The sequence below is a fragment of the Rhineura floridana genome, chromosome 2 (genome assembly GCF_030035675.1).
Source record: "Rhineura floridana isolate rRhiFlo1 chromosome 2, rRhiFlo1.hap2, whole genome shotgun sequence".
Classification (NCBI taxonomy): Eukaryota; Metazoa; Chordata; class Lepidosauria; order Squamata; family Rhineuridae; genus Rhineura; species Rhineura floridana.
Genome location: NC_084481.1, coordinates 100,349,725 through 100,478,122, shown reverse-complemented (window position 1 = coordinate 100,478,122; position 128,398 = coordinate 100,349,725). Strand labels below are relative to the sequence as shown.

Genomic DNA, 128,398 nt, shown 5'->3' with positions numbered 1-128,398 from the left:
AGACCTTGAGAGCTTCTGCCACAGTAGTCAATATATTGAATGAAAGCCCATGGCTCAGCATCATTTTGAGTAGTTCTTTAATACCCCAGATAACATGATAACATGAAATCACAGGTTTCATTAAAAGGGGTGTGTTATGTCAAGCAGAGATGGGGAAATTAAGCTATGATGACAACTGATGTAATTTGGGCATCTTGAAAGGGGATGATGCCTTTAATGTGGAGCAGAATGTTAAATGTAGGGACACTAGGAAATGTAAGCTATAGGAAGGATGAGGCAGTAGTTTGTATTGTCGAGGTTTAATCTGAGGGCCATTTCTCACATTTATTTTTGGATGTGGTAAAAGTTGCCACCAAGAAACTATTTTCATGTCCATTCTTTTTGCATCCTCCCATGCTATTTGTCACTAATTGCCAAGATAAAAATAATTTGTTTTGCGTTAAATATTAATTCTAAAACTTGCTTCATGTTTAACTTGTTAATGATAGAGGATGAACAGTGAGGTAGCCAAGTCTACTGCTGATCCCAAATGGTTCATAGTGGTTAAAGCGGAGAGGGACTGTGAAGATCCCCAAAAAGATACCTGAATTGGGCAATTAGGCAGTAAAATGTAAATACAATTCAATGTAAGCAAGTGTAAAGTGATGCACAATGGGGCTTAAAAATCCTAATTTTGTATATACGCTAATGAGGCCTGAACTAGCCGTGAATGACCAGGAATGAGGCATTGAGGTCATAGTGGGTAGTTAAGATGTTGACCCAGTATGTGGCAGCTATGAAAAACCTTCATGTTAGAAGTTATTAGGAAATGAATTGATAATAAAACTGCCAGTATCATCATGCTGTTACACAAATCTAGGGTGAGAGCACACGGGATACTATGTACACTTCTGGTTGCCTCACCTCAAAAAGGATACTGCAGAGCTGTAAAAGATTCAAAAAAGAGCAACCAAAATGATCAAGGGGGTGGAGCAATTCCCCTGTGAGGAAAGGTTTTTAATTTAGAAAAACAAGGGGAGACAGGAATACAAGATTATGCATCGTGTGGAGAAAGTGGTTAAGAGGATTTTGTTTTCCTGCCATCCAATTAAGTTGAATGTTGGAAGATTCAGGGCTTTAAGAGTTTTGCACAGCATATAGTAACGATGAAACTATAAATTTGCTCCCTCTAGATGAAGTTATGGCCACTAACTTGGATGGCTTTAAAAGAGGATTAGACAAATTCATAGACGATAAGGCTATCAGTGGCTGCTAGGCACAAAGGCTGTTCAAGGCAGCATGTCTCTGAATATCAGTTGCTGGATATAACAAGTGGGGAGAATGCTGTTGTACTTTGATCCTACTTGTGGGCTTCCCACAGTTGGACACAGAACAGAATGCTGGATTAGTTGAACCTTTGGCCTGACCCAGCAGGGTTCTCATGTTTTTAAAGATGGGGCTCTCAGCAGTCCTTGGATTCCTGTCATCCTCCGGTTCAATGATTAATGATTAGGGGTGCTCAGCTGGTGGTCCTAAGAACAGAGGGGGAAATCTCCAAATACAGGTATTTACTACAAGACATCTGTCCTAAAAATTCTATGTCTCTGCCCACCCCCAAACACCACTTCTGTAAGGTGGAATGTGGAACTTGTCAATCTCCAGATCCAGACTCCCAACTCCCATCTTCCTGGACTTTTGGGCATGTTGGCTGGGGCTGATGGAGTTTGGAGTCCAACAACAGCTGGAGGACTACAGTTTCCTCATTCCTCCTCTAAGGCAGCATAGTTGAATTAGTTATCTCTTTAACCACCCTGTCCTATTCAGCCAACATGGTTAACAAGTGATTTAAAAAACAGATTTCTCCCTTAATTTAAATGCATATGTTTTGTGTTTGGGAAGAAAGAGTCTAAACTCCAATGGAAAAAATAAGTTTTATGATACATTAATATTCATTGTGGCACAAGCTTTCATGGGCTAGACTAGAGCATACTTCATCAGGTGGAAGTTACTCCATGTTAATAGAATATAGTGTAAGGACTTTCTGTCTATGGTTGCAGAAGGTTCTGTTACAAGCATGTTATCTCAGTTGCTAATAGTCTTTGTGTTGTGTGGATGGTGTTCCATTGAGCCTCCTGAAGCTTTGTCATAAAAGGGCATTTGCCTATGACTGGTGGATGATGTGGTTTGAATGAGTCTAGGACTTTCAGAATGCAGCCTGGACGATGAAAAGTCTATAGGAGGGGCTTAATACTGAGAAGGTGGGTTTACATGGTTGCTAGGTATCCATTGTGATCTAATGGACTAGGATTAATCTCAAGTGAGTCCAGATAGCTAGTCTGAAGAATTGGTGCCATTCAAGCCTTAGCAATCCCACCATGACATTCTCACTGGAGTTCGGTCTTGTCAATGCAGCCAACCGGTATCTGACTGCTGAACCTTTCCGTTTCCAGGTGGCAGCTACAGGCAAGCAACTGAAGCCCCGGCAGGTGTGGGTGCTGCAGTTTGTGACCCCACAAGGAGCTGGGGCAGCTGGCCCAGGAGAAGGCGCTGGCCAGAAGCTTCACCTTATCAGTGCCCTGAAGCGCTACTTGGCAGCTGACCCTAATGGCAAAGTCACCTGTGACCAGGACAAACCAGGGTCTCAGACCTTCTTTCTCCTTCATCAGTATCCAGATGGCAAGGTGCAGTCATCTAGGCACATGCACAGACATCCTATCCCCAGCTGAATTTCTGCAGCCTAGTTTTATGTCCAGTATTGCACACAAAGTGTTGATGGGGGAAGGTGGGGAGAAGGGAAGAGGCCAATCCTTAGCTTATAGAAATAGGGCCTCAGAACCGTTCCACACTAGCCCAAATGTGAACCTCTTGTTATCGGGATCTTTCCTCCATATACTAATATTTGGCATACTAATATGTCTAAAGGATAGTCCAGGCGACAGCTTCCTGCACTCCAGTGCTGTAAAGTGGAATGGGGAGAGTACAAAGTGTCCCAGAATTGGGTGTCCTGTGAACCTTTTCTATAGTCTTCCTGGGCAGCGAGCCACATGGACCAACATTATTTGCCCTATTGGCCTATTTGTCTCTCTTCCCCCACCCCCTGTAGAAACAATTATAGCATGATGGAAATGGTGTGATTATGGTAATTCCATAACCATAAAGGTGTTAGGCCAATTGGTGTGGTGATACCTCAACTATTATTCTGACACCATTCTCACTGAGAGTGTGTGTGCTCTCTTGTCTCAGGTGATGACACTGACTGGACATCCTTCCCTCCATGCAGGTGTCTTTGCAGAACGAACAGTCCAAGCGCTACCTGGGTGGGGCAGAGGAAAATGTCACTTGCTTTGCCCAAGCTGCCACTGAAACTGAAAAATGGACCCTGCACCTGGCAGTGCATCCCAATGTTGCAATGTACAGCCCCAACAGGAAGCGTTATGTGCGCTGCGATGAGAGAGGTGGGATGCTGCGCTGTGATCGTGACATGCCTTGGGGAGCTGAATCTGTCATCACTATATACTACGATTTCAAAGGTTGGTGTAGGAATTTCATTTCTTTCATAAGGTTTCAGCCTGGAGGTTAATGATCTTACTGACTTCATCCAAGCCTGGCGGGTGGGGGTTGTCATCAAACAAACAACAACTGGATTACTCCCAAAATCTGGGAATGATATGGTAAGTAGGAGGACTTTATTTTAGATAAACCCATTTCCAGTTGAGAATACTTCAACCAGCCAACTGCCCTAAAAGTTGAGCTTGAAACCAAATATGCTTGGGCGATCTCTCAAGATGCCAGATACAACTGTAGATCCCCAGGCAAAAAACACATGGCTCAGGTGTGCTTATTTAAAATGAAAATAATAAAGCCCAGAACTATAAAATAGAAAGGGTCTAATCCAGCTAGACTTGGTCACAATTATGACTGCAATCCTAAACAAGCTTAGTAGGGAAGTAAGCCACAATGAACGTGGTAACATTTTCTTGAGAGTAAATATGCATAGGATTGTGCAGTAAGTCCTATTGAAAACAATCTGGCTTCAGTTACTTGTGATGAACTTTAGCTGGACTGGAGCCAACATCACAGTCATACTGTTAATCTCTAGTCTGCTAAAAAGGTACGGATGCAAATAAAGGTTGAAGTCTGCACAGTTTGTTACAAATTAAATATACATTTTCCACATTTTTGTTGTTGATTTGCACACTGCACTGTGTCTCTTAAATTGTGCCTATATTGTAGAGGAGTTTTCTTTTCCTCTGTTTTCTGTGCTTTGGAAAATGTGTGCTTTCTCTTTCACTCACTCGTTCTCATGTGATGTAATGGGAAGTGCCACAGACACTTATCAAATATTCCTTGTAATGGGATCCATGATTATAACCAGTTCAGTACTCTTTCCCTCATCATCACCACATATTTGTGTGAGTTTTAAAAAACATGCTTTATGTTTATTTTTTTGAAGACTTTGTGCTCTCCTGTTGCATAGCTGGCCCTGGAGTGCTCAACTAGATATAGTGCATCATGATTTTGTCAACCTTTTATTAAGCTTCACTTTCATTGTTGGAAGCAACATGCTTTCCCTTTCCTTTACTAAGATGTGCATCTATCTATTTTTGTTTTCTTCTAAGGCAATGGCTGAAATACAGTTGGTGCATGCTTTGACTTACTGGTGCAGAAAGACCACTTTAGTGTTTGTGCAAATTATCGTTTCAGAGCTGTGGAAATGTCCTCATCTTTCTCTTGTTGCTTCTGGTGCATGCATACACACATGCACGCATACAAAGTTCTGATATCACAGTATACCAGAGTTTAACATGAGAACAAGCCAGAGCAAACTTGGAATCATGCATCCAAACACACATCTGACGCAGCTGCAAGGAGTTTCAAAGCTTTTGCTTAAGTTTTTGCTTAGCCACAGCTTGTTGAGTGACTGAATCAACAAACTGTGGTTGACTTCAACTGTGGTTTATATGAACAAGATAACCTGAAAGCAGGGGGTTCTCTTAGGCTTGTTCTCATCACACTAAACAATAATTGCTCTGAACAAAGGATTATTACAAGCTCTTAGTTATCTTCTCCAACTATGGAGAAGGCATGTGGGCGAAGGCAAGACACCTGGAAAGGGTTGTAAGAGACTTTCTCGTCCCACAGTGAGAAAGTTGCTGTTTACTGTTTGCCTGCTTGCGGTTTCAAAAAGGGAAAGGGGTCAGCAGTATCCCATCATCATCATTCCTTATTTCTGATGTTCAGGTGTGAGTGCTAATGTTTATGTAGCCATCACAACCAATGCACATGAGGGAGGTACCAACAGGTTAGGGAGAACCCCAAGTTCTGCAGAAGTACAAAACATATTTAGGAAGAAACTGTAAAGGAGGGAACACCACTCACAGCCAAATGGGGACTGCTCAGTGACAGGACAATGCTGATTGACCTTGCGGGGGTGGGGGTGGGGAGAGCAATGGCATGGAGCAGCTGGAACCCTGAACAAGAGCACTGCACACGACAACATTTTGTTGCAGACCCCACTTGTTGCTCTTCTAATGCCACAGTCAAAGTGATACCTCATCCACAGCTCCCTGCACACAATAGTGAACTTCATGACTGTGTGCATGTGTACGCACATACTTGTGCACAAGGGTTTGTGGGTACAGAGATGGAGTAAGTGAATGGGGTGGCCTCGAGAAGGCAGAAAGTATTTCAAAAGTGGAGCTGAGTTCAACACGACCCTGCCTTATTGACACGTCTCCAAAAGCTATCCACACACCTTCAAAAATAGTCTGTTCTTGATGTGTGAAAAAAGTTCAGCTTGAGTCATTTGCATCTCCTCCAATAGGTCTGGAGTCCAATGCTGACAGAAGGCAATTTTCCCCATACATACCAGGTGAATTCAAATTCTGTTTACCCAGGAAGTCACTGTGGATGGCAGAAATGTTGATTTCCTTAACAGTATTAATTTGCTTGGGTAATTGTTAGACCAACTACTAATTACTGTACCCGTACCCAGAACTTTCAGATAATTTAGATGATGGAGCACCCATCTGAATGAGGCAAGAAGGGAATGGTGTGTGCCGAGAAGCTTCAGTGTGCAAATCCCTTCCTGACTTGATTGATGTTCGGGATTTCTACCCCACTCCTCACTTCAAACTGCACCTTCAGAGGTGAAGAATCTAAGATAGCCCCAGTTTTTAAAGTAGGTGTGTAGTGTGAATAAAGGGGCATGTCAGTACAGATGGGAACATCTTCAAACTCTGCCTGAGCCTGCATGTGCCTTGACATCCCACTGTACCTGAGTTGGGAGGACCATGCTCTCTAGCTATATCAAGAACCTACATGTGTAAATACACAAGGTAACTATGGCAGACATGAGGAAACAAATGCAATGTCAGCCCCAAAGCTGTGCAAAGTTAAGACCCGATGAACCTCAAGCAGCATATTAGAAAAAAAAGACAGGGGGCTATTCCACAAATTTAGAAAGGATGTAGGAGACTGCGGGTGAGAGAAATACAGTGGGAAATGTTAAGGGTGGACAGGACTATGATACTGGAAAGGGTCAGTGTTTGGTATTGCAGGCAGGGTGCCTCTGTAGCAATTCTGCAGTGAAACGAGTGTTGGCCACAAGGTTGCTTTGCAGATGTTCATTTAGAGACTGTTCTCCAGGAGTGAACATCAACCTGCTGTCAACCTCTCCTCTCTCTTGCCTTTGTCTCCAGTGAAGAAGTATGGATTGAGGAATGGGACTGGTAAACTGTTGGCTTCCAATGGCTCACTGGTGCCAGACGTCACCCCACAAACGTTGTACTCCCTGGAGGTGCATGGTGGCTTGATTGCCCTGCGAGACGATGAGGGAAAGTACTTGACTGGGCGAGAGGGTGGTGTGAAAACTATAAAGATGGACAAACCTGGACGGGATGAACTCTTCAGCGTGGAATCCAGCCCTGCCCAGGTCTCAATGCGCTCTTCTTCTACTAGCAAGTTCATTTGCTGCAGACCAGGTGAGTTGGGCGAAGGCAACACTCGCTTAGCGATATTGCATTGCACTTTCTGACAGTGAAGCCTCTACTGCTGATTTGTTGATCTGGTCTGACGCGATGGAATGCATGTGACCCTTCCACCTGCTCAGAAAATGAGCCCCACCACACACACACAGGGCTTAGACTAGAGGGGCGGTGCTCTTTTGGAGGGAATGAAGTAGACAGGAAAGAAGGGCTTGGAGAGCTGAAGCCCAGGAAGCTAATGATGGATTTATAGCAGGGGTGGGAAACTTGGTTGGACTCTCTGTCTGGCTCTTGGGACTCTCCTTAGGTCACATCCCTCCCCGACCCTGTTTTACACCTTCCGTGAGTGTTTTTACCAGGCTAGAATGTGTCTTTGAACTCAAAGAATGTTTCTGGCTTGCCTAGATGGAGAATAGAGAGGGCTACAGTATGTGAGGGACCACTCCCTAAATTAACATTTGTTGCTCCACCTCCTTTTGCTCCTGGCCCTGCTCACCATTGACATGTGGCCCTCAGAAGGTTTCCTAGAAGGGAATATGTTTCTTGGGTTGAAAAACCTTCCCCACCTCTGTTGTTTAGGATTACTAGATCTACAGATTCTAATGGGCATTCTGCTAGTTATGGGTTCTATTGTGACATGGCAACTGTGGAGGGACGGTAATGAGTACCAAGAAAATGTGGGTTAATGTATTACTCATGGATTTGATCTAATAAGACTGAAGGTTTCTGGCTAGAACAACTCTGTAAAATAGATTAGTGTGAGAAAGGAGAATGTGGAGGTCTCCCACATTCAAGCCCTGTGTTCTGCCTACTTTCTGAACTATGGCTACACTGTATTGGCGTTAAAGCATGCTGGGAACTGCATGGCAGGGGAACTGAGGCTGGCAAATAGTGACTTGATTACAGTTATACAATGAGTCCAGATCTGAACAGGGATTTGAACCAAGGCTTGCATCTAACATAGAATCATAGAATAGTAGAGTTGGAAGGGGCCTATAAGGCCATCAAGTCCAACCCCCTGCGCAATGCAGGAATCCAAATCAAAGCATTTTGTCCACTTAAAACCACCCTGGTTCTAAAGATAGTGTGAAGATAGGATTCTCTGGGCCACCACTTTTCTATTTATTTATTTATTTATTTATACCATTTATATACTGCTTTTGTTGTTATGTGCCTTCAAGTCGATTACGACTTACGGCTACCCTATGAATCAATGACCTCCAAGAGCATCTGTCATGAACCATCCTGTTCAGATCTTGTAGGTTCAGGTCTGTGGCCTCCTTTATGGAATCAATCCATCTCTTGTTTGGCCTTCCTCTTTTTCTACTCCCTTCTGTTTTTCCCAGCATCATTGTCTTTTCTACTGAATCATGTCTTCTCATGATGTGTCCAAAGTATGATAACCTTAGTTTCATCATTTTAGCTTCTAGTGACAGTTCTGGTTTGGTTTGATTTGTTCTAACACCCAATTATTTGTCTTTTTTGCAGTCCATGGTATGCGCAAAGCTCTCCTCCAACACCACATTTCAAATGAGTTGATTTTTATCTGCTTTTTTCAGCTCTCACATCCATACATAGAGATCGGAATATCATGGTCTGAATGATCCTGACTTTAGTGTTCAATGATACGCCTTTGCATTTGAGGACCTTTTCTAGTTCTCTCATAGCTGCCCTCCCCAGTCCTAGCCTTCTTCTGATTCCTTAACTGTTGTCTCCATTTTGGTTAATGACTGTGCTGAGGTACTCATAATTCTTGACGTTCAATGTCCTCATTGTCAACTTTAAAGTTACATAAATCTTCTGTTGGCATTACTTTAGTCTTCTTGATGTTCAGCTGTAGTCCTGCTTTTGTGCTTTCCTCTTTATTTGTTTCAAATCATTACTGGTTTCTGCTAGTAGTATGGTATTGTCTGCATATCTTAAATTATTGATATTTCTCCCTCCAGTTTTCACACCTCCTTCATCTTGGTCCAATCCCGCTGTACATATATGTTCTGTGTATAAACAAATAGGGTGATAAAATACACCTCTGTCTCACACCCTTTCCGATGGGGAACCAGTCGGTTTCTCCATATTCTGTCCTTACAGTAGCCTCTTGTGCAGAGTATAGGGTGTACATCAGGACAGATGCTGTGGCACCCCCATTTCTTTTAAAGCATTCCATAGTTTTTCATGATCTACACAATCAAAGGCTTTGCTGTAATCTATAAAGCACAGGCTGATTTTCTTCTGAAATTCCTTTTTCCTTTCCATTATCCAATGTATGTTTGCGATATGATCTCTGGTGCCTCTTCCCTTTCTAAATCCAGCTTGGACATCTGGCATTTTTCACTCCATATATGGTAAGAGCCTTCGTTGTAGAATCTTGAGCATTACTTTACTTGCATGGGATATTAAGGCAATAGTTCGATAATTACTGCATTCCCTGGGATCCCCTTTCTTTGGAATTGGGATGTATATTGAGCACTTCCAGTCTGTAGGCCATTGTTTAGTTTTCCATATTTCTTGACAAATTTTGTCAGAATTTGGACAGATTCAATCTCAGTAGCCTGTAGCAACTCTGTTGGTATGCCATCTGTTCCTGGTGATTTGTTTCTTCCAAGTATTTTAAGAGCAGCTTTCACCTCACATTCTAAAATTTCTGGTTCTTCATCATACAGTTCCTCCGTGAATGAATCTGTCATCCTTGCATCTCTTTTATAGAGTTCTTCAGTGTATTGCTTCCATCTTCCTTTTATTTCATCTCAGTCAATCAGTGTGTTCCCCTGTTGATTGTTCAACATCCCTACTTGTGGTTTAAATTTCCCTTTCATTTCTCTAAACTTTTGGAATAGGGCTCTAGTTCTTCCCTTTTTGTTGTCCTCTTCTATTTCTATACAATTATTGTAATAGTTACTGCTTATCTACTGCTTATATTTAAATAAAACTCTAAGCAGTGTACAGGTCAAAACATCTTAAAGCAGCATTTACAAAAACAGTCAATAAAATACGATTAACTGAACAAAGCATCCTCTTTAATATCAACATAATATAAACAATGCATATAAAATTAAGTACAAGAAATACAAAGAAAAAAATCGCAATACACACAATAGACTGAAAAGAATATTCCCTAAGTTTCAAGGGGGAAAAAACAAGTTAAAAGAAGCTTATTTTTAAACATAATAGATTTTAAAAATAGCTCATTTTTTAATCACAGTATAATAAAAAGCAAAAATTAAAACAGCTGGTCCCCTTTATAACAGAATTTTGTCTAACTACAGTTGGAACAAAAATATATCGTTTAGTTTACTCAGACACACCCTTACAAGAGCAGCACGTTCATATTTAAACATATCAACATTCTAAACCAACACACTCATGTTTACCTCAAATCACTCTACAAGCACTTGCATAATTCAACCTCGCATCCTAAAAAACAGCATACTCACATGTACATACCATGAAAATCACCATGACAACCACTCAAATCTACATACAGCCAAATAATGCACACACATATTCGAAGTACAACATTCATACCAAACACTCCCCCTTGTCTCTCACTCAAGGGGGCAGAAACTATGCTCATCAGGCTCTCACCCTGGGGTATAGAAACCACTTTTTCCCAACATTGTAGGCAATGACACTTCCCTTATCTCTCAAATGAGGAACAAAAACTATTCAAGTCTCAGATATTCACTCTAAAGAACGGCAGGCTTTCAATCACAACAGCTTGTTGGTTTGCCTTCTCTCTCCAGCACTTGCAACAATTTTTCTTGGCGGGCAATGGATTCCAGACCCCAAGACAACTGCAAGTGCGACACTACATTGCGCGACGCTAAGGGGCTTCCTCAGGCAGCCCCTCCCCTTTATATACCTGGAGCAGAAGAGAATATGGCAAAGTTGTGGGCAAATGGCAACAGCTGCAGCAGCACACAGAGTCCTCCCAAACACATGCCCTCTTTCAATACACCTTCCCCCCACTGTCTTTAGTAAGCCAGATTTCAGGCAGCAAGGAGTAACAATAGCACATGCAAGAGTTTTGAGCTGGGGTGTTTCATTTTCCTTCTGACAGGTGCTGATCTCTACGCCAATGCTATGGCTGTAGGCAACACGGAGATCTTCCAGCTGCTCTTTGATGATACCACAAAGAAGGTCTGCTTCCGCAGCCACTGCGGTGCATATATGTCCTTGGTGAGTGTGTCTGTGAGTTGCGAAGGACAGCACAGATCAGGCAGGATCAGCTCTTTCCATTTGTCTCCTAACATCCTATAGTGTTTGGCCATTTTGGAAGGACAATAGCTCATTGGTAGGTAGAGTATATGCTTTACATTCAGAGTCCCAAATTCAACCCCTGCCATCTCCAGATAGGGCTGGGGGGGGGATCACTTTCTGAAACCCTGGTGAGCTGCTGCTTGTCAATTAAGATAATATTGTGCCAGGATCTGACTCAGTATAGGTCAATATTAAGCTAGGGCCTGACTCAGCTCCCACTAGGTCCTAATAATTAGAAGACAAGGTCAGCATCACCAACGTTTTCAGAAAAAGCTTTTTCAGGGCTGCAATCCTTGTCTACTTACCTAGGAGTAAACATTGTTGAACTACATGGGACTTACTTTTGAGTAGACGTGTACAGGATCATGCACTGTAAGGGCTGAAAAGGGTCCAACAGATGCATTGTTCTTCGTGGTTCACCTACACAATCTGCTATGTTCCCTGTTCAAAAGGTTTTACAGGTTCTTGTAGTGCTTCAAAACCGGAAATGGGAAACAATTGCGCTAACCTACTATCCTCAAGTTGAACTATTTTAAAATCAGTTGTCTGGCTTCAGTCTCGGCATTCTTATGAATGTAGTCTGAAATGTGAAGTCAACAAAAAAGTGGAATAAAGCCAGACCCCCATCCAATCTTACTGGTACTAGAAACCAGTGCTTTAGAGAGCAACCTCCTTGGCACTGGGATGCTCTCTGCTGAGAGCAGCTTGTGGCTATTGTTGTCTCCAAAGAGGCTCATGTGCTGTTCTGCTCTGTGTTGTGTCATCCACCACAAAGGGATTCTGGCTGAGTCTTCATGCAGGACCAAACACCCTCCATTAAAAGATAAACATGTATCTCAGAATGTGACTAATGGAAAGACTGCAGCAGGAGGTTTCTATCAGACAAAATAAGCCAAAAGCACTAAAACTACTTGCCAGCTAATACATGCTGCCTTTTGCAGGGCCCTAATGACTGTATTATCAGCAGCACCAAACAAGACAAGAATGTCTGGTTTGACCTTCAGTATCAGGACCAGAAGGTGTCTCTCCGTGTAGGAGACAAACATGTGTCCATGCGGCCTAATGGACAGCTCCTGGCAATTCCCAAAGCTGCAGGTACAAGTTGGTACAGTTTCTCTTTACAAGCACAGGGCATCACTATGGACAAGCAATGGGGGGCGGGGGAGAGACTGCACATTGCCAGCTGTGAATTAGCTTTAGATCATTCTAGGGGTATGGAAGGGAATCTTTTATCTCTGGCTTGCTGGCCTTAAGAGGAAACTAAGTTTCATCTCCCTCTCTAAAGTGACAATGCGGGGGAAGTGTATAAACAGATCAACTAAGCTGCCCCTGGGATTTAAAATGTAACATGGGAAGCCAACCCTCAGTCTGTCCCATGAAGTTGCTTTTTAGAGACCCCTAGGATTACTTATTTGCAACCAGCAACCAACACTCACATAATTCTGCCCTTTCAAGATGGAAGCTTGCACACCAAGTACTGTAGATTTAACATTGTTTCTGTAATATGTTTGAGAGAGTAGTCAGAGAATTCTACACTTTTGGGGCAGCCACCACCAGAAACATCTGTATAGGTGCTTTCCATACTGGTTGCCTGAATGAACCTGAGAAAGCAAATGCTGTTGAAATTACAAGTCAGGCTGCATCTTGGGGGAAAGAAAAGATAATTTCATAGGTATCGATAGTACAAGCCATTAAAGGCTTCTCTGCCCAAAGCTGTTTGGTTTAAATGAAATAGGAACAGTTTTTAGTCCTATTTCTTAGCAAACTATATACGCAACAGTGGAATTGAGAATAACCAGCTCCACCTTCCTCTCACACACACTAGTTAAATGAACAACAGAGGCAGTCTTCTTAGGTAAAAAGTATAAAGAATGTTTACTTATGACCTTTCATATGTTCAGGAAACATAGGCTCTAGCTTAGATAGAAAAGTAGAAGTCTTAGTCCATGTTAAGGATCATCTTGGAAGAGAAGCATGTGAATGCTTCTCACTCCTGAAGCTTAATGGAGAAGTATGCTAGAGATCAATATCCCCTTAACAAAGACAGAGGAAGAGAATAACTCTGCCCTTAGGAAGTTACATCATGGTAAACAAGCATAGAGATGTTCCCCAATCCTAGCTAGAAGGGACATCTCCCTATCAAAGGGGATGCATGCAAGCTTTTTTATCCCAACAAAAGCAGCACTTGGAATCATGTAAGGAAGATGGAGTCATTGTAAACGCTGGGCCACTACAATAATGCAGTCTCAAAGACCTATCCTGTTAACAATGCTCATTCTGGTTTCTCAGTGAGGAGATTCCTCAAACTCCTGATCTTTACTTCTGAGCTGATTTTCCCTTGAGAAATGTTTCTACCTTGAGAGCAAGAAGGTGGCAAAGTACTTCTGCTCTGCCCTCTGCAGAGTGGCTGCAGGCCAGTGTGAACACTGTTAGAGGTTTCTCTTGTACCTTCAGGTAAGAGTGAAGATTTCTTGCTGGTGCTGGTGAACCGCCCACTGCTTGTCCTACACAGTGATGCTGGATATGTGGGTCTGTGTTCTGGCATGACGAAGTTGGAAGGGAACTGTGTCAGCTATGTTGCCAGCAGCCTGTCACTCACGGAGGAAGGCTACTACAATTTCCAAGTTGGTTAGTATGCTTCCAGGTGGGGATGGGGAGGTAATACCTACTACACCGTTTCCCCTGTAAATTCCCCCCTTGTTTGTTTTGCTCCATGACACTTAGGCAATAGTCTCCAAGGCCAAATTAAAGATTAACTACTGTTGAGATGTCACCTGTTTTCCTTTATACATGCCCCACTGGCTTTGTACTTGGTGGTATTGCCATGAGCAGTACATCCTAATTATATGTGATTTATTTGATCAAATGAATACCTTGAAAGACAGTGAAATCTAAGACCTTATCTTGGCAGAACTCTTATCTTCCCTGACCTTCATGTTTTCTTCCTTCTGCTAACTCTGCCACTTGACCTGCAGGCAACAAGTACTGGGCTCTAGATAAAGATGGACAAATCATGGTGACTAGTGACCATCCCAGCAATTTCACCATCCAGTTTGCATCCTCCAGCTGTCTTATCATCAGAGCATCCAATAACAAGTTTTTTGTGGCTGAGCAAGGAGGCCGACTGTGGGCTGGGGCTTCAGACCCATCTAGTGCAACACTGTTCCATTATTGAGGGCATCTAACCCTGCTACCTCCACCAATAAACTTCTGCTGTGTGGACTCAATGTTTTGTTTCATTACTGATGTCGTTAGTCCTGCTATCCTTCTCCCAATCTCTTGGAAATTACCATCGTCCTGTAAATCCTACCTCAATCAGGGCCCATACTCTAAATAAAAACTGCTTAGGGTTTCTTAGCATGTGATGAACGGAAACGAACTGCTAGAACTGACCACTTGCTACACTCATGAGCCCCCTATTGAAACCCTTCATGCAGTTTAAGATGATGAGAGGCTTTACAATTCATCTTTCAGATGTGGACCTTGCTTTAGGCCAAGGGGAGCCCCATGCTTCTGTGAGTGCAGCAGTCCTCCTAACCCTCAGCATACTAATGTTAAAAGCCCCACATTACCTGTAATAGTTGAAAAATAAATATTTATTCCAAGGATGCAGTAGAAAACCAAGTACCACAAATTACTAATACACACAATAACAACACTGAGTTGAAGAAGGGGCACAAGGCACCCTGCCCTCATCCCTACCCCTTTTCAGGGATAGGACACAGGAGGTAACATAGATAGGAGGGGCTGGGCAGAAGTGCCCTCATGAGTCACTGCACACATGTTAAGAGGAGTTGTTAGAATGTACCATTCTGAGGAAAAGCACAAAATCTAATGATTAGGTTGGTGCATAATTGTTTGACTTGCAAGCGTCAATGTCCCAAAGTACAAAGTTGGAATGGATCAACTGTCATCCTCCAGGAGGAATACAAGGCGGGGGTGCAGTAAGTGTTTGGGCCTGTCATCACATGAAAACTTTTTCCAAACACTGGAAACCCTACTAATGGCCCTCTGCCTGCATGGCAGCTGAGTCTTCTTTCAGTTTGTCCAAGGAACTGGATCCCCATTCCTCGTCTTGGCCCAGCCACAGGCAGCCATTGAAATGGAAGGTGAATGCAGCTTCTCTCTCCTTTGTGAAGAGCACACAGTTCCATGAAGCATAACTCACTAATATTCTCAGTATGAGTCCAAACTGCAGAAAACAGAGAGCATGTGGTGAGGATATGAGTAATAGCCATTCCAAATACCTCTGCTTTTTTACCCAATGTAGTCTTATTCCAGGAAGAGGGAATCTGTGGTCCTCTAGATGTTAATGGAATCCAGCTTCCAGCATGGCCAATGGGCAGAGATGATGGTGTTGGACTGCAACTTCCATCTAGAGGACCCCAGCTACCCCCGTCCCTGCTCTATTCCATTGATTCTCCTGGAGAGCTGCAAATATATGACAAGTCACCTGGAGAGTCATCTGTGTAGTTTAGCACTACACAGATAAGCCTGAATGAGCTCGAGAGCTACCAGGCTTGCATCTGCTCCCCAACAGAAGATTTAAAGAATCCCATTTTAGCATTGTTTGAACCAGACATTCTGGTTCAAAACTCTGGCAACTTTCATAATAAATCAACTTCAAACTGTGGGTTACGAAGATGGCTTGTTAAACTAACTGGAGTTTGTTTGAAACCAATTTCCAGAGGAGTAAAACAACAAAAGGTGGTGTGATGCCTTAAATGCTAACACATTTATTATGGCATAAGCTAGTCCATGAAAGCTTATGCCATAATGAAGTTGTTACACTTTAAGGTGCCACAAGATCCTTGCTGTTTTAAACCACGATCCTTGGTTCAAACATAATGCTAAGCTGGGATTTTTTAGAAGTTCTCCTCCCAACCATGCAGAAAGAGGAGGTTGGGGGGGGGTCGCACACAAGCATTAGGGTTCACTTACACTTATCCATGTAGTGTTAAACCATAGTGTTACATGCAAATGTGGACACTGCTTTAAAAAAAACCCCAAAAACGTAACAAATATTTTCCTAAATCACAAGTAAAGTACCTGGAAAAAGAGGCCAGGGTGAGGACACCCAGTAAGAGTTCCACAGCATAGAAGAGGAGGAGGATAGCATTAAGGATAGCCTCTAGCCGCAGAGCATAAGTCTGCAGTAGCAGATAATAGGCTGCCATCACTGCTGCTGGAAAGGTTAGGGCCAGGCTGATGGCAAGTGGCACTTTCCGTTGACAGAGGTTCCCTTTTGAGCCTGTCATACACACAGTAAAGCACATAGGTCCATTCAGCATAAAAACCACAATATCTGGAGTTATGTGTACAGAATATGAAGTGTTCTATTTCTCGGGGATCAGTTCTGATTTAACCCCAGCTAAGATCAAGGAATGTGATTTTTCATTTAACAAGTTTTTATACTGTAGTTCTAGTCCCAGTTCAGGAAGGGCAGCCAGACTGGATGGATCAGATCTCATATTTTTTTAAAAATAATAATAATAAAATTTAATTTATGTGTCGCCTATCTGGCCGATGGCCACTCTAGGTGACGTACATGTAAACAGTTAAAACACAATGTGATAAAATACATTAATACAATATATAAACAATACAGCAGCAACAACAATACTAGTGCAGGGTAAGAGGCATTTCAGTCATAGAAGTTATACAAAACGCGGCGGCTCGACTACTTACGAATAGTCGCCGCCAGGATCACATCACACCAGTGTTGTTCGATCTACACTGGCTTCCAGTTGTCTTCCGGGCCCAATTCAAGGTGTTGGTATTAACCTTTAAATCCCTATACGGTCTCGGCCCAGTTTATCTAAAGGAGCGCCTTCAACGCCACCAATTATGCCGCCCTAATATTGTCTTGGCTCTTACTTATTTCTGAATCAGAGGATGCAACACAGATGGGCATGATTTCCTTCCATTTCAGCTGGAGGCACCTATTCCAGTTCAGCAGGAACATTAGGAAGGCCTGGAATGATGGGATTTACACTCTGCTCAGCAGCACCACTCAGATACTCACAAATACTGTTGTTGTGGGAGAGGCAGAATTTATCTACTGATGGCTTGGTGAGCTACATGAAATGGCTTCTGAAGTCAAGTGCCATCAAAGACGCTCATATTAAGTGACAGATGAATGCACTAATTGCAGGAACGTAATTTATTCTTTGATACTCACCAAAAAATATCCGTGTGACTTCAATCCCAAGGTAGAGAAAAAGCATAACCAGGTCCAAAGCCAGATTGGCAGAGGGATAGGGCAACAGAAGTCCTAAGGGGGTACACAAACAGCCATGCACATCAAGAGAAACGCCTCTTCCCGTTTACTGGATTTCTTTAAAAATGAGAGTGCCTGATGTTGATTAAGAACTAATGCAGCAGACAGATTTACTACAGTGGGACATAGATGGTTCTACAAAGGCCTTAAATTCTCAAGCAGACAGCAACTAGGTGAGGAATGAATCAGAAACACACTATCCACTTTGCTCTACTTATCACTTTCTTCAGGCGATAGTCACAAGGTGAATGTCTAAAAAAACAACTTTTGCAGAGGAGGAACCCAAGCATACCTTCCTGACACACACAGTCCTATCCAGTAACTGTACCTAAAACTCACCTTTATAGACAAATATGAAAATCTCAAGCAAGAAGTATGTTGCATAATACCAGCCATTGAGGAATAGGAGAATCTCCAGAGGGGTAGAGGAAAGTTGGCGACCTAAGGGATGAAACCAGAACATGAATATATATGGAGTGTGCCTTCTCTCAAAGTGGAGCAGAGCAAATTTTTCTGAGATGTTGTATTAACCAACAGTCGCAGCATCACACACTAAGAAGTCAAACGGCAATAAACCAGCCTCAAATTCAGTTCTGAACTCAGCCAACAGACTTGCTTGAGGTTAACGCTCTCAAAATGGAAGCCCTGAGGTGACAGCAATGCCTAGGAGAAGCATGAGAGCCTGCTGTGACCACTGACAACCATGATTTGTATATACCTGGACAAGGGCACAGAACACAAGTCCTCTGTGCAGCCTATCTCGTCTTTCCATTTTGCCTTCCTTACGTTTGGGGATGCACAGGGATTTGTGCTTGATACTGTGAGCTCAAAACCAGGATGCTGTGACTGCACTAAGCTAGTGCAGAATCTCCGTACACGGTTTTATATACATCAGGCAAGGAGAAACAATCCCCAATATAGAATAAAATCACCAACCCAATGCTATGAACCCTTTGAAAAGGTCCAATAATCCAACCCTTTGGTTCCTTAGCGATAACACTAGGAGGGTGGTTAAAGTGAGAGGGGGCTGTGAAGGAGCACAAATCCGCATGAAGTGACACTGCCACCCTCCCCTGGCACTATGATTTACTGGGGGATCGCAGGGCAGCGCAGAGCAGAAGACCTGAATGTGACTCTCGGTGGGGCCACTCTGCCGCCCTTGCGCCAAGCTTCCCTTCGCTATAACTCTTCCTCGCGTATGGCCAGCGCTTGGAGCGATGCGGCCGGATCCCAGCAGCCACCTCTCCTTCCCAGCTGCAGCCGGCGCCGGATGCCCCTCCACGCTCAAGGGCTCGGGGTGTTTTAGAGCGCGGAGGGGAGGGAGGGGGAGGCAGGGCGAGGAAAGAAAAGTCAAGCCTTCTGAGGCAAGGAGCCTGGGGGCATTCCCCAGTGTTCAGTTCGGTCACATGACCTGGCACCGACGGGAGCCACCGGGGGCCCTGTAACGCTGCCGAGCTCCCACTTACTCCGAGGCGCCATCTTCCATCCCCATGGAAACTGCTACGCAGAAAGCTCACTTCCGGGAAAGCTTGAGACGCGGTAGCGAAGAGGATAGAGTGGAGCCTAGAGTTCATAGAGACACCGTCTGTGTCGGAGAGGCACCCATAGCTTAAACTTCCGATGTTCGATCGAAATGGACATAGAGTGGACCCGCTCTGTCGCTGGTATCTTTGTGCCGAAGCTCCGACGGGCAATTAAGAGGGGGGAAACGCTCGATTTGATACTGGAAGTGAAAGTAACAGTTGCTATGGAAAGGGCAGAGCTCAAACTCTGAGCGCGTAAGGCATCGTCTCGTCTCCATGGCCACCCATGGGCCCTACCCTTCCTTACTCCGCGCGAGTTGTGAATGCAGGATATAAACGGAGGGACTCCGCTCTCATTTCTTCTGATAATAAGTGACACCTATTTTCTGTCGTTTGTTATTTAAAGTCCCCATTTATCTGCCGCCCTTACATTCCTCTTACGTAATTAATCCTTTAAAAATCTGGAAGAAAAACAGATACCTGTTTTACACGCACCGTATAGGGTCGCCATAAGTCGTAGTCGACTTGAAGGCACATAACAACAAAACACCCCTGATTGCTTGCTGACTTGACATCTAGGCCAGTGGGTCCCGAACTGGTCTGCGAGCTTCATTCAGGTGGTCTGCAACATGTCTGTAAAAATACAATTAAAAATCATGTACCATCTAGCACAGTGCATTGCAATTGCTACAACAGACAAAAAAATTAATTTTCAAGTGGTCTGTGGAGGGAAAAGTTTGAGGACCACTGATCGTGGCCATGCTCCAAAAACCCACCACCCATTTTTTCCAGGTTTTGTCACCTTATATATGTTTATCAGTCTGAGGCTTTGTGTTAGCATTTCCATGCTCTGTCTCATCATTTGGCAGGAATTTAAATTTCCATTACCTGACAGCCACATATTAAGTTACTAAAAACACCTTCATTAGCCATGTCTTTTGGTTAACAGGTGCAGTAGATGTATCCCTGATAATCCGTATGTCTAGCAGTTACCACAGCGGTGATTTTGGCCAAAGCATGAAAGTGCTAGAGGTCCAAACATGCTCTAAACAACCATTTTTGCTGTGTAAGGGACACCCTCAAATCTATTGCCAATTTTTTTGTGAGCTTTGCAAGTATTCCTTACAAGCATATTACCCCCCGTTTTTCTCCAGCAGCACCTCTTTACCATTCAAAGGCCCTGGCCTTCCCTGCAAATTCCTGATTGTTTTTTGGTATACGACTCTGATACTTTTAATTGCTAAACAGCGAGGTGCGTCAGGCTTGAGGACACGGTTGCCCACGAGCGCCCTCTCCGGCATTGTGGAGCCCAGTTTGCACCTTGGTACACCAGTGAATTAAGGGCAATGAAACAGGCTGGATGACGGCTAGAGTGCAAGTGGCGAAAGACGTGCTGTGAGGCTGATAGGGCACGCGTAAAACATCAGAACCATGCCTATTGTGTGGCGGTGAGGGCAGCAAAGAAGGCCCACTTCTCTGCCTCCATTGCATCCTCAAGTAGCTGTCCAGTGGAGCTTTTCCGTATTGTCAGGGGTCTGTTGACATCAACTCCAGGAAATGGAGTTTTAGACCCTTCGGAGGCCCACTGTGAATTGTTTGCAAGGCACTTTGAGGGTAAAGTTGCTCGCCTTTGTAGCAGTCTTGATGCCCCCTCCACATCTACTGTAATCCCCAATGAGGTGCCCAGTGCAACGTCTGCTGCAACTTCTTGGGAGCGGTTTCAGTTGATGCAGCCTGATAATGTAGACAAGGTGCTTGCAATGATGCAGCCAGCAACGTGTCCTTTTGACCCTTGCTCTTCTTGGCTGATTAAAGCTTGCCGAGTGGATCTAGGGTGTGGTCAACACATCATTGCAGGAGGGAGTGGTTCCAGCCACCCTGAAAGAGGATCTGACTGCTCCTGAAAAAGCCCACCTTGGACTCATTGGTCTGTGACAATTACTGACCCCCCTTCTTAGGGAAGGTGATTGTGGCACAGCAATTGCAAGTACTCTTGGATGAAACAGGTTATGTTGACCCATTCCAGTCTGGGTTCAGATCTGGTTATGGGACTGAATCGGCCTTGGTCGTCCTGATGCATAACCTTTATCGGGAGAAGGACATGGGGAGTGCAACCCTGTTACTCTTACTTGACCTCTCAGTGGCTTTTGATACCACTGACTATGGTATCCTTCTGGGCTGACTTGATGAGATGGGTATTGGAGGCACTGTTTTACAGTGGTTCCAATCCTATCTTCAAGGTTGTTTTCAGAGAATAGCATTGGGTGATTTTCTTTCGGCCCCCTGGCAGATGTGCTGTGGGGTGCTGCAGGATGCCATCTTGTCCCCCATACTGTTTAACATCTATATGAAGTCCTTGGGAGTGGTCACCAGGAGATTTGGGGTGAGGTGTCAGCAGTACACTGATGATACCCAGCTCTATTTCTCTATAACATCTGAATTGGGAGAGGCCGTGCAAGCCCTGGATCCCTGCCTATACTTGGTGTTGGCCTGGATGAGGGCCAATAAACTGAGTCTGAATCCTAGTAAGACAGAGGCGCTGTCAGTTGGTGGTTCCCGAGTTCAGATAATTGGTCAGTTGCCTGCTTTGGATGGGGTTGTACTTCGCTGGACCAGCCGTGTTGTTCGAATGCCTGATCACCGTCTTCCAAAGCAGCTACCTTACTCCCAACATAAGGATGGAAAACGGAATATCGGTGGACAGCAAAAGAGGTTTAAAGATGTTCTCAAAGGTAATCTAAAAAAATGTAACATGAGCATCAAGAACTGGGAAGCCTTGGCCCATGAGCATCCCAATTGGAGGCCGGCCATTATCAAAGGTGCTATGGACTTTGAAGAAGCACGAGTACAGGGCGAAAGAGACAAATGAGCTAAGCGGAAGGCACGTCAAGCAAATCCTCATCGTGACCATCTTTCATCTGGAAACCTATGTCCTCACTGTGGGAGGCTGTGTGGATCCAGAATTGGCCTCCACAGTCACTTACGGACCCATTGTTAAAGATTTTACCCTGGAAGACAATCTTACTTGGCTACGAGTGATTGCCAATGAATGAATGACTCATTCTGAAAGAGCAGGTCCGTAATCTGGGGGTACTTCTGGATCCATCTTTGTCCCTAGAGGCCCAGGTGACCTCAGTGGCTAGGAGTGCCTTTTACCAGCTTCGGCCATTTCTGGACCAGGATAGCCTGACCACTGCTGTCCATGCACTGGTAACCTCTGTGCTTGATTACTGTAATGCACTGTATGTGGGGCTGCCCTTGAGGTTGTTCCAGAAGCTGCAGCTGGTGCAAAATGTGGTGGCGAGACTGCTCACTGGAGTAGGGTATTGCCAACATGTCACCCCAGTGCTGAAAGAACTGCAGTGGCTGCCCATTTGCTACCGGGCCAAGTTCAAGGTTCTAGCTTTGCTTTACAAAGCCCTATACACCTTGGGACCAGGATACCTGAAAGAATGTCTTATCCCTTGTATACCCAGTTGATCACTACGCTCTGCAGGTGAGGGCCTCCTGCAGATACCATGTTATCAGCAGATCTGTTCTGCACAATATAGGAAACAGACCTTTAGTGTGGCAGCACCTACCCTGTGGAATTCCCTACCGTTAAATATTAGACAGGCGCCATCTCTGTTATCTTTTTGGCACCTATTAAAGACCTTCCTCTTTCAACAAGCCTTTTAAGTTGAGACCTTATCCCAGTCTGCGTCTGTGTTGGAATTGCTTTTTAATATGTTTTTAATCTTTTTTTAAAACAATATGTATTTAACCTATTTTTAAAGATATCTTGAAAGCTTTTAAAAAAATGTTTTTAAAGATGTTTTGTTTTAATGTATTTTAAAGTCTGTTTTTATGATGTTTCAAAGTGTTTTTAGTGCTTTTGTTTCCGCCCTGGGCTCCTGCTAGGAGGAAGGGCGGGATATAAATCAAATAATAAATTAATAAATAAGTAAGTAAGTAAGTAAGTCAAGTCCCAATGAGATACTTTCCCCATTTAGATCCAACAATGGGAATATGAAGAGAAGTAATCAGTAGTTCTTGAACAGCTGCAGTAATTGGTACAGAGAGAGGTTCCATATGAATCACTCACTTGGTTATTAAGCAGTCAGATGCATCTTTGTTTCAATACCCAACATTTCTTTCTCTCCTCAAAAGCATCTTTATGATAAATAAATATACCATTAGGAGCCCTGCCCCATATTTTAGAGTACAAGATTTCCTGGGTGTTGTGCTTTATGAACAAGCTTCTGTCCTCCCCTTCCCCTTGATATTCTGTGAAGTTTGCTGTCTTAACCTGAACCACACCCATACCTAGCAAAATGAAAGAATCCATTTCTACATTATATGGCGTATTTTTAAGATCAACAGCACAACACACAGGACTGGTGGTAATAAATCAAGCCTTGGAATGGCAAGAAAACTCTTTTATTACCACACACTAGGTGGGGAAAAAAGAATAATGCAAGATCACCACAGTACGGTTTCTGGAAAAGAGCTGATTTATTTTCTCACCATTTTTAAAAAACACAAGTGCAAAAGGGAATCTAACAAGTCAATGAGAATACATTTGCCCAGGCTGAATACTGCAAATCTAGAGCATAGTCTTTTAATGACTTGTCACATTGTCAGAGGTACTAATGAAGGCAGGAGACCTTTTTTGTCAGAGGGGAATTTAGGACAAAGGACTATTTCCAAGCATTGCTACTTGTTGAGAGTTCTCAGCCAAACCTGTTTGGCACTTGAGATCATTCCTCAGTAAGGGGAAATCCATTGTGCAGTTTGCAGAACTGAAAGGAAGATTGTGGAGACCTTGAAGACTAAAGAAGCATGTAGCAGCAAGCAGGGAATCTATAGAAGAGCAGTTTTATTGATGGGTAGTCTGAAGTGCATGAGCTTAGGGAAGAAGTCATCTGACCATATAAGGTTTGGAACCAGACTATGGGAGACAATTTGTGTGTGCGTGTATGAGTGAGGGGCTTGCTGCAAGATATTGAAAATATCCCCTTGACACTCCATCAAGCTGATCTCTGCTCCAAATAACCTGGAATCAGCTGTCAACTGCGGACTTGTGCAAACTCTTTCTGTAGCCAAAGAGAATTCTGATAGAAACGGGGATCTCCCAAATGAACAGCCGTCCTCTTATAGAAATAGTAGTATAGCACAGCCACTGCAACCAACCAGAAACACATCAGAGCCAATAAGATTCTCATCTGTACATACTTTATTGCTTCTACCATGTTCAAGGAAACTTCACCACTGTCCCTAGGGGAAGGAGTAGAGTTTCAGCTTCTGGGATGGGACCAATGCACCATGCAAACAAAGCATTTCCATGCTCCTAGCTGAACTTCCCCCATCCCATCTGCTTCCTGGGGGAAAACACAAACTCAGCCAGCCTAATTGATAATTTCTTTAGTTTTGCACAGGACTCATGGTACGGAGGAGAAAATAAAACAGTGTCTTACCCAATCTCTGGAAAACAAAGAGGGTCTGCAGCCCATCTGTCCACACAAAGTAGTTGGAATTTTTCCAGCGAAGGTTCTGTAGGAAAGAAAAATGTTGAGGGCAGGAAATAGACTGTTCCTCCTGTAACTACACAAACCTACATCAGCAATCCTTCCAGAATTTTTTCAGTGCCCCATCGTACCAGACTCCTTCAGAAACAAGTCTCCCATTTCCCTACTTCCAATATTTATTTATATAGTTGGGAAGCAGCTCCATTCCTGTATTTTAGGAAAGTTCGGTGATTGGTACAATCTTGAATAAGTAATTTAGAAAACAAATGCAACAATCCAGGAAAAAATTAAGTGTGATTAATCCCCAATTATTTCAGGGGGCTTAAGGGCACATAACTATATTGTTTTATGGCCAGATGCTTTGGTCCAAACTTCTGGTGTTGGATAATGGAAGGAAGCAGTGTTTCAAAACAAGAAAATATTAAGATTGCAATTCTACAAACACTTATCTGAGAGTAAATCCCACTGAACTCAACATTTATTTTCGAGTAAATTATACATAAGATTGCATTCTAGATTTTGACACCTGAACATTGTTGCATTTTTAGTACTACTGTAACATTTTGTCTTATGCAACAGTTTCATTTATTTTATACACCAGTTCCCATACTGGACATTGCTTAGCAACCCAACACTAGGTTCTTTGATCTTTGAAAGCTCAGAGATTTGCAGAAGAAACATCAGAGCTAAAATTGGCATCACATTCCCTAAGTAGTCACTCTTGCAAATATTCACCCTTCAGATTTCACAAGAATGGATTCCCTCCTAGGTAGTGACACAGGAGGCAATGATAGTGTGGTGCAAGGGAAAAGAATGTTCTTTCCTTAATTTGATACAAGGGGCTAATTTGGATCCACCCATATGCTGCCTTAATACTCCTTCCCACCTTTCAGTTTCAGACTCCTACTTGCAGGTCTTCATTCCCTGCAGTTTAAGATTTGAAGAGCTCCCTCTCTCTGTTTTTCTGGTAGTATTCCCAATTTAAATAGCTGGAATACAGGAAAGTTGATGCCACTTTGTAATTTACTTGATCAGCTGGAGATAATCTAATTTTTAAAGTGATTTTTAAAAATGGGACAGGAGGAAATAATGGGAGACAGGGCATTTTGCCTATCTAATTTTGACTGAGGGTTGTACGGAAATGAACAAATCAATCCTACATTAATTTTGCTAAGGTGTTCGTGAAAAAAAAGAATGGATGAACTGATACTAGGAAGGAACCTGAGCTAGGGTTCATGAAGACACACACAGTTTTAGTAGTATGCCTGCTGTGGGAACACACCACACTTGAGTCAGAAATACTATCTTTTCTCCCCAGATAAACCCATTCTTTTTTTAGAAGCTGCTGTTTATAGTACTTACTGGCTAGGTACAAGCAAGATCAATAATCCACGTACCAACCTCCTCTCTAATGCAGTTTTTCAGAGTTTAAAAAAATCACTGTAATTGTAGGTGGGGCAGAGAACATCTATAGCACTGTGAAAAAAATATTCAAAAGACAGACAGCTACCTGCAGCATGAAAGGAGATGTAAAACAAATACTGAATCAGTGTTCAATTTCCTGGCTACTACATCTGTCTAACAATACATTATGAAAGTGGAGGAAAGTTATGCTCCAGCTGTGGAAGAAAAACAACAACACTAAAGCTCGTAATCCGTATGTGCATTTGTATATATTCTTACAAAGGCTGAGAATTGGGAGAGAAAAATCTGGCACCTAACCAGGATCTACTGATCAGGAAATCTGCTAGAAACCTGACTGAGGTGGGGGAGGAGGAAGCCCTCTATAATATATGATTCATGGCCATGTACCCACTCTGCAACATGTAACTGGAAAAAGCAGAAAAATGGAACACAGTACGGACAAAAACCCAACTAGTAAGTAAAGCTGGTCCACCAGCATGAGGAAATGGATTCCTGAAGAGAAAGGGATACTCCACGCCATACTACCTAAAAATAAGAGTGATATGAGCTAATTGTCAACATCTCTGGGCCCCTTAAACAATTCAATGCCTTCCCAGCTAGCATAAAAGCTAGTACTGTATCCTTACAATCCAAGAATGTGCCTGCCATCATATTTACTTTAGCATTATGAATTCCCATGGAAGCACCAATCTCCAAGGTTTTCAGAAGCAACTGGATAAGCTGTGTCAACCAAGAGGGGCTGTGGTAGCCCACTGATTGGTATACCGCCTTCCTACATTCCATTCAAGAAAGTTTCCACAGATAAAATAAAAATCAAATATTGATCCACATTAAAATTAAACATAATATTTTACATAATCCTTAAGATTAAATGAGACACATTAACTCAAAAACTGTCAACCAGGTGGAAAAAAGATGCACTGCTCATTCCACCTGAGAGGTCCTAAAACTCATGTTCCCAGTGAGAACAGGCTTCTCCAATTCTTTCTAAGGGTTAAGCATCCAGATACCACATGGGATGGATGTGAAAACTAGGAGCAGCTCAGGGAGCACAGAAAGGTTAATTGGATCAGCAGATTTATACAGAACACCCAGACCTATTCTAGCTCCTAGCAACAGATAATAGAAAATCCTCTTAAATCCTCCTGCTTCACCAAGCAAGGTTTAGGAAAGCAGCAGAACCAGCTTCCGAGTAAGCCCCTGAATATGCGATGAGAAGATAGTGGATTTTGATCTCTGCTCAGCCATTCACCAATTATATCACATTTGTTTCTGCTTAACTACATCATACACCATCATTCTGCCAGTGTTTTCAAGGCAGTTTTAACATTTTAAAATAATGGCATAAAATAGAGAGTATAAAAAAGTAGAGGAATGAAAAGGAAAATAAACATATTCAATTATTTGAGAGGGAAATGAGGAAAGGTCGAAAGCTACCTATCATTAGGATCTGTAAAACATTTGTTCCTCTAAAGGGAGCCAAAAGTTCCCATAGGCTGATGATGGGAGGTACAACTGTTTCGACTGTACATGAGAAGGTGGTTGCCTTCATAGCAATGAATTCATACCAGTGTAAGCACTACTTTGGAATTTAAACATTCAGTTCCAAGAAGCCAATGGAGCTGCCGCACAAACCTTTGTGACTTATGATTCTTTGGCAATATAGCCAGTTATCACTGATCAACAGATGTGTTCATGTAGTGACTTGCTTCAGTAAACAAAGCTTAGAGTGATCTTGATTCACTTTTTATAGTTGTAAATGAGATCAGTTAAATGGATATCAGCAGATACTTAAGGATCTAGATTTTTGCCCATTTACACCATAAATCATAGCATCTGTTGTCATTTTAAAAAGAATCACATATATCACTGTCTACTGTGACAACAACAAAAAACTTGAGCTCTTACAATGCATGGGGAGTGTCAAATGGAAAATAAAGTTTCATCAGCTAAAAGCTCAGAGACTCCAGGGGAGGTAACAAGTGGGGTACCGCAGGGTTCAGTCCTGGGCCCACTGTTCTTCAACAGTTTTATTAATGACTTGGATGAGGAGGTACAGCAAATGCTTATCAGGTTTGCAGATGATACAAAATTGGGAGGGACAGCTAATAACCTGGAAGACAGAAACAATATTCAAAGTGATCTTGATAGGCTGGAGCATTGGGCTGAAAACAGGGGTAAGTGCAAAGTTCTACACCTAGAAAGAAGAAACCAAATGCAGTTATAGAATGGGGGATACCTGGCTCAGCAATACTACATGTGAGAAAGATCTAGGGATTACTGTTCATCACAAGCTGAATATGAGCCAACAGTGCGATGTGGCTGCAAAAAAAGGCAAATGCTATTTTAGGCTGCATTAACATAAGTATAGTTTCCCAATTGCATGAAGTACTAGCACCCCTCTATTCGGCACTGAATAGGCCTCATCTTGAGTACTGTGTCCAGTTCTGGACACTGCATTTTAAGGAGGAGACAGACAAACTGGAACAGGTTCAGAGGAGGCAATTTATTGATAAGTCACTTTTCAGCTAAGTAAGAAAGGGACTTACAAAAATAACACAAAATATACTTATTATTACTACTTTTCGGCAGCCTCAGGTGGAAAGTTAGGTTCTTCTATTCATCCCACCTTGCTCAGCATTTCTTCCATTTACCATACTGCTTTTTTGTTTAGTGAAAAAAAAAACCCTCCACACCTCACATTAAACAAAACTACACAATGATTAACGGAAAATAAAGCATGTTTCAATGTGGGTTTGCCTATTTCCTTCTATATTCAGAATTTGGGCACCCTTGATAACCAATATAAACAGCCCTACTTACAAGACAACATAATCCTCTCCTGCCTTACCATGACCCAGATGTGGAAGGATATGCTCAAAGCAAGGTATGCTGCTGACAGGACAATGGTTCCTTTAAGTTTCTGGAACAGAAGATTAACCAGGCCAGCCTGGAAGACGAAGGTATTGAAGAACATGAGGAAGATGATGATGACATTGAAGAGGATGGCAATATCCTGAATGCTGTAAGACAGGCAGGCAGGCATTTTAGTGAGATTGATGGACACCTTACACATTCTGCAAAACAAGGGTGGGAAACCTGTGGTCCTCCAAATGTTGCTGGACTCCACTTCCCCAGCACAGCCCATGGTCTGGGATGATAGGAGTTGCAGTTCAGCAACGTCTGGAGGGCCACAGGTTTCCCCACCGCTGCAATAAAAAAATGGCCACCTGCTACTTGGTGAGGAGAGAATACATGAAGATAGCTGCAGAAGTCTCCAATAAATGGGAGGCTATGAAGGAGGATGTGATGTTCCTATATTAATGTATATATGGTAAGTGTTGTTGTTTTAGAAGATACATGGTAAGTGGAGTGAAAGAGGGGGAGTGAATGGGCAGTAGAATGCGAGATGATTGGCTGAGTGTTTACAATGGCTGAATGTATAAAAGGAAGAGTGAGAGTGGAATAGGGGGGAGAAGAGAAAGAGTGGATTGCTTGGTGGGGTTTGAGAGAGTTGTTTGCCAGGAGAGAGTGAAGAAGGAGGGGGGTGGAGTTCAGATTAGTATTGAGTAAAACCATATGCTTATGTGCCTTAAGAAGAAATCTTGTTAATCTTGTTAGCTTTGTTATCTTTAATAAATACTTAATTTGGTTTACCAAAGGCCTGATCCTTGGCTGGAGTTTCACAGACCAGAAGGGAGGGTAAGGTAATGACCAAGGCTGAAGGGGAACTGTAACAAATGGTGGCAGCGGTGAAGAGAATAAAAATACCAGTATTCAGAGTCTCTGGGAATACTAGTATTGGGACGTTACTGGTGGTTGCCTAGCAGGGGGATCTGTTGAGATCTGTGCTAGAGCGGATAGGTAAACCATAAGAGAGTGCGGTCCGGACTGGTGGAGTCCCTGGTGGTGCCTAGAGACAGGCAGTAACCACGAGCAGGTAGGAACCTGACAGGGAGAGCCAGGGAAGGACGCATCACAGAGGACAGGTAGCTATGGAAGGGACAGAAATGCTCTCTCTTGAATGTTGGAATCCCTTGCAGACACCGCCTGCAGATTTCCAAATCTGTCTCTACAGCCATATCTTTTGAAAACAAGCAGATAATCTCAAGATTTTATATCAGCTACCAATCTCTGTGTGGTAGATAATCTGTGCAGAAATTGTAGAAGAGCAACTGCCTTGTTGGATGCGTTGGGGAGTTCCCAGGAATAAAGACCTAGTTATGTAGACAATTGTAATTGTTATAGCACAGTGGAGAGGAGAGCCTGGCTGGGAGTCCAGAGTCTGTGAGGTCAAATCCCTGCTCATGTCTCCTGGGTGTCAAGGGCCAGCTAAAGATCACCCCCACAGTGAGTGGCTCAGGGGTTATGTGCCCTGACACCTGTGCAGCCGTGGGCAAGCTGCATAGTCCCAAGAAGCCCAGTTGCCCCCCAGCTGGCAGATGCGGACAAGAAAGGGGCTGGCTTGTGCAGCTGTGGCAAGCTGAGCAGGCCCTAGCCAGCTGAAGAGGACTAGCCTCAGAGGGAGGCAATGGTAAACCTCCTCTGAATACTATTTACCACGAACACCCTATTCATAGGGTCGCCATAAGTCGGGATCGACTTGAAGGCAGTCCATTTCCATTTTCCATATATAGACTGACCAAGTTGGTTATCCTTCTCTCTGCATGTTAGCAGGGGCCATTAAATCATCAAATAAGTTATCCTTCTTGTATGACAACAAGCTTCAAATTATCTGCTGTCTACCTCCATTTTCCCCTTGCTACCCGCTTATTTGTATAATCTGGGTAACACACCAGCGTAGATCTTTATGTAATGGCTACTAAGCTAATAGCTAATAATACCCACTGAGGATAGAATATATAGTACCATCCTCTTCAATACATCATTCAATACAGCACAGTCTGTTAAGTACTGACATTTCAGTAGCAGAGGAAGAACAATTCTTTTCTTGACATCTTTCTTTCTACATTGTTCCATGTCATTCATCAACTCTTCTTTCAGTTTTCTTGAATGGGAGTGTCCCAAGATTAGAAACAAACAGTGCATTCCTACACATGTTTACTCAAAAAAAGTTTCACTGTGTTCAGTGGGGGTTAAGAGTGCAATTTAAAGCTGCAATACTCAACATACTTACAAAGGATCAAGTCCCATTGTACATCGAATGACTTAGGCTGCAATTTTATATATACTTACCTGAGAGAAAGCCTCACTGAAAACTGGGATTTACTTCTGAGCAGGCATTATATAGAGAGAATTGTACTGCTACTCCTGAGAAAACATACTAATAACATCATCTCTATTTCAAATCATTTATTCAGTACTACTCTACAGTTCTGTTCAAGGACTTGACGAGTAACCTGGTATTTGATCCCGACAACTTGCTTTAAGAGCTGGAGGTCTAGCTCTTAGCACTTTTAAGTACCTTTTCAGGGACAGAAGCATACGCATTCTAAAAATAAAAAGACAGTGACAAGCATGTGCTGTTCTGCCATACTCACATAAAGAGCACAAGCTGGATAACAGGGGCCATGCGCAGCAGCTCAGAGAAGGAGTTGACAAAGAGGTCATAGGAGAGCAGTAAGAACTGCAAGGAGAGCACCAGGCTATAGTTGCTGGTCTGGAGCATCTTCCTTGCCTAGAGTTGCAGGACCTCAGTGTCTGCATCCCAGATGACACTGCCAGCTCGTGCTCACACCACACAGCAATGAAAGGTTTTTCCTCCAGTGCAATCACTCATAGCTCCTTAACGCTGAGACCTCAAACCTGCAGAAACAACATGTGTTGAGGGAAGGATAAAGATAACAACTCTTGTAATAATAGTGAAGAACAGGCACATCATAACAAATTATTCACCGTCAACTGCATCACAAATGCGGGGCATTTCACACACACCTGCAGTCAGAAATAAAACCAATTACTATCTTGTAGCTGGACAGCAAAGATAACCAGTCAGAAAAAAACCAATCAGAATCCCTTTATATAAATGAGACTGGATCCATTGTTAACTATTACTGTCTAACATTGTTTTACTTTTTTCCAGTGCACAAAATACTTTATTCTTCTTGTCTCTCCTGATTTTTCTCCTATTTCTACACAGCAAAAAGCAAACCACAGGGAGAGAATGAGGAAGGCCAAGGCTGAGTGGTCACTGACACCTATGGGTTGGAAACGAACTATTCTAGGCCACGGTTGACCAAATGTCACGAACCTTGTTGTAAATGAACAAGGCTTTGATCAGGGTCTATAATGCCACGGCAACCGCTCCCTTTCCTTGGCCTCTAATATACTCCCACCCAGCCTTTCCCAACCGGTGTGCCTCCAAATGTTGTTGGACCACATTTCCCATCTTTCTTGACCATTGGCAATGCTGGCTGAGGCTGATGGGAGTTGTGGTCCAACAACATCTGGAGCCACACTGGTTGGGAAAGGGTACCTCTCATTCCCCACGCTAAGTAAGCCGAGCAGTAGATCAAGGCTACAATCCAATACATGTCTACTCAGAAGTAAGCTCCATTGGGTTCAATGGAATTTACTCCCAGGTAGGTGTATATTGCATTGCAGCCCAAGACATTTATTTGGCCACTACACCACGACAAAGCAAGAAGAAGGCCAGTTACTGCTCCACCCCTCTCTACACCCCACACTCACCTCCAGCCGCCATCGTCCGTTCCCATGGAGACGGCGCAACCGTTCGGGGCATCGTAGGAAAGAGCAGAACCGGAAGTTCCTGTACGTGTGGTCGTGATCGCAGGCTTGTAATGACAGAGCGGAGTGAGCCGTCTCGTTGTCTGAATTGGGAATTTCCGGCTTGCTGCTAGAAGCCATTTTTAAAATCTTCCTCGGGGCGGAAGTGAAAGCAGCCTATAGAAGAGAAACCCGGAATTTTACAGTAGTTTTGACTGGGTGCCAGTGTTTAATGCTTATACTGTAATTTTTAAACATTTTAAACATAGCCCTGTTAATGCGATCACACTCCATTATCTCTATGTCTCAGGTGGGACGTGTGGCTTAGAAAGTAACTTATGGCAGCCCTACAATGTAGTCTACTGTTAATATTATAGGTCAGAAGTAGGATTAAGGTTTGCATTTGCGATAAATAAAATTATCATACAAAACAACCCTCAGGTTGCAGCAAGACAGTTAAATTGTCCCTCATGCCACCCTCATCATTTTTACTCCACTTATTGAGAGCAGCCACGTTAAACTTTTAAAATAAAAGCATGAACTCCTCTCTTTGTTGCTACCTTTTGCTTTGTATGGGAACACCTGCTTCCCAGCCACAGCTACGGTAAAATACTGGATTTTTCCAGTGATTTCTACGGGCAGCTCAAACCCCGTCTTTAGACAACTATCGCTGTCACTCTATTTTTCAGTCTCTATCATGGATAGATAAATCATGCCTTTTTTTTCTTTTTTCTGTCTCTTTATTTTGTTGCTGATCTGACTTGTCAGCTTCCCCTCTCTATGATGGATTATTCTTGGTTGCCAAGAAAAACCCTCCTCCTTCCTCCCGTTGCCTTCAGCGCACTGAATCGGAACTTCCCGCCGCTACGAGCTGCATCCCGTCACTTGATGAAATCAACTCGTGTTTATTGGCTCAACAAAGACGGCTGTGACAATTTTTAGATGCAGACTGTCGGACTAGTCGGCTGTAAAAGCAGACCATCGGGACCACAGTTTAGTTGAAAATTAGTTTTATTTATTTCATAGGTAGAGGTATCAGCCATACAGTGTGAAATTCTGCAGAACGGTGTCAATAGATTTAGGAGCGCCTAACACTGCTGCCAATCTACAACAATAACTTATTAGCGCGGAAAAGTGAGAGGTAGTCGTTAGAACAGATTACCAGGCTGAGAAAGCTCCTCCTTTGCATTAAACTTTAACTGATGCTACTGCGGAGTCAAAAGTTGGGCAGTTACGCCTTTCCTATAAATCCACCTGCACACCTGCAAAACATCTATGATTACCAGCTCAGTTTGGCAGCCAGCTCTGAGGCGCGCAAGTCTCTCGCGTCTTTGACGCAAGAGAAGAAAATAATGACGGACGTATGAGGGCACCTAGGTATATTTTAACAGCAGAAGCAAAAGAAGCGGCTGAAGAGTTTTCAAATCGGCTGAATGAGAACTGATCCATCTCGTCTCTCCCCAACGACGAACATAATATACAGGTCTCGCCGAGAAAACGACATTTCCCAGAGACCCGTCGTGGCGTTGGTTGGGCTGGGCCATAAACTGCAAATAGACTCGGAGGGTCCTAAGCGCCTCGTGTCATGCGTGGAGACAACAGCGCTGAAGGGTCGCTAGAACTTTCGAACTACTTTTCCCGGCGCTCCCCGCGGCTCAGGCGGAAGCAAGGTGGGAGAAGTTGTTTGCATATTCTCGGTTCTGTGGCTGCGTGGTCACAATGGGGTGTGAGATCAAATAGTCCATTTTCTGTCCAACTACTCTTGTGGTCGTTAATAGGTGCTTCCCTGGAAGAGATGATCCTGCTGTCTATTCTGCTCTAGAAAGCGTGACTTTCTCGTTGCTACTGTCGTCTTCCTTCTTACTTATTTTAATGGCCCAGCGAGTGGGGTGTAGTTGGAAGGAGACCCTGCAACGCCTGAAACTCCCTGAGGATTGCTGTGGGCTCTGCTTTGCTGGCAGAGCTTGGAAAAGTTCCTCTTTTGAACTACAACTCCCATCAGCCCAATGCAGTGGCCATGCTGGCTGGGGCTGATGGGAGTTGTAGTTCAAAAAAGTAACTTTTCCAAGCTCTGCTAGAAACTCTAAATCTAATGGATATTTTGTGTATTATCTGAATAGGGCAGAGATGGGGGGGGTTGTTGGACTCCAGCTCCCATCAGTCTCAGCCCCAATTCTCTGTGGTAAGGAATAATAGGAGTTGTAGTCCAGCAGTATCTGGAGAGCCACAGGTTCCCAGTCAGGCCGTTGTATCGTCAGTTGCTCACGAGGGCTGATGTCGCAGCAAACCAATTTCTCTTAAATGCCAGCAGCTCTTTTCTTGAAATAGGACACTGAACGACGTAGGACTTTGTGCTTTATTGTTCACTTTACAAGGCTGAAGTTGGTTCCTCGTTCAGCAGCACGCATGAGCGAGCAGCTTGAATAAGGAACTGAAATTTGAAAACCTGCACCTTGCAACAAGTTTCCATTTCCCCATCTGCACCTTGCAACGAGTTTCCGCTTCCCCATTTCCTCGCTACCCACTATCATCTAAGGTTTGTGCCTTGACTGTCGTAATGTCCACGGAACAGATTGACAACGAAGTCAAAGCTAAAAGGGAGAGTAGCTTGCCATAGGCCAAATCTGTTCACAAGGCAATGCCAGAAACACTTTATTGTATATCTCTACCAGGAAGTGCTTATTGCTTAAAGGTCTCTGTCTCCTTGGAAGCAAAAGAAGGCAGAAAACAGTAGCCAGCTGCTACTGCGATTCTCAAAAGGGGCTATTTTGCATGGTACTACACAGATGTTTACTAGTTCTTGTAACCGTGGCCATTTTCTGCTCTTCCCTAATTTGACTCGCTGGTACTTGGCAGTTAAGCTATGAGGCTCTTGTGGTCTGTAAATAATAAGGCTAATAATAAAAATAAATGGCTCCACACAAAAACGTTAACTAGTCAAAGCAAGTTAGCAAAACCATATTTTACGGTAATTATGCATTAGAAGCGTGACAAGCATTTCCAAAGTTGTTTGTAGTGTCATTATTTTATATCTCTCACACACTTGTCCTTGAAGTTTAGACTTTGTACTTTGAGAATGAAGATTTCAATTCTGCTCTTTTTGGACTTTTTGGAATTTTTGGAAAGGTTGCAGCATTTGGGGCTTTTTATTTTAGAGAAAAGGTGGGTCAGAGGAGACATGATAGAAGTGTATAAAATTATGCATGGCATTGAGAAAGTGGATAGAGAAAAGTTCTTCTCCCTCTCTCATAATACAAGAACTCGTGGACATTCAAAGAAGCTGAATGTTGGAAGATTCAGGACAGACAAAAGGAAGTACTTCTTTACTCAGTGCATAGTTAAACTATGGAATTTGCTCCCACAAGATGCAGTAATGGCCACCAGCTTGGACGGCTTTAAAAGAAGATTAGACAAATTCATGGAGGACAGGGCTATCAATGGCTACTAGCCGTGATGGCTGTGCTGTGCCACCCTAGTCAGAGGCAGCATGCTTCTGAAAACCAGTTGCCGGAAGCCTCAGGAGGGGAGAGTGTTCTTGCACTCGGGTCCTGCTTGCGGGCTTCCCCCAGGCACCTGGTTGGCCACTGTGAGAACAGGATGCTGGACTAGATGGGCCACTGGCCTGATCCAGCAGGCTCTTCTTATGTTCTTATGTTCTTATGACTTCTGGTTTTATCACTGCTTAAAGTGGTGTGGAAGAGCCAGTGTGGTGTGGAAGAGCCAGTGTGGTGTGGAAGAGCCAGTGTGGTGTAGTGGTTAAGGTGTAGGATTACGACCTGGGAAACCAGGGTTTGAATCCCCACGTAGCCATGAATCTCACTGGGTGACTTTGGGCCAGTCACTGCCTCTTAGCCTCATGAAAATCCTATTCATAGGGTCTCCATAAGTCAGAATCGACTTGAAGGCAGTACATTTACATTTAAAGGTGTGTGTGTGTATATATATATATAATATATGTGGATAAGACCGTTTTGAAAGCTACAAACAGAACTTCACTCAAGCTTGCTCTGGATCCCTATAAGGATTTCGTTAATCACCTAAATATATATATATATATGTGAACGTAATTGTGATTAACAAAACAGGTTTTTCTTGTATTAACAAAACGTTTCAGCTTCCGCCTTCATCAGCTGCTAACATACAAATGCTGTTACCGAGGTGGCAGTTACAGAGCTTTGAGGATGGAATGCTCAGAGGGGCTTCACTTGCAGAAGCTAAGTAGTGGTGGTACTGTCCTCCAGGTTCAGGCCATGTGGTGCCAATGTGTCCAGAGAATAAATCCAAAAGTTCTCCCTTTTAGTCAGTGCTGCTGGATCTGTTGGCATCTCTATCGCTGTTACAGAAAAGTCCAACAGGCTGTGACCCTCGATGTTAAAATGCTTTGCAACTGGTTGCTCCACTTTTTTTGTCAAGATTGCCGACTTGTGGTTCCTGAAGCGTGTGCATCACAATTACGTTCATATATGGAAATATATATATGTATATGGAAATGGACTGCCTTCAATTCGATTCTGACTTATGGCAACCCTATGAATAGGGTTTGCATGGTAAGCAGGAGAGGCAGTGACTGGCCCGAGGTGCTCTCTCTCGGTCTCTCAACTGCCTTGGGAGCCTTCTTTTAGGGCTGAAAGCCATCATAAAAATGTTCTTAATAAATAAACACGATAGCTGGATTTTGCTCAAATGCAACACTTTTCTTACATCCAGAAACCTAAATAGTTTTATGCCCCAAATATCTGTAATCTGGGGATCCACCTACCAACTTCTATGTTCTGTTGCATCATTTGGGAATTACCCACTTAAACAGTATGTTCTGAGATGAGGGGAGGAAGACTGAGTTTGTGAAATCCCTGTAATTTTTAAAAAATGAAATTTAAAATAGTTTAAAATATCAGCATTTGTTTCTGGAATTGGAAATGCAATAACAAACCAATTCTGTGCATGGTGGACACACGGTGAATTCCAGGGCAGAGTGGCTTTTGTAGCTCAAAGCCAGTAGTTCACAATGATCCCTTTTAAAGGAGGGACCTCCCTGCTAAGCTGTTTGATTCCAGCATAAAGGAGAACAAGAGGCTGCAAAACCTTCTTAAGTCCAAGAGCAGAATATTAAGTGATTGCTGTGGTGTGTTTGTGTGTAATGCTGTTTACATTTGCCTGGTGCATGGATATGAAAGACTGGGAGGGTGTAAGGATCATAGAAATGTTAATCTGCTTGACTAAACCTTAAAACCTTTGGCTAGCCTTTTTTATATTTGGCTTCAAAATTCGGTGCTGGCTCCAGGACTTGAACAGCCCTTAGGAACGGGATCATCATAACCTGGGAGAGGCAAGGTGTGTAAAATGGTTCTCTCATTTTATCTGTGACCTTCTTTAGTACTCTGTGCAAAAATAAAAACCAACTTTTGTGAATTGCCAACCTTGCTACCTCTAGAGCTGGCCCTGAGGAAATTAGTCCTATATGATTTGTGGTTTCTTGCATCCTAGATGCAACTGACAAGAGGCAACTGAATCTGGCAGCAGAGCCTTCTATAAATCTTTCTGGGCTATGCCTCCACAAAAATTACACAAGACACAACTGCTAAGTGGCTTTTATTTATTTATTATTTGATTTATATCCCGCCCTATCTCCCAGCAGGAGTCTATGGCAGCCAACAAAAGCACTAACACCACTTTAAAACATCATAAAAACAAACTTCAAAATACAGTATATTAAAACATCTTCAAAAACATTTTAAAAAAAGCTTTAAAAACTTCTTTAAAAAATGGTTGTAAAACATATATATATATTTTAAAGGTTTAAAAACATATTAAAAGCAGTTCCAACACAGACGCAGACTGGGATAAGGTCTCAAAAGGGTTGTTGAAAGAGGAAGTTCTTCAGTAGGCACTGAAAAGATAACAGAGATGGTGCCTGTCTAATGTTTAAGGGGAGGGAATTCCAAAGGGTAGGTGCCACTACTTTAAAGGTCTGCTTCCTATGTTGTGTAGAACGGACCTCCTGATAAGATGGTATCTGCAGGAGGCCCTCACCTGCAGAACACAGTGATCAACTGGGTATACAGTATAAGGGATAAGACGGTCTTTCAGGTATCCTGGTCCAAAGCTGTATAGGGCTTTGTACATCAAAACTAGAACCTTGAACTTAGCTTTCACGTCTCCATAAAAACATTTCATCTTGGTGAAGGGAGGGGGGATATATATTTTAACATTTGCAAATTTTATAGCTCTCCAGTTCCTGGAAAGGTGCTGTAGGATTCATCTTGTGGGTTGGACAAAACAACTCTGCAATCTTGACAGCCAGCCATAAGAATGGACAGTCTGGCTGCATTTAGATAAGAGACTTCTAAACAAAACAAGATTCTCATTCTCTTGACTTCCAGCCCACCTTTGATCTGTTCAACAGTGATGTTTCAGTCCTTGCTATGGTCTTTTAATACATACACTGTAATCTACTCATTTCTGGCTTGAAAGCAAAAGTTGGGATGAATTTATGACTGTTGCCTCCCTATAGGAAGCAGTGGTTGCAGGTGCAGGGCTGCTGGGTAGTCTGAACCTTGCTATGAGGACAGTTTATAAAGTAATTTGAAAACTAATGTGGAGCTATCAGTTTTCTTATTCAGTTGGCTACAATGACCTTCATTTTGGGTTGGAACATAGCTATGGCTCTTAGACTGCCTCCTACCGGATCCAGATTGATCTAACATCTCTTTAGGCGCGCCAGTGTCACTTACATAAATGCTGGCCTTGGATCAGAGAAGAGCCTTGAAAATCGGAATGGCAGACTTGTAGGTGTTGGCCTGTGGACTCTGCTGCCTGTCTAGATTTAATTAAACTGAAGTTGCACCCTGCCAGATCATATGACCAATTTCATTGTAGTTTCGGGTTCTTAATAGACAGCAGGGCTGTTTTGCTTCCCTGGGAATTGTCTTTAGCAATGTAGTTAGGCTCGTGGTGTTTCTGTGTGACTTGACTTTGGGATACCAATTACAGGACAATATTGACTGTCCAAAGGAAGCTGTTGAGCCTCTTCCTCCTTTTAGCAGAAAAAGGCTGCAGACTGTAGAAGACTCTGCTAACACTAGGAAGACATAGTCTGTGACGTGTGTGTGGCCACCACACTGGACATGTAGTTGGCAGCTGTTGATCTGGGCGTTTGAGAGTACAGTAACTCCAGTTAGAATATGAATTGCTTCAATCAGCCTGGGGGAAATGATACATCTTACTTCCTCCTCTCTGCTGTGTTTTCTTTGGTAAAGCACTTGAGAGCAACTCCTCTGACCTAGCCTTGGGACTCCTCCCTGCTTTGGGTTGCAAAACCATAAATCTGATGGCAGAGCAGCTCACAGTTGAAAGCAGAACTGGACAGAGAGGGCTGAAAAGCCAGTAAAAACCTTGCAGCAGGTGCAGAGACGGTACAGGTGCTAGCAGCTAGTGAGATAGTTATTACAGCTAGGTGGTGTCTTGTCTTCTCAGGTGTGCTCCCTGCGAACTGCAAGATGGCTGGGGTCCCCTTTTTGCCATTTTCAATCCTACTGGGAATACTGGGGATCCTGTGTGTGGGGCTCACAGTATACTGGAGCCAACACTGGCTTGGCGGCTTTGCCTGGGATGGCTCTTCTCAGATGTTTAACTGGCACCCAGTCCTTATGGTGACAGGCATGTTGGTCTTGTATGGCGCAGGTAAGTGGGGGAAAGTTCCAATTCCTTCCTGATTTCCCTTTCCTCCTCCAGTACTAGAACCTGGGAGGGAGTAACTTGGTGGGTTCTTTTGGGGGGAGGGAGTGCCTGAGCCATGTTGGCTCTGATAACCTTTCTCCCTCCCTCCCTTCCCTGCAGCTGCACTGGTGTATCGCGTGCCTCTCTCTTGGGAAGGGCCCAAGCTCCCATGGAAGCTGCTGCATGCAGCACTTACCTTGGCAGTGTTCATCTTAGTGGTCCTGGGACTGGTGGCTGTCTTTGAGTTTCACAACAAGCAGGAGATCGCCAACATGTACTCGCTTCACAGCTGGCTAGGGCTAAGTGCTGTGCTGTTCTTTTCCTGCCAGGTGGGTAAGAACCTTAGAAGCCGTAGCATGGTGGTAGAGCAGAGGATTGGCATGCACAGGTCCCCAGGTTCAGTCCCTGGCACTTTTTGATAGCACTGGGGCGGGGGGAAGAGTCCCTGTTTGTAACCCTAGTTTTGCTGCTGCCAGGCACGGTAGACCAGGGGGAGACAGATTTCAGACTTTATGGATCTAGTTTGTGTTTTTTTCTGCTGGAACCCCAAGATCTACCAATCAGAGCCAGGTGCAAAGGAAATACTTGCAAGTGAACTTGACAAAACCTCCTAGTGCATTTTGAACCTAGGAATGTATTTTCAGTACCAGATCTAAACTGAGCTCGCAGTCCTTTCATATACAAGTCAGCTGTCGGTCAGCTTTCTTCATTTCAGCAACCTAATTTACATGGGGAAAGTTGTTTTGCAATTATTATTAACTGGGAGTCAAAACTCCTTGCCAATCTACTGCCAATCGCCCAGAGATCTATTGGCAGAGCCAGGTCAACCTTCTGTCCACTTCTGGGTTAGACAATACTGAGCTAGATGGATCAATGGCCTAGCTTCCTGCGTTCCTAAGAATAGCTAATTGGATCAAACATGTAGTCTTGATTGATCAACTTTTTCTCCAGCAGTGGCCAGACAGATGCTTCTAAGCTTTCTCTGAAGCAAGGCAAGATGGTGATATCCCTCCTCTGCTTGTCCTCGGAGCATATTTCTGGCCACCAGAGTGATGCTATCTCACTTTGCCTGAACCTGGATAGGGCTGGCTCTAAACATGTTGCTGCCAGAGGCAAAATACAAGATGGTGACCATCCCCCATTCTTTATACAGACAGTGGTAGTTGAATCTTACTTCGGTAGTGGCAACTGGATCATACACAGTACACCTGAGAGCAGCAGGTTAATTTAGGAGCTGTAGGCAAACCCTGTGGCATGCATAGCTCTGATTTCTAACAGGGGGAAATGACTAGGGGGCTCAACAGAAGGCAACTGGGAGGGTGCCAGTGCTGCCTCCCAGCATGTACTGCCTGGAGGCAATCGTGTCACTCAGCCTAATGACAGGGCCAGACCTGAACATGGAGATTATTTATTAATTAAACTTATACCCCACCCTTCCTCCTGAAGGAGCCCAGGGCGGCAAACAAAACAACTGAACAAAAAATAATAATCTAAAAACAGCTGCAGATCAAAACATTCAAAAAACAATAACAAATACAAACGTTCTTCTCTTCAGTGATATCCATCTTCTATGATGAGCTTCCGCCGGGCCTTGAAGACCTGGCTCTTCAGGCAGGCTTTTGGGGTGGGTTAGGTTTTTACTGTTACGGTTTTAAATTTTAACGTTTTAATGTATTGGTTTTTTTTATCTTGTATGTTGCCCAGAGTGGCTGGACAACCAGCCAGATGGGCAACTAATAAATTTAATAAATAAATAAATAAATAAATAAAAATTGCCAGGAACAGTCTCCTTCATCCAGCAAATGCCTGGGTAAACAGGGATGTTTTTAAGTTCCTCCTGAAAATCAATAATGAGGGAGACAGACGCACCTCACCAGAGAGGGCATTCCACAAACAGGGAGCCACCACTGAAAAGGCCCTGTCACGGGTCAATGCCAGCTGGGCAGCTGCCAGTAGTGGCACCACCAACAAGGCCTCACCTGCTGATGCTTTCCTGCTACTGGGTAATTTATCATCTATAGGTCTAAACTCCTTGCATTCATCTTAACGCTCTTAAAAGCCAAATTATTTTGATGGGTTCTCATAGTATCTTGTGGGTACCATCAATTACACATTGTGTAGGAGATATGCTGTTGTCTTAAACCGGCCACCTGGCAGTTCTTGTATTTTGAGAGAGTGGATAATTTGTTTTAGCCATCCTTTTTATAAATATACTAGGTTTCTTGTCCCTCGGATATTCTCCCCCCACATAAACCCCCTCACCATGCACACATGTGGTATTAAAGCCTGTTTCAAACCATTCATTTTATTTAAAAATGTTCTCTGCCAAAAACCAACACAATATATATTTTAAAAATAAAATTAAAATGATGATTAGTGGCTTTCCTCGCCTCCCAATCTCTAGTAGTTGCTTTGAGATTTTACATCATAAGTATAGGAAATAAAAGAAATGCTCCTACAAATCTGGTTTCTGCATTACTAGTGCAGGTCTGCAGATCAATTATATGAATCATTTTAAGAAGCCTTGATCCCAGTGCAGATACTATGTTGGGCCCCTCCTCCACCATTGGTTTCTGAGAAGATTTCAAATTCTTGTCTCTCCTATCCAGTGGATAATGGGTTTTGCATCTTTCCTGCTGCCTTGGGCCCCCATCTGGCTCCGAGCCTTCTACAAGCCCATCCATGTCTTCTTTGGCACCGCCATCCTTCCTTTAGTTGTAGCTGCCTGCATCTCAGGCATCAATGAGAAGCTATTCTTCAGATTGTGAGTATCAAAATGAGGACGGCTTGATAGTGGGAGGAGGAAGTAACGAATGCTAAAAAGACAACTGGGAAAATTGTTACAGATGTAACTTATATTAGAGAGTAAGGATGGGAAAGAAATTCAATTCAGTTCACGTTTAAAGCAGAATGTATCAAATTTGCACTTTCCAAAACAATATGAGAACCGAAACACAGCCGTCCGTCAAAAGCCACACTTATCTGAATTTTGTAATGCAGTTCTCCAACCAACCAAGATTTACAAAAATGTATATATTAGGGGGAAATGTGTAGAACAATAATTGTAGGAGTGAAAATAACATACAAAAATGGCATTATATGATGAGAAATTGCTTGCAAAAATGTGTACATCAGTCAAAACTGCATACAAAAAAATGTTTATTAGGAGAAATTTGCCCTAATGTGCTGAAGAATTTTCATGAGGTTTGTTTTTTTTTAAAAATTGTCAAATTGCTGCAGAAATGTGGAAAACTGAATTTAAGATTGGAAAAATTAGAAACTGACAGATTTATTTATTTATTAGATTTATATCCCCCCCTTTCTCCCAGTAGGAGCCCAGGGCCTTCCATCCCTATTGGAGAGAGTTGGTGGTCTCAACTGGGATACAAATAATGGGTGGAAAATTGAGGCACTGGAGGGAAAATGCAAGCGGCTTATCAAGTTCAGTTTTTTAAAAAAGAATAGGAAGAAACTGCTCACCTTGGTCCAGATAGGTGCCGGTTGTTATAATTTTGAAAACAATAATAGAATTTAGACCAGGAATGGGGAACCTGTAGTCTAACAACATCTGGAGCACCACAGGCTCCACATCCTTGTTTTTAGAGGTATAGAAGGGAAATGTCTCCAAAAGACACTAAGGAAGAGGTTAGCCATAGGTATGCCCCTGAGAATGCCCTCTCTGTGATTCTGCCTGGCACATCCTCAATGTGTAGAACTACTTACTGCCACTGTGGTTTTAGTATCGGCAGCAGACAGGCATGTGAAGCTAACATCTGGTGATAGCTGAATTGGTAGTCCTAGTGGAGTATTCTGTGTACTCCAGCCTTGAGTCCAAATGTAACACTTGGATGTCCAGGACAATGAAAGGGCTGGTAAATCAAGCTTCATATGGTGAAGGAGAGGATTGTGTGGCTGAAAAGTACTTGTTGGTATTATCCAGGTGTTGCCTCATTTATGGATCTCTACAGAGCTGTGTGAGGTGCTACTGGATTTTCATCAAGAAGATTTGCTTTTTGTCTGTTCTCTTAGAAAAAGTCCAGCAACACCATACTCCAAGCTTCCTGCAGAGGCTTGGTTTGCCAACATTCTGGGCATGCTGATCCTGGTCTTTGGGCTCTTGATTTTGTGGTCCCTTGCCACACCTGCATGGAAGCGTCCAGAAGTGAATTCACAAGATACCAGAGAGGTTAAGACATTATTATTGTTATTATTATTATTGTGTGCCTTTCAATATTTATTTATTTATTTTATTATGTTTATATCCTGCCTTTCCCCCCAAGAGCTCAAGGTAGTGCACATCACTCTTCCCCTTCCAATTATCCTTACAACAGCCCTGTGAAGTAGGTTAGGCTGAGAGGGTCCGGCCAAGGTCACCCAGTGAGCTTCACAGCTGAGTGGGCATTTGAACCCGGGTCTCCTTGGTCCTGGTTCAGCACTCTAACCGCTACCCCACACTGGTGCAAACCCCCACAAGAAGTATTATAGTTTGTAGTTCATGTCTGGTGAGTTTGAATGGGTAGTGTGCACTAGCTTGGGCAAAGGAGCGGGGAGGAGAGTTTATTTTAAAAGTGAAACTTCTTCAATAATTTTTGGGTTGGGAATACTGGATTCAGTTCTGTACACACACAGTTTAAAGTGGATTCTATGTATCCCGTGTGTGCATGTTTTTCACATTGTCCACATGACATTATCCTCACCCAAGTGGCAGCCCACACTCCTCCTACCCAAGTAATCTGGATTGCCCTGATCTGCAGATAACACAGTAAAAAAAAGCAATCTAAAACTGCATGTTCTCCAACTGTGTATATATCAGAAAAAGGTATATCTCAAAATAAAAATATTGGCTGTGCAGCGTGCACACAGATAAACAGATACCTGTGCCCATGCTCACAATGGACCTCAGGTTTCTAGATCTCAGGAGGGGTGGGGAAGTACTAATTGAGGGGAGGGGACAACAGCACACAGAACAAATACATCACATCAGGCCCACCCACTAGTATGGATGGGAAACATTGAGAGAGAATTCAACCACAATGCTCATGTGTAAATAAATGTGCACAAAAGAGCATATGGAAAAATCAGATCATGTGTGCATGGACACTATTGTGTACATAACCTTCATTCATGCTTACTTGGGGTTACTCTGTCTATGTGCACATTTGTGAACCTTCATCATACATGAATACATTTAGTTTTTTAGTTTAGTTTTGTTGATTTTTTCCATCCATGCTAATGGGCAGTGCTTGATGGATATATTCAGTACTTCCCCACCTACCATATGCTTTGGAAACCTGAGGTTCACTGTGAGCATGTGTGCAGGTATTTGTTTCACTGTGCTTGTGCACCTTTAAAAAATTTTATTTTATTTTTGAAATACAAGTTTTCCAGTATGCCAGATTTGCACAAAAGAGCAATTAAAAAAAAAGTGTGTTGTTCCAAGCCAGGCTTTGGACTTGTTTGCATGAAAGGTTGCTGCTTCCTTCCCTCCCCTTTTCCTTTCCCCTCTCCTATAATTCTGAGGACAAATTTTATGTTTAATTACAGCTGTTTTGTGCAAAAGCAGTTCTGTGCAAAAGAACAGGTTTTAAAATCAAAATGCAGTGAGTGTGCGCTCAGCAACAACCAATGGAAAAGGGCAGGCTGCTTCCTTTCCTTTGGGCTAATGGAAAGTTTGAAACAAAATGGAAGTAGTAGGGGGAGTGGCCAGGCCCAGCACCAGCAGACAACCAGATTGGGCACTGGCTGAGGGCCCTTGGTGCTCTGAGGGACCCCTGCTGTAGCTGGACAGGTGTAGCTCCAGCTCCATGATCTGCACTAACATCAGGTTGGGGAGTGTCAGCCATTGAAGCAGATGGTATCCAGTGGAGGAGGCTAATTGAGTACACTGGCACCTTTGAGAGCTAGAAGATGAAGTAAAACTGCTCTAGGTACGTAAGGACAGGAAAATGTGAATGTCCTTTTTGAGCCTTCACAACTAAAGGCAGCTTGAGCTGCACAGCATTTATGCTCTAAGCCTCCTTCTGCAGGTTGTAAAAGTTTCTGGCTGCTACTGTGGATGGACACTAAACAAGGAATGAACTGAGCAACGGGGTGAATTCTTGAAATTTATTTATATGTTAATGCTAGCTAAATGTGTGGGAATATTGGTATAGAAGTCATTCATTACTGGATCTTCAAGCCAGATGAAGATCAGGCACATTCCTTGTGGATTACTAACTGGTGTGACAGATTCCCAGCAGTTCTCTCTCCTCTTCTTTCCTCATCCCCTCTGTGAATTTATATTGCAAGAGCATTTGTTTTGAAGAAACAGACAGTTAATGGAAAACTATGACCCAAGTGTAAAGGAGAATAATGGGACATGGCGTTCAACCCTGGCAAAAGGAGCAACAATACTGGAGATCTTGTTATGAGGCTACAGAAAAGACAAGTTCTAGATACTTGCTCTGCATTTTCCCTGCAAGAGAACCAGACTGTACCTCATAGGTCATAGGCAATATGTTCTGTGAGGGTTTGACATCCAGGGAGAAATATTAACATCTGTGGCAGAGAGATAGTAAACTTAGGGGAACCCAGCTTTATTGTTTCCTTCTGTTGTTCTTTCTCTACAGCCCTTGCTACAGGAAGACAAATGAAGGGTTATGAAGCACTTGTGTGAGCTTCCAGGAGAGATTATTATCCAGACCTGTGTGATGGTCAATTCTCAGCTGAGATCTGCAGCCCTGCTCACAGCTGTCTTGAATGTGAGAGCTGCAACTTGAACTGTGGCAACAAACTTCCTTGCCTGTTCTGGGTACTTGACAGCTTCCTTTTCCTGCCTTGCTCTTGATATTGTTGGGCTGCTAGAAATCCAGGTACCTCCGAACAATTTATTTCTTAGTTGAATTTCCTACTGTGCCATGATAACAAGTTCCCAGATTTTTGTGTACTTCTAGGGCTCATTAGAAATGTAAATTATCAGCAAAAATAAATGATTCCTTCTAACTTTTTTAGCGTTGGGTTTACAGCTAGCTACTTCCACACTAGGTGTTGTTGCAGCGGCTTATTGCTAGCGTGTGCCAGCCCTGTGCCCAATAAGAATAGAATCAGCCGAAAGATATCCACACACACAGACCGTTACTTGTTAAGAGTCTTTACTGACAGGAGTTCTCTCACAGATACAGACACGAATACTTTCCTAGCTCTTCTAACACCTCACACCCCCACACCTTGTAGTTTCTCTTTCAAGGCTTTATAGATGTTCTGTTTCATGCCAGCTGCAGTCTCTGACCTTGAGCTGCTGCACAGTGTTAACCCATAACACGTCTTCTCATTTCTGTCTTTCTGGAAAACCAGACACATAGACTTCTCAGCAGCCTACAGCTCCCACCTTTTCCATAAAGACATGAGTACATACATTTCATTGCTTTTCCACAATTACAGTTAGTTTATACAGTTATAGCAATCTTTATTTAACACGTGGTTTAACACATTCGAGGTACAGTGTTTCACCATCATCCATTACTTTGCACCTGTTTGTTTCTTGGCTTGTTACTGTGCCAATCTGAAACCTTTCAGGTGGTTTACCCAGATTCGCTCTTTCAGAGCGTCTTAATGTTACCTGAGGCTCTGTTTCCTCTTTGCCTCTCTCATCCTCACTAGCAAGAGGTCGTTCCTCTTCCTCTTGTTTTATCCCTTGTTCTGGTTTATGTTCTGTGGTTGCATCATGCTCATGTGAATTGCCTAGTTCCACATACTCCATGTTATCCCACTCCTGTTCCTGGACTTTAATGCTCCTGCTTAGCACCACCCTTCTCTGATTTGGTATCCAGACACGATAGTAAGCATTTTGAAACCCCAGTACATTCCCTTTCTGTGCTCTGGGAGCTAACTTCCCATGTCGTTTTCCTTTGGGAACGTGCACCCAGCACTTTGCTCCAAATCTAACAATATGTTGCAGTCTTGGTTTCTTTCCCTTGAGTTTCTCATATGGTGTCATTTGAATAGCCTTATGATACAGCCTATTTTGAATGTACGTGGCATATAATATACACTCTTCCCAAAACGCATTTGGTAACTCAGAGTCCCTTAACATGGCTCTAATTGCATCCTGAAGGGTTCTATTTTTTCTCTCCGCTAATCCATTCTGAAACGGAGAAAATGGGGCAGTGAAATTCTGTTCTATTCCTTTCTTTGACAAATACTGCTCTAGCGATTTACCAGTGAACTCTCCCCCTTGGTCAGAGCGTATTCTTTGGATTGTTACACCGTGTTGTACCTCAATCCTTTTCACAAACTGTTTCAGTTTCCCCTCTGCTTCGTCTTTTGCATGTAACAAATATACGGTACAAAACCTGGTATAGTCATCTACAATCACCAGAAAATACTTGGCACCACCTTGTGAACTTTGAAATGGTCCTGCTAAGTCAATATGAATCATTTGATATGGTGCATTTGTGCTACTCTCTGCCTCTTTACATATAGGAGCAACTGTGGCTTTGGTTTGATTACATACTTCACATTGCACATACTGGTTACACTCTTTTAGTGTCACATCAACACTATTACTGGGTGTTTTCATGATCGTACCAAAACCAGCGTGACCTAGTTTTCTATGCCATAGATGAATACATTGGTCATGAGGCTTCTTGTTTGCACACATAGTAGCACATCCTGTGGGTTTGAATTGTATGTAAAACAGTTAATTCCGCAGATTCCCCTTCATACAGAGTTTGTCCCCTTTCTTTATCTCACATGTCCCTTGTCTAAACGTGACAACATATCCCATTGCATTCAGTTTCTTAACAGACATGATATTGCATTCTAAGCTTGGTACAAACAATACATCAGTCATTATGGTGTTCAATTCACTTAACTTTACAGTTCCCCTCCCCAATACCTGTCTGTGCGTGCCATCCGCAAGCACAACATCCTCTTTCATGGGAAGTGTAGTTGTGAACAAAGTTATGTCCTTCACCATACTATGGGTAGCGCCTGAGTCTACAACCCATACAGTATTGTCTCTGTCTTTGCTGCTTTTAGGTTTGCAGTTGTCAGCACTCACCAGCTGCACACACGACGGCTTCCTGCCTCGTCCTTTTCGCTTCGCTTCACAGTCTCTTTGTAGATGATTTGTAGCACCACAGAAGTAACAGGCTTTCAGTCCAAACGATCTTGCTTCTGTGTCTTTGAAGTTTGGCTTTCTGCATTCTCTTTTCTCAGTTCTCTCTCTTCCTTCGGCTTCCTTGTGTCTGTCCGACTCCTGGAGCAGCTTGCCCGAGATGTACTCAACTGTCAGACCCTCATCTGGCATAGCTTCCAGCGAGCTCACGATCGGATCCCAAGACGAATTCAGTGAAGAGAGGATGATGTACACTTGCTGCAACTGTGTGTGTTCCACATTCCTTTCTTGCAGCTCTGCAAACAGCTTCTTTATTTCCAACAAATGAGCAGACATTGTCCCGTCCTCAGCCAGATTCATCTGATAGAGTCTTCGAGCTAAGTGAATTTTGCTGCTGGCTGTCTTTCTCACATGTACTTCGTTTAACGCAGTCCATATAAGCCTCACCATCGGCTTATCTTGTATAAACAGCAACTGAGAATCATCAACCACCAAGATGATTAACGCCTTCGCTTTCTTGTCCATTTGAATCCACGGAGCCGGTTGCGGATCTGCTGGTGGGTCGGTCACAATTACCTGCCATAAATCTTCCTTGGTAAGGAACGCTTGCATCCTTAATCGCCAACTGGAATAGTTTCGTTCAGTGAGCCTTTCCAAAGGCATCCCGGCTGAAAGTGAAACTGCTATGCCTGCAGCCTCTTCTTCTGCACACAGCTAAACACTATTCCTTCGCCCGACTGGCTTCCACGATTAAGCACTCTTCCTCAGCACTCTGGCAGACTTACTGAGTAGACAGGTCACTAGGCTGAGTCCCTAGGCTGGATTGCTAGTCTGGATTGCTAGTCTGGTAGGCTGGGCCGCTAGGCTGTGCCCATAGGCTGGGCCCATAACCCCTGTTGCAGCGGCGTATTGCTAGCGTGTGCCAGCCCTGTGCCCAGTAAGAATAGAACCAGCCGAAAGATATCCACACACACAGACCGTTACTTGTTAAGAGTCTTTACTGACAGGAGTTCTCTCACAGATACAGACACGAATACTTTCCTAGCTCTTCTAACACCTCACACCCCCACACCTTGTAGTTTCTCTTTCAAGGCTTTATAGATGTTCTGTTTCATGCCAGCTGCAGTCTCTGACCTTGAGCTGCTGCACAGTGTTAACCCATAACACGTCTTCTCATTTCTGTCTTTCTGGAAAACCAGACACATAGACTTCTCAGCAGCCTACAGGTGTTTAGTGTGGAATTGTCATACTTCATTCATTTACTTCCTAACAGGGCATCCTTATACTGCTGACATTTATTGTCCTCCTGTGTTTTCTTTGTGACTGTTGTCTTTTTCTCAGATTGCAGAAAGTCCAAGAGGTAGCAGGTTACAGAAGAATAGCACCCAAAGGGGTAGGTGGCCTTAGCCCTACTCTTCTATCTTTTATCTTTTCTGAAATAGGGTCACATGATGCTAGTAAAACCCTGTTTCTTTTTAACTATAAAACTGGTGGGATCAGCTTGAGTGCATTTTTTAAAATTTGCTTCAAAAAGATTTTGCAGCTGATTGGCAGATCAACCCAATTCCCCTCCAGGTGCGGCCAATGGAAACTCTTTGCTGTAGGTGACTAGTGTGCTCACAGCCTTAGCGAATGTGCATTAAAAGTCTCAAAGGAGGCATAGCAAATATACATTAAAAGCCTCATCTGGAAGCATCCAGTGTGTGCAGTGATCTATCAGGCAGGCCAACCTATGGTAAGTAAGCGTTCCATTTTATTATTATATTTCTAGCCGGAGCCATTTTATCAAACCCATTAAGTTTTTTCTACTAATCATCTAAACACTTTTCCAGATAGATAGATATATAAATAATTACACAATAGCACTGAAATACGTGCTATAGTGATAATTTTAAAATGGTTTAAAAAACAAATTCTGCATTATTTATATGGAGGGAAAGAGAAGTTGCACCCCCAAAATGTTTGGTGAGTGGCAATTCCCCCCAGCAAGGACCCTGTTGTCTCATGAGGTTGGGCTTCCCCTTCCCCAACAACCATTGTGCGGGGTGCTGTCTCTTATCCCCTATACAAACTGATGGAGACTGTTTCCAGTGACTTGAATGAAGGGAGGGGAGCTGCATCCCTGGGAAAAAAACCTAGTTGGTCTGAGGTACCTGGGGGTGGGTGAGTTATGTCTTCCATCGGCCCTTTTCAGTGGCGCAGCATTTACCTTTTCTCTCCCATGAAACTCAGTGAAAGCAGGAGATACAGGTTTGCTGTGGGGAGGGGGGATGCAGCCACAAAAATGGCTGGTGGAGGGCAGAATTCCATCCCAACCATCAACTTCTGGGAAAACAGGGTCCTTGCTGGATGATGGGCCTTTGTTTCCCCTGCCCCATTTTCAAGGACACACCCTTCCCATTCCTCCCTGCCACCCCTGCAAATCAATGGGGACATTTTAATAACAAATGTTTAACCCCTCCCTTAAATACTTCTAATCTACATTTCTGATTAAAAACAAATATGAAATACTGTTTAATGGGCGGTAATCAAGCAATCATGCTTCAATTAATGCTTTGGTGCCAATTTTTGTAAAAGGATGTCTTGGAATTTTATTTTTAATGGATGCTCAGGTGCATAAGCTCTGTGAGTGGGGAAGGCTCATGTCACACCCACTGGTGGGGCTGGAACATAGGGCTCATTCACACTGTGACCTACCATGAGATTGGTGTTACTTGCATCTCTGTTTAATTCTCATGGTTCACATGACGTTAAAGGCAAGCCGAAGCTATGATGCAGTTTTCCTCTTTGCTGCTGTTATGTGCCTTCAAGTCGATTACGACTTATGGCGACCCTATAAATCTGCAACCTCCAAGAGCATCTCTTATAAGCCACCCTGTTCAGATTTTGTAAGTTCCGGTCTGTGACTTCCTTTATGGAATCAATCCATCTCTTGTTTGGTCTTCCTCTTTTTCTACTCTGTTCTGTTTTTCCCAGTGTTATTACCTTTTCTAGTGAATCATGTCTTCTGCCCCCTTTAAATCTGTATTAATCCAATCCACTGATAATGTGAAAAGTGAAGGAAAAACCATTTCCGCTTTGCTGCATTCCTCCATGTAGGCTCTTTGCTGCAATGTTTTTTGCTAGGTGGGTGGATTGTCACTTTCAGATACTCCCCTTTCTCTGCCCACTAAACTCTCCATGAATTCCATTTTCTTTCCGGTGGCTTAACCAGCCACTACCACCTGTCCTCCTGCATTGGAGTTTGCTATAGCCTTCCCCCCCTTTCCCTGTTAAGTTCCTTCCCGCATTCCTTGAAACCAGCGATGCGCTCTATTTCCATGTTATTTAAGGATGCACTCCATTTCCACGGTATTTAGAATTCCTCTCAACATTCTTGCTGACATCCCATTCTCTTATCTTTGCCGAGAGAACTCTTCCTCTCTGTACCTGTATTTATTTATTTATTATACTTGTATACCTCCCCATAGCTGAAGCTCTCTGGGCGGTTTACAGTAACTAAAAACAAATACAATTTAAAATACATCTTTTAAAAAACAATTAAAAAATTTAAAACAATATAAAACACATGCTAAAATGCCTGGGAGAAGAGGAAAGTCTTGACCTGGCGCCAAAGAGATAATAGTGTTGGCGCCAGGCGCACCTTGTCACACAAGTCATTCCATAATTTGGGGGCCACCACTGAGAAGGCCCTCTCCCTTGTTGCCATTCTTCGAGCTTCCCCTGGAGTAGGCATCCGGAGGAGGGCCTTTGATCTTGAACATAGTGTACGAGTGGGTTCGTATCGGGAGAGGCGTTCCATCAGGTATTGTGGTCCCAAGCCGTGTAAGGCTTTATAGGTCAAAACCAGCACCTTCAATCGTGCTCGGAAACATAAAGGCAGCCAGTGCAAGCGGGCCAGAATCGGTTTTATATGTTCAGACCGTCTGGTCCCTGTTACCAATCTGGCCGCTGCATTTTGCACAAGCTGCAGTTTCCGAACTGTCTTCAAAGGCAGCCCCATGTAGAGTGCATTGCAGTAATCTAATTTAGAGGTTACCAGAGCATGGACAACTGAAGCCAGGTTATCCCTGTCCAGATAGGGACGTAGTTGGGCCACCAACTGAAGTTGGTAGAAGGCACTCCGTGCCACTGAGGCTACCTGAGTCTCAAGTGAGAGATGGTTCTAGGAGAACCCCTAAGCTACGAACCTGCTCCTTCAGGGGGAGTGCAACCTCATCCAGGACAGGTTGGACGTCCACCATCTGGTCAGAAGAACCACCCACTAGCAGCATCTCAGTCTTGTCTGGATTGAGCCTCAGTTTATTAGCCCTCATCCAGTCCATTGTCACAGCTAGGAACTGGTTCAGCACATTGACAGCCTCACCTGAAGAAGATGAAAAGGAGAAATAGAGCTGTGTGTCATCAGCATACTGATGGCAACGCACTCCAAATCTCCGGATGACCGCACCCAATGGTTTCATGTAGAAGTTGAACAGCATGGGGCACAGAACTGACCCCTGTGGAACCCCATACTGGAGAGTCCAGGGTGCTGAGCATGTTCCCCAAGCACCACCTTCTGGAAACAACTTGCCAAGTAGGAGCGGAACCACTGCAATGCAGTCCCTCCCACTCCCAACTCAGCCAGTCTCCCCAGAAGGATACCATGGTTGATGGTATCGAAAGCCGCTAAGAGATCAAGGAGAATCAACAGAGTCACACTCCCCTTGTCTCTCTCCCGACAAAGGTCATCATACAGGGCGACCAAGGCTGTTTCTGTGCCAAAACCAGGCCTGAAACCCGACTGAAATGGATCCAGTTAATTGTTCTCATCCAAGAGTGTCTGGAGCTGGCCTGCCACCACTTGTTCAAGGACTTTGCCCAGGAATGGAACATTTGCTACCAGCCTATAGTTATTAAGATTTTCTGGGTCCAGGGAGGGTTTCTTCAGGAGTGGTCTCACTACCACCTTTTTCAGGCAGCCAGGGACCATCCCCTCTCGCAGAGAGGTATTTATCACTTCCCTGGCCCAGCTGGCTGTTCCATTCCTGCTAGCTTTTATTAGCCAAGAAGGGCAAGGATCCCACAGAAGTGGTTGCACAAACCTATCCAAGCACCTTGTCAATGTCCTCAAGCTGCACCAACTGAAACTCATCCAAGAAATCGGGACAAGGCTGTGCTCTGGATACCTTGCTTGATTCACCTGCACTTGGAGTCTAAGTCCTGGCGGATGCTAAAGATTTTATCCTGGAAGTGCCTAGCAAATTCATTACAGTGGGCCTCAGATGGTTCTACCATGTCCTTGGGGCCAGAGTGTAATAGCCCCCGGACAATTCTGAAGAGCTCTGCTGGGTGGGCAGATTGATGATTTGATAGTGGCAGCAAAATATTGTTTTTTTGCTGCCCTTACTGCCCCTAAATACAGCTTACCATAGGCACCAGTGTATAATTGCATCCACTAGGAGTTCGTCTCCATCTGCACTCAAGCTGTCTCCGATATTGTTTCATCGCTCTCAATTCTGGGGTATACCATGGAGCCGTACGAGCTCTACACAGGAGAGGGCGCTCAGGAGCAATCATGTCAACCACCTGGGTCATTTATGTATTCCACAGCTTGACCAGGGTTTCGACAGGAGCGCCAGCCCTATTAGCCGGAAAACTCCCCAGAGCCCTTTGGAAACCATCCAGATCCATTAAGATCCAACTTAATAGGTCCCCCACCCTTGCAGAGGGGAAATGCCACTGTAAGTCTAAACTTCAGCAAGCAGTGATCTGTCCATGACAGAGGGACTGATGTAAGGCCCCCCACATTCAGATCACCATCTCCATGTCCAGTTGCAAAAAACAAATATAGAGTATGCCCTGATACATGTGTTGGGCCAATGGCATATTGGGACAGCCCCATGGTTGTCATGGAGACCATGAAATCCTGAGCTGCCCCAGATAAGGTGGCCTCAGCATGGATGTTGACATCCTCCAGAACCAACAGTCTGGGGGATCTCAACAGTACACCTGAGACCACCTCCGTCAGCTCAGCTAGGGAGACTGTTGGGCAGCGGGGTGGGCAGTACACCAACAGAATCCCCAGTCTGTCCCGCTGACCCAGCATAAGGTGCAAACACTCCAGACCAGTAGTCACTTGGACAGGGTGCTTGCAGAGGGAGATGGAACTCCTATAGACCACAGCAACCCCCACTCCCCGACCCTCAGGTCTACCCTGATGCTGGACCAGATATCCTGTATCCCATTTTATCCCTTCCCACACACACATCCTATCTCCCACCCAAATATAAAAATTGTATTTAGTATCTACTTTTTAAAAAAAGCATATGTCAGGAGGAAATGAAACTGACAGAAAAAGGAGGGGTGAATGCCTACCTTGCCTTTCACTCACTTCATATATAGTATCATGTCAATTGCACCTCCAGGCTCTCCTTGCCTCAGTGTGCAATTGACAAGAAACAATGGAACTGATAAAAATCCCCCCCTTTCTCCATTAGCAATATCAATATTTCAGACGGAGTAAACATGCAAAATTAGGGGCAGGGCCAAAAGGAAACAGCAATACTATACTTTTCGAGAGGAATGCTGACTAGTGTGAATGGAAAACAGCGGATTGGAAGGTAGGAAGTGTGAACCTTGCAAACCTATCACGATGGCAAATGCTGTGTCTTTAATACGAATTTCAGCTCCCATGTGAATGAGCCCCAGGAGACCAGTGAGAGTAAGCACTTCCAGGCTGGGAGCTCTAAATGTGCAATGTACATTGTTCCTGAAGCTTTACCGTAGCAGCAACGGAGCCAACATGCATGCACAGCAGGTCAGTGCTATGCAGCTGTGACTAGTGCTCATTGGAACTGGTAGGGAAAAAGGCTGGAGGTGGATGGGAGCCCACCACTCAGAGAATTCTTTAAACAATTCAGGCGGTAACATATCCTCTCCCGGTTCTTTACCCGCCTTCAAGGTGGCAATTAATGCACTGATTTGAGATATTGTGACCGGAAGCCATTTTGGGAGATCTAGCTCCTGCAAGGGGAGGCTGGGCTCGTTTGAAACAGCCGGGTCTGTATAAAGGTTAGTATAATGTTCATGCCAGATGGGGGCGGATATTTGACTAGGTATTGGTTGTCTGGATGTGCGCAACCCTTTGGTCACCAGGTCCCAGAACTGACGGTCATTTCCGTCTTCCGCTGCTTGGGTCAGTAACTGCCATTGCGATCTTGCATACAGGTCCTTTTTCTGTTTTATCATAGACTTGTAGGCAGATCGGAGGGACACCAGATGAACATGGCAGTTTTATTTTGGATTCCTAATTGCCATCCGTGCATAGTAAGCTATCTGCCTTTTGGCACGCTTACATTCATAATCGTACCACCTGTTACCCACCAGCCAAGGGGCTGTAGTTTGTTTTTTGTTCTGGGTCGGAGGTGGAAAAGAATAGACTGGTAGAGCTTCAGGTTATCAGTTTCAGAGCTTAAAAATTCTTGCCTAAGAGAGAGGTCATTGCTGTCCAGGAGCTGTGTTACAGACGAGTTCGACCAGCGTGCTCTCCGTTCACCTGTCTGAGCGCCCTCCAAGGTTAATAGGAGGGGGGGATATGAAATGTTCTCAGCAGCAGCAAGAGGGGGAAGTGGTCACATTCAGTTCTATTTACCACCTCTAATTTACACACATCGGGGAATAGGACATTAGATACAAACACATAATCAATCACACTAGCGCCCCTGGAGGTTAAATACATAAAAGCTCCCCTAGTCATCTCTACAGAGGAGCCGTGCAAGCATTCTAGCTGGTGAAATTGTAATAGGTCTGCTAACTTCTCGCCTTGCTTGTTAGACACCTGGTCGGGCGTGACACTCTCCAACACCGAAACTGGCGAACAAGGACCCCGGTTTGACATATGTCCCATCTTGCGTCCAATTTCTCCCATTCTGGCATTAAAATTGCCACATAGTGTTAATCTCGCTTGGGGGAACTGGCATTCGAGCTGGGTCAAGCAATCCGAAAGTTGATCCCATATACATCCCGGGGCAACCTTCCTGGCTGTCTCAGGGGGCAAATAAACGTTTAACACAATAAAAGAACCAATACAATTCCCAGTTGACCTCAACCCCTGGATATATTAAGAGCAGTTCTAACACAGCTGCTGCTGTCTGTCTAGACAGGCTATTCAATATCTGACAAGCTTTCTGTGGAAGAAATCGACTGAGTTCGTTATAGCTTACGGCAGCCAGATATTGATACAAATATTGCACCCTTTCAAATGTTTGTTCTCAGCTGGCTAAATTTCTTCCCTTTGCTTGCCAATCCTGATTAGTCTAAACTGCAGTTCCTCATTATAAATCCTGAAAATTTCCATTTTCCAGCTTGGATATGTATGTAAGCATCTGTCATTTCCATTCTAATAAGTCACTGTCAGCCAGAGGCAAATAAATCCTTCTCCCTCTTTATCCCGTTAGATATTTTAAACGATATACTCATATACTCCAAGGGGTATACGGTCTGAATGGTGCTCTGATCAGTTTCCCCTCTGAACTGACATCTCTCACTAGTTACTGCCACCAGTACCACCTGGTTTACTGAGGACAGGGATTGGCCCTACCCACATATGGATTTATCAATTCCTTCTCCTTTATGAACTGTTTTGTCTACAAAAGATAGAGTTTCAAAGGAGCATCCTCTTTGAGTAGAGCAGGAGTGGGAAACCTCAGGAGCCAAATGCAGGCCTCTCCCATGGCTATGCCCACTCAACAGCCCTGCTCTATGCACTCCTTGAGCGCTTTTCCTGGCTGGAATGTGTCCTTGAACTATGGCAATGCTCTCGTTTGCCTGGATGGAAATAGGGGTATGCATGGATACATAGAAACCTCTCATTTTTGTGTGTCTGGAATGTATTCTACTGTACAAAGATAACAGCATCCTTCGCTCTGCTTCCTTTTGTCTCTGACCCCATCCACTACTAGCATGTGGCCCCCAGAAGGTTTCACACAGAGAATGAGCCCCCCCCCCAGGCTGAAAAATTGTCCTCATCCCTGGGCTCCACCAGCAAGTGAGAGCTTTCTGCTATTTCTTGACTCTGTTTTGAGAGCACGTGTGATTGTTCACCTTATTTTAGAAGCTGGAGTCAAAGACTGACAATGCTGAAACATCTTATTTGGAAATAACCATCCAATAATAACTGAAAATGCTTATCTTATATTTTTAGTTATACTTTTTGTTGGACGTTTCCCCCTACTTTTGTAGCACTGTAAACATGTGATTTCCTTTAAATAGAGCCCTTTTTCCTTAATTAAAACACCGTGGCCCAAGTCTTTCACATTCAGGCCACACATGGTGTTGCTTTAGCTATACACTATGAGAAGTTCTGGCTCCTTTTTCACTCGGAGGGTTGCATTCCCTTCTGGGCAAATGTCTGAGACCTGTTGGGTGGGCCAGAGGCAAAAGTGGGCAGAGCAATGGATACATTTTCTTTGCACAGTATGCTAGCTTTTATACACATTCACACACCCCTCTGTATCTTCCATCCAGGCAACCAAGAGGCATTATCAGAGTTTAGGACACATCCCAGCTAAGCAACAAATACTCAAGAAGAACACAAAGCAGAACTAGTAGGGATGTGTGGTTGCAGAGAGGATGCTGCCTGGAGAGAGTCCCAAGGGCCAGACAGAGAGGCTTGGAGAGGAACATTTGGGCCTGAGGTTCTCTACCCCTGCTGTAGTGCAGTTCTTTTATAGGAGCACAGGTAAGTCACATAGCTCAAACAACTGAGGTGATGCCCTTTTTAATGTAATAGGGTTTGTTGGTTCTGTGGCAGAAATATCGGGCCGGCAGGCAGGCAGGGCTTCTTAGAGCTAGCTGTGGAGTGTTCACTGGGTGGGTCCCGGGAGAGATCAGTGTTTCACTGGAGGAGGAGAAAGTACCATTCACCTTGAAGGAGTGGTGGTGCATCCCCTCTTTAAGACCACCCTGGTTTAAAACAGCTGTTACCCAGTAGTAAATATCCCTTTTTTTCAAGAGGGTGATGGTGGTCCAGCTTCAAGCATGCTTGGAGGAATCCAATTACTTGGATCCATTCCAGTCTCGCTTTAGGCCCAGTCATGGCCATGGTACTCCATGCTCCGGTATCTTCCAGAAAGAAAGAGCAGGTCCATGGCTTTGGGGTGCTCCTGGGTCCAATCTTGTCACTGAGTACTCAGGTGGCCTCAGTGGATAGGAGTGCCTTTTTCCAGATATAGCCCCTTTTGGACAGAGGTAACTTGGCCATGGTACTCCATGCTCTGGTATCTTCCTAATTGGATTATTGCAATGTGATCTCTGTGGAACTACTCTTGATGACTCAAACACTTCAACTGGTCCAACATGCAATGGCCAGATTACTGGCTAGGGTTCCATTTTAGAACTCATAAATCTCCGTTTAAAACAGCTGCATTGGTTACCAGACCTCCCAGGGCCAATTCAAAGTGCTCACACCAGTATTTAAAGCCCTAAATTGGGACCCCAAAATGTGAAAGACTGTCTTGTACCCTGCAGACCTTCTCAGATATTAAGATTAGCAGATCTCTACCCTCAGCTTGGGTGGTGATAGTGGCTCAGAAGAGGGCATTCTCTGTGGCAGCCTATTTTGTGGAGTTCCCTCCTTACAGATATGTGTCTAGCATTTTCATCATGCAGCTTGTATCATATGCTGAAGTTGCACCTCTTTGCCCTGGCTTTTGACACTTAATATATATATTCGGACTCATTCTAGTTGTGACTGACATTTCTTTTAAATGCTACATTTCACACTGTTGTGACCCACCCTGCGACCGTGTGGTGAAGGGTGGGTAACAAATCTTTTTTCAGAGAAAGGTATACAAAATACAGGGTTGGAGAGCTTTTATTTCTGTGAAACACAGTGGTATACATTTTCTTATCAAGGCTTTTTACTCCTGAATGCTGAAATCTCAGATCTCTGCATTACCCTGCATTATTATTAGAATAAAAACAATCAAAAAAGCAGCCCTGCAGGGTCCATTTATTCCAGCATCCCCCCCCCCGCTCGTAGTCAGATGCTTCTGGAAAGTCCACAAGCAGGACATAAAGGCATTAGCCATTCCCAGTAAATGGAATTGATTGGTATCCTGCTTCTAAACATCGAGGTTCCAAATAGTCATGGCGGCTGTAGGTCTGTCAATAGTTGTCTTCAAAATAAAGGAGCTTCATTTTCCCCCCAGAAAAATACTATCAGAAGAGCTAGCTTGATCAGACCAATACCATGCACTGTGGGCATTAGCACAACTGTGCTTTCCCTGCTTGTGATCCCCAGGACCTGGTATTCAGAGGCATGACATCCAATACCAGAAGTGATATAGCCATCATGACTAGTTGCCATTGACTGCCTTATACTTTATGGATTTATTAAAATCATGGCTGTCTTCTGCAAAGTGCTATGATGGGGGGAAAAACCCATCCTGGTCTTGTGATCTAGGGCAAGTGTGGGGAACCTTTGGCCCTCCAGATGTTGCTGATCTACAACTCCCATCAGCCCTGGCCAAAGGTTCTCCACACCTGATCTAAGGGGTATCTAGCTTATAAAATATACAAAGTTTCTATCTTGTTAAATGTACCAGTGCATGGCCTTTAAGAAAGATTTTCAAGAAGAGCTTCTGTAAATATGGATGTATTGCCACAAAAGTTATGAAGTAATAGACAACAGAGGCCAGAGATAGGACTCTTTTATTACAGCCAAAATTCATAAAACATGAAGTACTGATCCCAAAACAAAGACAAAGCACAGACCTGTACTTATGCACAAGGTGATGTAAACACCTGATGCCATTCACTGTAAGGATGCTATCAGGCAGGAAGTGTTAGAAGCAAGGTATGATAGGAACATCAACTTGCCATCTGGAAGGTACTTGGAGTCCCAAGAGAGCCCTGCACAGGACAGAAATTGTGATATGACATTTTAGCAAGTGTTGCAGTATGATCTGAATCAGAGGAAGCAGCTTTATACTGAGTCAGACCATTGGTCCATCTAGCTCAGCACTGTCTTCACTGACTGGCAGCAGCTCTCCAGAGTTTCAGAAGAGGACATCACTAGCCCTACCTGGAGATGACAGGGATTGAACCTGGGACCTTCTGCATGCAAAACAAATGCCTTACCACTGACTACAGTCCATCCTTCTCAGGGTTCCTATTCCCATGTTGGAAATGCTTCAAATAAGTAAGGCAGCTCGTTCAGCCCAAGGCTGATCATGCATGTGCCAGGGAGCATGCCCAACACATGCATCATCATGGAACAGAGTTCATCCCACACATTCCCACTTGCCCCTTTATTGTTGAAACGGAACACCTAAACAGAGCTATAGATGCACATCTAAGTGAAAATCTGCTCTTAGGCTAGATTAGATTCATTTATTTGTATAAGAATAGTCCCCTGGATCAGGCCAGTGGGCCGTCTAGTCCAGCATCCTCTTCTCACAGTGGCCAACCAGCCCATGCAAAGGACACTCTGCCCCCCTGCAGTTTCCAGCAACTGTTATTTAGAAGCTAGTTGCCACTGATAACCTTTATCCTCCATGAATTTGTCTAATCCTTTTTAAAAGCCAGCCAAGTTGTTGGCCATCACTGCCTCTTGTGGGAGCAAATTCCATAGTTTAACTATGTGCTGTGTGAAGAAGTACTTTGTTAGTCTGTCCTGAATCTTCCATTATTCAGCTTCATTGCATGTCCACGAGTTCTATTGTTATGAGAAAAAAAAATTCTATCCACTTTCTCCATGCCATGCATAATTTTATATACTTTTATCATGTCACCTCTTACTTGCCTTTTCACTAAATTAAAAAGCCCCCAATCCTGCAACCTTTTCAACAGGGGAGTTGCTCCATCCCCTTGATCATTCTGATTGCCCTTTCTTGAACCTTTTCCAGCTCTACAATGTCCTTTTCGAAATAAGGCAACCAGAACCGTACACAGTATTCTAAATGCGGCCATGCCATAGATGTTATCACTAAAGTTACATTGTTTTAACCTGTAATCCTTCCATCACTGCACGAAGAATAGCTGCAGCTGCTACAGCACCAGGGTCTGGCAGCTCTAGACGGGCTGAGCCGATGTAACTGGCTCTGCCTGCAGCAGCTTCCATATTCCTTGTAGATTCAGCAGCAGCCTCTGCCTCCTGCAGAAAAAAACCAAGAAATTAAGATGGGAGAAAAGGTATGTAGGTGCTCAGTACTCATCATCTGTAAGGAATTAACAGCCAGTAGATACTATCAAAAGCTTTCATAGGCTTCTAAATTTGGAACCATAAGCCATCATTTGGACTCCCTACATCCCCATCTCTGCTGCAATGCTTTACATTTTAGCCTTCGTGCTACAAACAAGCCACTGTAGGATTATGTCTAGGGACTGTAAGTGTTTGCTTTGGGAATCTTAAAAATCCCCAAAGTAGCACTATTGCACATGGATTATACTAGCTGAAATTTTCTCAGATGCCTAGTATCAAGGCTTATGCTGACTTGAGAATAGATAGAGCTACAGATATGGGACACCCAATGCACGTATATCGTTTACAATAAGAACAACTGTTCCTTCTCTCATGAATGACAGCTCTCTAAGTGGGACATACTAAAAGAACCAAGTTGGATGCAGAAGGGGACAGAACCTGTTGTAGAATTCTGTGCCCAAAAGCAGCCTCTGCAAAGGTGTGAAAATCAATTTTATAAGGTTTGGTAAATGTACTGTGTGTTTACCATGTTGCTGCCCTGCAAATTTCCAACATTGGGGTATTAGTGGAGAACACTGCTGATGCGGCAGCAGGGCTGTAACATGAAAGGGAAAAGGAAGGTGCAGAACCCTGTAGTCTAACAAAATATAGGCTTTTATCCAACAGGATTAAAACAGGCAACTTTCTTCTCCAGGGTGGTAGGAATACATATCTTAAGGGCTCACCTGACACCCAGGGAGTGCCACACCTTTTCCTTGGGGTGAGAAGAGTTAGGACAGAAAGAGGGTAAGATTTCTTGTCGTCTATGAAAGACTGAGTTCAGTTTGGGTATAAATGCTTAGTACAAATGACTACTCTCTCCTTGTACAACACACATAAGTGGTTTTTGACAGACAGAGCTTGGAAACCCTGTGGGCTATTGTAATGGCCACCTTCATAAAGAAAACTTTAGGGAGAGGAGCCTCAAGGAGACTGTATTTAGAAGCTCGAAATGGAGCTTCTTGGATTGCAGACAGAACTGTATTGGAGAGACCAAAAGAGTTCCCAGTTCAGAGCCCACTCCCAAGCTCCAGGTTGGGAAATGGTGTTGAACAGCTGAAGCTCCCAGAAGGAATCACTTTAGCATAGTTCATGAACACAGAGATCTGGAAAACACTGCCTACAGGACCAAGTAGAATGCTGAAGTTTGGCTTCTTAATGTGTTGGGATGTAAGCCTATTTGGAGAAAATGACAAAATGTCAGCAATGGAGGCTGTCTCGATTTGTCTTGGGATCCTTACACCATCCAAAAAAAAATGGTGCAAGTAGCCTGGTAGCTGCAAACTGGGGACTGACATCTAGTTGCCAGAACGGTATCAATTACCTTGGGCAGCACTCAGTTTTCAGGTGGCTAGCTGGAGCCAGTGTGTGCTTGACTGAAAAAGCGGACCATGATGGAGAAGATCTTGGTGAAGTTGAAGGGGGGAGACAGCTAGATAGATGATTTCCGAGAACCGTGTACCTCTCAGCCAATAGGGAGCCATCAGAACATGGGCTCCGATCTTCTTCAACACCTTGGCAATCAAGGGTATGAATGCATAGAATAGAATAGTCAGGGGACTCTCAGCCAGGGGACTGAGAGGGAATCCAGTGTTCAGCTCCCTGGTTCAGAAATCGTGTGAAGGAATATTTGATCTGATGATTCAGTCTGGATCCAAGGAGGTCCATCCTGAAGTTGCCAAACCACCACTGGAGAGTCCAAAAGACCTCCCGGTTCAGAGTCTCCTCCCCTGGAAACAGTTCCTGATGACTCTGCCAATCTGCAGTCTTATTCAGGTCTCCCTGAATGTACTCCACCACAATGGATCTCATGTTCTTTTCTGCCCAGATCAGAAGACAGACTGCCTCTGTTTGGAGGGCTTGGGAGCAGGTACCCACCTGTTGATTTTTGTGGGCCTTCATGACAATATTGCCTGTTTGAAAGACATCATGCAAGCAGGGCTGGCAGCAGGTGCGGTGGGCTCTTGGGCACCAGACCACCGTGTGCATGTTCATGCTTTAATACACCCGGTTGTGCTACCTTCTGCATCACCACGTCAACACGCTTGCCTGCCATTACTCCAGATGGAATGATGTGGGCATGCAACAATGCAACAGAAAGTTCAACTGGGCATATTTAAGCATGCATGCATGGTGGTGGTGTTGCCTGGGAGAGTGGAGCTCCAGCTCCATGAACTGCACCACAGTCCGGTCACACCCTGTAACTTGATGCTGGCGGGGATTGGGCAGTGGAGGCTTCACCTTCCCAAGTTGTAGGGGCCCTCAGCCAGTGCCTGACATGGCCACCTGCAGGCATTAAGCCTGCACGCAAGTGCCTGAGGACAAGATGAGCAATCCTTACTGCCAGCCAGTAGATGCCTCTTTGGGTGTTCATCACCAACCATATTCTCTGGACATACTGGCCCTTGCAATGAGCCCCCCTCCCGACTGGCATCAGTTGTGATTGTTGAGGAGGGTGAATCATGAAGAGTAACACCTTTGTGTAGATGGAGGTCAGAGTTTTACCACCAAAGGGACTCCATGAAAGCCCTGGAGAGGAGAATAAAATGGTAGTGGTTGTGAGCTATATTATTCTAGTAGTGAAGAAGCAACCACTGGAAAGAATAGAGGAATAAAGATGTGCACAGGATAAGGTCCCTATTGCTGATGCCATCATGCCCAGCAGCCGGGCTAGCACCATAATGTCTGTGGAATGGGCACAAAGCAGAAAGAAGACTGGCTTTGATTTTCTGAACTGTTTCTGAAGAAAAAGAGAGATCCCCGTTCTGTATCCAGCCACACTTCCAGATGCTACAGTTGGTGAGACAGCATGATATGGCTCTTCAGACTGTTTATTAAGAAGCCGTGGCCCTTCAACCCTGCTAATGTCACCTGGACACTCTTCTGCGCTTGCTGGAAGACTGATTGTCTCATGAGGTCATCTGTGTAAGGTTATATGTGCATTCCTTGGAGGTTCAGACTTGCTGCCAAGGTCACCATCATCTTTGTAAACACACAGGATGTGGAGGCCAGGCCGAATAACAGCACTCTGTATTGGTAGTGGGATCTGTTGCAGAGCAGGCAGTGATAAGCTGAGAATATGGAAATGTGGAGGTAAGCCTCCTTTAAGTCCACTGAAGCTATAAAGTCCATGGAGCAAAGGGCCTCTCAAAAGGGCTTCCATTCTAAACTTTCTATAAGTAATGAATTGATTGAGGACTTTTAGATTGAGGACCATATGCCAGGACCTGTCCCTCTTCCCAGCCAAGAAGAAAGTTGAGTAAATTCCTGAGAAGAAGTTGGCCACAGTCTCTAGTAAATAGAGCATTTCCTCCATCCTGCTTATTGTTTTGAAAGGGACTTGGAAACTGGGCAAGCTAACATTTTTTAAGTTCTGTCTTGCAGCCCTCTTTCATTACCTTCAACCCATCTGCCCAGAGTTGCTGACTGCCACTTTTGAAGGAAGTCTCCCTGACACCGGTGGCAAGGGGAAGGGTTAAGAATTGTTGTTGTTGGCCCTGGCAAGATTGGCTGGAAAAGTCTCAGGAATGATGGCCCTGCTCAGGCCTTTGCTGGAATCTTGGATGGTTCCATGAAGCCTGGCCACTTCTGAGGTCTCACCTATGCTCTGAGAATCTGGAGCCACGAAAGGACTGGAAGGAGCATCTGGGAAAATGTCTGTCCTCTTTTCTCTGCAAAAGGCATGGACTTTCTTTTGTATCTGGTTTCCACCAAGGCATCCTTCATTGCTGTGTCACCGAAAAGCTTTGCACCAGCAAATGGTACAGATACCAGACTTGCACGTGAAGAGGCATCTTCATCCCAGTGTGTAAGCCAGAGGTTCCTAGGGACCACTATTCTGACTGCCACAGTACTGCAGGAGAACTGAGTTGAGTCCATTGTAGCATCAGCTATGAAGGCTGTGACCCTAGAGACCTTGAGAAGAGTCTTCCTGATCCTAACTGGATCTTGGTTGGGATTTTCCAGTAGGTCATCAATCCATTGCATAGCTGCCCTGGCAAAAACAGAGGCAGAAATAGACATGTGAATAGATAAGGCAGTGGTGTCATGCGAACGATTAAGTGCCAGGGTTTGACCTGCATTCATGGGCTTCTTCAGTTGGGTGTCTCCTTCTTTGGAGAGGAGTGCATAAGAAACTAGTGTCATGATAAGGCCATCCATGGCAGGAGTCTTGAATTGTTCCATGATATCAGCCTCTAGAACATAAGACTTTTTTTGCATAGTTAATGCCTTTTTTACACTGAAGGGGTGGCCGTTAACTCGGCCAGATAGGCGACTTATAAATAAAATTTATTATTATTATTATTATTATCCCACTCAAACTTTATCATGGCTTTAAAAGGAGCAGGCAGATTCAGGCAGATGGGTGCTGATTGCTGTTACCACCAAGTGCTGCCTGAGCCCTTTGTGGGTTTTTTGTTTGGAAGCTGGAGCCTTGGAGCATGAGACTTGTGAGGTTTTTCCCATAGTAGAACTTTTAACAGGCAAAGTCCTTTCTGTCCACCCGGAACCCACCAGGGTGGTGCGGAGAGAGAATAAGTGAAGACAAAAGATGTGGAGGAAAAAATTGTCTTTTTTAAAGGAATGAAGGACAGACAGTCACAAAAAACGCTAACAAAGAGAGATAGAGGAAAAACTCCATCAACAAAAAAAAAGAAAAAGAAAGATTCAGTGAAGGGGGGGGTCACAAACAGGAAACAGCTGAGACAGGAAACAGACTGAGCCTCAACAGAAGGGGAGGAGCAAAGGCATTTCCTATCTGCAAGCTGCAGAGGGAACTATACAACCCGCATGGAGACCTTGGTTGACGATGAGAGAAAACTTGCTTAACATCTCCCTTTTCATCCCCCTAAACCATGAAAAAGTTTTTAGCTTTGAGTTACAGGTACATAAATATACTCACCTGTACAGCTTTGGTCAGAACCTGCAGTGGATTAGATTTAGGATTCTTCAGAGCTCTGAGCACTTGAGCAGCAGCACAGAGTGAATCCAGCTAGCCAAGAGACAAGAATAATTAAGCAATCAGTAGCTCTATCATGGCTAGTTAAGGATAGTCCTTGTCCTGTCAAGTGTCAGCACAAAGTCTCCGGAATGAACTTTGAACCCTTGGCAATGTTTGCTGCAACTGAATGTTATGGGAAATATTCCAAACTTTCTGAACTCTTACTTCTGGCTCAAATGCATGCCAAGTAATGGACTGTTTTAAGATTGGATCAGGGAGAAGAGGATTTTTTTTTGGGGGGGGGAGATCAAAAGAAGATTGAAATCTATGATTTATTTATTTATTTGATTTATATCCTGGTCCTTCCTCCCAGCAGGAGCCCAGGGCAGCACTGTCATGGGAATGTAATTGCAAAAGTGATATGATCTGGTAGATATAGCTATATAAAGTTTTGAATACAAAGCAGTAAAAGTCATGCTATATTTGTTATGTAGGCCTCAACACAAAAGACATCACTGAAAAGTTTGTGAGAAGTTTCTTGCCAATACAAATATTAAGTCTCATGCTATTTTAATGTACACAGTTATTGGTGCATAATACCTAGAGGTCAGCCACTACTCCTTTGTAATTCTTCAACACAAGTTCATGTTAGTAACTACACGTTAGAAAAATTGTGTGTCTTCACTTGTGCCTTGAGCTAGCACCATGGTAGAAGCAGAAGGAACTTAGGGCATCTTCCACATGGAAGCCTTCTTCTGGTTTCCTTCTCATTGTACTTTTATCAGAATATGGGATAACATGCCACCGTCCACACCTTTACAAATTTTGTGTTTTACATTCATGGCATCCCACCCACACCACTGGGCAGTGCATGTCTTAAAGCACCTATTTTGTTGATGCATAAACCCTCCCCTTTCTCCATGCTTCCCACCCGCTACCTCTTACACCTCACTGAGCATTTACACCAAGTACCAAGCAAGGTGCGATTTGTTAATTGTCCAACCACAGGAAACGTTTGATGTACAGTTGCTCATGCATTAGTTGTCCACCTCACTTTTACAAACTTAACACACCCTTGCAGGCAGTGATTTATTTATTTATTTATTTATTTATTTATTTATTTATTCATTCTATTTCTATGCCGCCTTTTGGCCAGGCCCTCAAGGCAGCTCACAAAAAAATAAAATAAACACAAATATAAAATACACATCAGAAAAGAATACAGTGCACAAAAATTCAAACAAAATATTAACATTGTTTAAAAAACAAGGTTCTTTACAGGCCTGGAGATAATCTGTCCTTAAACTGTAGCACTGCCACTCCAAGAATTTTAGTCCTCAAACATTGAGCAGCTGTTGTAAAGGATTTGCTCACCAACACCATCGGATTCTTGCCCGAAATCATCGTCCGTAGACTTGAAGTAGAACTTGTAGTTGGGCCAGTTGAGGAGCGCCTTGAAGTCGCCCAGCGTCACCCGCTCGGCCGGGATGAGCAGCTTCACCAGGTATGGCATCTCCTGGTTGTCCAGATGGTAGATGATCTTGGTCTCCACCGCCACCATGGCTGCGGCCGCTCCTCACGGAGGGATCCTCAGGCAGAAGGCTCCAGGCGCCGCCAGCTGAGCCCGGGCCTGTTAGTACAGAAGCGGCCCGTCCTGCCGGCAGCAGCAGTGGCAACGAAGGCAGGCAAGCTGCCTGCCTGCCTGCTCGCCTTGCTTTCTTCGCTCGCTCGGTCCGGCAGCCTCTAAAGCCAGGGGGGCGGCTCCTGCAGGCCAGGCAGGCCTCACACTCCCCGGTCTCTCGCCCGCCTTGTTCTCCGGCCAGGTCTCGGCGCCACCGGCCAGGTCTCAGCGCTTGTTGTTGGCATCTGTGTGGCCTTTGGGACTGGGAGACTGGGAGAAGCTTCCCCAGTTTCTCGCAAAGCAGCTATCGAGGCGGCATTTGCAGTTGCCGAGCTGCAAAGCGAGGGAGTCAGCTCTGCTCCGGTGGGAGAGCATTGTGGATATGTTGGCAGTATTAGGCCCACCACAGAATTAGCCAGTGATGGTACTATCCCACCAGTTGCAGGACAGAAGCATAGCGAGCCAGCCTTTGTTTCCTTGAAAGGAATTGTGTTTTTAAACATGTGTTTTTAAATTTGTATATTTGTATATTAGTTTTTAATGTTTTTAATTGTTGTAAACCGCCCAGAGAGCTTTGGCTATGGGACGGTATACAAATGTAATAAATAATAATAATAAAAGGAGGGGAGGGAAAAGTTGCAGGGCTATCGCATTTCACTCTAAGGGTCTTTAATGCGTCCTCATCCATTTCACTGTGACCTTCCTAAACAACTCGATATGTGTGTGTGAAACTGTCAGGACCCCCCCCCCCCCCCACAGCCCTGGGACTTGCACATCAACAACCTAGCAAGAGAATTCCAGGCTAGGCTTTCTGATGGTGCACAAGTCCCTCTCTAGTACTTCCCCCCCCTAAGTTCTATACACTGTAAGATTTCTATTTCCGTTTCCACCAAAGCAAGAGCAAAAACCTTACCATGGCTGTTCCTGGAAATAAAATGACTCTGGTATGCCCAGTTATGCCAATCCAGAACACAGGAGGCATGGGAGTAGAGTATACCCCCAGAAGTGTCATGTAACACACCAGAAACAACCCCGTCCAACAACTGAATAGTTTCACTTTGAAAACAATCACACCTTTGGAGTTTTTGCATCTATGTTGGTCTTACCAATACTAATAAGGTTTTTTCCCCGATAAGGGAAAATCGACATTAACAAGGGGACAACTCAAGCATGACATTGTGTGGATGCCTGTCCCCCCCAAAAAAATAAGTGCTTGGAACACTGCAAGTATGCAGTAAATGGCTATGCTAGAAGTGCCCTTCATGAAGGACAGTGGTAAGGTACACTACTCACCATGGTTCTGTCTCCAGGTGCAGCTCCTCCATACCTGTCAGAGGAATACAGTTAGTAGTACAGGCTTCACATGTGCAACCCTCCCACCTTAGAGAGGGTCTCTTTTACACAGCAAGGATGGAAGTAGCAAGCAGACGCACAAATAATTCCTGTGCTCTAATCATGTAAGGGTCACACTCACCGCATCATGGCATCAATACCAGCATCCATGGCAATTGACCATGCTGCAATGTCATCATTAATCTGCAGGTGCTGAGCAGCTGCTGTCAGAAACAGTCCATAAAGCTGTAAGGATAAATAAAGATTCCATCTTTGACAGAGTCTACAGTAGTAATGTAGCATTTCGTTTTAATGTACTACAATTTCCACCTCATCTACTCCTACGACATGAGGCAGAAAACAATAGTTTAAAATACATCAAAATATATAAATAAGCAGTTTTGATCCTACAGAGAAGCCTGAACCAGAAATTCTTTCAGAAGTCCATTCTTACAAGAAGCTGTATCTTTAGCACAGTTTCTTAACAAACTGTTTAATAAAGTTAATCTAACAGCTATCAAACTGATATTGGAATTTAGTGATCCTAGTAAAACACAATATTATACTGTAGTTGTATCCCACTATTGTTCCAAGGTCTCTTGGCAGTGCACATCATTTCTATCGGCATATTGATCATGTTGTGAGACCGATTAGCCCCAAGGGCAGCCACTGAGTTTCATGATCAAAGAGTGATATGAACCTGTATCTCCACTGCCCAACACCTTTGCTGTTTGAATTTCCTTTGTGAAAGCTTTTACCCTCTAAATACAAAAGAAAGAGATGGACCAGAGTCCTGAGATAGTCAAGTGGATTGTAACACTTCTGAACGCTGGTAAGAGATCACATTACATCTTGCAAACAAATTCACCCAACCCTACTCCATACTGTGCTAGACCTTCTCTTCATAATGTGACCTCTCTCCCCCACATACGGAAGTAGCACAGCCCATTCTACTACATCATTCTGTGGCATGAATAGACTACATTTAAATTTCTCAGTGAAAACTGTTACCGTGATGTTTGTATCTATGCTTGCTCCAATTTAGTAAAATCTTCATTATATTATGAGAATTTGCTGGTCTGCCATCAGTTGTTATAAATAAAAAGCTTTAAAATTCTCATGTAAAAAGAGAATATTTATTGATGAGAAATGGAAATAGCATTGCACTATGAAGAGTCTTTCACCAACTGTAGGGCCAGTTTCAGTCTCACAACTAGAAAACTTCCAGTTTTTCCATATACAAGTATTGCTTTTCAATAGTTTAAAATGTTCTATTTACAAATTGTTAATCTTCCACCCTGTGTCCTAACATGAACCAAAATCTTACATTTGCATTCACAAGCTTATGAACAAATACTTGTAAACAGTAGAGACTATGCATCAGCAATAAAAATATTTATGGCTTTATTGTGTACTTTTTATAATACTTCTTGTGTTCTTTTTTCTTGTACACCTCTTAGAGATATTTTTATATATTAAGCGGTATAGAAATAGTCTAAATAAATAAATAATTTATGACCTTTTCTTAACTTTTGCTCCTTCCCCCACTACACAGACCAAATCTAGTACCACCACTCACCCCTGGGTGATAGCAAAGGACAACTTAAGCAGGGTGCCCAAATACACCTAATACTCACCGCCCCTGAGGAACCCCCCATCTTATCCAGGAGCAGCTTTGCTAGGGCAGAGAGCAGCTTAGAGGGATGCACCGGAATAGGCTTTGCATTCAGCCATTCCTGGATTGCTGAGGAAACAGCACTCACTGATTAGAAATGACAACCTTTCAGCTAGACCTATGGGCCCCTCCAGACTGTTTTATTGCAGGTGTATTGTACAACAGATTCTTAACACAATAATAGTTCAATAGTGATGGATTTATTCTGCTTTAGTTTGTCCTGCAATGTTTCCCCAATGTTACCACATTATTGCTGTCCAGAGGGACTACAACATAACAAAGCAGGACAAAAAAAATAAACCGGAACATTTGTGGTATGAAAAGTTCCAGGATTTCAGCAGGAAGTGATGCAATATGCACTGATTGAAAGTAAGCAGTGTGACCAGCCCAAACTTTTGCAGGCACAGAAAGTATTGAAAGCACCATCACGTGTGACTGTCCCAATCGCATCAAGAGCACAAATCATCATTCTGCAATAAAAAGGTTATCTGGAGGGGCCCTCAATTTTGTAATCAATTACATTTTTCAGCAGCACAAGTCCCAGGAAGAGCTAATAAAAAAAGAGGGAAGGACTGAGCCTGTTCCATAAAGCTATTCTGCTGCTATGTCTGAATTAGTATGGTAATTTGCAGCATCAAGAGAAAAAGTTCCAATACCACTTTTCAGTTCAGGAGTATATAGTTTTCCAGCACCCCCCCCCCCAGTATCTTATTCCATCTGTGGCATCCCTGAAGAGCCATTTAGCAGCAGGAAGATTCGGAAAGCCATTTCACATAAGTCACCAAGTCTACAGTTCCCCTCCTGAACAGGAACAAATTTAGTACCTTGCAGCATATTCTTTGCTCTGTTTGAGCCTAACATATTACCAACACACCATTAACAGCATATATAATCCATCCATGGAGAGGCCACAAGAAGAGCAGCTCATATTCTCCATGTTCTTCAGAAAAGTGGTACACTAATGTCTTAAACAACCCCCAACCCTAGAATGGAACACAAGCTGAAGGTATGTGCTCCAGAAACAGCAGGGGAATTGTTGGAAAAGCACTAACCTCTGGCAGCCCGTGCATGTGTGCTGCCACAGTCCCCATCACCTGAGGCACGATCTAGATCATTGAGCTTCTCCTGTAGGCTCAGCAGCGTACTGCACACCTTGTCTAGAACCACTCTCATGTGGGGGGAGGCCGGCACTAAAGGGAATGGCAACAAGCTATTTCATTTCAATAGTGGCAAGGCTCCCAATTTAACATTTTGTCTAGGAGAGCAAGTACTGAAGTTGCAATGCATTTCCCTGTCATACTAATGTGTGCATGAAATGGTAAGCTCTACCCAAACACATCACTTTATCAGCAGGCTATTCACAAATCTATGTCTATAGTGGAATATTCATCACTTGTTTACTCAGCCCCTGATGAAACAGCTGAAAGCTTATAATGATTCAGTTGAAAAGTTTCATGTTTGAAATGAATAAGATAATATGAAAAATTCTGCATGTGGTATTTGATCTATGATGGCCCAGTCTTATGTATAAGTCATCACTTTATGCTGAAGTCATCATGATGGAGATACATGCATTAACTGGTGCAGAAACACTTGTCTCACATTCTTTTACAGAAAGGCCAGCTCACAGATAAACATACCAAAATGATCTCTTGCATATTCAGAAAGAAATGCTGTTTCCATATTCAGATAGAAATGCTGCAGATACTACAATCCAAGAATCTATTGTTATAATAGATGGAGAAACTGAGGTATGAAAGCTTTTGTTTTCTACATAATACAGATTAATGGGATGACAAGATGGAAGCAGAACAAAACAGAAGCCAGTACTTCTTCCCACTGGCAAAAAGTCATATGCTACCCTGGCCACCTCTTTGCTCATCCAGTCCTCCAAACAAGACACAATGGTGGTGCTGTTGTGCCTCTAGACCAGAGCTTGGAAAATACACTTTTTTTGAACTACAACTCCCATCAGCCCAATCCAGTGGCCATGCTGGCTGGGGCTGATGGGAGTTGTAGTTCAAAAAAGTAACTTTTCCAAGCTCTGCTCTAGACCACTTTGTCTCTCAATGTCTTAAGAGAAGTACATTCTGCCATCACTGGTAGCCAGAATCACAGTCATTCTCCGTTGATAGAATGAATCTGGCCAGAGTATGGCAGGAAATCCCTCCGTGTGACAGCAAATGTTTCAGCCTGTACCTCCTGCTGGAAAAGATGCCTCTTCCTCAGGAGACTCCTTGGGTGCTATCCTCTCCCTCTCTCTTTTATTGTCTGATACAGACACTTTGGCAGGTTGTGACCAGGAAACAGCTGTAGTGTCCGAATCTAGAATTTGGAATATAATACTGTGATATGCAGTTGTAGATAGTTTCATAACACTACTGGCTCACATCCATGAAGACGTCAACAAAGGACTCTTCAGAATCTTCAGCATTTACTTAGCAGAACCCACAAAGGTCTGGTTATGAACTCAAATAACCAAGCCCAACATAATAGAATTGGAAAGCCTGTCAAAAAGAGTCTTATATTAACAAGATGTCTAAATATACTTATTATTGGCCTATTGTGCACCCTCAGTGGGCTTGTAGCCAGTTGTAGACATTTGTCCAAACTGTGAGGAACTGCTGCCATTTGGATCAAGGGCAAGAATATAATGTTTTATCTTTTTTATCTATATTGGAAAGCAGGAAATTACTCATTATCAGGAAGAAAGTGAGCCTCCGACAAGTCATACATATTTTCAAGACAGTATGCATGCACACCCACACAGAGATATCAGTTAAACCACAACTTATCTTTCAAGTTGCAAATTTGAGAAGAAAACTGATTTTCTCGAGAACTCACCAAGGAGAGCCAAGAGCTCATCGTCCACAAGCAGAAGAGTAAGAGAGACACCTGCCATCTCCAGAGCAGTCATAAAGGAGCCAACAAAAACCCGAGCGATATGAACACCTCGGCTCTCTGCAGTGATGAAGCAAGAGAAACTGAGAAGCACTGTTCTGGATAAGGGAGCAGGGTTAGAGGAAGAAGCGAGTCATGGAGGAGCTGATTTAGGAAAAGCTGGATTTCATTTTAAATGAATGAACATTCAACATGACGCACACTCAGAGCAAACCCAGTGAAATCAATGGATTTAAGCTACTTAAGTCCAATGATTTCAGTGGATCTATTGTGAGAACTATGTAGCTGTGTATCATCCTTTTAAATACTAAAAATATTGGCTAGGGAGGTTATTGGGAAAGAAATCAGAATACTGATTGATCACAAGATTACTTTGAACCACCAACGTGATGTGGCAGCAACAATTTCAATTCCTAGGGTGTGGATCTGGAGTTCCTGCTAGTAGAACTCCACTCATGGAATGCTCCCTCTGGTGGAAAGGAGTGGATTTTTGCCTATTTCTCCTTCCCCCTGCAAATACTACCCTGAGGGTTGGGGGAACCCTCAGGAGCAGCATGGAAGGTGTTGAGGAGGGCTGCAGGGACAAGGGGGATCAGTGAAACTCACTTCCCCTCTTTCTGTATGGGGGCTTCGGCTAGACTACAGTCCCTTCTGCAAACGGAAGGAGCCCTCTGGTTCATGGAAGGAGCATCCAACCCAAATGTATTGAGGCATTTCCAATTTGAAATAGGGAAATACTGATATGCTTTACACAGTACTAGTGATGTCCCCTTCTGGGACTTTTGCATCCCAGTTCTTGTCACCCATATTTGATGAATGAATTCAGTTGAACCAACTGCATGGGCATCCATTAATGATCGTAGGGATGCAAAAGTCATCTTACAAGCAGAAATTAAGAAAGCACGTGATATTTATCTTAGTCAACAGATGATATGGTATTATCTGAAAATTCATTAGAGGGAGCACTACAGAAGATGACAACAAGCTATTTAGGTTAAATGAAACAAAGAGTACAAATTAAACATTAAGAAAGCTTAAGATCAGAGGGGCTTTTTTCCAGGGATGGCTTAACACATTTTGTTGCCTTGAAACATTTTGTTACCTGAGAAGAAGAACAAGATGGAACCCTCCTTCATCCCATGTACAAAAGCTAACTAGACAGGAAGTTGAAATTTTCAACACTGGTGATGAGACAGCATCCTCCACCACACCTGAGGGCAGCAAGCTAGCTTAGCAGGGCAGGGCAGGCTGCATGGGACACACCACTCTATCTTCCAGCATCACAGCACATCCCAGCATCTGCTGCTTGAGGCAGCTGCCTCACTCTACCACAAATGGTAGGGCCACATTCACACACCCTCTTCACTGGATTCAAGACAGAGGTCTATTGCAAATGTAACATTCCCGCTCTTCCAACAATACTTATGAGATTAGGAGCATCTGCTTGGCTCCTTTCTCCTTCCCTTGTGCTCAGTTTCCCCACCCTTTTACAGAACTCTTGTTTGAAGCCGATGATAGTTAATATTAACCCTGCACCATAATTTGCTCTGAAAGGGAAATGAAAGGAGGGAATTTGCAGGGGCGATGTGTAAGATCCAGTGGGACATTCTCAATCTCCTAACCATGATCAGGAACAGAGCTAGATGGGTTTATGAAAGGTATTGTGTGTTTTTTCCTAAATGCATGTTCCTCTGATATTAAAAAGGCTCCATCCCAACACTTTGTGACTGCAGTATACTGATGCCCCACAGGGATAGAATGTTTGGTGGAGGTACCCCACATTTACTTTCAGACTTTTGCTCATGCTCAAGGCCTGTCATATTTTGAGCTATGAAGGAACTGTCCCCTGGGTTAGCTGATAGCTGCCCTGCTTTGTTTTTTGTTTTCCCTTTCCCCAGTAGTTGGTGGCTTACTTCATTATACACATTTCAAGCTATCTGCTCTGTAAGCAGTTTTTTACACTGCACCTGCTCTATGCTTGTGGTGTACTAGTCTGGACTGTGGGTTGACCTGTGGTGCACCTGAACCATCCTGCCTTGGGGCAAGGGGCTGGAACAGATGAACTTTTCCAGTGCTGATCAAAGTATCTAATAAATCAAATGCAATAAGCATTCCTTATCAAATAGCCATATGTAATCTGCATCATAAGTTATTTTAAGTCTCTACAAACTACAAACATTAAATGCTGGCTTGCACAATGAAAAATGCTTCAAATTCTACACTCAGATTAGAGGTACTTCGGCAGCCCTGATTTATGTAATTTTGTAAAGTTTTTCTTTAACTTTGCTTTTTGATCTTCAATAGATATCTTTGAATATGTCCCTCTATATTTAATACAGATTAGACAATCTTCCTTAAACCCCATTCTAAATTCAGAAACTTACCAAGACAATGCACAGCAGACCCAGCCACTACACTTAATTCAAGGTAGGATAACCCACCCAGATTGTTCACCACCAAGACGACAGAAGCACCTGAAAAACAAAACAAAGTGGTAAGACTGAAAACTAATCTGCACGTTATACTTAACATGCAAAAGGTGCTAATAAAGTAATGAAGTAGCTTCTGCATAGCTACTTCAGTGAAACTACTGATCACAATGACCGATCACACAGTAAATTCCCATTCTATCAATTGCTGGTATTCTGGTACAAACTTACCACATGACTGATTTGGCAAGTATAAATAAATACATAAATAAATATTTTACAGCTAATATAGAAAAGCAGTCACAGTGAAATTGTTCCCAGAGTCCTCTGGATAGAAGGAATAATATGTAGGCCAGCCCCAAAATTGTTACTCACCAGGTCTAAGCTGCACACGTGAGGCACTGGAGGGATCAGTCATGTGATCCAGCATTATTTTGACTATCTGTTCTGCTGAAGTCATCTGTGAAGAGTATATGTGTAAGTGGACATGCTTGTGCTTCTGGACTTGCAAAGAGGGGACAGCCTACTTACCTTCATCCTGTGCACACCAGCTTCTCCATGGATTCCTGCAGAAAGAGCAATATATCAGTTTTGATACCTGCCGTTGCTACGTTCTTCCTAAAGAGAAGATGACTTAGTTTAAGAGCAATTAAGTGATGAAATCCTAGTCATGCTAGTTAGTGATATATAGCCAGTGAACTCACACCACAGACAAAAGAAAAACAACAAACAACTTTGCCTTGTAGGAGTCTGACCCAAGAATGGATACTCATGCACCTCAGACTGAGACCTATGCCTGCAATGTTTGGCAAATGTTCATAATTAGTAATTGAGAGTATGGATACAGTTTCCCAGAGCAAAGGACAGCCACAGTTTCCCAGAGCAAACAGACAATGCTCATGAGACCATTCCAAAGTGGAAAATGCATTCCTCACCTAAGCCTAGCTCAAGCTCATCAGCAGCAAGCTGGAAGGTGGGTCTAGATCCAGGGACACTGCAGGGGGACAGACTCACTCCAAGGGTGCCTGTGCAAAAAGAAAACTCCATCTTCTATATGGATGTTTCAGCATCAGTACAAGGAAACAAACAAGTAAGTTCTGCCTATGTCGTGGGCTACAATGCATAACACTAAACGATATTACAATATTACAATGTGGCTTGGGATTAAAAGTGGTGGACTATATTATTTATTTAATTTATATCCCACTCTTCCTCCCAGAAGGAGCTCAAGGTGGCAAGACTTGAAGATTATCTGCTATATAATAAGAGAAATATTATTGGTTTATATTTATTACATTTATATGAAGCTGTCAATTCCTATTAATCATGTTAGCTATTTTATCTCCAGTATCAGAGGCTGCATGCCTCTGAATACCAGTTGCCAGTGATCATGAGTGAAAGTGTGTGACTGCAGTCATGTTTTGTTTGTGGGCTTCCTATAGGCATCTGGCTGGCCACTGTGAGAACAGAAAACTGTACCAAATAAGTCTTTGGTCTGATCCAGCAGGGCTCTTCTTATGTTCTTATACCCCGCCTTCTTCTTCAAGGCCCTGAAGGCAATGTATACAATTCTCTTCTATTTCATCCTCTGTGAGACAGGTTAAACTATGCAATAGTGAATGTTACTCCTAATCTGATAAGATAATCACTATGGTTCAGTCAGCGAATGTAGGCGTTCTTTCTTCCAGGGATCACTAATTTTAAATCTTCAGCCCACTCACTGCACTTCAAAAACAAAACCATCCAACCCATAAAAGTCAGCATAAGAACCTAAGCCAGCATGCTTTTGTTACACTGATTAATTTGCCAGATGGAAAAGAACGATGTAACCTTTGGCCAGAGGCTCTCCAAAAGAGAGCTACCGAAATACTTACCCATTGCTTCTGCAACAGCAGTAACTCTGCGAACAATTGCATCCAGACCAACACCTGCCTCAGACAGAGCCCCAGCTACCTAAACATAAACAACTGTAAGGAAAAATGCTGCATTCTCAATAAAAGGATTACAACAGATCACCATTCATTTCTTCAGTTCACTACAAGGACACAGCCAGATGCTTCAGTCCTAAAGGAGAAACAGAACGTCTCTGGGTAGGATGTTATGCTGTGACTTGGCACTCCTGCAGACAAACTGTTTACTGAGCATTCATCCCGATTTGCTTGCCCAAAGCTTCTGCAGAGTATTAGACTATGTCTGATCTTTATTGAGCTTTCATTCCAATTTGTTTGCAGGGAGATATGACGATGAGTATTCATTCCAATTTGCCTAAACAGTGTTTATATGTCTTCCCCTTAAACATTTGCTCATCCCACTCTTTTCAGTGCATTTCCTTGTCACTTTCCTAACTGCAACAATTCCTTTTTAAACAAAAAACAAACACCAGCATTTGTTGTGCTAGGATGACAGAGCACTTTAATCCATTTTAATTGCACAAACCGAAATTCCCAGCATGCAGTTGAATCCCTCCGGCAAAATAGTTTGTGGGGACAACCTCAGTTGCAGACCTAGCAGAGTTCTCACCTGGAGCAAGTCACTTATATATGTTGTGCTCCATATTCCTTGCTAGTCACTCAGCCTGGTCTGTAAATACCCAGGGCCTGCACCACTGCTAATTTCAAGACATCACACTGTCAGTCCAATACTATGTTTACTCAGAAATTAGGTTGTGTACACACCACACCTTTAAACCACATTCAAAGCACATTCCCCCCTCACGAATCCTGGGAACTGTAGTTTACCCCTTACAGAGCTATAATTCCCAGCACCTTTAACAAACTACAGTTCCCAGGACTCTTGGGTGTGTGTGCACACATGTGTATGAATGTACTTTAAAGGTATGGTGGCTACGCAGCCTAAATCTAATTGGTTCAAATTGGACTTACTTTCAAATATGTATCCTTAGGATTGCAGCTGTCCCACTCAAGCCTATCCATGTTTACTCAGAATTCAAATCCCACCGCAATCAGTGGAGTTTATTTCCAAAAAACAAATGCACAGATTTATAGCCCAACTGTAGTTTGCATCTGACAAAACATTTATCACCTAAAAAAATTAAATATTTTTGGAATGTAAAACTAACTTAATACAATCAGATTTTATACAAACAATGCAACTTAATACAATTGGAGCTCACTCTTATCAAGCAGAAAAAAACCTTTCTAAAAAAAAGTGTGAATTAATAATAAAATTAAGAATAACGAACAAAGGTGTGATAGTAGCAACAAATATTGTTGCTGTTTTAAATCTACCAAGATGTGATCACTGGCTGTGGAAGATTCTGAACATTTAGGGACAGTGGGTGGGGAATCCAAATCTTAATATAATGAAGAACACGCTTGCTACTTTATCAGAAGAGCAAACCTGTAACCTTTTAAAACATTTGGATTCACTTTTCCCCCTTGGAAATAAAGCCTGCAACCCAAGCACCATTTCAGCAGAGCCACTCATTCATTTTTTCCAGACACATTTCATGAAAACATCTGGATTGTCAGTTCCTTTTTAAAGTAGAAACAGCTTTTTAGCCCCTAGACTGTGAAGCAACAGCCAAGAATCCTTTGAAAAGGTTTACCTTTTTTAAAGACAGTCCCAAGGGCTTACAAGTATACCACACTTTAAAAGGCTCCCTTCCCATCTTGTCACACACTACTCTATTTTAACCAACAGCCAACCTCTTTTTCACATTTCCTTCCTCATTCTCACTTAATACATAACATACTTTATGAACAGGCCCTACAGCTTTATGGTGGGATTTGTATTTACAATACTATACTTTCTCCCACATCTTCAGAATTAGATCTTATAGCCACAACCATTAATTCCTGTGTGCAGAATTGTGCTTTTATGCAGTTGTAGGAATAACATACTGGAAGAAACGGCTATGGGCGTCTCACACTCTACAACATTCTTAAGCCTCAAAGCAGCATGCACACTTGGTAATACTCTTATACAGCGAGTTCCTCAGTCAGTGACAAAGTTGGCCTTGAAATTGGGGATGGAAGATTCCTACCTTGTGTATGAGCACTGTACCACACAGCCCTCTTCTGCCAGCCTTCTTCTGCATGGTAAAGGCACAGTCATCACCAACTACTACCATCTGCACTGGAGCCCCTTCTATTCGTGCTTGCTCCAGTGCCAGCCCAAAGTTCAGTCGGTCCCCAGTATAGTTCTTCACTATTAGCAGTGTCCCAACTACAGAAGAGAAAAGATTTGAATTTGGTTATATTCCACATTTAGGAGAGATGTTCACCCATCAGAAATGCTGCCATACCTGCGCCAGCTTGTTTCACAGCTCGAATTGCTGCTAAAATGCTACCTACTGCAGGTGAAGTGAATACTGGACCAGCCACCACTCCAGTGAGCATTCCTTTCCCAACGTACCCTAAGGAAAGAAGACAGACATGGCTGCATTGCATCTGCATCAGGACATCTCGCATCTTGCTCACACTTTAATTTTGTGGATGTTAACTTTATTTCAGTGGTCAGAAGAACTGTAGTACAAAGGTTTTCAGTTTATGCTGTACATAAATATGGGATCACAGAATGCCCTGTTCTCTTTGTATTCATGACATGCCACACAGTTAAGTGGCGTGAGGAAAACAAGATTGAAATGCTGTCCCATGTGCCTAAAGTTTCCCTAACTTCGATTCCACTAACCTGCATGTGCAGGCTCATGTCCTGAGCCACCTCCAGAAATAAGTGCCACTTTGCCCTGCACATTCTCCAAGTCAGCACGTAATGCCACTCTGTGTCCACGCAGGAGCTGGAGATGAGGATTACAGGCCACTATTCCAGCCAGTGCATCATCTGCGCAACCCAGAACTGTGTTCACTAACTTCTTTGAGCCCTAAAATAGGCAAATACAAGACGGTTCTCAAATGCACAGCCTTTTACATGGAGGTAGTTTCAAACTTATGACTGTCCAATCAGTTTTGGACATTACAAGTGCTTATAAGCAATTGCATCAGTGAATCATTATTCTTTTTTAAACATCTGGAATTGAATTCTTGCAGGAGACAGATGCAAGCTGTATACATTGCTTGAATCTGTGCATCCTGCCCTCCCCCATTTCAAATGCCTTGGAGTTGCAGAATGAAAGTACAGAACACAAAAGTCACTAGCATGCTGCTTGTTAGTACTTGCATTAACACTTGAAATTGCTTTCAGAGAAAGATCCACATCTTTCACCTGTCATGGTTTCTGTCATGTCCTAAGACACAAGGACTAGATAACAGACAGTTAGGAAACCAGACAACCATTACATTGCCAGCATTTGCTAGCTATCCATGAAAAAGCTGCTCCTCCACAATGGCAGCAGCAGCAGCAATTGTGAATCAAAACTAAGTTCTCTGTAACAATGAAGGCAACACTTCTATGCATATATTCCTTGTCCAATCATAATCATACTCAATATATTTTCTATTTTTTTTTTAGACTTCCAGCCTCATTCCAAAGTAGATAACAATATGCTAGCTATTTAACAGTCTTGTAATTTATCAGTTATTTCGCCACCTGCAACCAGCAGCAATTGTTCCTAGGTAATCAAGCAGTTTTCCATTCTGTCTGGAAAGAGCTGGGCATGCAACTGTATTGTAAAATTATCATTTAAAAACAAATAATTTAAAAAAGTAATTAAAAACATTTAAAAGACCATTAAAATTAGCAATATACTATAAAGAGATTAAAACGTATCAGCGTCTATGTGTCTGGATAGTTTAAGCAGGCACCAATAAGAATACAGTGAGGGTGCCTGCCTGATGTCAATAGGCAGGGATTTCCAAAGTGCAGGAGCTGCCATACTAAAATAACTTATAAGTGTGGAACAAGTATTACGTGGCACCTGTAAGAGTTCCAATTCTGCAGTTTGAAGCACTTGAGTGGGCACATTGGGGAAACGCAATCCCACAAGTAGATTAATCCCAAACTGTTAAGGGCTTTATATACCAAATAGTAGTATCTTGAACTTGGCCTAGTAAAAAATTGGCAACCACTCCAGATCTCTGAGCAGAGGTGTTGCTCACTCCCATCAGCAACCTTGCTGCAGCATTCTGCACTAACTGAAGTTTCCAAGTCATAGGGTAGAAACATGCTCACTGTTCTGCTGATTCCAGTGCGTCTCCAACCTCTCTCTTCTGAAGATGGCGGCACACTGGTCAAACCCCACTCCCTTTTACTGTAAGCTTGGTGGGATCAGCTTGAGTGCAGTTTTTTTTTTAAATCAACTTCAAAGAGATTTTGCAACTGATCAGCCGTTCAACCCATCCCCCCTCCAGGTACGGCTAATGGAAATGTTTTGGGGTAGGCAACTAATGTGTTCACAACCTTTATTTATTTATTTATTAGATTTATATCCCGCCCTTCCAGTAGGAGGCCAGGGCAGCATAAATAATATGGGGCCTAAAACCACATCCAGGTAATGCAGTAAGGTTCAAATGGACACAGCTGAGCCATAAACCACCAAAAAAGGCAAGGAAATGTAATTTGTTGCCCTCTGAAATTATGCTTGGCACCCTCTTTAATCACTTTTACATACCATGTCAAATTGCTACTGTTCAAGCAAACAATCGACCTGGGTGGTAGCTGAATTTGGACTCTGGTACTGGTTCTCTGCTTCAGTGCATTCAATTATATTTTAAAGCTGATTTTAAGCTTAATCTTCTAATAATATTAGCCAGTGTGCCTTTCGGATACATACAAGTGGGACCTTCAACAAAATGTTGCAGTATAGAGCACTCTGGTTCAATGGCTTCAGCCAGCGGTACATTCTTTCAGGATATTCCCTTTGACCTCCCTGTCTTGTTTTCTGTCCTCCCTCAACATTCAGCATTCTGTGGCCACTAACTGCATACTGAATCCACTGTTTGGAGTTTTTCCCCCCTTAAGATTTTTTCTATTTCTATAAACCTTCCCAGTCTACACACACACCCCACATGCATACCAATGCTTCCCTTTTGTTTGCTCCGTTGGCTACACAATTATCATTATTCAACAACAGAACTGCTAATATATTTGTTTTATTGTTATTTCTTTGTGCTGTTAAGTTGTCCTGAATATTCCCTAATGGACAATACAAATATTTCAAGTGCATTATACCAAGAGATTTTCAAAAACCTGTGGAAACAGCAATCTTATCAGAAACAGAGTAATGCTACAATCCAATATACGCTTATCTAGGAGTAATCCCCATGCAACCCAATTGAGCTTACTTCTGAGTAGACATGTATTGCACTGCAGCCTCAGTTATGACTTGGAGTCAGAAACTTAGGATACAAAAACAACCATTTCAGCATTTTTCCCTAGTGAAACTGATTCTACAGTAAGCAGCCTAAGAATTGTCACTGATAAAAAATATTTTTTGCCTCTAGAGTAGAAGGTGTAACTTTAAAGTTGACAATGAGGACATTGAACTTGTTGAGGATTATCAATACCTTGGCACAGTCATTAGCCAAAAGGGAGACAATAGTCAAGAAATCAGAAGAAGGCTAGGACTGGGGAGGGCAGCTATGAGAGAACGAGAAAAGGTCCTCAAACGCAAAGATGTATCACTGAACACTAAAGTCAGGATGATTCAAACCATGGTATTCCTGATCTCTATGTATGGATGTGAAAGTTGGACAGTGAAAAAAGCAGATAAGAGAAAAATCAACTCATTTGAAATGTGGTGTTGGAGAAGACCTTTGCGGATACCATGGACTGCGAAAAAGACAACTAATTAGGTGTCAGAACAAATTAAACCAGAACTAGATGCTAAAATGATGAAACAGAGGTTATCATACTTTGGACACATAATGAGAAGACATGATTCACTAGAATGCTGGGAAAAACAGAAGGGAGCAAAAAAGAGAAAGACCAATCAAGAGATGGATTAATTCCATAAAGGAAGCCACAGACCTGAATTTACAAGATCTGAACAGGGTGGTTCACGACAGATGCTATTGGAGGTTGCTTTCATAGGATCACCGTAAGTCATAATCGACTTGAAGGCACATAACAATAAGCGTAGCAGGACGGTTGTGGATGAGGCAGCACAGTGCAACAAGGGGCAGAGTTGGCTGGCCTTGGACTAGAAAACTACAATTCAAATCCAACTCAGTAATGAACTTCGCTGGGTGAACTGGGACCAGTCATAAACTTTCAGGCTACCCTACCTCACAGGGCTGCTGAGAGGACAGACTTGGTAGAAGTGGAATAAAAATACAGTGGTGTCAGTGAGGACGTGAAAGGATACAGGGGCTCCGCACCTCCCCGCAGTCTCTTCAAAACCCCACCACAAAGACCAGGCATATCTGGGTCTCACCTGCATGCTGTTAGGAGCTGCGACTCTTGGGTTATCAGCGCACCGTTCAGCGGATGATCTGAGACCCTGTCACGGAGCCGGGGCAGGGGGAGAAATGAGAGCTGTTCAGAGAATGGAGGGGAGATCAAGGACGTCCCTTTGGGGCTACAGTGGGGGCTGACTGTCGCTGCCTTTACATACACCCCTTTGAAGCAGAGTAGGAGCGGAGGGAGGGAGAGACAGACGCGGCCAGGCTGCCTGGAGCCAGCCACGACCTTCGCCCTGGAATCCAAACTCCGCTTAGCTGGAGCATGAACCACGCGCGCCCAGCCTGACGGATGGGAGAAAGAAGTCGATTGGCAGAGAAAAGCTCGAGCTCTGGCAGTTGACAGTGGTACGGAGTACAAGTCACGCGCCATGTAGAGCGGGAGGAGGGACGACGCGCACAAAGCGCGCCTGCGTTTATCTACTCCACGTGACTTGCCATTCCCCCCCCCAATCTTCTTCCCAGAGTTATTTTACCAGCAGGCGTGTAGCGCGCCCTAGTTTCCTACGGGGCTCTTTATCTACACATGCGCATAAGAGAGTCTTCCTTTTGGGGCCTTACATCCCTTGGACCAGAAAAGGGCGCTGTCACATTTACGTATTAGCATCAGTAGCCTTCCTATCATACTTCCCGTGGTGCCTCGCGCGGGGCTCTCTAGCAGCAGCTTCTCGCTGGTGCTGGAGGCGGTAGAGCGGCAATCAAGACAGCACTCCCCATCCCCAACCCGTCGCCTTCCGTGCCTCTTCATCTACCCCGCTCCCCGCTATCGCCATGTCGTGCAACTATGTGGTGACGGCACAGAAGCCCACGGCCGTCAACAGCTGTGTCACCGGTAATGGCGGCGGCAGGGGGGGAGGGTTAACTGTCACCGGTGGGTGGAGGGAAAGGCTAAGCCGAGAAGGCCGCGTGGAGACTGTGGGCGAGCAACGGCATTCCCTGCGGCTGTTCTCCACACGGCCAGGGTTCTCAGCAGCTTCGTTATGCTTTTTCTCCTCCCCAGGACATTTCACCTCCGCGGAGGACCTCAACTTGCTCATTGCCAAGAATACCCGTCTGGAGATCTATGTGGTCACTGCGGAAGGGCTGAGGCCCGTCAAGGAGGTGGGCATGTATGGCAAAATCGCGGTCATGGAACTCTTCCGGCCCAAGGTAATGATGAGCGGGGGAAGGGGAGGGGACGATTGCTTTTGCACTCAGAGCATTGGGGTGATTCAGTGGCATGGTTTTGCTTGTGCCCAAGATCTGACTGGTCAGGAACAAATTCTCCCTTGGATCAAGTTGGCCTATGACAGGGATTGGGGTCCGCATGACTTTACTATTCTCCTTGCAGTATATTGCTTGGCTTGCTTGTATGAGCTGTGTTTAGTGTTGGTGCTTGCTAAGCACCCCATAGCGCTGCACCTGCTCTTTGTGTGGTGTGGGAGGAAGCATGAGTCTATGTCTTGCTAGATATTTGGACTACATAGATTTTGTTGTGTTCCAACAAGATGGTGGGAAGAGGGCTTCAGTTCTGCTTTGAGGGTGGCTTTGAAAACCATGTGTGCCTTTATGGTATGGCTGTATCCTCATGATTAGTGACCAGGTTGAATTTGGCATGTAGTGGTGACATGCACATGGCCACTTTGCCATGAGCTGATGTGTTGATAGTTGGCATGGGCTGACTGTTTTCCTCTGGCCCATTGATGTTTACGATGGCTGTGAATGGACTTAGAAGACAGCTGTTTTCTAAGTGTCGTTATTACTAAGAACAGCATTGGGAGCTGACTCCATTTTGAGCTGATGGCTGGAAGAAGAGAGGAGCTAGTTATGGCTCTGTCAGCCTGTCAAAGGCTTCAGCAACTATATTGAGTTTTACCTAGCTTTGATAACTAGTCCCTTCACCCCCTATTAAAACAGCAGTGCCTTATTGACTGTTTCTCTCCAGGCAATGGCCACTTGAGCATTTGAGGCAAGATTGATTTCATTTATTGGCTGCGGTTTTCCTGAAGCCATTAGAAATGGTGATTAAGTTTTTAATGGCCTTTGTAAACCTTTAATGAATCTATGTGACATTCACATGTAATTGACACTAGACTAAATTTCTGGAAGCACTCAAAGCAAATGCAACTGTTGTCCATCAGAGAAAGAAAAAAAATCTAAAATGAAAACCCAACAGAAAAAGACAAAGCATTTTCAAAGCATCAATCAAAGTATTATAAATGTCTTGTTTGCATTATTTATTGTAAAGTATTATTATTATTATTTATTACATTTGTATACCGCCCCATAGCCGAAGCTCTCTGGGTGGTTTACAACAATTAAAAACAAATATACAAATTTAAAAACACTTTTAAAATTTTTTTAAAAACACATGCTAAAATGCCTGGGAGAAGAGGAAAGTCTTGACCTCATCATTGCTGTTACCCAAGTTTCTTGCAAGAGCAAGATATCAAATTGCTCTAAGAAGTTCATAAATGATGGATCTTTATCTTTATTATTCCAACCGGCAATGTTCCACGAAAGTATCTTTAAATTAGAGGTGTACCTGGCGCTGAAAAAATAACAGTGTTGGCGCCAGGTACACCTCGTCAACACCTTGCTTTGAATTACTGTGGTAAGAGTGGGGAATAATTCTTTTTAAACAAATGGTATTAAAGATGTCTTCTGGGCACCTTGTTAGAGACTAAAGAAGTCCAAAGTGTGGTTGCATAGACTTTTTTAATTAGATCTTTTTTGTTAGCCTTTCTTATTGTATTGTTTCTCCTAAGGGTGAGAGCAAGGATTTGCTGTTTATTCTGACAGCAAAATATAATGCCTGCATCCTTGAGTACAAACAAAGTGGAGAGAGTATTGACATCATCACCCGAGCACATGGCAATGTTCAGGTAAGGGGGGGAATTGGATGTGTTGGGTAGAGCATAACTTAAGGCTGCTTAACATTGTTTTATATTTTTATGTAATTCTAGCTCGTATTCCAAAGAGCTGGTAGTACAAGTTGAACCTAAAGAACCCAACAGTTTGTGTAACAATGCTTGCCTTGCTGCATCTACCAAGCTAACTTGTGTAGTGCTTTTCCACTGAACTTTGAGTCTTGGTCTCCCTCCAGAGGCATACTGTTATACAATGTATTTTCTTTAATGATTGGTAAGTTCTCATAACTCTTGTGCACAGCAACATCCTGCATCCTGTTCATGTAGATTTATTTTCTTATACACTCCTATTGAAGGTGTTTTTCATACTGTTTAAAAGCAAACATACTATGAAGATGTGCTGCATAGTCTGTTTCTGTTCTGCAGAAAGCTAATTTTTGCACGGAGATGCATATGAGCAGAAGGGAGAATGGGGAGGGCTGCCCTGCTTGTGGATTTTCTTGAAGGTACTGTATCTGATTGGCCAATGTGGTAACCAACTTGCTGAACTAGATGAATCCTTTTGTTTGATCTAGCAGGGCTCCTTACGTTCTCAAGACTTGGTTAAGGCCCGCTACTGGGTACATTCAAGTTCGGGGGGAAAAAGTGATGTGTAAAGGTTCATTAAATCTTGACTGGTCGTGATAGCCAACCAAAAATGTGCAGTCAGTAGGACCAGGACCCTGCACCATCAAAACTTGGCATGAGGTCAGAATCCACGGATCCAAGTTCGGCAGTCTGGAACGAGGTGTGGGATTATTCCTGCAATTTTGCATTTTCAATGTGTTTGGGACACCTTGAAAGGGCATCACAAAAAACATGATCCCCAGAGCTTGGAGCTGTGGAATGGGGGCAGGGATAATGCTAATGCTTGCATTGAACTGCTGGGTGGAGAGCTGAGGCTTGTGGTTGTCACATTATGCTACTGAGGCACTTGGAACACCTTGGAAGCACACCACAACTCTCCTCCATCCCCATCCCATCTCCAAAGCAGGGAAGAAGCTGTAGCTTATCGCTGGCCAGTGGGTAATGAAACACTTGCAAGTGTAATTGTGGATCCTTGGTAATGTGTTTTTAAGAGTGTTTATTGTGATTATTTTATGTTTTCATTAAAAACACTTTTACCACAGGAAAATCAGGCATTCTTTTCCTTTTTAAGACTCTAGTTTACATACCTATTATACATATGCTCAGTTGAATTGTAACATTAACAGTTCAGAATGTAGAAACTGTGAGTGTGCCAGAAGTGTTACTAAGGCATAATTGTATGCAGCTTGAAAACACAGAGGAGGCAACCACATAAATGCACCACTTTTTGACTTGTGCATCTTGAGACCTTGAGCTTGCCTTCAGTAGAAACAATAATGGGCTGTAATTTTGTATACCTGTCCAAGTTCATTAGATAGCATTTATTGAACAGTCGTACCTCTGGGTTATCTTTCCTTTCTGAGATACACAAAACAGCATTGCCCTGCTAAGGATTTTAGAAGAGTAAAGTAAGCTTTCGTGGGGTGTGTCTAGTGCTGTCTTTCCATTCATGGAAGGTTCTTTGATCCAGTGGAGATTTTGTGAACAAAAGGGGGAGGAAGGTGATGTTCACACATTTCCTCTTTTCTCTGTAGCCCCCTGTGCCCCTCTCAAATGTGCAGGAGAAAGGGGAGCTTTGCAAAAATCATCTTCCCCTTCAGTTCACAGAAGGTGTAGACTGAGTGTGTAGATGCACAAACTTACATTGCTAAAGATCTCGAGGAGGTGGGGGTTGGGGGCACTGTGCTTCAGAGGTTCCACTCATACCTCCAGAGACGCTTCCGAAAAGTAGTTATGAGAGGCTACTGTTAAGCACCATGGAAATTATCCTGTGGTGTTCTGCAGGGTTCCATCTTGTCCCCCGTGCTATTTAACATCTATATGAAGCCTCTGGGAGCCATCATCAGGAGATTTGTAATGAGGTGCCATCAATATGTTCTATGTCTCTATTCCATGTGAATCAGGAAAGGCAGTTGAGGTGTTGGACCGATGTTTGGAGGCAGTGATAGATGGGATGTGGGCCAATAAATTAAGGCTGAATCCTGAAAAGACAGAGGTGTTATGTGTCCAGACTTCTCATGTCCAGGAGGTGGGAAGATGGCCTGTTCTAGATGGGGTTGCTCTTTCCTTGAAGGAGCAGGTCCACAGCCTGGGGGTATTCCTTGTTCCAACACTCACTGGAGGTTCAGGTGGCCTCAGGGATAGGAGTGCATTTTTCCAGCTCCAGCTAGTTCACCAGCTTCAGCCCCTTTTGGACAGAGATGACTTGGCCACAGTGCTCCATGTTCTGGTAACTTCCATATTGGATTATTGCAATGCACTTTATGTGGGGCTGCCCTTGAAGATGACTCAGAAACTTCAAGCAGATTACTGGCCCGGGCTCCCTTTAGAATTCATACAACCCCTGTTTTAAAACAGCTGCATTGATTGCCAGTTTGTTTCCGGGCCCAGTTCAAGGTGCTCATGTTAGTGCTTAAAGCCCTAAAGGACTTAGGTCTCAAGTATCTGAAAGACTCTCTTCTTCCCTCCAGATGTTCTCGGGTCTTGAGATCGGCAAAGAAAACCCTTATGGTGGTTCCGCCACTCTCAGAAGTTTGGGGGATGGTGACCAGGGAGAGGGCATTATCTGTGGCAGCCCCTAAGCTGTAGAACTCTCCCTACTGAAGTGCGTCTGGCAACTTCATTGTACATCTTTCTGCAAATGCTGAAGACACGCCTCTTTACCTTAGCCTTTGACACCTGAAATATATATTTTTAGGACCCACCCTATTTTCTGTGATGCTGTTTCGGTTGCTTTTAACTGTTTTTAATCATATGTTTTTAAATTGTTGTAACCTTCCCTGGGACCTTTTGGTGAAGGGCAGCTCATACATTTTGATGATGATAATATTAATATAGTCAGCCAGAACCCATGATAAATTTATCACATCTTTAAAGTGGCAATGTTTGTTCAATACTAATTGTGATGCATGGGAGTACCAACAGAGAAAATATTAGTGCTGGTGGCAGCAGGATGTAGATGAAGAGCATATACTACAGGAAAAAGTGCTTTTTCAGACAGGAAGTAGAATAAATTTCTGGCTAGTTCACAAAAGCCAGTTTGATGGATTTCAGAGGGCTCTTTCCTACATGTTTTACTGAGGCTGCAACATCAGCAGAGATGAAGCGTGCTGAAACTCTTTTCACTATTACCCTCCAGGATCGTATTGGTCGTCCCTCAGAGACAGGTATAATTGGCATAATTGACCCAGAGTGCAGGATGATTGGACTGCGACTCTATGATGGCCTCTTCAAGGTGATTCCTCTGGAACGGGAAAATAAGGAATTAAAGGCATTTAACATCCGATTAGAGGAGCTGCAGGTCATCGATGTCAAGTTCCTGTATGGGTGCCAGCCCCCAACCATCTGTTTTGTTTACCAGGTACTGATAATGGGTCTGTGTGTTGGAATGGAAATTGCTGGCAAAGCAAGTGGTAGCTGGTAGGAGGGAATGGTTAGGAGGGAATGGTTGAGCGTGTTATTCATTCTCACTCCAGAATGTTTCATCTTGAACAGGCTGAGCTAGAATTTATTTCATTCAGAGCACCATTCGTGAAACTGGTCTTAATGCCAGAATGTAAATGGGGAAAGGGATTGTGAGCCAGGAAAAACTTAACTTTTAATGTCCATTATCAAATACTGCCCCTAATCCTCCCATCTTGCTGCTTATCGTTCCTATAACCTATAGTATTCTGAAAAATAATGCAGTGATAAATATTAATATAAATTATTGCTTTATTATTTAGAGACCTTCCTGTTACTCAAGCCATGAGCTGATCAGATTTAGTTACCGTCATTCATTGCTGTTACTTTGGATCTTATTGCAATTACACATGTATTTTGCTCCTCCTATATACCATAGTGAACAGAAACCCTCTTGTGTTCTTAGAATAACCAGGTTTAATATTTGAGCTCTGATCATGACCTTATCTTTGGCAGGATAGCTTTCCTTTTTTTAAAACGAATTATCACAATAAAATAACACTAGTACATATTTCTGTTCCCTTATTTGTCTAGGTGGTAGGTATTTCAGAATCCTTCCCTGTACCCAGCTTGGCTTCTGTGCGTATGTGCCCTAATATTAGGATTTTGTTTCCCATTTTCAACCATGCCAACTGAAACCTGGTCTTCCCTCACTCTTTGCAGTGGAGTCAAAGCAGAGTTCTTCTTTCTTTACTGACATTTGAGATGCCACTGCCTGCTAGACAAAATATCACATCCTTGGTTAGTTCAAAATAACTACCACCTCCAGGTTCCACATTCATGGTCACAAATGTAGGTTTTTTTCAAGACAGTTTGCCAGGCAGTGCGGAAGGGGGGGAGATGCTGTTCAAGCAGCAAAGTTTCCTTTAGTAGGTAGAACTGGTTGTGTGGCTCTAAGTCAGTGCATTTTTTAATTTTTTAACTAGTATTCTAACCTACAATATCTTCCAGTGATATAAAATACACTTAAGTTCTATCAACAATGCCTACCTAGAAACAGAAGGATTTGGCTGAAATCATGAGAACTCACTTTTGTTTTACTCAAAAATAAAGACTTGTTGCATAGTTCTTGAAATAACTCAAAGCTACCTAATTTCCTTACTCCCATCAGCTGCACTAATACAGGAATAACATTGTTCAAGGTCAGGAAAATCCTTTCCTTTGTTTTGTGAAACAACAGCACTCATCTTGGATTTTTAAGTCACTGTAGTTGAGAAACAGTAGCACAGGGATTCCTGTGCTGCTTACTTGCTTTGGTAAGCAGTAGTGATGCAGTGGATTCTAGAGTCTCTAGATCCATGTTTCTCAACCGGGAGCTGGCCCATATGAAAATCTCGGGGTGTGTGTGTGTGTGTTCCTAAAAAATATGTACAATATAAGTAAAAAAATTAAAATATAAAAGTATGAAATGTTATGTTCAGAAGGTGAGAATGTATGCAGCTTATTACCTGATCTGCACATCATCACAGGTCTGCAGTAATTTGGTAGTATCTCACAAGCATTATTTTGGAAGTTTGTGAGGAACCCTTTTATTACTGATATTCAGTCCTTGCCAGAGCATCTCCTAGAGGATTTTTTGGAATTCAGATTTGATTCAACTATCAAAGATGATTTCAAACAATTCACTTTAGAAAGATTTTTTAAAAAAATATCCTGCTGTATATTCCAAAACAGGAGAGCAGGCTCTGTGTATCGTTATTCCATTTTCATTCACGTACCTTTGCAAAGCTGGTTATTCTGGTCATATTAAGGCTATTAAAGCAGTGCAATAGACTGGATGTTGAAAGTGGCATAAGATGTATTTTCTCTTGCCCAGAGTCCAAACGTTTGTGACAACCATACAGCATCAATGCTCCCATTAATCATTGAAGCTAACTCCTTGAAATTTAAAAATATATGTAATTTTTTTTTAAAAAATGAATATAGTTTTAAAAAATTATAAGTACTTTATTATTATTAAGCCCAAATTTTTATTTATCATTAAAAATCACAATATTTCAATCCTTTTAAAATTCAAATAAAATAATGAGGGGAGCCAGATTTGAAGGAGGGGCAGTGGCGTTTTTATGTTGGCTAAAAGGGGGCATGGATTTTAAAAGGTTGAGAAACACTGGTCTAGATAATTTTTCACTTTAAAATATTGGCCAGTAGAGGGGAACAAGTTTCAGGAGGATGCAGTCTTTGATTCTTGTTAGTCTTATACAACTATAAAATGTTCTTGTGCCAGTGATGACAGTGTGCGCTGGTTGCTTCTCTCTAGGATCCACAGGGCCGGCATGTCAAGACGTATGAAGTGTCTTTACGCGAGAAAGAGTTTAACAAGGGACCCTGGAAACAGGAGAATGTGGAGGCTGAAGCTTCCATGGTAATTGCAGGTTAGTTCATGTTCATAAAAGATCTCTATCTGTAGCTGCTTAAAGGTAAACTTGCAACTACCTGGACATAAAAAGCAGCAATTTTTTCTTATCTAGAAAGCCAGCTATCTCTACTCCTCTAGGGCATTGCCTATATCTTCTGCTGCAGTCATCTTCTAGTGTCATCTTCTCATTCTGCTGATGGTGTTTATGTTTCAGTGGAGTGTCTTATTTTCCTACTCTCACTCATTCTTCATATTAGTTAGCTCCTGTTCCTGTTCTTTTTTTGCAGTAGTTGGCCATATGCCTCTGTTTTAGCAGATTCTTGCTTTAATCCTGGTAAAGTATCTCTAGTCACTGCTCAGGCTTATGATTCCAGCTGCCTAGAGGTTTAAAAACAGCAACTGCTTCTTGGTATAGCAACCATAGGGGACAACATAAGCCCTGTGAACCACAGCTTCCACTTTTCTTGATTATGCTCTAGCATTGTCATACTTCATCTCATATGAAATATTAGCAAGGCAGAGCCTGTACATATTCCCCTTCATCAGAAGAGAGTGCACTCAGGTTTCCCTGAATCAAGCAGGTGATCGGTCGATTGCAAGGCTGTGCTTGTGATGTCTAAATACATCAGTCCCTATAGCTCCTAAATCATTAACTTTTAGGTGCTTACTGGTTTTAGAACTCTGTGGCTTAGAACTGGCTTACTGAGAGACAAACAGAGGAATAGGTTAGAAAGAGAAGCTTAAGACTTAGAAACTGTGTTCAGGCATTCACTATAACACATGAAGTGTTAAACTGGGGATAGGGCATGGGAATGCATGCAGGCTCTGCCTCCAGTGTCCCCAGGCTGCTCTTCAGATCTTAGATTGACCCATGCTTAGGAACCTTCTCATGAGGGCAAAGGGCTCAAGTCCACATGCCTAGGGTTGTTGGGGGTGGGGCTTGCACATGTGCCCTTGCCTCATCCTCCAGTTTAATCTTTTATGTGTTCAGGCAATTGCCTTAGCACAGCTAGAGTGCAGGCTAGATGTGCGAGTTGATCAGTATCTTAAGGATAAGTCAGGGTATAGGTTCATATATTAGCTTTGTGAGGGGCCTGCAAAGAAAATGTAAACTTTGTTTTCCTGTAGGCCTATGGGAAAAGAGGACCAAAAGCAAATTCTACTGCAAGATGAGAAACTCAGTGTGAAATAAGAGCTGTACTTTTTGTTGCTTATTAAGGATTATAAAGCCAGATTTATTCTCAGAATGTTGACTTCCTTAAATTCTGCTCTAGGCTTGTTTACTTCTCTCTTAGTCTTTGGTGCATATGTTTACTCTACTTACAAACTGCTTTGTTCCCTTGAAAAGGTGGTTGTCTCTCTGTGGTGAACAGGAGATTCTGTGTGTATCAGACAGCAGTTAGGTGAGAATATAATTAAAATATACAAAAAGCAGAGATGGGAGGAGGGGGAAGAAAGGGGGAAGGAAGTTCATTCTTTTTTGCTTATTAGAATCTATTTACTTGTTGGGTATTCCTTTATGTTTGTGATGCTTTTTTGCTTCTCACATGCATGCTCCAAACATCTTCCTTACAGTGCCTGAGCCATTTGGAGGGGCTATCATCATTGGACAAGAATCTATCACCTACCACAATGGTGATAAATATTTGGCAATAGCCCCACCCATCATCAAGGTGAGCACATGTTTCTTTTTGAAAGATACAGTGCCTTGCAAAAGTAATCAGACCCCTGACAAATGCTCTCGTATTACTGAATTACAAATGGTACATTGTAAATTTATTCTGTATTATATTTTATTTTGAAACACTGAAACTCAAAATCAATTATTGTAAGGTGAGATTGGTTTTATGTTGGGAAATGTTTGTAAGAAACATAAAAAACTGAAACATATTGCTTGCATAAGTATTCAACTCCACACATTAATATTTGGTAGAGCCACCTTTCGATGCAATAACAGCTTTAAGTCTTTGGGGATAGGTATGTACCAGCTTTGCACACAGTGTTGGAGGGATTTTGGCCCATTCTTCTTGGCAGATTTGTTCCAGGTCATTCAGGTTGGTTGGACGTCGCTTGTGGATCACAATTTTCAAAGAGCGCCAGAGATTCTCAATGGGATTGAGATGAGGACTTTGACTGAGCCACTGTAGGACATTCAACTTTTTGTTCTTGAGCCATTCCAATGTTGCTTTGTCCTTGTACTTGGGATCATTGTCCTGCTGAAAAGTGAATTTCCTCCCAAGCTTCAGTTTTTTAGTGGACTGAAGCAGGTTCTCTTGCAATATTTCCCTGTATTTTGCTCCATCCATTCTTCCTTCGATTTTAACAAGATGCTCAGTCCCTGCTGATGAGAAGCATACTTCACTGTAGGGATGGTGTGTCTTGAGGCATGGGCAGAGTTAGGTTTGTGTCATACATAGCTCTTTGAGTTTTGGTCAGAAAGCTCTATCTTGGTCTCACTTGACCACAAAACCTTTTCTCACATTGCAATTTTGAGCGACGACCTTTTCTTGGCAGTGTCTGGGTGATGTGATGCAGCTTCCACTTCTGATTATTGATCCGTTTGTGCTTACTGGGATGTCCCGATTTCTTGGATGAGTTCCAGTTGGTACAGCTTGAGGACGTTGACAAGATGCTTGGACAGGTTCGTGCAACCACTTCTGTGCAGGATCCTTGCCCTTCTTGGCTAATAAAAGCTAGCAGGGATGGAACAGCCGGCTGGACCAGGGAAATGATTAATGCCTTTCTGTGAGAGGGGGTGGTTCCTGGCTGCCTGAAAGAGGTGGTAGTGAGACCACTCCTGAAGAGACCGTCCCTGGACCCATAAAATCTTAATAACTATAGGCCGGTAGCAAATGTTCCATTCCTGGGCAAGGTCCTTGAACGAGTGGTTGCAGGCCAGATCCAGACACTCTTGGATGAGACCGATTATCTGGATCCATTTCAGTCGGGTTTCAGGCCTGGTTTTGGCATGGAAATAGCCTTGGTCGCCCTGTATGATGACCTCTGTTGGGAGAGAGATAGGGGGAGTGTGACTCTGTTGATTCTCCTTGATCTCTCAGCGGCTTTCGATACCATCGAGCATGGTATCCTTCTGGGGAGACTGGCTGAGTTGGGAGTGGGAGGGACTGCATTGCAGTGGTTCCGCTCCTACTTGGCAGGTTGCCTCCAGAAGGTGGTGCTTGGGGAACATTGCCTGGCACTCTGGACTCTCCAGTATGGGGTTCTGCAGGGGTCAGTTCTGTCCCCCATGCTGTTCAACATCTACATGAAACCGTTGGGTGCAGTCATCCGGAGCCTTGGAGTGCGTTGCCATCAGTATACTGATGACACGCAGCTCTATTTCTCCTTTTCATCTTCTTCAGGTGAGGCTGTCAATGTGCTGAACCGGTGTCTGGCTGTGACAATGGACTGGATGAGGGCTAATAAACTGAGGCTCAATCCAGACAAGACTGAGATGCTGCTAGTGGGTGGTTCTTCTGACCGGATGGTGGATGTCCAACCTGTCCTGGATGGGGTTGCACGCCCCCTGAAGGAGCAGGTTCGTAGCTTGGAGGTTCTTCTAGAACCATTTCTGTCACTTGAGGCTCAGGTAGCCTCAGTGGCACGGAGTGCCTTCTACCAACTTTGGTTGGTGGCCCAGCTGCGCCCCTATCTGGACAGGGATAACCTGGCTTCAGTTGTCCATGCTCTGGTAACCTCCAGATTAGATTACTGCAATGCGCTCTATGTGGGGCTGCCTTTGAAGACTGTTTGGAAGCTGCAGCTTGTGCAAAATGCAGCGGCCAGATTGGTAACAGGGACCAGATGGTTTGAACATATAAAAAAACGATTCTGGCCTGCTTGCATTGGCTGCCTGTATGTTTCCATGCTCGATTGAACGTGCTGGTTTTAACCTATAAAGCCTTACACGGCTTAGAACCACAATACCTGATGGAATGCCTCTCCTGACATGAACCCACCCGTACACTATGCTCAATATCCAAGGCCGTCCTCCGGGTGCCTACTCCAAGGGAAGCTGGGAGGCTGTCAACAAGGAAGAGGGCCTTCTCAGTGGTGGCCCCCAAATTATGGAATGATCTGCCTGACGAGGTGCACCTGGCGCCAACACTTAGCTTTTCGGTGCCAGGTCAAGACTTTCCTCTTCTCCCAGGCATTTTAGCATGTGCTTTTAAATTGTTTTTTAACAAATTTTTAAATTGTTTTTAAATTGTTTTTTGTGTTTTAAAATTTGTATATTTCTTTTTATTGTTTTTAATTGCTGTAAACCGCCCAGAGAGCTTCGGCTATAGGGCGGTATATAAATGTAATAAATAAAATAAAATATCAAAACACTTGGAGGTTATTTTGTAACTTTTCCCTAATCTATGCATTTGTATTACATTATCTCTCACTTCTGTAGAATGCTCTTTGGTCTTCATTTTACTTCAGATCCACAGACTGACCAATGATCCTTCAACAGTGGAGCTTTTATCCTGACTCTTTCTTTCTTTCTTTCTTTCTTTCTTTCTTTCTTTCTTTCTTTCTTTCTTTCTTTCTTTCTTTCTTTCTTTCTTTCTTTCTTTCTTTCTTTCTTTCTTTCTTTCTTTCTTTTTCTTTCTTTCTCTCTTTTTCTCTTTCTCTCTTTCTTTCTCTCTTTGATTGATTGATTGATTGATTTATATCCCGCTCTTCCTCCTGGTAGGAGCCCAGTATGACAGCAACTTTAATGGTTCACAGGTGGAGGCCAATGGTAAGGTAACCGTGTTCTCGATAGGGCAGTTTATCTCATCTGTGTAAACTGGGAACTTCCACAGCACAGGGGTTGAATAGTAATGCAAGCAACATGTTTCAGTTTTTTATGTTTCTTACAAACATTTCCCAACATAAAACCAATGTCACCTTGATTTTGAGTTTCAGTGTTTCAAAATAAAATATCATACAGAATGAAATTACAATGTACCATTTGTAATTCAGTAATATGAGAGCATTTGTCAGGGGTCTGATTACTTTTGCAAGGCACTGTATTTTGTTTAAAGTTGGACCATCATCCACTGTGTTTATTTAGGGTGTGTGAAAGTGGTATGATTTAAGAATTGGATAGGGGTTGCTTCAAAATAGGGGGTCATTTTCGTGAACACTTTTTTCCGTGTTGAAATCTTTCAGGATTTTTTTTCAGGTTTGCTGTAGAAAGGAACAAGTATTTGTCTAGTCAGAATGTAGTGCCACCTCTCCAAGAGCAAAGAAAATTTATTCAATTACCCTTCCAATTGTCTAGGATTACATATATGACCAGTCCAGGAAGCACTGCTGTAACTCAAATAGCTTTGTTTGGCTTCCATGATATTGGCTGGTTGGCTGCCTAATACATGATGTCACAATTGCTAGGTGATTCCTGATTTGCCAGTATGTTATAGAGATAGGTTTCCTAGCTAAGCAGGAAATGGGGGGAAGAATGACAGTGAGCAACTTTGAAAAGAGGAAATATTTCACTTCACCTCCACAAAGCATTACTTTCCATACAGAAATGGAAGCAGGCGAATTGGTACAGTCTAGATTGTGTAGTTTTAACGCAAGGATGGGTAACCTGTGTCCCCCCAGATGTTGTTGGACTCACATCTTGGATCAGCCCCAGCTAGCATGGTCAATGGTCATGGATGGTGGGAGGGCCACAGGTCTCCCATCCCTGTTGTAAAGGGTAGTCCTATAGCTGTATAGAACTTTTTCGTGTGATGATGGTGGAAAAATAGTGAGCATCTAGTAGTTGTTGGAAGGATGATGATGCCTCCCTTTCAAGAATAGTTTTGAGATATGTGCAAGTGCAACTTCTATGGAGATCATTCTTGGCTTTTAAGGTTTCTGGAGGTACCAAGTCAGAAAGTAATAGCTGGACCTCAAGCAGTAAATGACATGAATTCTGTTTACATTAAGTTACAGTATCCAGGTTGGGGGCTTTTTGAATGCATTTTTGCTTACCTATTGTGAGTTGCCAATAACCATTACTTGCCTCAGAAGAGACTGAAAGCCTTTCTGCCAGAACTGAGAAACTCTACTCATCGTGGCCCGGGGCTGGGATATAGCATGAAAAAAAACCCTGTCCTCTCTTTTTCTGAAGTACCCTGTCATCCTCTCTGGGATGCCTCTTTCCTGATTGGTGGAGGCAAAGCCCCCAGACTGTTCATTGTTGGCCTCCTCCTTTTTCTTTTCCCCGTCTTTGTGACTCCTTCCAAGGCTTATGAACCAGTGGAGGGAAAATGGATGCTGCTTGATCCTCAGTGGCACTGTCCCCCTTCATTTCCAACCCAGTTGTGTTTACTTCAGTTGGATTGGCAGCGTGTGGGAGGCTCAGTAGGAGGTATCCCTCTCTGCCTCATCACAGTAACATATTGGTAAACACAACAGACAAGGGATAAAATGTAACAGCCTGTCAGTCAAGATTGTTGCAGCTAAAAGCATCTTCTACTAATAATAGTGATGGCAACACAGGAATGATAAGATGGAAGTTATTTATTGTTTAGTCCTGCTTTTAAGGTTTTTACCTTCTTTTAAACTCCCCCACTGTTTTTCAGTCCTGAGGCATCTGTTTTTGGGAAAAAACAATGTATTCAGAGGTAGTAATTTAATATAAATGTTGTCTTGCTTCTCAGAAGAATTCTGAATAATGCCTCTTTTGTGAAACAGCAAAGTACAATTGTATGTCATAACCGTGTGGATCCAAATGGGTCCCGTTACCTTCTTGGGGACATGGAGGGTCGCCTCTTCATGCTGTTATTGGAGAAGGAGGAGCAGATGGATGGTGGTGTCAGTCTCAAGGACCTGCGTGTGGAGCTTCTTGGAGAGGTAGTTCTTCTCTCCTCCCATTTCTGGGGCATTTGGTGTGATGTGGGTTGGAAAAGGCCTTTGGGAAGCTAAGGAGCAGGTGGGGAAGGAGAGTCCCCAGCAGAGACTGGACAGGATGAGCCCTTCTCCAAGCAGTAACTTTCGGTTCAAGGTGCTGGTGGTGGTGTTTGAAGCGCTATACAGCTTGGGACCAGGATACCTGAAAAATCATCTTACACCTTATATACCCAGTTGGTCACTGCACTGTGCAGGTGAGCCTCCTGCAGAGACCCTCTTATCAGGAGGTCCATTCCACACAACATAGGAAGTGGACCTTTAGTTTTGTGACACCTACCCTTTGGAACGCACTCCTTTTAAATATTTAACAGGAGCCATCTCTGTTGTCTTTTTGGCACCTACTGAAGACCTTCCTCTTTCAACAAGCCTTTTAAGTAAAGACCTTATCCCAGTCTGCATCTGTGTTGGAATTTTTAAAAATATCTTTTTAAATATTTTTAAATATGTTTTTAGTGTTTTATTCCGTTTGCCACCCTGGGCTTCTTTTGAGAGGGAGGGTGGGAAAGAAATTTAATAAAATAATACTATAAAGCATATGAATTTGGGTCACCCTAAAAGAGCCAAGCACTGTCACGTTCAGGAGTCTTTTGTTACCTAGAGAATTGTCTTTGGGAATTCATAAATTGAGGATTTCCCTCAGTCGTAGCTCTCTGTCCCTGGAGATTTTCTCACAGATCCAATTGTGCTTTCGGTTCTTAAATTTATTTTATTTATAATCTATATGTAACATTTGTATCCCAGTGTTCCTCAAAGGAGCTTGGAGAAGTGTGTTAATCTTACAGTAATCCAGTGAGCTAGATGAGACAGAGAGACGGAGGGTCCAAGGTTGTCCCATGCTGCTCAACAAGTTTTAATAGTTGTGAGGATTGGTATCTTGGTTTTCTACAAAAGATCTCCAGGTTCTGTCTGCTGCACCACACTGGCTTATGTTTCAAAACCTGTTGACTGGCAATATTTTTCATTTGTTCTAAAGTATCAGCAGATTTAGCAAAGTATTTTTAAAGTTGTATATCACATGTGGAGTCCATGTGGGCAGAAAGGTGGTTTAGACATACTTTTAATAAATAATTATATAAATAAATATTTTAAAAAGACTTTCTTTCTGTGCTTTATCCACCACTAGACATCCATTGCTGAATGCCTGACTTACCTAGACAATGGTGTTGTGTTTGTTGGCTCTCGGCTTGGGGACTCCCAACTTGTAAAGGTAAAATGCAGCCCTCGGTGAACTTGTTAACTGTGCGCCCACAGATAGTTGCTTGCCTATCTTCTGCCTGCTGTGTGTGTGTGTGTTTATTTCAACGGCATAGGTGGGCTAACACTAGATTTATTTCCGACATCATTTAGAGCTCTTGCTGTGCAGTATTTTTGACAGACTTTGTTCTGCTTGTGCTTTCTTGAGAAGCTTAGTAATCTTATTTTCATTCCTAGCTCAACGTAGACAGTAATGAGCAAGGCTCATACGTTGTCGCCATGGAAACCTTCACCAACCTCGGCCCCATTGTGGACATGTGTGTGGTAGATCTTGAGAGACAGGGCCAAGGACAGGTAAATTCCTTCTCTATGCTTACAATGCCTGATCTCACTCACTAGGAGAGGCAATTTTGTATACTTCTTGAAATAATGGTTCATTTTAATCACATCTTTCCTCCAAGTTACATGGAGCAGTATATGTGGCCCTCCCTCATTTTACCCTCAGAACAACCCTGTGTGGTAGATTAGGCTGACAAAGAAATCAAAGAACATCAAAAATATTAAATCTATCCCGGATAGGAAAATGAATTTTAAGCCACTGTTTAAGCTCCTGGATACCCAGACGTCAACGCACACCCTGAGGGAGCATTGCCAGACCAAATCTAATATCAGCCGCTTGCAAAAGAATGGCTCCACTACAAAACAATGGGACAAATCTTCCAGTTATGAAGACCTAAATAAGACCTGGGAAGAAAATCTCCTTCCACGGACGCCACAATCGAATTCAAGGCTACCCTCTGTCAATATCCAAAGTCCTTGGAACCTTGTCTTACAACCTGGAAAACTGGTAGTGTCCTTTAATCATAGGGCACCAGGACGTTGGCCCTCCTTCCCGAGTATCCCATTTTTGGATAACTGGTTCGCCCAATTTTTACATCCACCACACCGTACGAACTATATCAAGTCCATGGTTAATGTAACCACTAATCCTGACTATTGGTGCTTGATTGTTACCTTCCATACTCCTGTTATTGCCAGCCAGATTTATTATATAAGGGAGAAACTCATGGCTAGGGGATTAACAATACAGCACTACTACATCAACTCGGCTTCTCCCTCACCACTAGTAACCAGCATTTCACAATCGTCTAGGCTGACCTATACGGGAACAGGGACGTCACCCATATATGAACACCTAAGGTCCTTTTCACAGCTCAGTCCTGCATTGTCAAGTCAACCCGCGGATCTCCCTACTCGGACCCAAACTCTGACTACTTTAATGCATGAATTGGAGCCGGAGGAGTTTCAACTCACGGTGTTATATTCTCAATTACCGAATACCGAGCGAGCGATGATCATCAATAAATTACGCCACTTAATTCAGCGCCTAGTGGACATGAATCCGGACGTGAGTTCCTCTGAAAAAAATTCCTCTTCATTCCTATCTGTTCCGGAATTACCTCTACCCAAGTTAGCACAAACTGCAACTAAGAAGGTGGCCTCATATAAGTCATCTGGTCCAATTTTTGTGGACGACGCAGGTTCTTTAAATCGAATTGAGGAATTACATTGACACTCTTCTTCTACAATAACACCTTTATACGGATCACTAACATCTTTTTCTAATCATCGAACAGCACCGCTCTTAAACCCCCCTTTACATCTTCTATCATGGAACATAGCGGGATGGAATGCCAAGCAAAACAATTCAGAATTAACTAATTACCTGAACCAACATGACATAGTTCTCCTTCAGGAGACTTGGTCTACTCATAATCTACTTTTGGATGGCTTTGTCTCTATCAAACTACCAGCAGCTCCCTCTCTGGCTAAATGCCCAGGTAGAGCTAAAGGAGGCATGGCAGTACTAATCTCCACTACACTGACTGTTCACTCCAGGAATATCCATCCATGTAACAATCTTGCTATGGCTGTTTTGCTGATGTTCCATACTCTATCCCTTCTCCTAATTAATGTCTATATGCCTCCTGCTGTGGCAAGGGCACACACTGATAAATTATGGGACAACCTAGACAACTATATTACAGAGCTGGAGTCCAGCTTTCCCAAAGCCCTACTAATTATTATGGGAGATTTTAACGCCAGGATTGGTCCCAATAATGATAGTCTCCTTGCATCTAAACTGTGGGAGGGTGAGGATAATCAACATTATCTCCCTACTTTTGATAGGGTCTCAAAGGACTCCAGGGTTAATCACCCTGGAATCTGCCTAACCCGTTTAGTTGGAAGTCACAATCTTACTATCCTTAATGGCCTAAATCCTCTGGATATATGTGCTGAATATACTTACATTTCTAGCAGGGGAAATAGTGTAATCGACTACGCGATAACCTCCCACCAGCTATTGAACTCAATTGTTAACTTCACTGTAGGTACGAGACCAGACAGTGACCATCTTCCCCTATCACTCTTACTTCAACTAAAAGAGAAGAGCCGATTAGATGTGGAGTACAACCCGGTAGCCAACACAATGTACTTCACACATAGGAGCTCTATCTGGTCCCCCCAGTAGCTTCTAAGATAGTAACTTTCATTTCCTCTTCCTCCGCCTTGGATATTCAGGAGCAGCTAGGGAATACTTCTAATCTTCAAACGGCCTTAAATGTTTACCATTCCCTGACCACGGCTTTAAATTCCTTTCTAACTCCCAATTCTTCTGCCCCCAGAACAAACCTAGGAGCAGGCCTTCCAAGATGGTTTGACGCAGAGTGTTTATCTGTCAAGAGGCATCTAAGACAGATATATTTAGAATATCGACAGCACAACGCCAATACGCTGCCACATGAGTACTATAATACTAAAAAGAAATATAAGTCCCTAATAGCTACCAAAAAGAGGCAAGCACAATATGAGGGTTGGAAGTCCCTAATTCATGCAGCCAAGACCAAAAATTCCAAAAGTTTCTGGTCTCTTGTCAACGGAACTATGAGGTCCACCAATCAAGCGTCATGTAATATTCCCTCCCATATATGGGAACAATACTTCAGTGATTCCAGTGAAGGTATCCACTATAACCCCTCAAAGTCCCTCCTCACCTTTGACCCTGAAACTCTTCCAGCTTGGCCACCTGTTTCTCAGAACAAGATAATAAACCTGATTGGTGGCTTAAAATCTGCCAAAGCCCCGGGTAGTGATAATCTACCTCCGGAGCTTCTGAAGTCACACCAAGATTGGTGGGCTCCCATGTTGGCTAATCTATTTACTCTAATAAACAACACTGGACATCTTCCTGAGACATGGCAGGAGGCTATAGTTATTCCCATTTATAAGAAAGGCCCAAAAGACGATCCCGCTAGCTATAGGCCAATCAGCCTCCTCTCGGTAATAGGGAAACTCTATGCCAGCTATCTGAAGAGGAAACTGACAACTTGGATAGAGGAGGATAACATCCTGGGATGGGAACAGGCAGGATTTAGGAGGGGCAGATCTGTACTGGACCACTGCCTACTTCTATATCACCTGGCAGAAAAATACAGGAATCAAATGGGGAGTGGCCTATATGTCGCATTTGTTGACCTAAAGTCCGCCTTCGATTCCATCCCAAGGGACAAATTATGGGCCAAACTGGTAAATACAACAATCGATAAAAGATTGCTGTTCCTTATTCATAATTTGCACCTGAATACCTCCTTGCGTGTCTGATGTGGACGTGATGGGGGCCTGACCAATTCGATTCCCACAACAAAAGGTGTTAGGCAGGGCTGTGTCTTGGCTCCCCTACTTTTCAATCTCTTTTTGAACGACCTGGGAACAAGGTGCCACTCTCCAAATTTCCATTCTCCTAAAGTAAGTGATCATAGATGCCGTATTCTGCTATATCCAGATGATGCGGCCCTTTTATCATTTTCCAAAGTTGGTCTCAAACGCCTACTCCGAGTTTTTATGTCATATTGCACCGATAATCACCTAACCATAAATTTTTCCAAAACCAAAATTTTAGCCTTTGCAAAGCGATCCACAGTCTCTCACTGGACAATCAATGGCCATCAAATTGCTCAAGTTACGTGCTATAAATATCTTGGCTTTATGTTTCATTCCTCTCTCTCTTGGGTGCCTCACATTCGTGCGGCTGTTCTGACAGCCCGGTCTACAGTGAAGAGTCTATTACGCTATTTTCACACTAAAGGGGGACAATTTATTCCTGCAGCTTTACAGGTTTTTAGATCCAAGATCATCCCTCAACTATTATATGGTGCTCCTCTTTGGATTTGCGCTTATAATACTACAGTAGAATCTGTACTTTCAATTTTTTTATGACAGATTTTTGGTGTCCCTAGTTGTGTCCCGAATGCCGCCCTTAGGTTAGAAGCTGGTCTAACCTCGATGGAATGCCAAGTTTGGTCTATTGCCTTCAACTACTGGCTTAAACTATCCTATGACTGTCCACCTGGGTATCTAGCACTTCTCTGGAATGACTCTTACCTTTCCACATGGATGTTAAACTTCCCAGGTTAGGCCCCTCTTTAGAATATTTATCTACTCAAGATTTTGTAATGGCCAAACACACTATAAGAACCCGACTTAGGGATATAGATCTCCAAAGCTCCACCTGTGCAGCATCTAAAGTCTGCTCACCCCTGCACCATAAATTGAGCTTTGACCCATTGAATTACACCCTATACTTAGATTTTCTAACGGTTCCTAAATATCGGCAAGCATTTGCCAAGGCCAGATTCAACTGCCTAACCTCAGCACTGTTGAAAGGGAGATACCAGGGAATAGCTTATGACCAACGTATTTGTCCCTGTGAGGCGGGTAGTATAGAAACCCTTTTACATGTTTTTTTCGTCTGCCCATTGTATTCGTCGGAATGTTATCAATATATATTTCCAATTACTAAAAAGTTCTCTAACAAATCTCCCGAGTGTCTGTTACTCTCTCTTTTGGCAGGCTCAGATAGGTCCCTTACGATCTCAGTAGCTAAATTTGTTCATGCAGCCCAATCCAAGCGATCCAAATCTCTGTTCTGAAAGTCCTACTATAGATTTTACTTTGCTCTCATATTGTATTGGGTTTCTTTTAACATTTATATCACTGTATACTATTTTATTCTTGTATTCTATATTTTCTGTATGGGTCTCTTGACCGCAATAAACATTCTGATTCTGACTGTCCAAATGGTGACTGGCCCATGATCATCTAGTGTGGTTCATGACCAAGCAGAGTTTTGAACCAGAGTCTGACATACTGTCCAGCACTGTACGCTGACTCTTGTTCTGGGGTCTCCAGTGTGGTGCCTGTGGGCACCACAGTGCCTTCATATGCCCACTAAGGCCCCCTGTCCCTCCCAGTTTTTAATTAAAAAAAAAAGAAATTAAGGGGAGTGGCTTGTTGGGGGGGTTCCTTTGGAGTGGTGCCTCCTTTTGTCCCCTCTGATATTTTTTGTGGAGAGTATGGATGTTTTTGCTGTGGGGAGTTAGGGGCGATTTCTGAGCATTGCCAGATTTTCCTCTGTGAAATAGGTGTTTTGTGTGCCCATGACAGTTTTTTTAATTTTCCAAATGTGTCCCTAGGCCTGAAAAGGTTGTCTAGTTAATTTGATGGTAGACTGAAAATGATTACTGTTCTGGCTGTGCATGCAATAAAGTGGAGAGGCTGTTTCAGAGAATGCTGACTTAGCCTTCTCTTTCCCAGCTGCCCCCTCCCAATGTCCTCGGTCATACTGCTCCCATGTCTGAGTAGTGGGTCCTTTCTGGAATTAAATTTCTTTCCTACAAGATTGGGACTGGATGTAGAATCTTATCTCCCTTTAGACATTAGCCTAATTGACTCTCTAGTAGATTGCAAGAAAAGCTTCCCTCCCCTCAAGAATTAAATTAGATTATTAATGCCCATTACCAAATGTCATGTCTATTGCCTATTATTATTATTAATGTCAGTTAGGCTTTTCTAATGGTCGTTCTCCTGTTTCCACAGCTGGTTACATGCTCTGGTGCTTTTAAGGAGGGCTCTCTGAGGATCATCCGGAATGGGATTGGGATTCACGAACATGCCAGCATTGATCTGCCAGGGATTAAAGGTGTGTTGTCCTGATACAAATGGATAATTTGTGGCACTGTCTGCAGTAGCATTAGTGCATATTGCAAATAGGTTTTGGGTTTTCACTATTGCTAAGGTTGTCACACATGATTTTTTATGAACGAGCTTTTCACTTTGTTAAAAAAAAGTGTGGGATTCTAGCCCTCATGGATGTGTAGAAAAGTTTAGAAAACCTCAGGTAGTGTTTAGTGAAGGCTTAGAGGCTGGCAAGTTTTCAGTAGATAAGATTGCAAGATTTCAGTATCTCATATTTTTTCTGTTTGAATCTTACATCTTTCTGGTTGCCATGCATTTGCCTTCCATCGTTATGTTCTTTATCTTTGCCCTCCCCTTCTGTATTCTGTGAAGACCTAAACCTTAGAATCAGAGAAAACTATATTGTTGTCTGTATAGTTTGTTGTAGCCTGGAAATGAGAATTGTAAGCATGCAGTAAACAGCATCTGCTGCTTTAGAAGGAATGAGGCAGGAAAATGTGCTTGCTTGGTGTGTTTGAGTTATGAGATTCCTTGGTCTTTCATGGACACTTGACATAATATTTTGTATGTCTCTGCACTGCAGGATTGTGGCCTCTGAGGTCAGACTCGCACCGTGAAACTGATAACACCTTAGTGCTGTCTTTTGTGGGCCAAACCAGGTAGAAAAAATGTTAATGCATTGTAGGGCTGAGCCTTGAAGACTGGCGTGTGTTTGCAGATAAGTTTGACTGAGTCTTCCTATATTTTGCAGAGTTTTGATGTTGAATGGAGAGGAAGTAGAGGAAACTGAATTGACAGGATTTGTGGACGATCAGCAAACTTTTTTCTGTGGCAATGTGGCCCATCAGCAGCTAATCCAGGTAACACGCAAACTTTTCATGAAGATAAAACCTTTCAAAGCAGGAGTGGATAACTTCCCACCCTCCAGTTGTTGTTGGGCTACAACTCCCATAATCCCTAACCACTGGCCATGCTACCTAGGATTGATGGGACCTGAAGTCCAACCACATCTGGAAGGCCACAAGTTAGCTAGCACTGCTTTAAAGTATGACATCCTGTCAAGATGTCATACAGCACATCTGTTGTATTTGGACAGAGGCCTAAAGAATAACCTGCCTTTGAATCGGGAAGAAGTACCAATTTGTGTTTCTTCCTTTAGATCACATCTGCCTCAGTACGGCTTGTCACTCAGGAGCCCAAGGCCCTTGCAAGTGAATGGAAAGAGCCCAATGGGAAGAACATCAGTGTGGCTTCCTGTAACAGCAGTCAAGTGGTGGTGGCTGTGGGGAGAGTTCTGTACTATCTAGAGATCCATCCCCAGGAACTCAAGCAGATAAGGTGAGTGTGAGCCTCCTGCGCCTGAGGCATTTTGTGCTAAACCATTTTACCTGCTGCAATACTAACATGTTTCCTCCTTGTCAGCTGCACAGAGATGGAGCATGAGGTGGCCTGCCTGGACATCACTCCCCTGGGAGACACCAGTGGCATGTCCCCTCTGTGTGCTATTGGCCTTTGGACTGACATATCGGCCCGCATTCTTAAGTTGCCCTCGTTTGACCTCTTACACAAGGAGATGTTGGGAGGAGGTATGAGTTGTTTGTGTATGTCCTGTATTGGGAAAGGTGAATACTGCTAAGGGTGATCCTGATGAGCTCTGCCCCTCTCTCTGCAGAGATTATCCCACGTTCGATTCTGATGACTACCTTTGAGAGTAGCCATTACCTGCTTTGTGCCCTGGGGGATGGGGCTCTCTTCTACTTTGGGCTGAACATTGAGACAGGTGAGTTGAAGGCTTCTTGTCTTCAAACTTTCTCTACTGGTCTTTCTGAGGGCCAACCTAGATAGGACAGCAGGAGATTTGTGATCAGGTATGTTGCAGTTGTTGAAGGTAAAAGCTGCTGCAGGACAGTTCAAATCATTTCACTTTACACCATTTTGCTTCATTTAAATCATGCACGTTAAATCATCTGAAAGTTGTTGCATCTCCACATTTTCCCCAGTGGGAAAATAAAGTAGCATGGGGGAAAGGTTTAAACTGGAAAGCAGCATGAAGGAAAGGGCTAATACACTCTCTTACTATCCCTCCCTCTGTGGCTCTTACTCAGTTCCCTCCTCCTCCTGTAGTTGCTTTTATCTTTAAAAAAAAGGGGGGGTCTGATTGAAGATGTTCCATCCTTGCATCTGGTTTGGCCTTGAGAAAATTTGGACATTGCTCATAGATTAAAAAAAGAGCAGGATCTCTTGAGATCTAAACAGGATTTCTGTACTGAGACTGTTGCCTCCTCCTTTCGGGCAGCTATTTTAAGGGGTGTTTTCTGCTCTCTTTATCTGGAATGAATTTCTGTGGAAAGTGAGCTGATGCAGGGATCTTGATGTTCTTTAGATGAGTGACAGAATTTAATTGCTTAGTCTTCATGCAGTGGAGAAGCAGCAGTCACACTCCAGCTACAGTACTTTTGTTTTCTGCTTTCTCCAAGTAGGTAGGCTCTAATGCTGTTCTTGCCCACAACAGGTTTGCTGAGTGATCGTAAGAAAGTGACACTCGGTACCCAGCCCACTGTTTTAAGGACTTTCCGTTCCCTCTCCACCACCAATGTGTTTGCCTGCTCTGACCGCCCAACAGTGATTTACAGCAGCAACCACAAACTGGTCTTCTCCAATGTCAATCTTAAGGAGGTGAACTACATGTGCCCTCTCAACTCAGATGGGTACCCTGATAGGTGGGTGTGCTCTGTTCCTCCTGTGTAAGTGACCTATTTCCCACAGAGCTTACTTCCCCCACCCCGGGATCCTGCTTGGTGTTTGGGTGCTGCAGTTTTCTCGTGGAGTTTTCAGGATGGGTGTGTGGTAGCAATGCAAGCCGGGGATGCACTATTCAAACTGCTGGGTCTGTCTGCTTAGGCTATATAGAGATCATGAAACTAGCTTGTTTTCCTTTCAAAATCCAGTGTCAAAACAATAACAGCAAAATAGAGAGTAAAAGAGTACTCCTTTACAGCAGGACTCATCAAGCTTGAAGGTGATCCTTTTTGAATTCCTGATTCTTTGCTTCTTGTTTAAACTCCTGATAGGTAGCTCCTGCTTCAGTGTTAACTCTGCCTCTGATTCCTCTTGCAGCCAGTTTTAAATCTTCAGAAAACAAGCAGAAATGGTGCATTTACTCTGCTTCTTCATAGTAAATATTCTCCCTGTTTCTTCCCTTTGATCAGGAATCAAGGTTCCTCTTAAATCTGCCTCATATTGGAATAAATGATCTGCATTTTCATGGTGCATTTCTGTCCCAATATGTAACCTGTATATAACATGAAATCACTTTTGACATCACAAGATACCACTGAATGATCCTGGTGTTTTATGTTTCATTATACCAATTCAAGCTGATGATTAGTAAACAGGATAAGTAAGGCACCTGGTAAATTATTTCTCAGTGTTTCAAATTATTTATTCTGGAATCGGGCTAATAAACTAATGGAAAGAGAAACAGCATGATGAAGAGGATACTGTGACAAGATGGAATGGGTGTGAGGTTTGTGTTGATGCCTCAGCATTGTCTCTGGTTTTTCTGAAGGAAATTTAGGGTGTCTGTAGACATCAGCCCCAACCAACATGGCTGATGGTCAGGGATGATGGGAGCTGTAGTCCAGTAACATCTGGAGGGCCATAAATTCCCCATCCCTGACCTACATTATCAGTTCATGGATTGTCTTCCTCCACACCGCTCATCTTCCTACCCCAGGTCCTTATTATCCATATGCAACTGCCTACAGGTTTCTTTGTTTCTGATACCTGGGTAAGAAATCCTTGATACTGCAAGTCATTGCACCCATTTAACATACATTACTTCCTTTGCTGTAATATTTATCTTTTTAACTTGGTGCAAATCCTGTTAGGAGAAATCCTGGCACTGGTGCATTTCTTAAATTACAGGTTCTTTTATTGCTTTAGCTATATGGATAGGAACTCTGGATTCAAGAGGCACTATGTATAGTGGAGGGAGAACAATTTTTTCTTTAAAGTGAAATGCCTTACTTGTCTTTGCTTTGCAGCCTAGCTTTAGCCAACAACAGCACTTTGACTATTGGCACCATTGATGAAATTCAGAAGCTGCACATCCGCACCGTTCCCCTTTATGAGTCACCCAGGTGAGCAGAGCAAGAAATGAGCACCTTCAGGGGCTCTAATAAGGAGGCTTAGGGGTGGGGTAGGGGGATATTATTTCTCTGTGCATTCCTATGACATTTTACCAAAGCGGCACAGGTATGACTATGTTAGTAGTTGTGTGTCTGTTCATTTTCTCTACTTACCTACGTGTCCCTTTTTGTCATGCAGGAAGATCTGTTATCAGGAAGTATCTCAATGTTTTGGCGTACTCTCCAGTCGCATTGAGGTTCAGGATGCCAGTGGAGGCACCACTGCACTGAGACCCAGTGCAAGCACCCAGGTGAAAGGAACTTCCCTGAAGACATGTATGTGCAGGATGCCATGCAAGCTGCTGGCATCAGTAATATGACTTCTTGTAGCTACAGAAATATACCTATATTGCTTAACATTTGGATCATCCCTGCTTTCATGTGATTGAGCTCTGCTAAAAGGGCAGTCTCTTCCTTCTCTTTCCTGACAGTCTGGATTTGAGTGGAGAGTTGTAGTGACCTTTTGATTTTTGGGTTAAATACCTCTTTTCTGTGATAGAAATAACTATTTTGGACTGGCCAGCACATCGGGGTTTCTCTAGTTACTCAAAACCTTGTTCTCCTAGTTTTCTAGTATTTACTTAAGTTTCTCCCTCTGCTCTTATGAGCAGATCCCCAGGACATTTTGACACTTCTTCTCTTCCAGGCTAATTTCCAAGTGCCTCTTCAGTAAACAGGAAACCTGGCAGTACTGATCTCCTGCTGGTTAATGGTACTATAACATAAATATGCTCGCTGACCCTTTTGATGGCCTCTTCCCCCTCCAATCCAAACATCCTCCTAGTCTTCATAAGTTTGGCAGATCTTAATCTCTGATTTATGTCCATGGTCAAAAGGAAAGGGCACACTTGCCTCATTCATTGGGGCTGGGTTATTTTTTTCTCCTGGCTGTATGCTCCTGTTTTTTCTCTTATCCCGCTCCTGTTTCGATGGCCTATAGAAGTAGTCTGAAGGAGTTACTCTTCTTTCCCGTGTTTCAGGCCCTCTCCAGCAGTGTGAGTTCCAGCAAGTTGTTCTCTAGCAGCACAGCCCCACATGAGACTTCATTTGGTGAAGAAGTAGAGGTGCACAACCTACTCATTATAGATCAGCACACATTTGAAGGTACTTCTCCACCGATCCTAATTTTACTTCTCATGAGAAGTCCACTTTTTGAGAGACACTTAAGGATGTAAGAAGAGACTGGGGGGGAGGTAACTTGAGAGCATATGTTCTCATGGAAATATTGTCAATGGACATGTTTAGTTTCTGTGAGTTTTAGTAGTTACCTATTTTACACAAGATGCTCCAGCCAGTACATTGAGGAGTATTTGCTGAGGTCTAATTCAACAATTTCCTTTTTTCTCTTCAGTTCTTCATGCGCACCAATTTCTGCAGAATGAATATGCACTAAGCCTGGTCTCCTGCAAATTGGGCAAAGACCCCAACACATATTTTATTGTAGGCACAGCCATGGTGTATCCTGATGAGGCTGAACCCAAGCAGGGTCGTATTGTGGTGTTCCACTATTCTGATGGTAAGAGCTGGAGATTTGAATCATATTTCCACATTCCCACTAGTGATTTGCTGAGGTTTATGGGCATTGTTGTGATCACTGCTTTTGCTTATTTTTAAGGCCCTCTGGACATTATTACCCTTGCTTATAGAATTGTCCTTTGCTCATGAGAGATTTTTGCTCCTAGAATCTTCTACTGTAGAAGTCTTGGACCTTGTTCTCAAAGTTTTAAGAACTGTGTTAACTGCTTCAGGTGGAAAAAACACACACACTGCTTCCCCAAAAAAACCTCCTTCCCAAAACAACATTGATTCACTGCTACTTGTCCCTATTCTTGAGCAGCCATAAACTTCTTGCCAACCAGTGTGCCTCCAGATGTTGTTGGACCACAACTCCCATCAGCCTCAGCCAGCATTGCCAATGGCTGAGGCTTATGGGAGTTGTGGTCCAACAACATCTGGAGGCACACCATTGGGAAAGGCTGGCCTAACCTCCTGGATCCTGCCCCTTCCAGTCTTCAATTGTGAATAGTTTAGAGAGATGGCATGGATAATAATGTACTGGTGTTTTATATTTTGGTTTGTTATTTTCATGCTTTGTTATGAACCATTTTTAGTGTACTCTAAACAGATAAAGTGATAATAGCTGAATGCTGACCGGCGCACAGAAGAATTTCTTTTTCACAAGGAAAATGGAAGCTTTTGGTGGAATTATCCTGAAGGTCTTATGGCTGTTGGAAAAGATGAATAAAAAACTAAAATCATTAACCTTAATAAAATACTAAGAATGATTAACTATTAAGAATCTTAGTGACGTGCTTTGTTTAGCATTACAGGAGTGAAAGAGACTTCAGAGAAGCAGAGAAATAGCCACAGCTATAGCAGTTCTCATCCCAACACAACAGGGATAGGGCTTAGCACCAACCTCCATGGGCTACATCTCTTCCATGGCCCTTATACAGTGGGATGATACTGTGTTATGCAAAAGAGAAAAGGCTTTGGTATAGGAATGGGGGAGGCTGCATCTTGTGGCATAGACCTTTTCACCTTTACACTAAACTGTGCCCACAATAGAAACATTAGGCCCATGCATCCTTGCAGCATTTCTGATGATGCTCTGGCTGTATCTAATTCTAGTTATGTGGTGAGATGCAGGGAGCATATGCATTGTTTCAAGTACTGTTGTATTGATGTGTATCCTAGGTAAATTGCAGAGTCTGGCTGAGAAAGAAGTGAAAGGGGCTGTCTATTCTATGGTGGAGTTCAATGGAAAACTCTTAGCCAGCATAAACAGCACGGTAAGGCTCCCAAGAGTTCTTGCATCAGCGTCCTCCAGAGCTGGGGTGATTAATTGACTAGGAGGAGCATGTCTGACCTTGTTGTGTTGTCCCTGGCTCTGTTTTAGCTTTGGCCTTGTACATCTTTCTATTCTGCCAGGTGCGGCTATATGAGTGGACAGCAGAGAAGGAGCTTCGCACAGAGTGCAATCATTACAACAACATCATGGCGCTGTATGTAAAGACGAAGGGTGACTTCATCTTAGTTGGAGATCTAATGCGCTCTGTCCTTTTGCTTGCCTATAAGCCTATGGAAGGGAACTTTGAAGAGGTATTGATTTGCGGCTGTTACCTTAATGAATGCAGCAGGCAGAAGGCCCTTGTAAGAGGCTTCAGAAAAGATGAAAACACTATATGAGAGACGAGGACTGTTTTCCATGTCTTTTTGCTATGGCGTTCTCATCACAGCTCAATAAGGGGTCGGGTTTTAGACATGATTTGTCAAACCTACTTGACAAAGGCTGGCCCTATCATTGGGCAGTGTGAGATGAGTGCCCTTAGGCTGCATATTTTTGGGTTGCAGCCATGAAAGGGTAGTAAATTGTCTATTCAGTGTGTTTATTATTCTGATTTTGAGGTGGGGCACCATATGGATTTCCCATTTCAGGAGCAAAATATCTTGGGCTGACTGGCCCTCTTCATTTCACCCATATTAAGGACTGTTAGGATTTTGATACTCGTCATTGAAACTAGATCTTTATAGTGAACAGAGTGACTTACTAGGTTAACTGACATTGCAGAGTAATATTCTTTTAAATTTTTTGATGTGTGAATAAATATTTGTCTAAAAATGTTTAACAGTGTTTTAGAATTCTCAGTCTGAGGCAGGGGTTGGAACTACATACATCTTGTGCTAAGGTAGTTTTTTGCACTTGAGGTCTTGTTTGTGTTTTTTTCCACTAGCTTTGTCCTGCCTCTTACCCCAGGATCAGTTTAGGTGAAAAAGATCCTATAGCTGCAGTGCACTTTTGATTGTGGTAGGAAAATAATGAATTTGCTTGCAGTGAGAATTTCAAAACACAAGAGCAAACTATCTGTCCTTCCCTTTTAGATTGCTCGTGATTTTAATCCAAATTGGATGAGTGCTGTGGAGATTTTGGATGATGACAACTTCCTAGGGGCAGAGAACGCTTTTAACTTGTTTGTATGCCAGAAGGACAGGTGAGATGCTTCCCCTAAAAGATGGATTAAAGTGTACAGGTGGCATCTACAACTGGGAGTAGGGGTGTGGTGTTTACCCTATCATTTTTACTAGCAGAATTTCTGTTTTGCAGTGCTGCCACAACTGATGAGGAACGCCAGCATTTGCAGGAGTTTGGGCTGTTCCATCTGGGGGAGTTTGTCAATGTCTTCTGTCACGGGTCTCTCGTCATGCAGAATCTGGGTGAAACATCCACACCGACACAGGGCTCGGTGCTTTTTGGCACAGTCAATGGAATGATTGGTAAGGTTAGAGCCAGCCAGGGACCTCCTCCATCTTCCCATGTAGTCATGGGGAAGGCACCTCGTTCATTGTTTGCTGATAGTGGGATATGGGGTGGGAGACTACTAACTTGGAGCTTGTAGAAAAAGGACATGGAGTAGTAGAGGCCTTGGGTGAAGACTATATGAATTAGAAGCTGTATCTTGCAATTCAGCTCTAGATAAAGCACCAGCCTCAAAAGTCTTTGTAAGTCAACGGTGAACATTTAAATGATAACTCTTGAATACTGTTTGAAAATATCATTTTAAAAGTTATTTTTCTCCATAGGGCTGGTGACTTCACTGTCAGAAAGCTGGTATAACTTCCTGCTGGATGTGCAGAACAGACTTAACAAAGTCATTAAGAGTGTAGGAAAGATTGAACATTCCTTATATCCTTTTTTTCTCCCATCGTTCTACTATTTATTGTGTGAAATGCTCTAAAATATTAGGCATAGTACAAGGATATTTTTTAAATGACTGGTCCCTGTCCACAGACTTACAACCTACAACACAAACAAAATAATGGGGAGGGAGGGAAGAGGGAAGCAGCAGGAACATGAGCTGAACCCAAAATGGATCTTGCAGAGATAAGAATCTAAATGGAGAAAGCAGTAAAAGAGATATGTCTGGGGGGATGTCTAAAACTTTAAAAAAGAAGACGAACAAGGTATGACTAGGCATCTCAAGCATAGAGAACAGCCAGAGAAAAAGACAAAGGTGAGGAATGACAAAAGAGATGAGTGGAGTACAATGAATAAGATCATGTATAGAAAGATAGCAAAGAGGAAATGAGAATCTTGAACATAAGAATACACAAAAATTTAAAGTGGATTAAGGAGCCTGTATAGAAGCAAATACAATAGAGAGAGAGAGTGCTCAGGTGAACTGTGGCACTGAGGACAGAAATAAGAGACATGGAGACTGGTAGCCTTACAAACAAAATATTAATGAAGCCTAAATTAGAAAAATGGGACTACTGTCTGAGCATCACTGGAAACCATTGGGCCGTTCTTGGGGGATATTATGTAACTGAGTCTTTGCAATAAGAGTTCAATCAAAGGAAGAAAAATTGTCGTGGTAAAAAAAGAACACCAAAGCTAGAGTTCTATGTGTTGTGTCATTTTGGGTCCCTTTCCAAGGAGAAAGGCAATTAATAAATACAGACAACAGATGTGTGGTACCATTGATACTAAGTATTGCCAAAGAACAAGTTGTCAACCCACTGTTGTCCATATGTAGCTGTTAAGTTCTGTTAAAATACCTGAGGAAAATTTACTGAGAGGTAACTAGAGAACTGAGGGAGAAAGGACAGCAGCAGAGTTATATAGTTGGATTGTTTCATCAGCCCTCAATATGATTATTCAAAGCCAGAGTGGAAAGGTACACAGGGAGAAAAGGGGACCAAGAGTGTGGGAAAGAGATTAATGAGAAATAGAAAAGAGTCATTGGACAGACAAAAACTTGGTCAGGACAGAATCCTGGAGCTTGGGGCTGTTCAAAAATAAAGAAGATAAGTTAATAGTTTCAAAGGCAGCAGAGAGATCAAGAGAAATAAGAATGGATAGATAGATGAGCCACTACATCACTGGCATTTTTAATTTCTGTACAATGAAATTTATGAAAGCCAGGCTAGGCCTGTAACAAAAGTGAAGGCAGAAACTGGGCATAGATATGTTATTTACTTAAAGAAGTAAGCGGAATATAAGGGGGGAGGATGCTTCGAAGTCAGCCAAAGTCTGATAAACTTCCATGTGAGCGTGTTTTGTATCAACCTCCAAATATCATTCTCTGCTTTACTCACAGGTGAAATCCCATGCATATCTACTTGAGATGGGAAACCTGTAGTTCTGCTGATGTTGGCCTACAGCTCCAGTCATACTTGATTATTGGTCATGCTGTCTGGGGCTGAATAGAAGTTGCAGTCCAACATCTGGAAAACCTTCCAGAATTGTTCTACACTCAGTATCCCAAATCTGGGAATACTTCTAGTATTACCATTGGGTTGTATGTAATATGCTTTGTTAGCATATTTTCACTCAGGCAACTACAAAATATTTTATGCAGGAAATGAGAAATTAAGAAGAATTGGGGTTGCCTTAATAGTGAGAAGTGATGTAGCAAAAGCAATTAGGAGCTATAATGCAAGGTCTGAGCGAGTGATATCAGTGAGATTAAACAGGAAGCCTATTAACATAACCATCATCCAAGTCTATGCTCCAATGGCATATGCAGAAGAGGAGGAATTTGAGAGATTTTATGCAGAAGTACCGGAAGAAATTGATTGCATATGCATACCCAGGCCCACCCTTAGCATGTGCGGGGCCCGGGGCAAAAGCATAGTTGCCCCCCCCATTCTTTCTCTCTCTATATATATATATTTAGAGAGAGAGAGAGAGATTTTATTTACGAATATATGTAATTATAATATTTACATATGAGGCTAACAACCTATTAAATACAAATATGATTACCTTCACTTCAGGGAATAGGCCTCTAGTCAACCTGTTCCATACATATCCATTTCTTCACTGGTCTCTCGACATCTGTCTTCCCTTTGTTGATATCTGCTAGATATGGCAGTCTATTTCTAGGCATATTTCCCCATCTTTATCTTCCTAACTAAACAATTGAAAACACTTTGTGCAGAACCATTATTTTAAATATCGAGAATGACAGAATTTAATGATTTCTGTAAATGTCTGGGCCTGGCTGCTTTGTTGATGGGCAATTACTTTCGAATTAAAATAAAAATAATACAAATATAAGAAACTATATATTTATTGTCAAAGATTTATTTTCCTTGCTTTCACTTCCGCAAAATCATTAATCAACTTGTCAAAATCTAGATTTTCACAGCTGATGAGTGGCGGCAGCACAGGGAAGCCATTGACTCAGGCACGCAGCCGAAGAGCAGGCAGGGGATTCAAACCTCCCGCCTAAAATCAGCTCGGGAAGCAGCTGGTGAGACAGCCACTGCATGGCTGAAGAGAGAGGAAAAACTCCACAGCAGCCCAGCTTCTCAGATCGCCAAGCGTGGGGGACCGCCCCACATCCCGGTGCCTAGGGGTGGCTCTGCGCATACCGAAACAAGATGTGCTGATAATCATGGGGGACTGGAATGCAAAAGTAGGGAACAGAGAAGAACTAGGAATTGTGGGAAAATGGGGCGTAGGAGAAATGTAGCAGGAGAGACACATTGAATTCTCTGAAGCCAATAATTTGTTTCTTGCAAACAAATTTTTTGAGCAACCGAAAAGATGATTGTACACATAGACATCACCAAATGGTCAATATAGGAATCAAATTGATTATATAATTGGTAACAGAAGACGGAGAAGTTCCATCCTTTCTGCAAAAACAAGACCAGGAGCAGACTGCAGTACAGATCATGAACTGGTAATATCAAAAATCACAGTAAAGCTAAAGAAGAAGAACAAAGCAATCATAATGTCAAAATACGATTTAAATAACATTCCAGAAGAATATAAAGATCAAATAAGGAACAGATTTGAGGCTTTAAACTTAGTTGACAGAGAACCAGAAGAACTATGGACTGAAGTCAGAGACATTATCAGGGAAGAATGCAAACAGACAATGCCTCCAGTTAAAAAGAGAAAGACCTCAGTGGATGACTGAAGAAACTCTTAAAATGGTTAAAAAGAGAAGGAAAGCAAAAGGAGACAGAAACACTGTTAGAACATTAACTATACAGCGACTAGTACATAGGGACAAAGAGAACAATTACAATAGTTATTGTACAGAAATAGAAGAGGAGAACAAAAAGGGTAGAACAAGAGCCCTATTCCAAAAGATTAGAGAAATGAAAGGGAAATTTAAACCACGAGTAGGGATGTTGAATAATCCACAGGGGAACACACTGACTGACCGAGATGAAATAAAAGGAAGATGGAAGCAATACACTGAAGAACTCTATAAAAGAGATAACAGGATGCATTATTTTACTTGCATGGGATATTAATAGTTAGATAATCACTGTATTCCCTGGGATCCCCTTTCTTTGGAATTGGGATGTATATTGAACGCTTCTAGTCTGTGGGCTATTGTTTAGTTTTCCATATTTGTTGACAAATTTTTGTCAAAATTTGGACAGGTTCATCCTCAGTAGCTTGTAGCAACTCTATTGGTATGCCATCTGTTCCTGGTGATTTGTTTCTTCCAAGTATTTTAAGAACAGCTTTCCATTTCCCCACAATTCCTAGTTCTTCTCAGTTCCCTTCTTTTGCATTCCAGTCCCCCATGATTATCAGCACATCTTGTTTTGGTATGTGATCAATTTCTTCCTGTACTTCTGCATAAAATCTCTCCAATTCCTCTTCTTCTGCCATTGAATGTGATGTCAGGTGTGGGGCAGGTAGAGATGCAGCAGGACTGGATGTTCATGCAGCTGATCCCTCCAGAAAGCAGGACTGAACTCCCTGCAGATTGGCTGATATGCAGGGGAAGCAAGTTAAATCATGCTTGGTTTGGGTGTGCAAGAGCTACAGGAAACTATTGCTTACCTGAGCCCTGCAAAAAGCAGAATTGGAGTGAGCTCTCCATGCAGTCTCCTCCCCCCCCATCCCTGTGGGCCAACTTTAATAGGTGGGCAGCACCAGCCACCTGTCAATCACCTGATATCATTATGCTGTTAGTTGATTGACAGGTGGATAGTCCCATTCATCTGTCAAGAGTTGGCCCTCAGGGTGTGGGGAGGATAAAGATTTGGACCATGTCACCTAAAAAGGTCCCCCACCTTTTATATCTTTCTCTTCCTGATGAACTACTATTTATTTTATGGCATTAACTTAGATTTTTGGGCATGAGCTATACCTGTAGTCTAATTTATATAGGGAGATCAATTAATGTTATCCTACACCACTGTTGTCATGTGTGTTCTGCCATTTTTGTTTGTAAAGTGTGAGAACTTGTAATAGTTCTCAGTAGAAAAACCTAAGGCTGGTGCTGCTGAAGTTTTGTTTCCTTGATTCGTGGTTGCACCTGGAGATCGTTTCATACAGAACGCAAAACAGAACCAGCTACTGGGTTTATTGATGGAGACTTAATCGAAAGCTTTCTGGACATCAGCCGACCCAAGATGCAAGAAGTGGTGGCTAACCTACAGGTGAGATGGGAAAGCCACTTGTGTAGTAGAAGTTCTTGAGGCAGCCTTTCTCATTGTTTAGAGAGGCCATGATCCCATGCATGCTTATGTAGGAGGAAGTGCCATGAAACATGGTAGAAATTACTTGTGAGTAAACTTGCATAGGATTGCACTGATAGGAAATGGAATAAGAGCTATATGCCCTGACCATTGTTTCCACAAAATGGCTTTTCTTCTGATGCCTCTTGCCTTTTTGTTTCAGATTGATGATGGCAGTGGAATGAAGAGAGAGGCCACAGTGGATGACCTAATCAAGATTGTGGAAGAGCTCACCCGTATCCACTAGTTGGATGAGGAAATATTTCCTAGCTCCTTCCTTCATGCTAGCATTTGGAGTGTTTCCCACCTGCAGCTGGGATCCCCTAGCCAGTTGCACTGTAACACTAGAGGCAGTAGCAATGCTCCTGGGTGAAAGTGGGGAATCTCTCTGAACGGAAGCCATCTTGCTAGGGACTTGCAGATGAAATATTGGCTGTTGATGACATAAAGTCCTGCTTGGACTCACCAGTCCTGTGGCTCTCATCTGCCAACCCAGTACTGGTTTCAGCCATTTCCCATTGAGTAACCGCTAGCGGTTGGCAAAGGTGTGCCCCCTACCTAGACTTTTCCCACAGCTCATTCACTGTTGTCTTTTAGTATACTTTTTGGATTTGTTTTGAGTTGTTCCTTGTGTTTTGAAGTGGGAATCTTTTTCCTCTTCATCTGTTTGGATGAGGTGTGGCTAGATGACTGTGTCTGGTGTTGGGGAGATGTGAGTTGTGCCTACTCTGGCTTTATGGAGGTGCCAGTCCGAGTAGGGAACCCAAGTGGGTAGAAGACCTCTCTATCACTAGCCTTGCTGCTCATTCAGGGAGGAGGGGCTGGAAAACAAAAATATTCTGTTGTTAGTTTTGGAATTTTACCAAATAAAAGTAGTCCAAGAGGAAAAGTTTGGCTGCTGTTGTCAAAATCTTCCCCTGCTCTGCTATCCCTTTTGGGTCAGAAAAAGATCCTTTTATTTCATACCCTTGTAACACACCTGTTACTCCATCTATGTTAAAGTGGATGTTCTTGTTTAGTTTTCGCTTTAGTGTTTAACTTCCTCAAAACCTCTGCTTGCAAAAGAAGTGTGAAGAGGCTGACAATATAATAGCAGAAGGCACGGATCAGGGATTAACTGCTTTTTTCTTTGTTGCTGGACAGTGATCTCAATATGGGATTCTCTTCCTTTCCAGTCAGGAGGAGGTAGACTTCATGAAATTGAGGGTGGCTCTGAGTTGGATGAGGAAACGCACCCCTTTCCTCTTAAGATCCACTAATCACTTTCCCTCTCCAAATTTCACCAGCTTTGGTCTATTGTTTGTCATATGCTAGGATATTTTTTTCCTTCACCATATTAGGATTCAAAGGAGCTTTTAGGACTAGATGTCAGTGGTGGATCATCTGCCTTGCACGCAGAAGGCCCCAAGTGAAGTCCCTGACATCTCCAGATAAGGCTGGGAGACGCTCCTGCCTAAAACCCCAGAGAGATGCTGCAAGTCAGTGTAGACAGTACAGAACTAGATGGACCAATGGTCTGACTCAGTCTAAGGCAGCTTCCTACAGTAGGCCCCACTTTTCAGTGTTCTGCTAATATGGCGGCTTTCAAATAGAGTAAGGCCCCACTCATACAGTGCTTGTTCTGCTTTTACAGCATTTTTTGGGCATCAGGCACTATTTTATTGACGGAGTTCTGCTTTTCAGCGGGTTTTGCTTTTCGGCGGAGGTCTGAAACATAACCCGCTGTATGAGTGGGGCCCTACTGTATGTTCCTCCTTTGACTCCTTCCAAGACCCTACTAAAACTGAGCTCATGGTCTGAGGGGAGGATGCTGTTCAAGCTACTTAATACATTGCACAGAAGTGCATGGAGGGCCTAAGAAGCCCTCCTGAAATTTTTATATGGAAAGGTGGGGTGATTTTTTTTAAACTCCTGTATTCAATTTAACAAGGGTATGAAAAACAAAGACACAACAAAATACAACACAAAACTAGCAGCTGTATTTAACAGTCGGGTTTTGGTGGGATGAGAAGATTACAGAAATTTCTAGCATACATAAGTTGAGGGTAACATTTTTATTCCTATACAATAAGTAAAGTTCTCTTTGTGAATTAGGGTCTATGAATTTGATCAGACCAAAAGTGCAGTTGGATATCTGGAGGATGCCTAGCATACCCTTCTCGATTAAGAAATGCCAAAAAAGGCTAGTATGCACTGGCAAATTTATCTAATTTTATCAAGCCCCTGCAAACTGTACTCTGTTAATTTTTCTTGTTGTTGTTATGTTCCTTTAAGTCCACTATGACTTATGGCGACCCTATGAATCAGTGACCTCCAAGAGCACCACCCTGTTCAGATCTTGTAAGTTCAGGTCTGTGGCTTCCTTTATGAAATCACTCTTGTTTGGTCTTCCTCTTTTTCTACTCCCTTCTGTTTTTCCAGCACTATTGTCTTTTCTAGTGAATCATGTCTTCTCATTATGTGTCCAAAGTATGATAACCTCAGTATCATCATTTTAGCTTCTAATGATAGTTCTGGTTTAATTTGTTCTCATACCCAATTATTTGTCTTTTTCTGAGTCCATGGTATGCACAAAGCTCTCCTCCAACACCACATTTCAAATGAGTTGATTTTTCTCTTATCCGCTTTTTTCACTGTCCAACTTTCACATCCATACATAGAGATCAGGAATACCATGGTCTGAATCATCCTGACTTCAGTGTTCAGTGATACATCTTTGCATTTGAGGACCTTTTCTAGTTCTCTCATAGCTGCCCTCCCCAGTCCTAGCCTTCTTCTGATTTCTTGACTATTGTCTCCCTTTTGGCTAATGACTGTGCCAAGGTATTGATAATCCTTGACAAGTTCAGTGTCCTCATTGTCAACTTTAAAATTACATAAATCTTTGTTGTCATTACTTTAGTCTTCTTGACGTTCAGCTGTAGTCCGGTTTTTATGCTTTTCTCTTTAACTTTCATCAGCATTTGTTTCAAATCATTACTGGTTTCTGCTAGTAGTGTGGTATCGTCTACATATCTTAAATTATTGATATTTCTCCCTCCAATTTTCACACCTCCTTCATCTTGGTCCAATCTTGCTTTCCGTATGATATGTTCTGTGTACAGATTAAATAAATAGGGTGATAAAGTACACCCCTGTCTCACACCCTTTCTGATGGAAAACCAATCAGTTTCTCCATATTCTGTCCTTACAGTAGCCTCTTGTCCAGAATATAGGTTGCGCATCAGGACAATCAGATGCTGTGGCACCTCCATTTCTTTTAAAGCATTCCATAGTTTTTCATGATCTACACCAGCCTTTCCCAACCAGTGTGCCTCCAGATGTTGTTGGACCACAATTCCCATCTTTCCTGATCATTGGCAATGCTGGCTGAGGCTGATGGGAGTTGTGGTCCAACCACATCTGGAGGCACACCGGTTGGGAAAGGCTAATCTACACAGTCAAAGGCTTTGCTGTAATCTATAAAGCACAGGGTGATTTCCTTCTGAAATTCCTTGGTCCGTTCCATTATCCAATGTATGTTTGCGATATGATCTCTGGTGCCTCTTCCCTTTCTAAATCCAGCTTGGACGTCTGGCATTTCTTGCTCCATATTTTTCTAGCAATGCCAAATTCCAAACTTTGCTCCAACAGCCCTCAAGTGTAAAAGAAGAGCTGTGTTTCCTGTGATAAGCTGTCTCTAATTTGGCAGCTGCTAAAAGGAACAGGATTAGGGTTTTGTGGTGGGACACCTGTGTTGACCCTCATAAAATACAGAAAAAATAATTTTAATAAAATGTAAACCACCATGCTAAGAGGCAGATGCACAGGAGCTGGTGCCATTGCCATCCAACTAGCTGTCAGGTTCTTGCTGCCATCCAACGTGCTCAGTTTCAGCTGTGTTGTCTGCCACTCTCATGAAGACTTATCACCACCTCATTAACAGCTTCCCCCAGCTTTTGAAAAGCTTAAATGCAGATGGGGAAAACCTGATGTCTAGTAGGCTTTCAACTCTGTCAAACTATCCCAAGCACTTGTTTATGACATACTGTGGGTGGAGGCAGTGGCTCCCATTTGCTTCTCAGGGTCTTCCTCTGTTTGTTGTGACCAAGCCGTACACAGAATAAAACAATTTGCAGTTTGCTGTAATATCCAGCAGAGGGCAGAACATTTCCTAGATGTCTCAAGGCTTTTAAGCCAACAGTTCTCCGCACCTGCAATAGCATGAAGCCATGTCCTGTACAAATTCTTTTTGTTGATTGTGGCCTCTGGCTTCTCATCTCTTCTAAAGAGATGCCAAGACACTGTTGCTGACAGTCTGGCAGACATTTAGGGCCTTTTTTTGTTGTTGCATTGTACAATGCTGTTACTAAGATGCGGTGCTAAGGCTACTAGTGCCATAGGCAGCAAGCTTCCCGTAAAACATTGTATCCTTCAAAAGGTTTTCCCTTGGAGCAGGGTGTCTTGGAAACATATATTTTATAAGAGATGTAGACTATGTAACCTTACACAGATCTGTAAACCTTCCTATGTAGCTAGTAGCCAAGTTGATTTTATAGTAAGAGCTCTCATAGAGCCTGGCTGCATTCCCAGAAGGAATTATTAAGAGATCTGAAACTTCAAACTACAGCATTCTATTCCCAGCAGTTCTCTTGGTTTTGCCTTGAATAAACTAGCAGCATCTGATAGCTTTTAACTAATATGGTTGCATCTGCTAATTACTGTTTGTGAGAATTTATGTTCATATGTACAAGAATGCTCACAAGTGGATAAGTGGGCTCCTGCTGGGAGGAAGGGCAAGATATTAAACAAATAAATAAGTATGTCAGCGTTCTCAGATGAGTAGCATGGGTAGGAATACCTCTTGATTTTCCTTACAATGCTTTCCATAATTTTTCATGCTTTCATTGACTTGTGAAATAGTAGAGTTATGAAATGTTGAAAAAATGCTTCTAGTGGAATGGGGCCGTAATACTACCACCAACCCAACATCTAGAACTCTTCCTCTTATAGAGGGTGGTGGAGCCCCCCCCCCATCAAGTCAATACACATTAAGATGGCTAATATCTCATATAAATGTAGTAGGCACAATGTTAAATATATAGACAAATACTACACAATATACAGAAATACATGTATAATATATATGTTTTAGCACAACAAACCAAGTGTAATCAACATCTATAGTGCATAGTTTTGCAGGGGGGGGGATGAGAAAATCCTATAGTTAGGTATGTGTCAGATGCCTGGGATGTGGCTTTTTTAGGGAGGGCCATAGCTCAGTGGATACAGAACATACTTTACATGGAAAAGATCCCAGGTTCAGGTCCTGGCATCTCCAGCTAGGGTTGGGAAAGACACTTTGGAAAGCTGTTGCTAGTCTGTAAACAGTACAGAGCTAGATGGAACAATGGTCTGACCCAGTACGAGGCAGCTTCTTGCATTCCTAAAAGCAAAGATCTAATACACCTACAAATTAGGCTGTATAACCCTTCCGGTAGATTTATATTTACTACAGCTTTGAGAGTGCAATCCAGCAACACTGTATTATAGCAACCTTCTAGCATAGGAATAACCAACGTAGTTCCCTCCAGATCAGGAATGATAAGAGTTGTAGTCAAAAGAACGTCAAGAACATTGTTCTTCAACCTTGCGTCCCCAGATGTTGTCAAACTACAACACCCAGCCAGCTCAGCCGATGGCCAAAGATAACAGTTGTAGTCCAACAACATCTGGAGACCGAAGGCTGAAGAAAAGTGATCTAGAGGATACCATGTTGGCTATCCTGGTCTAGCGGGTGCAGTGAAAGAGGGTCCTATATTGCAGCTGAGTAACTGGTACCTTTCGTTGCTTTTGTAACCTGTCACAAGGCCACACATATGAATATGCACTAGTAATATATACACATAAATAAATGGTATAGGCATGCCCCTTG

General features: G+C 43.0%; 6 protein-coding genes across 18 annotated transcripts; 3 read left to right on the top strand and 3 right to left on the bottom strand.

The window, feature by feature from the left end:
• The first annotated feature begins 2,354 nt into the window (after positions 1-2,354).
• LOC133376884 (fascin-like) lies at positions 2,355-14,397 on the top strand. Its single transcript, XM_061609791.1, has 8 exons — positions 2,355-2,660; positions 3,260-3,509; positions 5,804-5,851; positions 6,681-6,962; positions 11,023-11,141; positions 12,164-12,317; positions 13,677-13,850; positions 14,198-14,397. The coding sequence occupies exons 1-8, from the start codon at positions 2,355-2,357 to the stop codon at positions 14,395-14,397; spliced, it is 1,533 nt and encodes a 510-aa protein (XP_061465775.1).
• A 400-nt stretch (positions 14,398-14,797) lies between these two features.
• TMEM216 (transmembrane protein 216) lies at positions 14,798-19,214 on the bottom strand. Of its 4 annotated transcripts, XM_061609797.1 has the most exons (5): positions 18,969-19,208; positions 17,842-17,943; positions 17,404-17,496; positions 16,272-16,473; positions 15,305-15,414 (listed from the first exon to the last, which is right to left on the bottom strand). In XM_061609797.1, the coding sequence occupies exons 1-5, from the start codon at positions 18,979-18,981 to the stop codon at positions 15,399-15,401; spliced, it is 426 nt and encodes a 141-aa protein (XP_061465781.1). In that variant the 5' UTR covers positions 18,982-19,208; the 3' UTR covers positions 15,305-15,398. The 4 variants fall into 4 exon arrangements, with proteins under 4 accessions (XP_061465780.1, XP_061465784.1, XP_061465783.1 ...); XM_061609796.1 differs by lacking the exon at positions 16,272-16,473 and having other exon boundaries at positions 14,798-15,414; positions 18,969-19,214; XM_061609800.1 differs by lacking the exons at positions 16,272-16,473; positions 18,969-19,208 and adding an exon at positions 18,593-18,956 and having other exon boundaries at positions 14,798-15,414.
• A 4,286-nt stretch (positions 19,215-23,500) lies between these two features.
• On the bottom strand, positions 23,501-34,129 carry TMEM138 (transmembrane protein 138). 4 transcript variants are annotated; one of them, XM_061609801.1, is made up of 6 exons: positions 33,205-33,252; positions 32,609-32,821; positions 31,459-31,723; positions 28,809-28,980; positions 24,482-24,557; positions 23,501-24,186 (listed from the first exon to the last, which is right to left on the bottom strand). In XM_061609801.1, the coding sequence occupies exons 3-6, from the start codon at positions 31,584-31,586 to the stop codon at positions 24,074-24,076; spliced, it is 489 nt and encodes a 162-aa protein (XP_061465785.1). In that variant the 5' UTR covers positions 31,587-31,723; positions 32,609-32,821; positions 33,205-33,252; the 3' UTR covers positions 23,501-24,073. The 4 variants fall into 4 exon arrangements, with proteins under 4 accessions (XP_061465785.1, XP_061465787.1, XP_061465786.1 ...); XM_061609804.1 differs by lacking the exon at positions 23,501-24,186 and adding an exon at positions 24,203-24,281 and having other exon boundaries at positions 33,205-34,129; XM_061609803.1 differs by lacking the exons at positions 32,609-32,821; positions 33,205-33,252 and adding an exon at positions 32,169-32,223.
• Positions 33,477-47,341, top strand: LOC133376885 (lysosomal membrane ascorbate-dependent ferrireductase CYB561A3). Of its 4 annotated transcripts, none has more exons than XM_061609792.1 (7): positions 33,477-34,021; positions 34,128-34,314; positions 40,118-40,324; positions 40,481-40,689; positions 42,970-43,124; positions 44,390-44,546; positions 46,969-47,341. In XM_061609792.1, exons 2-7 carry the CDS (start codon positions 34,230-34,232, stop codon positions 46,990-46,992), a joined length of 837 nt encoding a protein of 278 aa, XP_061465776.1. In that variant the 5' UTR covers positions 33,477-34,021; positions 34,128-34,229; the 3' UTR covers positions 46,993-47,341. The 4 variants fall into 4 exon arrangements, with proteins under 4 accessions (XP_061465776.1, XP_061465777.1, XP_061465779.1 ...); XM_061609793.1 differs by lacking the exon at positions 33,477-34,021 and adding an exon at positions 37,885-37,975 and having other exon boundaries at positions 34,227-34,314; XM_061609795.1 differs by lacking the exon at positions 33,477-34,021 and adding an exon at positions 37,926-37,975 and having other exon boundaries at positions 34,248-34,314.
• Positions 47,342-61,134: 13,793 nt separating this feature from the next.
• Positions 61,135-86,479, bottom strand: TKFC (triokinase and FMN cyclase). Of its 4 annotated transcripts, XM_061609787.1 has the most exons (19): positions 86,377-86,479; positions 85,876-85,941; positions 82,236-82,425; positions 81,850-81,960; positions 81,589-81,770; positions 79,457-79,535; positions 78,518-78,607; positions 78,114-78,148; positions 77,958-78,042; positions 77,538-77,627; positions 75,097-75,213; positions 74,452-74,577; positions 73,305-73,442; positions 72,215-72,321; positions 70,720-70,823; positions 70,539-70,572; positions 67,586-67,675; positions 62,438-62,595; positions 61,135-61,352 (listed from the first exon to the last, which is right to left on the bottom strand). In XM_061609787.1, the coding sequence occupies exons 2-19, from the start codon at positions 85,879-85,881 to the stop codon at positions 61,286-61,288; spliced, it is 1,809 nt and encodes a 602-aa protein (XP_061465771.1). In that variant the 5' UTR covers positions 85,882-85,941; positions 86,377-86,479; the 3' UTR covers positions 61,135-61,285. The 4 variants fall into 4 exon arrangements, with proteins under 4 accessions (XP_061465771.1, XP_061465772.1, XP_061465774.1 ...); XM_061609788.1 differs by lacking the exon at positions 86,377-86,479 and having other exon boundaries at positions 62,449-62,595; positions 85,876-86,300; XM_061609790.1 differs by lacking the exons at positions 74,452-74,577; positions 86,377-86,479 and having other exon boundaries at positions 85,876-86,305.
• On the top strand, positions 86,358-127,929 carry DDB1 (damage specific DNA binding protein 1). The gene is made up of 27 exons (XM_061609786.1): positions 86,358-86,732; positions 86,901-87,049; positions 88,648-88,764; positions 92,015-92,236; positions 94,598-94,712; positions 96,272-96,369; positions 101,354-101,512; positions 102,693-102,776; positions 103,001-103,117; positions 108,701-108,803; positions 109,383-109,458; positions 109,551-109,659; positions 109,959-110,137; positions 110,222-110,385; positions 110,472-110,579; positions 111,312-111,519; positions 112,846-112,941; positions 113,129-113,240; positions 113,970-114,093; positions 114,341-114,505; positions 115,687-115,781; positions 115,921-116,091; positions 116,872-116,981; positions 117,095-117,264; positions 117,571-117,673; positions 122,283-122,406; positions 122,648-127,929. Exons 1-27 carry the CDS (start codon positions 86,672-86,674, stop codon positions 122,729-122,731), a joined length of 3,423 nt encoding a protein of 1,140 aa, XP_061465770.1. The 5' UTR covers positions 86,358-86,671; the 3' UTR covers positions 122,732-127,929.
• Positions 127,930-128,398: the final 469 nt, after the last annotated feature.

Bases quoted from the DNA above. Each gene is read 5' to 3' on its own strand.
- LOC133376884 (XM_061609791.1), top strand. From the start codon at position 2,355: ATGACATTCTCACTGGAGTTCGGTCTTGTCAATGCAGCCAACCGGTAT. The intron at 11,142-12,163 runs GTGAGTGTGTCT...TGCCTTTTGCAG, and splicing joins GCGGTGCATATATGTCCTTG to GGCCCTAATGACTGTATTAT. The intron at 12,318-13,676 runs GTACAAGTTGGT...TTGTACCTTCAG, and splicing joins GGCAATTCCCAAAGCTGCAG to GTAAGAGTGAAGATTTCTTG.
- TMEM216 (XM_061609796.1), bottom strand. The intron at 17,497-17,841 runs GTGAGTTTTAGG...GTACCCCCTTAG, and splicing joins TTTCATATTTGTCTATAAAG to GACTTCTGTTGCCCTATCCC. The intron at 15,415-17,403 runs GTGAGTATCAAA...TGTTTTCTGCAG, and splicing joins AGTCACACGGATATTTTTTG to TTTGGACTCATACTGAGAAT.
- TMEM138 (XM_061609801.1), bottom strand. From the start codon at position 31,586: ATGCTCCAGACCAGCAACTATAGCCTGGTGCTCTCCTTGCAGTTCTTA. The intron at 28,981-31,458 runs GTGAGTATGGCA...CCTGTCTTACAG, and splicing joins ATCCAGCTTGTGCTCTTTAT to CATTCAGGATATTGCCATCC. The intron at 24,187-24,481 runs GTAAGACACTGT...GGTTGGTTGCAG, and splicing joins CTTTGTTTTCCAGAGATTGG to TGGCTGTGCTATACTACTAT.
- LOC133376885 (XM_061609792.1), top strand. From the start codon at position 34,230: ATGCGTGGAGACAACAGCGCTGAAGGGTCGCTAGAACTTTCGAACTAC. The intron at 40,325-40,480 runs GTAAGTGGGGGA...CCTTCCCTGCAG, and splicing joins GTTGGTCTTGTATGGCGCAG to CTGCACTGGTGTATCGCGTG. The intron at 40,690-42,969 runs GTGGGTAAGAAC...TCTCCTATCCAG, and splicing joins TGCTGTTCTTTTCCTGCCAG to TGGATAATGGGTTTTGCATC.
- TKFC (XM_061609787.1), bottom strand. The intron at 70,573-70,719 runs GTGAGTGTGACC...TTCCTCTGACAG, and splicing joins GGTATTGATGCCATGATGCG to GTATGGAGGAGCTGCACCTG. The intron at 67,676-70,538 runs GTGAGTAGTGTA...TCTCTTGGCTAG, and splicing joins CACCTGGAGACAGAACCATG to CTGGATTCACTCTGTGCTGC.
- DDB1 (XM_061609786.1), top strand. From the start codon at position 86,672: ATGTCGTGCAACTATGTGGTGACGGCACAGAAGCCCACGGCCGTCAAC. The intron at 86,733-86,900 runs GTAATGGCGGCG...TCTCCTCCCCAG, and splicing joins CGTCAACAGCTGTGTCACCG to GACATTTCACCTCCGCGGAG. The intron at 114,506-115,686 runs GTAAGAGCTGGA...TGTGTATCCTAG, and splicing joins GGTGTTCCACTATTCTGATG to GTAAATTGCAGAGTCTGGCT.